The sequence below is a fragment of the Haemaphysalis longicornis genome, unplaced genomic scaffold (genome assembly GCF_048455015.1).
Source record: "Haemaphysalis longicornis isolate Haplotype H1 unplaced genomic scaffold, Haemaphysalis longicornis Haplotype H1 scaffold_2, whole genome shotgun sequence".
Classification (NCBI taxonomy): Eukaryota; Metazoa; Arthropoda; class Arachnida; order Ixodida; family Ixodidae; genus Haemaphysalis; species Haemaphysalis longicornis.
This window is the reverse complement of record NW_027526295.1, coordinates 114075188-114219366: the sequence shown is the minus strand read 5'-3', so window position 1 is coordinate 114219366 and position 144179 is coordinate 114075188. Positions and strand designations below refer to the sequence as shown.

The 144179-nt window shown below is 46.7% G+C and overlaps 1 protein-coding gene and 1 long non-coding RNA gene across 3 annotated transcripts; one reads left to right on the top strand and one right to left on the bottom strand.

The window, feature by feature from the left end:
• The first annotated feature begins 68096 nt into the window (after positions 1-68096).
• LOC144167308 (uncharacterized) lies at positions 68097-77353 on the top strand. Its single transcript, XR_013321944.1, has 3 exons — positions 68097-68596; positions 72041-72220; positions 77230-77353. It is a non-coding gene; the product is annotated as an uncharacterized LOC144167308 (long non-coding RNA).
• Positions 77354-84838: 7485 nt separating this feature from the next.
• On the bottom strand, positions 84839-126110 carry LOC144167307 (uncharacterized). Of its 2 annotated transcripts, none has more exons than XM_077696610.1 (7): positions 126039-126110; positions 107378-107440; positions 102979-103081; positions 98709-98803; positions 96230-96331; positions 88755-88817; positions 84839-85030 (listed from the first exon to the last, which is right to left on the bottom strand). In XM_077696610.1, the coding sequence occupies exons 1-7, from the start codon at positions 126054-126056 to the stop codon at positions 84974-84976; spliced, it is 501 nt and encodes a 166-aa protein (XP_077552736.1). In that variant the 5' UTR covers positions 126057-126110; the 3' UTR covers positions 84839-84973. The 2 variants fall into 2 exon arrangements, with proteins under 2 accessions (XP_077552736.1, XP_077552735.1); XM_077696609.1 differs by lacking the exon at positions 126039-126110 and adding an exon at positions 118891-119060.
• Positions 126111-144179: the final 18069 nt, after the last annotated feature.

The following is a 144179-nucleotide window of genomic DNA, read 5'->3' as shown; positions in this document are numbered from 1 at the left end:
ACCCCGAGCTCCCAACATAAACTGTAACCTACCGTGGTGATGTGTTTAAAGGTGAAGGGTAGAAGCCTCAAACGGTGGCCGTCGGAGCCCAGGTCAAGCTCTGGCGGATGGGCTCCCTGTCTGTTTACCAGGCAGGGAGCTCCGGGACCTCTCAGGCTATCAGGGTAAGGTTTGAGAAGAAAGTACCCCCGTCCCCTGCTTTTTTCTATGCTGTATGGGAAATTCAAAACCCGCCTCCAAACGTGATCGGCCCCTGAAAAGGGGCCGCACCGAAGTATCTTTTCCTCCACTTCCAAGCATGAGCTTCCCCAAGCCAGACAACTATTCTCGTTTCACTGTTATCGAATCTCTTGACGCAGCCCACCCACTTGCTTCACAGTCAGTATTTTTGATTACAAAATACCTTGACAGAATAATTGGGAAAACCTACAATGCCAAAAAACAACGCACAGGTGAAGTGCTCGTCGAGGTAAAAAACAAGCAGCAGGCAACCACACTCCTTGGCCAGACGAAAATGGTCGATCTGGACATCAGGGTCACACCCCACCGCAGCCTGAATAGCTCGCAGGGTGTGATCTCTGAGCCAGACCTCCTAAACGAGACAGATGACGACCTTCTTGAAGGTTTAAAGGATCAGGGCGTCACCGCCAGGCGCCGCATCACGATGCGCAGGGATGATAAGATAATCCCCACCAAACATATTATCTTGACTTTCAACCGCTCCTCACTTCCTGAACATATCAACGCAGGCTTCATTCGATGCTCCATACGTCCTTACATTCCCAACCCGCGCCGCTGCTTTAAGTGCCAGCGGTTCGGGCATGGAACCAACCCCTGCCGTGGCCGTCTGACCTGCGCAAAGTGCGCCCAGCATGATCACCCATCGGACAATTGTCCATCATCAACCCTCACCTGCGCCAACTGCCAGGGACCCCATGCCGCCGAAAATGTGAAAAGTTTCACTCTCGAAAATGTGAAAAGTTTCAACTAGAAAAGAAAATCATCAACATCAAAGTCACTGAAAACATCACCTTCCCAGAGGCGCGAAAGAGGTTCGCCTCTTTCCCCCTGGGGAGGTACGCCGACGCGGCTCGCCGGGGGGCGGAGCGGCGTCTTATGTCCACAGGGACCCAGTTCAGCGAGTCTGATCTGGTCCCTCCTCTGCCCCCCCCCCTGGGGTGCCTCAGGCATCCCAATCCGTTGCCACGCCGCTTGCTGAGGCAGCAGCGGTTGTGGTGACAACCTCTTCTGTAGGGACCGGTGCTGCTCCCTCCTCTGCCTCCCCGTCCTCCAAAGCGTTGGAGGGTGCCGACCGGATGGACACCGGGGGCCCCGCATCGGCTCCCACCGCCACCGCCCCTCCCGTGCCACCTCTGGTGCCCCGGACGCCCTCGGCGGTGGCGGCTCAAACGAAGGGCTCCCGAAAGGGGGCCAAGTCCGGGGGGCCTGGTCCGCCGGGCACCCTTCTGGCATCCGACGAGGAGATGGATGTCACGCCGTTCCTGCCTGCTACGCAGCGCAAGGAGCGGCCTCCGATTTCCAAGCTGACAGAAAAGCCTAAAAATCCTAGAATACAGCCCCGAAAGATGACACATGAACAAACACACACACACTCCAGTTATTCTTAAATTTAAATAATGGGAACAGAAAACATCATCCAATGGAACTGCAGAGGCCTCCTTAAAAATCTTGATGATGTGTATGAGATTTTGCATGCCTGTCAGCCAAGTATCATGTGTCTCCAGGAAACCCACCTCAATTCTACAAAAACAAATTTCTTAAATAGGTACATGGTATTCAGAAAGGACAGGGTTGGATGCACACACTCTTCAGGAGGTGTGGCAATTGCCGCCCGGAAATCATTAGCCTGCCATCCTGTCACTCTGAACACTGTCCTCGAGGCTATAGGAATCCGTACAATAATATTTAATAGGTTCGTAACGGTATGCTCCATTTACATTCCTCCTGATTTTGCACTTCTGAGTTCTGATTTCGAGGCGCTGGTCGACCAGCTCGCGAACCATACATTCTAACAGGCGACCTGAATGAGCACAGCTCTCTTTGGGACTCCTCCAGAACGGATGCCCGAGGTCGCTTGATAGAGAAATTCCTTACATCTTCAGGAGCATGCCTTTTCAACAAAAAACAGCCTACATACCATAACTTAGGACACAATACATACTCGCATCTTGACTTGGCCATTGGTTCCGCAATTTTCTTTCCATGTCTTGAGTGGGGCGTGGGCACGGACCCATATGGTAGTGACCACTTCCCCACTTCCCTAACTTACATAGGTAAAGGCCCATGCAGTCCATCTTCCCATAACAGGTTTAATGAATCAAAAGCAAACTGGAGTACATTCACAGAAACATCTAAACTACACCACACAACCATAAAACACCTACACGTGGAGGAAGCAGCCCAACTCGTCACGGCACACATACTCGACGCCGCCGAAAAGTCCATGCCCCAGGCCTCCAATGCGTCCCGCAACCCAAGGAGGCCCTGGTGGAACGAGGACTGCAGGCGGGCGCGAGAGGCCCAGAACAAGGCGTGGGGTGTCCTTCGCCGGTACCCCACGCCAGATAATCTCATTTCCTTCAAGCGGGCAAAGGCTCTTGGGAAGCGTGTGTGTCGTGAGGCGAAAAGGGAGATTTGGGAGAGGGAGAGAGAGAACACCCGATAGGGTACCACGTCAGGGGGGCCCAGTCCGCTGGGAACCCCCTTGCCTTCAGATGACGACATGGACGTCGAGCCCTTCCGGCCTTCATCGCAGCGGAAGGAACGGGCTGCGACGTCCAGGCCAGTAGAGAAGGCCAGAAAGCCCCTCCCAAGAGTCCAAGCCCCGAAAGACCCTACATAAATAATCACACTCCAGTAGCTCTAACACATCATAATGGGAAGAGAAAACATAGTTCAATGGAACTGCAGAGGCCTTCTGAATAATCTTGACGACGTGCATGAGATTCTGCATGCCAGCCAGCCAAGTTTAATGTGTGTCCAGGAAACACATCTGAATTCTAAACACACAAATTTCTTGAATAGTTACCTGGTACACAGGAAAGACAGGGATGGCTGCACACACTCTTCTGGCGGTGTGGCCATAATCGCCCGCAAATCCTTAGCATGCCACCATGTCACCTTGAACACCGTCCCTGAGGCTGTAGCCGTAGGCACAATAATTTTTAATAGGTTGATAACGGTACGCTCCATCTACATCTCTCCTGATCTTGTACTTCTGAGCTCTGACTTTGAGGCGCTGGTCGACCAGCTTCCTGAACCGTACATCTTAACAGGCGACTCCAATGCACACAATTCTCTTTGGGGCTCTTCTCGCACGGATGCTCGAGGTCGCCTGATAGAGAAGTTTTTAACATCCTCTGGAGCATGCCTTTTCAACAATACACAGCCTACACATCATAACATAGGACACAACACATACTCATGTCTTGACTTGGATATTGGCTCCGCAGTTCTCTTTCCTCTTCTCGAGTTGGGTGTGGTAACTGACCCATATGGCAGTGACCACTTCCCCACCTCACCTACATATATAGGTAAAGGCCCAAGCAGTTCATCTGCCCATAATAGGTTCAATGAAGCACGAGCTAACTGGAATACATTTACAGAGACATCCAAACTGCACCACACATCCATAAGACACCTACAGGTTGAAGAAGATACCCAACTCCTCACGGCGCACATCCTCGACGGCGCCGAAAAGTCCATTCCCCACGCCTCTGGCGCCCCGCGCAACCAGCGGAGGCCGTGGTGGAATGAGGACTGTAGGATGGCGCGAGAGGACCAGAACAAGGCGTGGGGTATCCTTCGTCGGTACCCCACGTCGGGTAACCTTATTTTGTTCAAACGGGCCAAGGCGTTTGGAAAACGTGTGCGCCGTGAGGCAAAACGAGAGAGTTGGCACACCTTCTTGACATCAATAAACTCTTACACAGACACACGGAAAGTATGGACAAGAATACGCAAGCTCAAAGGACAAAAGACACACATCCTGCCTCTGGTCAGCACAACAGGGGACACACTCCAAGACCAGGCTGACACCCTCGCACAACACTTCCAACACGTGTCCAGTTCAGCACACTACACAAACACTTTCATGAAACACAAACAAACGGCCGAAAAGAATCCTATACTAGATAACCATAGGTCAACATCTTCTTATAACTCTGAGTTTTCACTGCATGAGCTGAGGGCTGCTTTGAGCACGTGTAAACCCTCAGCTCCAGGCCCAGACAACATCACATACACAATGATACAACACCTACACGCCGACACTCTTCTAACACTCTTACACCTATATAACAAGATATGGCTTTCGGGGCACATTCCAAACTCTTGGAAGGAGGCTATTGTTGTAGCCTTCCTGAAGGAGGGAAAGGACCCGTCATCCCCCTCAAGTTACCGTCCTATTGCCCTGACGAGCTGCCTGTGCAAGCTCTTCGAGAAGACGATAAATCGCAGGCTCGTGTACTTCCTTGAGTACAACGGTCTTCTCGAGAGCTGCCAGGCAGGCTTCAGGGTGGGGCGATCGACGAACGATCAACTGTTAGCTCTTGACTCGTACATCAAGGATGCCTTCGTGCATAAGCAGTATTGCGTAACTGTGTTTTAAGTGCGAATGCACTTTATAAGCGACCCCAAACCATCCATCGCCGGCGGCGGCGGCGGCGGCGTCGGCGGCGTCGGCGTCCGCAGTGCTCCTCTATATTTAAAAAAGAAACAGCATCCGGCGCCAGGTTTCGATCCGAGGACTTTGCGGCCGCAGCGCGACGCTCTACCGACCAAGCCACGGACACGTCGCTGATATCAGTGTTAGTGACGCGCCTTATATCTTTAACGCATTCAAACTACGTCGTCAGCGGCGTGCGTTGGCGACTCAGCGGCGTTATAGCGGCTTGATAACTGCGTGGTGTACACGTGATACTACAAACCCGATGGAAGAGATGGAAGAGAAGGCGGCGAGGCGGTGGGCTGCGGGGGCCGAGCGCAAGCGCCGCAAGCGGGCCGACAACCGTGCATTCGCACTTTCACATTCTCCCTCTCGGGGAAATGCGGGGGAATTTTTCGACCTCGAGAAGGCATACGACACCGCTTGGCGTTATGGGATCCTTAGTGACCTCAAGTCATTCGGTGTTTCGGGTAACATGTTGAACGCTCTTGTCAGTTACTTGACTCTCAGTCACTCAGAACATCACCTCAGAACATCACTCAGAACATCACAACATCAGAGGTCACTCAGAACATCACCTTCCCAGAGGCGCGAAAGAGGTTCGCCTCTTTCCCCCTGGGGAGGTACGCCGACGCGGCTCGCCTGGGGGCGGAGCGGCGTCTGGTGTCCACAGAGACGCAGTTCACCGAGTCTGACCTGGTCCCTCCTCCCCCCTCCCCCCCCCTGGGGTGCCTGAGGCAGCCCAATCCGTCGCCACGCCACTTGCTGAGGCAGCAGCGGTTGTGGTGACAACCTCTTCTGTAGGGACCGGTGCCGCTCCCGCCTCTGCCTCCCCGTCCTCCAGTGCGTTGGAGGGTGCCGACCGGATGGACACCGGGGGCCCCGCATTGGCTCCCACCGCACCTCCCGTGCCACCTTTGGTGTCCCGGACGCCCTCGGCAGTGGCGGCTCAAACGAAGAGCTCCCGAAAGGGGGCCAAGTCCGAGGGGCCTGGTCCGTCGGGCAGCTCTTTGACATCTGACGAAGAGATGGATGTCGGGCGGTTCATGCCTGCCACGGAGCGCAAGGAGCGGCCTCGGACTTCCTAGCCTACAGAAAGTCCCAAAAATCCCAATCCCAGTATAACAGCCCGAAAGACGACACACACACACACACACACACACACACACACACACACACACACACACACACACACACACACACACACACACACACACACACACACACAGACACACACAGACACACACACACACACACACACACACACACACACACACACACCAGTCATTCCTAAATGTAAATAATGGGAACAAAGAACATCATCAAATCGAACTGCAGAGGCCTCCTTAAAAATCGTGACGACGTGTATGAGATGCTGCACGCCAGTCAGCCAAGTATCATTTGTATTAACTTACTTGCACCACCTAGCCAAAGACATCGGGTACCAAGTGACATTTCAGTGGCTTCCAGGCCACTGTAGTGTTCCAGGGAACGAGAAGGCAGATGAAGCAGCTCGCAGGGGCCTTCAAAGGCATAATATGAGTAAGGTCATCACCAAGCATGATGCCGCAGCGGTGACGAAGGCACTTGTTTTAATGGGGTGGAACCGTCTCTGGTTTCTTCCAGAGCACCATTATCCGTTCTTGCACCACATAGACCCCAAGCTTATAATTCAGCTACCAGAGCGACTTCTGCGCCGACTAAAAACTTTGTACCACCAATTACGCCTCAATGTAGCGCCCACGAAAACATGCCTGTTTCGATTCAGTGCAACCTCAAATCCATACTGCGATAACTGCGGATCGCCGGAAACCGTGGAACACCTACTGTTAGAGTGCCCCACTTACATAGTCGCAAGATGCTGTTTGGAGGAGGAGATCGAGCACCTACGCGCAGGACTAATCAGCTTAAACGTACTCCTCGGTCGATGGCCCTCCCCGTCCGCTGAACGCAAAGCACTAGTGGCGTTATTAAATACCTGGACGACATCGGTGTCACTGAACAGATTTGACATGCTATGGAGATTGTGATGTTAATCGAGCTGTTCCTGCAAACTCCACCATGTGTGCTTTTTTTATTCTTTTCTCCTCATTCTTCCGCCCTGTTATCTCTAGGAACTTTTCTACTCTCCCCTACCCATTCCCCCGCCAAGTAGCATGTCAGTGTAAAGATTCTGGCAAACCTCTCGGCTTTCTTCTTTAATGAAGAGCTTTCGCTCTCTCTGTCCAAGAAAATCACCTTAACTCCAAACAGACAAATTTCTTAAATAGGTATATGATATTCAGAAAGGACAGGGTTGGCTGCGCCCACTCTTCGGGAGGTTTGGTCATCGTCACCCAGAAATCATTAGCATGCCACCTTCTCTCTTTAAACACCGCCTTTGAGGCTGTAGCGATCCCTACGATAATATTTAATAGGTTGATAACGGTGTGCTCCATTTACACGTCTCCTGATTTTGCACTTATAATTTGCGCTTATATTTTGCGCTGATTTTGCACTTACTGATTTTGCGCTGATTTTGCTAATATAACGATTAAGTAGTATATACACTTCCAGCAGTTTTTTTGCACTGGCTTTATGACGACCTACCTTTCATAGCAGTGGGAGTTCGTCCTCCCGTTCAGTTCACTGCGGGCGGAAAAGCTTAAAGGGACAGACAACCGCTTTCTTTCGAGTATATGTTCTGTATCAGAAATAAAAGTGCAGCCTTTAAAGGGGCCCTGAAAGGCGTTTTGAGCACACTAAATTGACTAGCGCAATCATTATAGATTGGGTGGTCAACATCAACTGTGCCAATTATTACTCTTTTACGCGCAGCGGAAAGCTCACACTTTTGTTGCAAAGTTTGTCGCTTTTTTCTCACCCTTTCCTTCGTGTTTTTGGACGCCGCCATCTTCACATGTCTACATCATCGATTCCCAGATGTTCGTCATGAGCTAGACATCCTGCTATTGGGCGGCTTTTTCACGCACTTCCGGCAAAGAGATGAGTCGTCTGCTCAGCGTCGGCTCGCCGGCTGATCTGCCAGCGGAGTGCCGGAGTGCTTGGACATTTTACGACAAACGAAACACGTGTAAACAAACGCTTAACCGTTTGTATTGAATGCAACACGGCCATAACACGACATGAATATTCTCTTACTTGAGTACGTTCCGTAAAGAAAGCGTTGAAGCCCCGTGGCACTTCTTTCTTGCAATCTCAGAGAATGCCCTGAGCCAAATGCCCGGGTTTGACGCATACATTTTATTCAACTTCCGAACAATCCAGAGATGCGTTTCGAACGAACACGACGTCAGAACATGCGTTGCAAGTCCGAACCGCGATTGACAGACGATGGGTTGCCTCCTCCTGCCCCTCGTAAATTCGGCACTCACCTCGCGCGCGGTTTGCGGGGACGAACAGCAAGTCACTTAACTCTGGCGCACAAGCCTAGATGGCTTTTAGCCACGCACACTGCACATACGCCATGCGAGGTTGAGTCGTACGCCGCTTGAGAAAGATAATCCAGACCATGGGAAGCACTATCCACCCGCAGAAGCACAACGTCGCATTTCATCGCGAAACAAAGGCGTCCACAACACACATACCATCGCCTCCTGTAATGCCAAACGCATCTCGCACTTCCAAATGGGAGTGAGTAGTATGCCTGCAGTGCCCATATGCCGCGAGGTGGGGCCCCAAGCTGAACCGGGATCACGCAAACGTAACTGACTTCTAGAGCGGTTTGTGCCTTGTTGCCAGGGTAACCGATGTTTGATATTGTCAAAGAAATGGTGCTCGTTCCAGCGCTAGAAAGCTCAGAGCCGCGGCAAAGCATGTTTTGCCAACGTTGCCGCTCTCCACCACGCGTCGCCCCAAGCTGAACTGGCGTTTTGTGCACGGGTTCTGTATCGGTTTAAAATGTCTTTTTCACATGCCGCCGGCAGGAATTACCACCGCCACAAAATAAGACCCGGCACCAGCGGGGCAACATCTGATACGCCGCTTTTTGGATAACCAGTGCGCTGTGCATCCAAGGGAGCGAGCGCAGGATCCTCCGCGTGCGGCTGCGAGTTCGCCGCCGATAAAGAGTCGCGTGCCGCCGATAGCAAAGTTCTGCAGCAACGTACACCGCGAAAGGGCAAGGCCAGGCCGCCGCACACATGGGGCCAGATTTTTCGTTCGCTTTTCCAGCCTTGAGCGGAGTGCGAGATTCATGGGGTCAACAAAGCTTGCCCGTAGCAGACGGCTGTGTGAGCAGCGCAATAGCGGAAGTACGTCACCGCCGGGGAGCGCAGCATCATGGGAGGGAAGGCTCGCTCGCCGTCAACAGAGGAGAGTAAGTCGAAAGGAGGAGGAAACGCGGCGCGACGATAATGCGCGGTTTTTGATTTACGATTTCTCAGCTAATACTCATTGCTCCAACAAAATTCTTGCGGGAGGAGATTGCTAATACATTGCTTTATTTGGTTACATGTACATCCACGCATCGGCGGAAGGCATTTCAGGACCCCTTTAAAGCACATCAACCTGAAACGGTTTTGCTGATAGCGCCGTAAGACTTTTTAATTCGAAATTTTTAGGTGTACGAGCGGTACATGTCCTCCCAAAAATAACGCCGGCAACCATGACATGCAGTAGCGCGGCAACGTACTTTTGCCTGTACGGGATGAAAAGCGGTATTTAGAATTTGTCCCCAGCAAAAATAATTGTGAATTGCAGGCTTGCTTATTCCTTTATGTGTTTTTTTAATCACTCGAAGACCCAGCTATTTTGCGCGTAGGCGCCATCAGTTCAGATGGACGAGATGCAAAATGCTGCCTTCATTTGTGGAGATGGGCAGTTCGATTCTCCGCGGGCGTGTTCTTTCGTTGAAAAGTTGCCACTAGCGTTTTTGTAAACTGAAAACAAATAGGCAGAATCGTCAAACAGCATACTACACAAGCAGGAAGCTCCTTCACTGGGTCTGACTGAACGCTGTTATTGATTCAGGGCATGGAGGTTCAGTCAGCCACAGTAAGAGCAAGTGAGAGAGGTTGGCGGCGTGTCTTAAAATTTTGAAATGAATGTTTAAAAATACATATGCAATGTAACGTATACATGCACCTGTGTTAAAAGGTTTTCGATTAGTGAATAAACGTTTCATCAGTTTCAGTAGCAAAAGGTTTGCAGATCACGTAACGAGGATACGTAATTTAGTGTCACATTTGTACACTATAAGAACTGCCAGCTTTCAGATTTCGGAAAGTTTAGTGCAAAATTAAAATTATTTCCGCCAATCGGTTTATAAATTGTTTGTGGTTGCCCCACTGTATAAAACGCTGAATTTCATAGGAGATGGATAAGGTATGATTGACAAAATCGATTGTCTGTCCCTTTGACGGACGAGTCAAGCACACAAGGCCATAAATGTGAGTGCGAAATTTTTGAGTGTGCCGTTCAGTTCTTCAAAGCATAGCACCCCATGTTCAGGTTGAAGCTGGCATGTCAGTAGTTGTATTCCCAAGTGTGCCGTTGCCAGGGGCCAGACTCTCGCTAGTGGTCGAAGCTGGCATGTCAGTAGTTGTACTCCCAAGTGAGCCGTTGCCAGGGGCCAGACTCTCGCCAGTGGTCGAAGCTGGCATGTCAGTAGTTGTATGCCCCAGTGAGCCGTTGCCAGGGGCCAGACTCTCGCCAGTGGTCGAAGCTGGCATGTCAGTAGTTGTATTCCCAAGTGAGCCGTTGCCAGGGTTCAGACTCTCGCCAGTGGTCAGGTCTGGAAGCGGCGGCAGCGGCGTAACATCGGTGTACATTCCGACAGTCGTGCCACTGCTGTCGTCGTTCGTGTCGTTGTAGACGATCCGTGGTCCTCGGGTGAACAGCCTGATGACGCACGCAACGCCGATTAACACAGGGATCAAAATCGGCAGAACGAGCAGCACAGTGGGGCCGCTGCCGCCGGTGCCAGCCTGCTCGCGGTGCCGTTGTGACCTGGACCGACGGGTGCTTACAGCCACCTGCGGAGAGAACGGCGACACTAAACATACAAAAACATGACCTATGGGATAATGATTCGCGCCAGCAAGAAGTAGGCTGACAGCTCAAGATGAGCTGAATGGGCGATAAAATTGGAGGGATACCGGAAAGAAAATGTGACACAGGAGCCTTGGCGTATTTGTCAGCGTTGTAACTTCTGGTTTTTGGTTTACACACTTTTCTTTCTGCTGCTATGGTGCAGGAATAGGCAAGCGTGGACACCAGCTAGTAAATTTGTTCGCCGGGGAGGCTTGCACTGGCATCGAAATTGCGACAACGCCTACAGGGCTTAGGTGGAGACAGGGTGGCGTGAAATGATGGAAGATATTTCATTACGAAACTCGTTTACGATAGATAAAGATACACAAATGGCAAACAATGATGCAAGTTGGAAAGTAAGCCACCGCGCACAACATCAGGCACGAGAATCGAGAGAACTCGAAAGAACGATGCACTGCAAGTAAAACAAAACGATACAAAACAGGACCTTGAAGCTAGTGTACGCCGCCATTACGAAATGAAATACTAAGTATAGGTGTGAATACGTTGAACTCAGAGAACACTTAATTATAAAAGCGCGCATATATGTGCCTGTTCAAAGACAGGGAGGGAGAGAGAGAGAGAGAGAGAGAGAGAGAGAGGATGGCTTTCAATGGAACCGGCGAGGTTAGCCGGGAAATTTGATTAATGTGACTGGATGACGTTAGCATTCATGGTGTGGGTATTGGCGACACCGCTGACCTCGAGCCCCCTACTCACGTTGTACCCTACCGTGGCCAGGAGTTTAAGGTGAAGGGTAGCAACCTCAAATGGTGGCCGTCGGAGCCACGGTCAAGATCCGGCGTATGGGCTCCCTGTCTGTTTACCAGGCAGAAAGCCCCGGGATACTATCGGCAACAGTGTAAACTGAGCCAAGGAAGTACTCCCGTCCCCTACTTTTTTCTATGCTGTATAGAAAATTCACAATTCACCCCCCCCCCCGCCACACACACACACATACACACAAAGAAACGTGATCGGACCCTGAAAAGGGGCCGCACGGAAGTTTCTTTTCATGCCTTGCCTGAAATCGCATTTCCAAAACCGGATCATTTCTCCCGCTGCTCGATAATGGAATCTCTGGACAAATCGAAGGCTGTCACTGCACAGTCTGTGTTTTGCATCTCTAAGTTCCTCGAGAGCATTGGTAGAAAGTGGGCCAATCGAATAAACTAAAAAGTGGAGAAATCTTGATCAAAATGAACAACAGGCACGAATCCACCAACCTCTTCACGCAAATCCGTATGTTCGATACCGACCTAAAGATTACGCCCCAGCGTACGCTGAACAGTTCCAAGGCCGTCATCTCAGTTCGTAATCTAAGAAATGAAACAAACAAACCTGCTCGAGGGCCTTCGAGACCAGGCCGTGACGGCTGTGCGAAGAATAACCATGAGTAGAAATGATAATCATGCGTAGAAATAAGATTGCTGCTTGATTTCGCCACTGAGGCTGTCTTGTTTGAAATTCGCCCAATGAAAAGATTTTCAAAGGTCTTGCACCGAGTTTTAATTGTGCACCTGAGCGGTGGAAAAGCTTCATTGCAATAAAATGTTGAGCTATAAACACATAAATGAATCAAACACGTCCTGCAAAGGACCTACAGACACCTTTTTGGAACATCCCAAAAATTTCCTTTCTTTTTTCTACATGGGATGTTAGACCTCCAAGCAAAGTCCTAACCTGGGACATCCCAGAGATGTCCTTTTTTGTATCACTTGGGATGTTTTTGAAACTTAAGTGGGATGCCCATGGCGGTTCCCAAACTCCCAGGTGGGACATCCCTAGCACTTTACCTAGCCGGTATGTCCGTTTCTGGGTAGTGACTGGGGAGGGGTCCCAAAGTAATCGCAGGTCCCGATGCACTGCGATAGCTACAAACAGTCACGTTAGCTGCGGTAGCCATGGCGCAGTTTTAAGTACAGAGCACTTAAGGCTCCCGCCTGGTCATCTTGGCTCGTTCGGTGTCAGCCACCGCCGCAATCAGGCGAAGTAGCGACATAACGGACCCAAACAGAGCTCCACGCTGTAACAAAGACGCTTAGAAAACGAAGCTATTTATATTGTCATAACTGTTCGAAACTCCTGAACCGCTGGCGCTTGTCATGTTCCTCCCAATTATTTAGCGCAAGGAAAACTGCAGGCACATTTAAGGCAGAATGTGTGTATTAACCTGCAGCCTCCGCGTTCATTTAGTTAGGAGCACTCGTTGGGTTGGTTTTTACGATAGTAAGCGACAAAAGTGGCCGCGGAAGACACGCGTTAAAAACTGCGCAGTAAGGCTCAGCCACGTGTGAGATGAAGGCAAGATCAAAAAAAAAAAAAAAAAAAAAACAGACCTCCCGCTCGTGCTGTTCCAGGCAGAGGGCGCTAGCACTTCGAAGGCGGGAAATTTGAATTGCGTTGAACAGACCTCTGTTCAATTCATCAACAGACGAGTGAGACATGGAGGAGAAGAGCGTGAGTGGTGGTACAAATGAGCGGATAACGGCGCCACAGCCTCTCTGGCAAATCACTACTCTGCACTGGCGACAGTTTTGGCGTTGAGTGGAACTCCTGTAAAGGGGCCCTTAAAAGCGTTTTGAGCAGACGAAGTGAAGGAGCGCAATCTTTAGGTTTGGTGGTGAACATCAGCTGTGACGTGCGGCGGAAAGCTCACGCTTTCGTTGCAAAGTTTGGTGCCGCGTTCACACCTTTTCCTGCGTGTTTTTGGCTCCACCATCTTCCTCTGGGCACTTCATAAATTCCCCCATGCCCGTCGCGAGGCAGGAATCTTGCAATTGAACGGCTTTTTTCTCTCACTTCCGGCGCAGAAAAGCGTCGTGTGCTCAGCGTCGACGCATCGCAGCGGTGCCTTTGGTTAATTAGCGCTTCCGGCAGCACGCTTAACAGTGTCGTGTTCGTCCATATTTATATTTTTTTACTCTATTACCACGTTTCTCGTTAAAGCACGTTGGTTAGGCCAACAGGACGACGGCACCACGGCGACGCCGACTTGCGAGTTCCCAGAGCGCCTTGTCACATGACGCCGATGGCGACACGAAGACGTCGGTCGATGAAGAGTCCGCGTGGTGCAATGTTACCAGAACATTTGTTGATGGGAAACCAGCGAGAAAAGGATGCAACTCAGAAGGAGAGACGAGACAACGAAACGCTCCTTGTGTGTTGCCTCCTTTTTTCGCTGGTTTACCATCAATGAATATGTACCAACTGGGCCAGCAAGCTGCACTTCTTTACTAGAATAGCAATGGCGTGGTGTGACTGGCTCGATGAAAGACGCCGACGATACCGACCGGCCGAACGGTCGTCGGGAAGCGATACAGCAGCGAAAACTGCTCCCCGACAACATGCATGCTGTAATGAATGCGGCGCTGTTCTGTTTGTTCTTAAGATTGCAATAAAAATAGTAAGGTCCACGAACATCATACAACTCTATGTATGTGATGGAACATACCCGCGAAGGGGACTGACGCCGTATTCTACGCGAGAAAGACGAAGTGCAAGGCCAAGCGCCTGCTGAGTAGTTGGGAGAAGAAGAGGTGAAGGAGGCACGGGCGCAGAGAGCGAGACCCCAGGCAGAGAGCGAGACCCCAGCCAGGGAACGAGGCGGACTGAACGGGGCACGGCTCTGTGCGACCTCAGGGCGAGACGTCTGGTCTCTGCGCCACAGTGAGGCAAGGCCGTCGCGAGTCTCTGCTACGGTTCCGGGCGTCGCCGCCAAGGCCCGGGACATCGTCGCCAGCACGGGCCACCATCGACCGGGCTCCGGCGTTCCGAACAGCGCGTGACCGGGCTCGAGGCGGGAGCAAGGCCGTCAGCGGACCCGGCGGAAAGTCTTCTGGCTACGGAACCTGGGCATCCAACCTCAACGACGCGGACACCGCTACGAGGGCGACGTCGGCACCCGCGTCCCATACAACCGATGTGAGCGTTTCCTGCCCCGGGACGTTTACGCGGGGACGGTGCGCGGACTTTGTAGTTGCGGGCGCTGGAGCGGACCGCGTGGGCTGTTTTATCATCTGAGTTTCCCCTAACGCTTTGTGAATTCCCTTTGCCATTAATTCAACCCTCTGTGCTGTCCAGTCTGTAAATACAATGTCATCTCCTCATCCGCACTAAGAGCGTTCCCTCCGTTTCGAGTGATCCGGCCCATTTCATTACAAAAAGTGTCCTCACAAAAATTGTGTCCTACGGAAGCATGCAAGTTGCTAAGGCACGTCAAATAGAACGGTAATCTCATACAGTAAAAGAGTTCTTGGCAGGATTAACACAAAATATTCTCGTACAATGGAAAGCGACAGTGCAAAACTGTGGACATGCTTAGCCGATTGTAGGAATTGTCAAAAATAGGTTATTCCCGCTCTTTTGTTTTGGTAAGAGTCGGAGAGACAGGTTGCAAAGGATTGTCGTCAGAGCAAAAGTGCGACGAAAGCTTTTGCTTCAATATGCTGAACGCTGCCTCCTGAGACTGGTCCCAAGCAACCCTGTTTCTCTCTGTTTTGTCCATCAGGTCAGTGAGGGGTTTGGCGATTGCAGCGTAATTCGGGATGTACTTCCGGTAGCGCCAAGTCAAGTTGAGAAAATACTGGAGGCCCCGTTTCGTTGTAGGTCTTTCAAAGTTCACGATCTTCCTTAAGGTCTGTGGACGAGGTAGGTTCGAGCCCTTTATACCGTGGTTTAGGGAAGACCCATTCGTTTCTATGAAGTCACACTTTCCTTGCTTGGACACATTCACCCTGTCCGTACATGTTTTCTTGCAACCGTCGCATGACCTGACGAAGCGTTTGACGTCTCCGCGCAGACCCGGCCAGTAAAACTCGTCCAAGATGCGGTAGACGGTTTTTCGTAAGCCCTGATGAATTGCGCCGAAGCCTTCGTGTGCAAATCGAAGGATAGGTTCCCTTTTCGACTTGGGCACAACGACCTGTGTGCATCTTCTACCCGTTGAAAGGTGGAAGTGACGATGTAAGACGTCGCTGGTCTTGACGAAACGGTAGCTCCCGCCTTTCCCTGATGAGACCGTTTGTCCAACCTTGCGGAAGCAGCTTCTGAGCGAAGGATCGCTTTGCTGCTCCCGGGCGAGCTGTTCTCTTTCTGTGTCCGTGGTCGGAATCACAAGCGCTTTCCAGGCCTTGATGTTTGATGAGGTCACCTGTGCGACGGCCGACACCAAAACGTTCTTGCTCGGATAGACAAGCTCCTTGGTGATACCCTCCACTAGATTGAGTGAACGCCCGCCTGGACCTTTCCAGTGAGGATCCGGGTTGCCCACCGCTCTGACACCTGGAAGGTTCCCGAGGACGAGATCGTAGATCGGCCGCTCCATACACGATACGGTGAGTTCACCTACGAAGTACGGAGTGTCGACATGGATCCTCGCCTGGGCTAATTGCTTCATGGAGCCGTCTATAAGTGATACACGGGTTGTTCTTCCGGTTAAGCAACCATCTTCAACCAAATCTCTCCGAACGATGGCGGTATTGCTTCCAGTATCCCGAAGCACTGTAGCAGGCTTCCCTTGAACACGGCCTTCCACGACAGGCATGCCATTCACGCAAAACGCGCCCTTTCCAGTGCCTTGACCGCGGTCGTGGCCGAAAGGATAACCTTTTGCTCCGGAAGCACTCCGCTGGCTACACACCGGATGATTTGGAGAGGCCATGGTCAGTGCGCAAGCAGCAAACTGCTCTTCACCGTCTGACCCAGGTTGGCAGTCCTCTGTTTTGTGTCCGACACGTACACAGGCGCTGCACTTCGGTGGATCCCTTGCGGTGCTGCGGCAGTCCGAAGCGCGGTGGCCCGGCCGGTTGCACAAGAAGCACTTGGGAGCTTGCTTCTTCTGCGCGTCTTGCGCATCCTTCTGCGGTTGATCTGCGTCATCTGGGCCTTTCCCAAGATTTGGGAGGTTTTGCGCCTCCAGAAACCGGTCGGTGTAATCTGCCAAGTTATCCAGAGTTTTGCACTGGCGCTCTTTTAAAAAGACTACGAGCTTCGGATGGCAACAGCGGAGGAACTGCTCCGCAATGACATGATCGCGGAGACCCTCAAATGTTTTTGGTATCCCGGTCATTTCAATCCAATGATCGAAATAACCGGATATCCTTGCTGCTAGCTGCCTCCCTGTTTCGCCATCCTCAGCTCGTGCTTTGCGAAACTTGTCCTGATAGCCTTGGGCAGTAAACTTAAACCGTTGCAGCAGAGCGTTCTTGACTTTCGCATAGTCCAACGACTCTGTTGCAGTCATCCGGCCGATAACTGAAAGTGCCTCCCCTGACAAACACATACTAATGGCAACAGCCCATTTGTCTTGGGGCCAACCCTGACCCGTTGCTACGCGTTCGAACCTTTGCAAATAGGCGTGCAAATCGTCTCGCCTCTCGTCGAACAAGGGTAGCAACTTCTGTGGGTTGATAACAAGCGTGTTGGGGCCAGCGCTACTCTCTCCAGTAACTGCTGGAGTGTTTTGCGCCCCTTCCTGGATGCGCAGCCTAAGTTGGAGGAGTGCCAACTCTCTTTCGTCAGCTTCCTTTTTCCTTTCCGCTGCTTCTCTAAGGGCTTCTCTCTCAGCTGCCCTCTGAGCCCTCTCCTCCGCACGCTTGCTTTCAATCCACTCCCGAAGTTCGGGTCCCGTCAAGCCTAACTGTGACCCTATTGCCATTAACTTTTCCAAATCCATCTTCAAACTGTCAGATCACTCGTCCGCACACAGCGTTCAACCAATTTCCGCAGATGTTAATGATAGGATCCTGGCAGGCTCGCCACTTTTTGTAATGAAATGGGCCGGATCACTCGAAACGGAGGGAACGCTCTTAGTGCGGATGAGGAGATGACATTGTATTTACAGACTGGACAGCACAGAGGGTTGAATTAATGGCAAAGGGAATTCACAAAGCGTTAGGGGAAACTCAGATGATAAAACAGCCCACGCGGTCCGCTCCAGCGCCCGCAACTACAAAGTCCGCGCACCGTCCCCGCGTAAACGTCCCGGGGCAGGAAACGCTCACATCGGTTGTATGGGACGCGGGTGCCGACGTCGCCCTCGTAGCGGTGTCCGCGTCGTTGAGGTTGGATGCCCAGGTTCCGTGGCCAGAAGACTTTCCGCCGGGTCCGCTGACGGCCTTGCTCCCGCCTCGAGCCCGGTCACGCGCTGTTCGGAACGCCGGAGCCCGGTCGACGGTGGCCCGTGCTGGCGACGATGTCCCGGGCCTTGGCGGCGACGCCCGGAACCGTAGCAGAGACTCGCGACGGCCTTGCCTCACTGTGGCGCATAGACCAGACGTCTCGCCCTGAGGTCGCACAGAGCCGTGCCCCGTTCAGTCCGCCTCGTTCCCTGGCTGGGGTCTCGCTCTCTGCCTGGGGTCTCGCTCTCTGCGCCCGTGCCTCCTTCACCTCTTCTTCTCCCAACTACTCAGCAGGCGCTTGGCCTTGCACTTCGTCTTTCTCGCGTAGAATACGGCGTCAGTCCCCTTCGCGGGTATGTTCCATCACAATGTACACAACTCAACACTAGCGCTAATGTAATCGTATTTCGCCTTCCGACGTTGCGGCCGTTCGCAGTGGTAACAATTCGTTTCCCGGAGTTTCATACTGTATATTCGTGTGCGACCAGCAAGTTGTGGAAAATATAAGCTCAGTCAAGAGCAGAAGAGTAACGGAAGGTTTATTAGGTAATAAGGAAACAATGTCGACCGAACGTTTTAGCGGAAAGCGTAAAACAGAAGCTCGGCGAGCGCCATTCCCGCAGGGCGAAATCGCAGCACAGGCAAAACGGTGCTGTTTCTGGATATCAGCTATGAATTACAGTATATACAGGTTATTTCCGTTGCTTGACCCGTTGTGCCGTGGCGCAGTAGACTATCGCCACGCGTTCGCGCATTAAAAGTCGCTGGTTCAAATCGCGGCTTTGTGTTGGTTTTTTTTCTTTTTCTGCCTTCCAAGTGTCACAGTTTGCGAATCGCATACGTGAATCCAAATCCGAATTTCTGTTTAACTGTAGAATTACGATATCAAACGTCAATGCATCTTTTAAGTCACAGGCACGATTTATTCAGTCTTAAACTCGTGGTTTGTATATACTGAGAGGCAATTTTAATTTCACAGGACAAAATACTGGTGTTTGTGCCTTGCAAAGTTGGTATGTATTTACACAGAGTAAGCATAGCTTCCTCCCATCCAATTAAACAAGACGCAAGGTATGCTTCGGGGGGCGGGGAAGGGGGGAATATAGGGCCGCGGCCGCCAAGCGAACCATCCACATATGTCAATTGGCAGCACTGCGCACGTAAAAATTGAACGAACAGCTAGAGGAAGGGTGCTTCAAGCCACCAGTGGAAATGGCGAGGGTGGAATACTTGTTTTGTGCTATCGACATAGTCGAACGAAGAGGCAGGCGTGCATGCCCCATAAATCGCACTACTCTTCCGAGGCCGGTCGTAATGTCGGTTACCGTGTACTGGTCCAGTAGGGGATAAACAGGATCTCGTAAGGGTTTCCCGGAAGGTAAGGAAGGGGGGGGGGGAGGGGGAAATGAAATGCACAACGCACTTTAAGCGCAACCTTTCCGCTGCTTTTCTGTTATGTCTTAAATTATACCCGATTTAATAACGCAATGTAATACTACGGCCACCTGTGTACGCGCGTGGATGGCGCCCGACGAACCTTGAACGAGCGGCCCATTGGGCAGTATATAAAACGACGTCGGTTTGGCACGCATGTGCGTTCTGACTGTACCAAATTTTCAGGCGATTCTTATGTCATTCGCTCACATATTTTAGACTCTAACATGTACCAAGACATGTCGTCGCCACGAACTCGGGGTGACAGGATCGTTCTCTGTTGGCGTGATGTTTCTGCGTGGTGTGTAGGCGTAAAGGCCCGCCCCATTCCTTCCATCAGCTTTTCCATCCGTGAGCGGAGTGCAAAATCCATAAAGTGATAAAAAGCGGCCCAAACGGAGCGCAGAAAGTCAGACGGCTCCGTCCCACAGCGATCGCAGCAGACGACGCGCGCCACCGGATGTTCTTGAAGACGCCACCGAGAAGCGAGAGAGAGAGAGAGAGAGAGAGAGAGAGAGAGAGAGAGAGAGAGAGAGAGAGAGAGAGAGAGAGAGAGAGAGAGAGAGAGAGAGAGTTGCTTTACTGGAAGAGAAACAAAAGTCGACTCAGCCGATAACTGCCTCTCGGGTTGAGTTACGACGCTCTCAGCGGTGATCGAGACTGCGAATGCTGTGGACACTCGCACAGTACATGCGCGAGTGTCTCTATTGCGGGACAGTGTGGGCAGGCGGGTGAACTGATGATGCCAAGCCTGCGACTTCTTTCCGCGCAGCGGTTACAGCCGATTCGCAGACGAAGAAAGAGAGCATGCATCAGCTCGGGTCTCTGGGATTGGGGTGGAATATCACAGCTTCTGACTTGGTAGTAGAAAGCCGCAGTCCGATTGCCGTGATATACTCCGAAATCGCATCCAGCGCTCTTTACAGAGAATTACTGATTTGGCTGCTCTGACGCTTTGGTGTCCGGGTCCACAGTGCAACATCGTCAGCATAAACGGAAATGCATACGCTGTGTTGCAACATCGGCCTTTCAGGTTCGCGCGGTGCGAGGAGGTGGACGGTGCGAAGGATAATGGCGACGCGGGCGAAAATGCGATGTTTTGATTTGCAATAACTCCACTAATACTCGCCACTTTAACAAAAATCTTGGAGGAGGTGAAAACTATAGGACACCGATTTACCAAAAACGGGAACACCAATGTATTGGTAAAACCTCTTTAAGGGCCCCCTTAATTTTTCGGAAGCCGGACCTTTGCCTGGAGAAATTACACATCAAACGAAGAATACGAGGTATAGGCACAGTGAGTGGGGTGAATTTTGCTAGGTGGCCACGGAAGTCATGAGGCGTCGTAATGTCAAACGCGATACATCGAATCTGCGGGATGAAAACACGCAAGTGACCACAGGCCCGCCTTTGCTGCTCACCTCGGAATTCACTTGTCGTTCGTCCCGAGGTTCTCCTAGAGGTTCCAAGGGCTGGATCTCTCCATTCTCCTGCGAATGTGTCTGAGCAGGTTTCACAGATTTCTGGACAGGATACACTGGCCGCATGCTTTCCGGATGTACTTAGGAGACAAATTGCCAGCACAGCACAAATGAACCGCGTTTCTTCTTCGCCTGCTAAAGACGCCGGTTTGAGAGATTGACCATGCTTTAATATGCGATTACTTGTTCTTGTTAGTTTTAATGTTTGAGATACAGATTAGAGGAGTCAAGTAAAACCAAAATAGCCGCAAGCATATATGATGGCAGTACACGTCTATGTCTGTACACTGGTAAAACCGAGGTAATAAGTAACGGAAAAATACAGTAGTTTGCCGAGCTCTCTGATTCCAGGTGCCTTCTTCGGAAGCTGTTTGTAAGGCTTTCTCCACTCTGAACGTCAGCAGGAGCTGTGTTAGCGCGTTGGGGCCTGGCAGCTCCACCTCCAAGAATACGAAAGTAGGACTGGAGATGCGGGTCAATTTCGGATACAACTATGGTGTGGTATGCTCCAAAGACTGTGCAAGTGGGTATGCGGTTTCGTTTTGTAGGACAGCATTGGATTTTCCTGTAGGTAACCTGTATCTGAAGAAGCCGAATGAACTACAGCGTCGCGATTGTATGGTGTGGTGAGGGTTATACCTTGAGCTTCCCCTTAAACGTACACGGAAGGCAACCATCCAGCTCTCAAAGAAAAGTCTGACCTTCCCATAGCTATTTTAAGGTTCTATCGGTGTCGAGACAAAGCTTAATTATGACACATCGCTGACAACACAAAGCAGTTCCCTCCCTCATTTCCCTCGCAGTGATTCTATGACGCAAACAGCGGCTGCGGCAGCCACTGTTTCGTCACGATGAACCGAACGCAAGGAAGACAGCGCTGATGTACCATAGAGTTTCCTACAAAAAAAAAAAACAGGGAAAATTGCACGTACGTGCAAGACTTGAATGGCGAAGCTGTTATAGGTGATAACGGACGGACACAAAGTTGAGTTTTAGTATCGTTGTGGTGTCGTGGGTGACGTCGGCAGCATGCCATTTCGATGACCTTATGTTGAGCAAGGCCAGAGTAAGTTCGTCGTTTTGGTAGCGGTGCTCGTACGCCACTCTGCAAGCGCAACTTATCGTCTCTAGCGGCTGCTTTGCACGCCCGGCCTCTAGAAGCGTGGCGGCCTCTTCCTCGGCCGGGCGAACTATCCGCGGCTGGACAATGTGGAGTGAATGATCACATACAGCAGCTTCGACCTTCGACATTCAAGTTTCGGCTCTTCTACGGTACAGAGCGCGTGCGCACGACGACACGAGGAGGAACAAATGAAAGGCGTCCGATAAGACGCGCTTCCTTGTTCCTAGAAAGTTTTTTCACAATACGGCGAACGCTGGACTGTTTTTGTGCCCAATGTCGGCCAATCGCCCTATGTGGGTATGCCTACCTTGACGAACGTGCGCTCGATGTACGCGAGCACGAGCGTTCTGCCTTTTCTCGGGGAATGTTCAGCGTGCATGGACCCCGAACTTACAGCCAGTAACAACAGCTCTGCTGCTAAAATTGTACCCCGCACGGGGCACGTTGAGTAAACTTGGTGACGGAATTGGCGACACCGCGGACCCCGAACCCAAAACATAAGCTGGCAATGTGTTTTAAGGTGAAGGGTAGAAACCTCAAACGGAGGCCGTCAGAGCCCAGGTCAAGCTCCGGCGGATAGGCTCCCTGTCTCTTTACCAGCCCCGCACAGTGCACCTTGAGTAATTTTTGTGACGGTATTGGCGACACCGCGGAACTCGAGCCCCCAAACATAAGCTGTATCCAACCGTGGCGATGTTTTTATAGGTGGAGGGTTAGAAACCACGAACGGTGGCCGTCGGAGCCCAGGTCAAGCTCCGTCGGATGGGCTCCCTGTCTGTTTACCAGGCAGGGAGCTCCGGGACCTCTCTCGGTATCAGAGTAACCTGAGCAAAAAAAGTACCCCTGTCCCCTGCTTTTTTCTATGCTGTATGGAAAAATCAAACCCGCCTCCAAAACGTGATTGGTCCCTGAAAAGAGGCCGCACCCAAGCCTTGTTTCCTCCACTTCATGCATGAGCTTCCTAAAGCCAGACAACTACTCTCGTTTCCTTGTCATCAAATCTCTTGAAGCAGCCCGCCCTCTTGCTTCACAATCAGTATTTCTGATCAGAAAATACGTTGAAGGAATAACTGAGAAAACCTATATAGCTAAAAAACAACGCACAGGTGAAGTCCTTGTTGAGGTGAAAAACCAGCAGCAGGCAACCATACTTCTTTGTCAGACGAAAATGGTCGATCTGGAGATCAGGGTCACACCCCATCGCAGCCCGAATAGCTCGAAGGGTGTGATATCTGAGCCAGATCTCCTTACCGAGACAGATGCCGACTTCTTGAAGGTTTAAAGGATCAGGATGTCAGAGCCGTGCGCCGCATCACCATGCGCACGAAATCCCCACGAAACACATTATCCTGACCTTCAACCGCTCCTGGCTTCCTGAGCATATCAGTGCAGGCGGCAATCGTTTTCTCCTAAAAGTAGACTGGAGTGAAATGAAATGTGTTCGTGGTAGAACCGCCTAAAATACTTTTTTCTAAGGACCTCAAATTTTGTACATGAGAGTAACATGTGATTTACTGTTTGGTCTTGATCGCATTCCTGCCATCTCGGTTTATCTTCTTTCATAAGAAGGAAGGTATGCGTGAGATGTGTATGTGCAATGCGGAGACGACATAAAATAACTCCTGTGAAACGTTCTTCATGTTTGCTTGATTCCCACTGTGCTATAGTGTGGTTAACTACGGGAAGTTTGTTGTTTGTTTCGTTATCCCATGAGGAGTGCCATGTTTCTCTCAGTTTATACTCCGTATAAATTTCATACACGAGCTATGAGGAATATGTACTTGTTTTACCGTTTTGCTACCAGCCTGTGCAGCACATGCATCGGCTTTCTCATTTCCATTAATCCCAACATGGGTAGAAAGCAAGCACAACTTAATTTACTGTCCCTGTGTTTTTGCTATCACTAAATTGTGTATTATGTCTCCTATTATGGGTTGAGCTGCATTTTTGTAATGTAGGGCTGTGATCGGAAAGCTTTCCTTCCTTATTTTTTCTACACCCACAGCAATGGAAGACTCCGCTGTGAAATCTGAGGCGCACTGAGGTAGCCTGATCACCTTCTCCCATTGACCTTGTATTACTTGCACTCCCAGCACAGCGTGATGTTTTGGAACCGCCTGTGTAAAATGAGGCGTAGCCTTTGTATTTTTTGTTTAGTGCCAAAAACTCCTGTAATATGGGTTTGCGCGGTGTTTTCTTTTTTTGAAAGTGTGTCAGTGTAAAATCGCACACAGCAGAGAATGTATACCAAGGTGGTAGTTGTTTTGTTCTTTGCGCGGTCGCAGGTAATGTGTCCAGCACACTAAGTTCTTGGCATTTCTCTTCAAACCGAAGGAGCAATGGTCTAATAGCTTGGGGTTTGTTATTAAACAGTGTCCAAGATGGGGAGTTCGTAACTATAAGATAGCACAGATGCTTCGGTAGTGAACGAATCCGCAAATCTCCTGACCCAAACCCTTATGGCAGATCTGGATATCAGAGTCATACCTCACCGTAGCCTCAACAGCTCCCAGGGTGTGATATCTGAGCCAGATCTGGAAAGCGAAACAAAGGCCGACCTTCCGGAAGGCCTGAAGGATCAACGGGTTACAGCCGTCAGGAAAATTACCATCCGTAGAGACAATATAGAGGTACCAACAAAGCGCATCATCTTAACTTTCAATCGTTAGAAGATTCCTGAACACATCAATCTTGGTTTTATTAGATGTGGCGTACGTCTTTACATACCTAACCCGCGCCGCTACTTCAAGTGCCAGCGCATCGGGCACGGTGCAACTTCGTGCCGCGGCAAAACAACCTGCGCGAAATCTGCCGCACCTGACCATCCGACTGAAAACGAGTCCACCACCTCCACCTGCGCAAACTTCCAGGGACCGCACGCGGCATGGTCCCGCTGCGGTGAGAAGGTCCAACAGGAAAACAATATCATAAATGTCACTGAAAACATCTCCTTCCCAGAGTAGTGGAAGAGGTTCGCCTCTTTCCCTCTGGGGAAGTACGCCGACGCAGCTTACCGGGGGCGGAGCGGCGTCTGGTTTCGGCGGGGACCAACTACCACAAGTTGGGCTTGGTCTCGCTCCTGCGACCCTCCCTTCCCATCCCGTCGCCTAAGGCGGCCCATCCCGTCACTACACCGCCTCCTCAGCCAGCAGCAGGTGTGGTGGCAACCACGTTCGTTGAGGATGCCGCTGCATCCACTGCTTCCTCTCCACCGGCCCAAAGCACACGCGAGGGCACGGAGGAGATGGAGACGGAGGAACCCGCGGCAGTTCCCGCCCCCGCTGCACCGCCTCTGCCACCCGGGGTGCTCCTGACGCCCACGGCGGTCGCGGCTCCATCGAAGGGCACCGGAAAGGGTGTCAAGTCCAGGCGGTGCAGTTCGAAGGGCACCCCCATGACTCCAGATGACGACATGGACGTCCAGCCGTTCCGGCTTGCGTCACAGCGGCAGCAACGGGCTGCGGCGTCCTGGTCAGTAGAGAAGGTGAAAAAAAACCCTTCCAAGAGTTCAAGCCCCCAAAAGTCGACATATAATGATGATAGTTGTACTTTAATGGCGCAAGGCCAACGAGGGCAAAGAGCGCCAGAGAAGAAGTTATTTAATGTTTGAAGTGAGTGAGTGAGTGAGTGTAGACTTTATTAAAATCGCCTGCAGGCGGCCTCCGTTACCGAAGTGCCGTGACGCGGCCCTACGTCTTTCCGGCTGGACTCTTTACTAGGCAGCTCCCTCGCTACTAGCGTCGAGGTCCTCCGGCCTGCCCGCGCTGGGCGGCCGGGCCCTCTCGGCTTTCGCTCGGGCGATGCTGTTCAAGTGCCACCAGGATCTGCTGGACGGCCTGTAGTTGGTTATCACAAAACGTAGGTATAAAATATGTAAGTAGACACAAACATGCACATATTTCAGTAGCTCTAAACTTAAATAATGGGAAGAGAAAATACCATGCAATGGAACTGCAGAGGCCCCTTAAAAATCTTCATGATGTCTATGAGTTATTGCATTCCAATCACGCAAGTGTGATGTGTCTCCAAGAAACCCATTTACACTCCAGGCACACAAATTTCTTGAATAGTTACATGGCATTAAGGAAGGGCATAGATGGTGGTGGCACATCCTCAGGCGGTGTGGCCATCATTGCCGGGAAATCCTCAGCGTGCCACACTGCCCAACTACAGACTATCCTAGAGGCTGTAGCCATTATAACCATAATCTTAATTAGGCTTATAACACTATGTTCTATTTACATCCCTCCTGACTTCCACCTGTAGAGCTCACATTTCGAGGATCTGGTAGATCAGTTACCCCAACCTTACATTCCCATAGGCTTTATGAGAGAGAGAGAGAAAAAAGAAGTAAAGAAAAGGCAGGAATGTTAACCAGGCTACGGCCTAGTATGCTACACTCTAAGAAAAAAGGTAGTCAGTACTGACTCATTTTACAGAGTCATTGGCTTGCTACAGAATTGACTACCTTTGGACTCTTATGGGGAGGGTCACCAGACTCTCTTTCAAACAGAGTCCTGAGACTCTTAGGGAGGGAGTCGTGACGAAGAGTCAAAAGTGAGTCTGCAGGGCTCCTGAAAATTAGTCACGGTGACTCCGAAATAGTAAACAAAAAGAGTCTGCTTGACTACGTTATGGCCCAGCAATGAAATTCGTCCTGACTCTGTTTGAAAAAGAGTCTTGTGACTCTATTAGACCGAGTCAAAAAAGGGTATGCAGGACTCTGTAAGGGAAGTCACCTCGACTCCTAATTTTCAAACGAAGAGAGTCTTCATGACTACTTTGCGACTAGTAAAAGTAGTCACACAGACTCTCCGTTTGGCTAGAGAGAGCCCGCTTGGCTACTTTGGCTACTACATGACCCCAGCCAAGTCGCCCTGATCTGCTGAAAAGGAATCCCGTGACCCCTGAGATAGAGCATGCAGGACTCTGCAGCACCGTCACCAACACTGAAAATCGGCAAAGAAAAACCAGTCGACTATTATCCGACTCGAGCAAACAGAATCCCTTCAGAGTCGATAGGGTAAAAAAATACCATACAGATACAATTATGACCCTATAAGGACAGCCATGCATACATGCAAGAAACATCAATGCAAAGTACCAACACAACTATTTTATTGAAATAAAGCCTACAACCGTTTTAATTATGCATTGGCTCAATGACTAGAACAAAATTGATACAAAATAAAAATCACGAGTTTTTGTCTTAGGCAACATATAATCGACTATAAGAAACGTGAGAAATACAACATTCAAAATTATCACCTTAGACAACATTTGTGTCTCACATAACAAAAACTTGTTATATTGAACGGGACAAGCAACACTGAGTTCACATATACAAAACACAACCCTACAACAGTGATCAGCCATCAGCTGCTGGCTCAATAACTTAACAAAATGATAACTGAATATGAAAACACAAATTTTCTTAAAACCACATTTAAAAAAATGTTACAAGAAATAAAAATCACGAGTTTGTCTTAGACAACATATACATGAATAGAAGAAACGTGAAAAATACAATATTCAAAATTATCACCTTAGACAACATTCGTGTCTCAAATAACAAATTGTAACATTGAACGGGTCAAGCAACACTTGAGCTCACATATACAAAACACAACCCTACAACAGTGATCACCCATCAGCTAACAAAATGTTAAGTGAATATGAAAACACAAATTTTCTTAAAACCACATTATAAAAAATATTTGAAAATGTCACTTTAGACAACTGAAAGGAAAAAATTCTAGAACAATACAACTCGCAAATTGAAAACAGGACAATAAAATATGTAAGTGAATATGAAAACACAAATTTTCTTAAAACCACATTATAACAAATATTTGAAAATGTCACTTCAGACAACTGAAGTGAAAAAATTCTAGAACAATACAACTCGCAAATTGAAAACAGGACAATAAAATACACAAAACAGAGTTCAGGAGAGTGTTATTGCTTAATAAAATTGTAATCTTGAACACATTCATATTTAATGCATACAGCTAGGTTCGGCTTTATGATAAGGCCACTTTGACCACTCATACGCAACGCAAATGAACATTAAAAAAGGGTGTTAAAGAATTATTAAATGATGATTGTTATAATTTTCCTGAGAATATTTTGTTCATTTTAGAACACAGAAATTTACTCGGAGGCTATATGTTGCAACACCCACCACTTGATCTGCTGGCACTGGACAATGTATTTATTCCCTAGCTGTCCCTGCACGAGCTCTCAAGGTAGTGACTACCTTTGTCGCCGGCATTAAGGTGCTCAAGCATGCGCCCTTTCGCACCACCATCAGTTCCTCCAAAACTGTAAAGGTCTGCTTTGCAGACTTCACGTACTGCAGGTTGTATGCCCAGTACATGGCACATACAATTACGCGCAAAGCAAGTGGGTTGGGATGTTGTTCATGCACAAAATTTCCGGCGCTTAGTACCAGGACAATTTACCCAGCGCAATTCACTCAATTTTAAGTGCAGATCACTTCATTGGGCTCGCCTTTTGGGCTTACCTCGCTAACGGTCGATGCGACTGTCGGAATCATGCGGCGCAGCGAGGTAACGAACTCAAGTAGATCCTTTTGTACCGGGGTCAGGGAGTCACGCTGAGGCTTCCAAAAACCACGCGGTGCAAATAGTCATAACCGTTCAAACCTGGTGAACCGCTTGCGCTTGTCATACATCTCCCCGTTATTTAGCGCAAAAAAAAAAACTGCAGGTACATTTCAAGCAAGACCTGTGTATATAACCGGCAGCCCCCGTGTTATTTTATTTAAGACGCTCGTTGAGTTGGTTTTTACGATACTAAGCGAAAAGAGCGGCAGCGCAAGAAAGAACTGGCGCGTTCGAACTGACGCAGAAAGGCTCCAGCCGCTCAATAAAAAAAAATTACGCGTTCGAAATGACGCAAAATAGCTCGAGCATACGAAATTAAGGCATGCGAAAAAAGAACAAAACTTCCGCTAGCGCAGTTTCAGGCAGGAAGCGCGTGAGCACTGCGAAAGCGGGAAATTTGAAATGCCACAGTGAAGGGGTAAATGCGTTGCAGCACATTATGGCGACACGACTGGACTATGGTAGCGTTGTCTATGGGTCAGCCAGTAAAACATCCCTCAGAATGCTGGACACTGTGCTTCATCTAGGGCTCCGCTTGTCGTGTGGTGCCTTTCGGACTAGTCCAGTTGAAAGTCTGTATGTAGAGTGCAAAATGGAGCCTAGAACGTCAGCGAGCTTACACAGACCTGCTTTATGCTTTTAAAATCTCATCAATGCCTCACCATCCTTTTACACCAGTTTTTTATGATGCATCCATATCTCAACTTCTTACTAATCGTCCATCAGTCTCTGCTCCCTTCGCTTTCAGAGTAAGAGAAGAAGCGTCACAACTTGATGTCATGTTCTCAGACACCATCAAAACCTCCGTTACTGAACTTCTAGTGCCGTGGCAGCTTCGCCCGATATCATGTGATGTATCTTTTATAAGTGTCGAGAAAAACCGAGTGCCTAGGAGCGCGATCTTGCTACATTTCATGTCTATGCAGCACAAATATAGGTCTGCTGAATTTTACACTGACTCTTCAAAAACTGCCACAACTGTTTCCAGTGCTGCGTATGGTGGCACCTTTAATGTCTGTAAAACTATGAATAGAAATACAAGTATCTTTACGGCAGAGGCCCATGGCATACTTCTTGTAGCTAATAATATTCTTGTAAATCGAATGCCCAAATCCGTAATTTATACTGATTCCTTAAGTGTTGTGTGGACATTGTCATCACAAAAGTATAAAAACTATGTGGTAAATCAGCTAAATAATACTATTATATCTGTATAGGCGTTAAACCTGGACGTGACCGTGTACTGGGTGCCAGAGCACTATGGGACTGCATGTAACGAGACTACAGACCGAATGGCTGCCGCTGCTGCACTTACAACTGCAGTTGACATAACAACAATACCCTACACCGACCTCAAGTCTCACATCAGACAGCACCTTCGCACAACATGGCAGGCACACTGGAATCAACAGACTGACAACAAACTACACGTTATAAAGCCACTCTTGGGAGCATACACCACTGACACACACAACAGGCATAACGAAGGTACCCTGGCTCGATTACGGATAGGCCACACGCATGCAACACATTCCCACCTGCTCACGAAATCTCCAAGACCCCTGTGTAGCAGGTGTGGAGAGGGCCTATCCGTAGTCCACATACTCATACAATGCAAGGCACTTGACACAACACGACACAAACACTTCAGAGAACTGTATACAGACAACATATCCCACTACATCCATCGCTGTTTCTAGGTGACGATGCCATGGTTTCTGTGAAACGCGTGTTTAATTATTTGTCAGACGTTAAGTTTTTAAACCTCATTTCCTATCACGCATATTTAAATCTGGCCCTATACACCAGCCATCACCATTATCTTTATGGATCTTACTATGTCCAGTTTACACGTTTTACACCTACCTTTTGTGGTAATCACTTCTTTTCATTAAATAACTTCTCTGGCGCTCTTTGCCCACGTTGGCCTTGCGCCATTAAACACTAACCATCATCATCACCACATTATGGCGAATCACTGCTCTGCACTTCCGACAGCTTTCACATTGAGTGGAACGGCTTCGATTTTTTTCGTCGTAGCCGAGTCGAAGCATCGGCATGGTGTTGCGTTCAAAGTGGAGCGCACACGCGACGATTCCGATTGCGTGATATCTTTACGATTGATCGCAAGTAACGAATGTTGCCATAAATACAGGGCCACTGGAGCACGATGCTGTAAAAAAAATACTGTAGCGGCACGCTCCGTCAAGAACACCGCGAGTGCCACAGAACTGTGTACCAGCAACATTCCTTGGGCATCCCGTTCCAATTTTGTCTTCAATGAACCTGTCAACTCTTTCATTCTTTTTCTAGTCATCTGTATACAGCCGTATGCAGCACAACGCTCTCCGGTACAGAAGTCGAAGCTGTGCGGCATAAATACCTGCGCGAAAACACAAAAACAGCTTCATTCTCTAGAAAACATGTGCACAGGTGCACGAGCACACTGGCAATCAACAGTACAGATCGAGCTATACTGAGTCGGCCTGTAGTCTCGCTACCTCAGCGCTGACAGCGGTGCTCTGCCCACCAGTTTGAGCTTAGGAAGGTCTATACAAGCAACCTAATACAACGCTACCACGTACAGAACGGTTTCGTGCTTTACCGCACCCCAGCGTCGTTTGCTGCTCCAGACCACTAAGCAAAATGTCTCTGCATGAGACTTCTGATCAGTGCTGTACGCTTAGCTGAAGAAAAAACTAAAGCTGTTCCACTGAATGTGAAAGGTGTCGGAAGCGCAGAGCAGTGAGTCGCCATAATGGGCTGCAGCGCCGTTATCCGTTTACTGATGCATTTTAAATTTCCCGCCTTCGCAGTGATAACTACCAATGAAAATTGGTAGTTACACGAGTGGGAGTGATCTGCAAAAACGGTGAAATAAAAGAAAGATAAACAAAAACTAAATTAATGGGCAAGTAATAGTGAACAGGAAAAAAGAAAGTAGAAACCTTAAATGATCAAGCTGCGCTTCCCCTCTTACGCGCAACCATTGGCATTCAGCTTAGTAGAACTACTCTCTAACACAGTTGCCGCAATGACAAAATGCGGCTATTCAGCGAGCTTTACAAATTATTCATCGTACTGCACCCTCAGTCATGCATACAAAAGCGATTTTGTATTTGGGGACACCTAAAAAATTATAACAAATCAGAAATACAAAAAGGTTGAAATATTGAATTGAACGAATTGGGTCGCCGTTTGTTAAAAAACCTCCTTCCACCTCCACTTCCGCGCATTATTCCAGACAATGATCCCCCGTTTTCTAACACCGTGACAGGACAGATTCGGCCGAATGTTGAAGAGATTCGGGATAAAAAAATCATTCGCTGGACATTCTTATGCTGTACAATTGCTCAGCGAAGCTTTCAGCCCATTATATTGCACACACTGTCACGCAAAAAAATAGAAGCCACAAAGATACTTCTAACGTGTGCTAAATGCGAAAGTTTTAATTTTGACTGAACGTGTGAGATTCCTTGCTCCGCCTAGCGTAGACGATGGGTTTGGTAATGATGACGCCTGAGACAGTTCTCCCTGAGACCCGCGTTAACGCTTCAGACCGGTGTCGACCTGCCACCTATGCGTTGCAGCGCTTTTCATTCCCGCCGCCGTGCAATAGGAGAGTTCGCGGAATTTCAATGCTCGTCTGTTCGCTTGTTTGGCGGTCTTCCCTCGCTCCCATCGCCTGCTGTATAGTGGTCTGGGCGACCTCCTACCACGTTATGAAACGCACCATTTTTCGGAAACCTCTCAACACCTCCACTTTACCACGCTTGCTCTACGGGGATAGTTTTCCCACCGGATGCCTTTCGGGGGATATCCCATGCATACCCAACGAATGCATGCGGGTATTTTACGAAGTCGTGCGAGTTAAACCGTGTGACTGTAAAAAAGCATGTCGCCCTACCCTAGGTTCAGTGTTCCGCCGCTATATGTGACTGGCTGATTACTTGAGTATTTTACGTGATGCGGGAAAGAATATAGATTGGCCGGCTACGATGCCGATGTAGGTCAATACCGGGGCATAAGTGCGAGAAGGATAGAAAAACGAACACTCTCGAACACGTGAATCATTTGTGTGCTGAATTAGCTACTTTGGTGCAATGCAATAAAAATTGCAAACAGAGCCTAAGCTGAGATTTTTTCAATGTAAACGCCGATTGTGCACATCAGAGTTCATTTACGCAAATTCAGCCACTGCCAATTAACTACGCGTAGGTTCTGAGCCTAGGGGCCTAAAAGAGATTCCATTCAAAAAATCTGAAAAAAAAACCGCAACGCTGATACGGCTTTCTCATGTTCCAAGGAAAGGGGGCGCTCGCTTTATTTAGTTTTTATACCTGAGCTACTATTTCCGACTCTGTATCGGTGGCAAGTGACCTCAAAAATGAGTGCGATAATTGCGACCGCACACCCCGTCGAGTAAACGATAAGGTAGTCGCTGAATGGGATGTCGAAGCGTATGTCGTCTGTTCCGTTGTACCCTGAAGACTCCCTCGTAGCGTTGAGACGGAGGATACCCGACTCCATCAGGGCCAAGAGCAGTCGCCGGTGCTGGTATCTGTGAAGGGTGGATACGCAGGAAAGTTACAAGAAAATTGATTCATATTCCAATATAATACTATTTACCTACATAATTTACGTTGATTACCAATTTTAGTATTCGCGGCATTTTGCGGCAGGGGAACCGAAAAGAAATAGGCCGGAAGATGAAAATATGGAAAGTCATGTTTACCTAACGTCTGCCAAAATGCGTCACAACCATCCAAATGGGTGTTCTGGTGATTCCTTCGGGTCAGTTTATAGCCAATCGCCGCATATGTGAACATCATTAACAGAACTGTCTTTTAAAGGCTGAAAACTAAATAAAAGCAAATACTAAAAGTAAGGGTTTATTAATTGCGTTGCCTATGCCTAATTAGGGTTTATGTTGACTAGATTAACTACGTTTGTCTAGGAGCTAAAATTTTGATATATTGTTAACTTTGCAGTTTTCACCGCCGGTGCTAGTATTAAGTCAATGCGACAGTACGCGCTTCCAGAGATTTGAAAAAATGCACTGCCGTGTATTCCTCACTTCCTAGCGTCGTATTGGTGCAGTGGGATTTTCATTAGCAAGTTCTAAGTTTGGCTGAAGGATTGGGCAGGCTGTGGGTACAAAAAATTTGAAATGACTCTCTGCTGCGCAAGCGAGGGGCCTCGGTATGGTTTTAAATCGTTGGTGTCTGCATGAAATTTAAAGAAGGCAAACTTTATTTCGAAAAGCAGAGTGACGTAAGGAGTGGGTAATCGTCGTATTTCTTGCTAAGAATGTGCTCGGTTAGAAAAAAAAACAATGGATCTCAAGAAGACATATTTCAGCATACTGCACCTGTTGTTTGTGGCCTACGAACATCTGGAAAGTATTCCTAACTTGGCGTGCAATATGTGTTGTTTGGAACTTTGTGTGTCATTCTGGCATTCTGCGCACCATACGTGTCATTCTGGTGTTTAGCGCACCATACTTACATTTGAGCGCTAAGCAGTTGCATAGTGAAGGCCGCCGGATTAATTCTGACCACCTGCGAATCTTTAACAAGCTCCTAAATCTCGACACACAGGCGTTTTTTCTTTTCGTCGCACATTCCAAAAAGTGCCTAATCCACCAATTCAAATAAGTTATCATGTCTTAATTTTGTGTCTGCAATGTGCCATATCTAAAAGCAGCCCAACCGAGCGGCATTCTCATATGTTCCTTCAATGGTACAATACTACCTGAAAAATTTTAACCAACAAAATCAAACCTGAAGTTTACGTACAATTTAAAAACGGCACGGAATATGTTTTGGCTGAACGCCGCAAGCGAAGGTTACAGTGTTTTACTTTGAGATTCTTTGAAAGACTCGCAAGAAATATACCTAGCGGCGTAATGTTTATCCAAATATTTGCTGTTGAAAAAGGTGCACTGAACCTAAATCTGCAGCCAAAGCTTGTAAGAAATGTGCTAAAATTGTTCGAAAATATTGCACTCCAGTCACCTAGGCATAAAAGTGAATCACATCGCCTTGTAGCATGCGAATTGACATTTTAGTCGTTTTTCCTGTAGAAAACTGAAAATTTTTATACACTTCCATGAAAGTTTGAGCCCGTAGAAATAGTGTGATGTGTCACTTTTCACTTGAAAAATGTATTTGTATTTGACAGTTTTGAAAAAGAAAATTACTCGGGCTCTGACGAATATTTGCCCCCTTTGAATACAGAAAACTTATGGCTTAGCTTGTGTGCACACCAAAGTCTTGTTTACGGTTACATTCTGTTTCGGTGTCTCTTTCAGTTTGGCTTACACGCCATGTACCGCGAATATCTTATAAGGGAGGCTGCAGACAAATCAACCCAAAACTTTTACAAAATCAGAATTCTCCGTATCTCGAATGTGACTGTTCTACTCATGCAATGGGCTGACTCTTCTTCCGCCGCTGGCGACGCACTGGCTGATGACCATGACGTGGCATTTTTCGGAAATGATAAGCCCAGTGTGACGAGATACTAAAGTTGACCGCTTCTTTGCGCAAAATAACCGCAGCTCAGCTGAACATAAGGAATCCGGCGTGTGATTCGCGCAATGGGGATCAGTGCCCGTTTATGGGGGATTTCTTCCGGATATATCCCCATGAAGGTACTTTGGTTTTTCTCTAGGCTGCTTCCAGCCGAGGACACTGGCGCCGAGGTCTCACTTTTCTTATTTTTTGGTTTTACCAAATTGTGTTCGCCCAGTTATTTGTATAACGCTATTTGAATTTATGATTTGTAATTATAATTTGTAATTTGTAATTTATCATTATTATTTGTAATTATTTGTATTAAAGCCTAAATGTATTATTTACGCCAGTTCTGCATATTTGTGCTCGGGTAGGTCATTTTACGGTTTGCCGATTCCCCCCATATTTTCGTAATTGCAAATTTGTTTTGCGGGCTTTTCTGGTTTACAATTCGTTTTCTTTTTTAGCTGATGTACAACATGCATATTTTGGTTTCGTTCATCTGATTGTGTAATATTCCTATCTTCTTTTTACTTCTGTTTTTTGGGTCATCTTAAGTATATTCGACCAATTATATCCATTTACGCTATTTTAACGAGTAAATTTAACTGATGCGAGTAACTATTTTACTCGCATCAGCTCTGCAATTTTGTGGATATGCACGGAATTTTGCTGTTTGCCAATACTCGTAATTTTTATTCGAATCAGCGGTGTTTGTTTTCGGTTTTTCTAAATCGGCCTTGGGATTTCGGGAGAGATGTGCATGGTGCATTTTTGAGTTTATCAAATGATTTTTGTGAAATTTCTCGAAATTTCGTCCGACCTCTTTTATTTAGGGTAATATAACTACTAGGAGTTTTAGTTCTCAGAATTCTGTAGTTTAGGGGAAGTGTGGGACGTAACTCGGTTTGCTTGTTTTCGCCTTTTGTTTAGTTTGAACTTTCGCAGACTTTTTCTTTTGTTTTTGGTTTTTGGGTGAGATGTAGAAGATGGCTATATTTGATTTTCTAAGATCATTTTTGTTGGAATTTTTTTCTCTTATTCTTATTGGTTTTTTATAATCGTTTTAGACCAATTATATCCATTCACGCTATTAGTCTATCAAAGGTGTTACATTCGCCGAATGTGCAGTTTTCGTGGAAATGTAGGGTGGTATACGATTTGCTCAATTTTGTGCGATTTTTATTCGTATTCGCTACAATCTTTTTCGGGAATTTTCATCTATGTCGTGGTTTGTTTATACCGCAAGATGAACACGTTTAGTAGTTTTCAATTATTCTAGTTTTCTTGTTTTGTGACTTTGGAAATTCTGTTTGACCAATTATTTCAATTTACGCTATTATAATAATAAATGCATTACTTCCGCAAAATACGCAGTTTTGTGCGATTGCGGGGCGTTACGCTGTCCTGGCCGGGGGTGCACTCGGCCAAGAATTCTGCGAATAAAAACACAATTTTAATATTATTATTATGTAAATTTTTCTCCTACGCGAAATAAGATTTCGAACATGCATCACAACAGTGAGAATGTTCTACACTATGTTAAAAGTGCCTATTGCTGAGGGATTAAAATTTGTGTTTTGAAGTACATGCCGCAAAACTCTCTGTAAGATTGTAGCAGAATGAACGTGGTGATTTTGTAGCATCTATGTATTATCAGTTATGTGGAGACCCCGGAAATAAAGATCATGCTTTTTTACACTGCCGGAATGGTTTGTTTTTCTTGTACACCCTGCTCAGCACTCCTAAAACTCGTTCTCCTTAATACTCGTTAATACTCGTTCTCGTCAAATCTCGTCAATATTCGTTCTCAGTAGTTTTCTCATACGGCAATGGGTGCGATTAATACTGATCTTCAAGTTCACGACGGAGCAAAACTATATGCCCGTGCATTCTTGAGGGCACGAAACTGCATCCCCCATTTATTTTTCTATGCCGGTAATACCGAATGGTGTCCGTGTGTGTGCTAATACCGAGGGGCACACAACGTATTCCGTTATTCGTTGCTTTTATGTAGTTATTTCACCGTCGAATATTTCGCGATCAGGACTTTCTGTGGCTGTCAGTACATGGGCGGCTAGGATAACTAGAACTCCTCTTCGATTGCAACTATACCCAACATACAGTACGTAGTTTTCATGATCAAATGGCTTCAAATCCACGGAGAGCTTTGTTTTTTTATTCATACATAACTACAAAACACAGGTTTATAACTAACCTGGGTAGCACCTGGCGATGCCCGGGCTAATAAGACTAATGGGTATACCACTTATTCACTTAGTTCTTACTTTTCATATTTAGATAATTTACCGCAAATTGGAACACAATGAGGCAGTCCTGCCTGCTGAAAATACGTGGGCTTCTATAGGAGGCGTGTGGTAATGGCAAACGCTTGGCACTCGCGTTTTATTGCAACCCGCCCTAAACAAACTGTACGAAGATGGTGCGCTCAAACGACTACTAAAGGCGCTCATCAGTCACAGTTTTATGATGAATAACGCGGGTTCCTACAGGAGGTGTGTGGTTGCAGAAAGTCCCTACAGATGGCGAGCGCTATGCGGACGCAGTAAAATGAAACGGACTTCCTCGTCAAGAGGGGTGAAGCTTAAAAATCTCGCTGACCCCTTAATACTGGCGTTAAGACAAAATCCTGAAATAGGTTTTTCGACTACTGTATGGGCAGCATTTGCAAAGAAAAACGAATTCGAAATGTCGACTCGCTATATAGTAATTGAGGATTGTGTGAAGACACGCAGTTTTATCGAAATCGTGATTGTGCCTATTAGGTGGCTATTATTGAAAATTGTTGTATAACAGTGTTTAGATAACTGAGAATATTACCGATAGCAACAATAATCAGCTCAATATCTCAAATGACGTGTGATTAAAAATAAATATCTCAGAATTTGTTTTACCGCTTTTCACTCTTCGTGGTGTAATTTTTAAAATTTCAGCAATATGAAGCTCGTACACCATAATCACAATGTGCTGATGCAGCTTGAAGATGTTTGAACCAGCAGTTTCGCTAGGCGTTGACACCACCTGTAAGGGCTCATCGGCTCGTCAGGCGTGTCATTTCAACAAATATTTTCGCGCTTTTACCGTTCCGCAGTGCGAAATCCTTAAAATCGATTTTGTGGAGCTTTATGAATAGCGTTAATGAGCACGAACCAATTTGATCAATGAATATGTTAAACATTTATTGCGGGATCTTTTAGAACATCGGCTTTGTTCCGAAATGCGGAATCGCCCAAGTAGTGTTGGTTAGGGCGAACGCCTAAAACTACTATTTAGATATTCTGAAACGCTACATAGATCAGTAAAAAGCGCTTCGGTATCTGAACCAGTGAGCAAGATAATGACGTATGTTCAGAAAACACAATTTGCCCTTTTTCCTTGCTTAGGAGTACAATTTCGGAAAATCTTTCCCGAGTCCCTGCGCCATGACATGAGTAAATGGAGCTTTCAATAGCTCCCCGGTACCACACGAAGTACAACCGGTTATACCCAATTGCAACAGTACAAAAATAGGGCCAACCGGCAAAGAGAATTTTGTCCACACGAAGGTGGAGAGAAATTAACGGGAAAGACTTTCTTGCGACCCACCGCCAGGGGGACGAGCCCGGGGGGACCCCTCCTGTCCCCCCTAGGAAAAAGCCGGATAGGGTGGGTTGCTGGGAACGGGAACTTGGACATCGGAATGGGTTATGGGGAAAAGGGTGGGAATGAGGGAAGCAATTTTGCTCCAATCCTTTTGTCTGACTCTCTTCCAAGACTGATTGCTCAGCGAGGGCATCAGACAGTGCCAATTGCCAAATGTGCGGTCCCTGCCACGGGTTACCGCTCACCCATAGGGCACGATAACTGGGCCCAACTGTCGGAGACAGGAAGTACCCTATTTAGTGGCGGCGGCCAGTTCCCCCCCGACCCCCAGCTCTGCGGCCGATGCGTACTAACGTCCTCGATCAACTGTCCCGCACAAGGTACTCATGAATCACCAGTGAAGCTTTCCACTATACACGGGTACTTGCAACACCTGCTTTTCACGGTCTCCGGACACCGGAAGTTTGTATGCGAACGTGAACTGAAACCCATGTTGGCAAGCCAACACACGTTCGCAAGGGTCCCACTGGGTCTGCGAGCCCTTTTCTTATGTCCTCCTCTGTGCCTACTCTTTCGCTCAATGGAACAAGAGTCTTTTCGCATTGCCGTGGTGTAGCGGCTCTGCAGAGGAGATCGGTCCGGGCCTACTAGCCGTTACTAAGCCAGGAGAGTTTCCCCGGTCGGTGTGCTAACCGCACCTTTCCTCGTTTTCCCCGTGCGGAACACCCAGTAGCTCGTGGTAGCACGTCCCGTGGCAGCCAGAGAAAATCAATCTATAGGCCCCTCACAGCAAGGTTACAGAGGGGCGCGACCCCCCCCCACCCCCGGCCTCATACGGATTGTACAACATCTGGCCCCATGACATTTGGTTACAGGGGTATGTCACTCCACCCGACTTATAGCGATCAGGTCGCTGGCCCCGCCAAAGCTTGCGGTTACAAGGGTCGCCAGTCCCCCGGCCTGCAACGGTTTCCCGAATTTACTCGGTATTCCCCATGCAACGACTGTACGCTTGCAGCACTTGCTACTTTCGCAACTTGACTCCCCGGCCTCCTCCCACGCTAGATTACAGGGGTTCGCCATTTTCCCCCAGCCAAAGAAAGTCATAGTTGATCGATCTCGATCCGCTTTCCTGCTTCAATCGCATCACCAAGTGCCGGGTTGACACCCGACCGCCCGACCTCCGCGTAGGACCTGATTCCAGTTGTACCAGGAACCTCCGCAGTGGCGGCCGTTTTGCACGCTCCCAGGGCAGGGATTGTGCGGCCCCCCCCGATTCCTCGAGGAGGTCTCGTGGAATTACCGTACTTCCACGCTCTGGCCCCTATGACATTAGGTTACAAGGGTTTGTCACAACCCCCGGCCTGCAGACCAGTTCGCAAGTTCCAAAGAACGAGCCCCAAGCTATGGTTACAGGAGTGTGCACGCCCCCGGCTCGGTAGTGGTCTACCCATTGCTTCAGCAATGGTACGCCAACACTACGTGCGAACTGTGCCGCTTGAGCGCAGTGATTACGTTGCAACATTTACCCGCTGGCTTCCTCTCACGCTGGATTACAGGGGCGCGTTACCACCCCCAGCCTTTGGCCTCCTCCCACACTGGATTACAGGGGCTCGCTACTTCCCCTAGCCAAGAGAGCCATAGTTGCTCCACAAATACCATCTTTCGGGATACAAGGGATCCTCTGAGGAACTCCCTGTGGCTCTGCACACTCGCCCCCAAGACTGAAGGTTACAAGGGCTCATCAAGTTCCCTCGGTCAGCAGACCAGTTCGCATTAAAGGCCCCTTCCATGCTCCGGGGTCAGAGGTTCGCTACACCCGGCCTCATTGTGTGTACCCATGCTTCAGCATGGCACGATAAAACGAACTGTACCGCATGTACCCCTATGACTTGGGTTACAAGGGCTCGTCACCTCCCTCGGCGAGCAGATCGGTTCGTGTTTATAGGCCCCTTCCTAGCTGCGGTTACAGGTGCTCGCCACTCCCGCGGACTCATAGCAGCGCTCACATTGCTTCAGCAACCGTGCGCCACTATAACACAAACTGTACCGCTTGGTGCAGTTGCACTTCGCAACATTGACCCCCCGGCCTCCACCACACTGGATTACAGGGGCGCGTTACCACCCCCGGCCAAAGAGAATCATAGTTGATCCACAGAAATTTGCGACCGCAAATTTTGTTCGAATTACCATTCCAAGCACCATCTCGGCAGCCACCCAGGCTGCCCGGGCCTGCGTCCGGATCACGCATCGGTGTTCTTGGAAGGCACTTGCCCTCAGAGTGCCTGGGAGTTGCTTAAGCTCCCATGGGCGTTGAATACCCAATAGAGTGGGCCTGGCACACCACTGACTCCTGCCATTGCGACGGACCATGACAGGAATGTACTCCCAAAATTGCAGGTCTCTAGGTATAGCAGACTTATCTGGCCGTTGATTAATCAGTCAGTCGGTCATTCAGTGTGGCCACCGTCGAAAAAAGTCGCTGTCGATCCGGGAAATCAATGTTATTGTGAGCTAGAGTATGGCGTAGTTTTCTTACTGTGCAGCTCCATAGTGGGGCGCGATGAAGCCAGAGGAGCCAACTTTTGTAGAGCAAGCTACACTACGCTACCTTGGGCAGTCCCCTCGCGGTGACCAGTTTTGACCTTCACAGATAGAGGTCAAACCGCACCAACTTCGCCAAGCGCCCGGCACGAAGCAGTGCCCGTGCGGCAGGGGAGCAATAGGCGAGGGGGAAACGGAGAATTGCTCGGGACCCGGGTCGCCACCTGGCGGAGCAGCCGGCACGAAGCAGCGGCCTGATGGCGGGGAGAGATAGGCGAAACGGGAGTAATAGGATTTGAGGGAACAGAGACATGCACGGGACCCGTGTCGCCACCTGGCGGAGGAAGGCGAGGAGGTCAGCGATAAGCGGTGACCTCCTGCGATGGTAAGCGATAAGCGCTGACCACGAAGGAAGTCCGGGAGAACTCCTGCGGTGCAGAGCCGTGTGCGATGGAGGAAGACGAACATCCAGCTGTGGTCGCTCGTACAGTGGCAAGGCTTAAACAACGCCGTAAAGCGAAAAAAAAGGAACAATAAACAGTGTATTCATTGAAAACATGTCTGTATAGCATTCCAAAACCACACCTCGACCCCACCTCGACAATGGGCCTAGCCAGGGTAGTGAAGCTATCGCAATCAACTAGGGTTAACGAACGCTAAACCACGGCGATTTTTTATCTTAGTTTTGGTCCGCTGAGCTTGGTGTCGCCACGGTTTAAAACCCGGTACGCGCTCTCTCTTGCGTTGCCGGCGCTGATGGGTCTTCGGGCGCTCTAGCGTCGATCGCATTGAGATGTGTGTTGGGCGGGTCGTGTGAATTGGTTGCTCTGCGTGTGTAGTAAATTTCATAGAACCAGAAAGTCCTAAATGTAGCAGGCGTATTGTATTCTTGTCTCGTGATTCTGCGTTATGTAGTCAAAACGCCCAGGTAGTCTGCAGAACCACGTACCTCCACAAGCCTCGGTTCATGATTTGCCGCGTTTGCAAGAAACGTGACCCGAAGGTTGCCCTTTTCAGTGGGCCAAAAAAAGGCTAAAAGTACAGCTGAAAGGAGCCTGCGTAGCACCGAGCAAACCTTCGATGACAGCTGCATTGTGTGCGAATTTCCCTTCACATCCTTCATGCTACTTTCGGATTACATTACAAACTACCCTCAAGGATTTATCACAGCCATTGATAAGTGGAAAGAGCGTGTCAATGACAAAATGGAGGAGAAGGTCGAGTGCTACTGGCCTACGTGTGTGAGTGAAAGCACACTTGAGCTGTTATCGTACATTACAGAAAGCTGAAATTCAAGCTTTTGGGACACTGAAGTTGAGTCAGGGCTAACTACACTAGTTCATTACTGCATCCAAATTCATCAACAAGCAAGCAACATAAAAGTCGGAAAACTGTCGAGCCTGCTCTAGACGCGCGGCAGCCTTCATCGCTTATTCAATTATGTGAATCTTTTACCAAGTGTGCACTGCTTTTCCCCGATATTAAGTGCGCTGAAAGTCCACCCGGGTATTTGCGGTAGTTTTAGGGCTACTATGGCGTCTCCTTCTAGGGACCGTATGGTGCTTTTCTGCAACACCGCGTGACGGCATTTCTACTGCGGACAGGAGCGCAGCGCCACTTCAAGCGGCCACGCTTGCGCAACAGCGGCGACTTCACGGCGGCCCGGTCCCTTAGCACACAACCTATATTCTAGTTCACTGTACATATGTTTACCTTTCAGTAAAATAATGTAGTGCTCTCAAATTTCGGAATTTATGCAAATTCATAAGAATACGAAATCGCCAACTATAGACACGTGTTTTGTTTCTTCAACCACGAGGGTTGCTCCAGGGTCAATCATCGGATTTTGTTTATATTCGTTCGCTTAGAGTCGTTTGGTTTGGTCGTGTGCGATTTAACATTCATCGCCTTGAAATATGCCGATCGCCTCAGACTACCGATGAAATAAGCTTATCCCCTTTAAATAGGGCTAGCGGGAATATTTAAAGGCGATCGTCTTTTTGGGCTACCTAAAAGCAAAATATTACCAGCGTTCATAATTCTGGAATACAGGTTAGATTGGCTTTTACATTACGATAGAACAGTAAGCGTATGAGTCTGGGTATTTCAATCTATATGGCTGTCATAACGAAATCAACTTGAATGGGCTGCCACACCAAAATATCAAAGCAGGAATGGATTCCCGAAATGGAAATATTATGCTCGTAAGGAGTAAACTTTATTTTCCTAAGCACCCTTAGTCCAGGGCGCCGTCTTGGGAAGCCGTGGCCTTGGCTTCCTCTGCTCTTGACGTCAGCAGGAGCTGTGTCGCAGCGCTCGGGTCAGCCAGACTTGCCTCCCGGGATGCCAGAGTTGGATTCGAAATGGGGGTCAACTTTGGATGTCGATCACAGGCCCATATTGTGTGGAATATGTTTGGGTAACCTCCGCAGAACGAGCAAGTAGGGGTGCCGGGTAAATTTCAAAACGATGTGTGAGGTGTTCAGTGGGTAATGTGTTAGTCTGAATCTGTCGGAGGAGGACGGACTGCCGCCTTGTGACTGTACGATGTGGGGAGGGATGTAACTTGCGATGCGCACGAAAAGACTGGAGGTATTCGCGTGGGCTAAAAGACGGCTGTGCTTCGCTTAAGGACGGCTGTGCATCACTTAAGGTTAACGAGAGCTGGTCAGGTGCCCGGTACATAGTTGCTCGGGCGAGCGTATGTGCCCGCTCATTTCCTGCCAAACCCTCGCGCCCAGGAGTCCAAATAATGTGGAACGTGTACGGTTTGTAGTCGAGCGCGTCTTTGATGAGGCCGGCTGTGCGGTGGTGCAAATCGTTTCTGACCAATTGTCTGCAGGCGGCTTGCGAATCTGTGACGATGATGATGGGTGTTTGCGGACGAACTATATTATGCTCGGAGTTGGCGTCCAATTTTTGCCATTCCTTTTTCATCACGAGTATGATGTCAAAAACTTAGGTCTCCTCTTACAGGATTGAAGGACGAACACCTGATGTTGGTTTTCGGACCTCGAATGGGTAACAACTACATGCAAAAAGTCTACGGAAATTCACAGAAATGTCTACTAATGCGTACCGTCATTATGCCGCTTCTTTAGAGTGTGACTTCTTTACAGCCGCAAGTTTTTGGTCTTTCTAAATTCTGTTCGACCAATTATCTCGATTCACGATATAACAATTACAGGCATTACTTCCGCTAAACCTGCATTTTTTGTAAATAAAGGTGGTTACACGGTTCCACATTCTAGCTGTTTTTGTATTTTTTTATTTTTTTCCGTTTCACGATTCTGTTTGACCAATTTTCTGCATTGAGTCTATCGTAAAGCAGGAACTCCTGCGAAATCTGCATTTTTGTGGAAATGGAGAGATTTAAAGGGTACCGCATGTTCCGTATTTTTATAGTTTTGTTAAATATTGTTTTTTTTATTCCTTTCGACCATTTAATTACAATTTACGTTATTATGACGATTATAGGTTCAACTCTCGCGAAATCTGCATAATTGGGGAAGTGGAGGGCGTTACACGGTTCGCCATTTTAGCTAATTTTCTATATTTTTTCTTGTTTTTCAATAGTCTGTTCGAGCAATAATCTTCATTTACGCTACTGTAAGTATTAAAGGGAAAACTTCGACGAAGTCTGCGTCCTTGTTGAAATGCCGGGCTTTATGCGGTCCGGTCTGCGCGGGTACTCAGCAAAGAATGCTAGGCATTAAAAGCAATTGTTTAAATAAAGGGGTTGAATTTTAAGAGAACCGTAGGACCACGTAATTTACCGGAAATTTTTATTCTCCCGATTACGGGCTGCTTTGAACAAACCTTGCAAAAAACCATTTACATAATAATATATATGTGTTAATTGAGCAGAAGAGAAGCCATTTCTAGAGATTATATTTCTTGCCATAAAGCTGAAAGTTTGCGAAAAACATTACGTTGTTATTTTCAGCATCCCAGGGGTGTTTTTTCTTATATCTTCTGTCAAATTGAGCTTCTACACCACAGTAGTATTGCACTGTCTGCAATTCAAACATCCAGTACCACCACGGTTGCAATTTGGGCGAGTTGGTACGTGTTCATACTTAATCACAGCGCGAAGAACCGACCACTGGACAGTGCCTGTCCAGTAGTTGATCGTTCAATCTGTCCCGTTCTTCGCGCTGTGATTATGAATCCAGTACCAGCAGCTTCGCTGGGCGTTGGTACCACTAGCTAGGCCTTTTCCGCTGTTAATGATTCCAGTTCAAGAATAGCTGTCTTCACTTTGATGGGAGTCTTACGGCAACATATCAAGTTTTTTGGGCGCATCTCTACATTAATCGTTTCTAAAAAAAAAATTATGTATTCAGGAAAAAATAAAAAACCAGAAAAAATACCGAAAATTCTTCGACCACTATATTCGCTGGAAAGGTTTTGTTTATGGAGAAACCGGGAAACTAGTTTTTAGAGATCAGAGCGTTCTAAATATATTGGCGAAATCAGCTCAAAGGTGTGCGCAGGAGATAGAATTTTATGAATATCAAAAAGCACCCTTCCCCCTTGTGGCCTTTGGGGGGGGTAGAGGGAAATTTTCGTAATTACAGCCTTATTTATGTCCTACTGTGTGGTATAATTCACTAGGATATTTCTCCTATAGAATAAAACAGAACGATTGTAGTTACCGAGCATACATTGCAATAACGTTAATTGCATTTTAATCACCATGCATCTCCCAGAAAAGCAAAACATTTATACGGGTAAAATGTGCTTACCTCAGGGGAAAATTACCGTGCGTTTCTGACGCAACAGGAAACGCAGTTAGACTGTCTTCTCCAGGAACCAGGCCATGCCGTTTCCATCTGGCCATGACCCAGTCTACGCAGGTTGTAATAGTGACGTGGGTTCTGTTCTTCGATCTTTCCAAGCAGTCCTTATCAATATCTTCAGTTATGCAACCTTTCTTGCACGTTTTAATAGACCGGCACAAGGACTGCAAGTATGTCAAATTTGAAGTTTCTTCCTGCAGAAATTTGGCCGTGAATGGTGTTAAACACGGCAAAATCTTGCCAGCGTCAAGCCAAGCTCCCAGTTGTTCAGACGTTCGTATTATTGGATTGAAGGCTGGAATACTCCGAGATGAAGTGATTCCAGTTTGAACATAATGCAGGAGAAAAAACATTCCTATCATCCATGAGCACAGTGCGATCCTGCTTGATAGGCTGCGTACTACGAATCCAGGTAACAGTGGATGGCCGAAGTACATGCTTATTAAAGAAAAAGTAGCTATGCCAGTTCTGAACATTTCGTTTCGACGAACGCAGCAAATTGAACGCACAAGTAATAAAACAATGGTAGCAAAGGGCAGCAACACGAGCGATAGCCGGAAAAACGAGCTCCAAGTGTTAGCAAAAGACGGCTTCGCGAAAGTTTTTATAGGAGCAAAAAAACATAGGTTCAAAAAGGGATACGTTGCGTAAGCATTGTAGAAGCACGGATATCGGCAACTCACGCGACGGTGGCTGAGGATGAAGTCTACTTTTCGGTTCAAAAGTAACGAGTCATTTGCATCTTTATTGTTACAACGCAATACCATCGAATTATTTAATGCTTCATAAAGCTCGATGTACGTACGTTCATAGAGAAATGTAGGACCAGTACAAGAGTTCACTTGGTCATCAACAAGAGCGTAGTGAAGTCGATTGTTCTTAGGATACGTTCCCCGTTGCGGTAGCTGCTCGTCGACAAGCAAGTGCGCATCAGTAAGCAATCGTCGCTTGTGGCAAGATTTGTATGAATCTGATGGAACATTTATTTCCCGCTCCCTCACTGTAACAACCTGACAGGAGTGGCTTCTCAAGTTGTCAAGAATATTCTCATGTCTTTCAACAAAAAATATCCATTGCACGTTTGCGTGGTACTTCTGAAAACGCAGAAGTTCCGTGAAAAACTTCTTAGGAGGAACTGTGTGGGACAGCCAGACTACAAAATATGGTCTAGCGAATGGCAGATTCGCACTCACGAATTCCACAAACGATCCTCCGAAACCTGTCCGTCCAAGGCAGTGCCAAATAGTAACAGGAACAGGGAAAGCTGTTAAAAAACTTCCCAAAAGCCTTTCTTCTCCTGGAAAAGACAGCAGTGCCACAGAAGATTGTAACCTGCTCGTGAGCCTTAATACTTGACGAGTCATGAGAGTGCTATTACGTGAGGCTGTCGCAGAGTAAACGAAAAGTAATGCCCAGGCAAGTCTTATTGCAGGCGTACTGCTTCGTCTTGCCATATCCTCTGGTCTTGCTCTGACGAAAGCTCCGTGGTTTCTGAGCGGGGTTGACGTATTCACGATAGTACCAAGAAATGCATTATCATCGACATTGACAAAGAAGCCAAAGCTATTTTCTAGACCCGAGTCACTAGGGGGCCTATCGTCTGCTTGCTCACAAATGCGCCGTTCTTGCTGGGCTGTTTGCGGAGTGCACAATAGAGCACGCCTTTACCATTTTCTTCCCTCCCATTTTTGCGCTTCACTCAGCACCTAGTTTCCATCGAGCGGCCGTGACTCAGCGCTCACGCAATCCACGTGCCCCGAAAGTGATGTAATCGAAAGCTGCACAGCTTGCGTTTGTCAGGTGGGAGTATTGATGTGCACTTGGCATTCGCAAGCAGGAATCAATATCTGGCTTGGCCATGACAAGCGTGGTAATGTTTTTTTTTTAAATCGAATTCGTGCATTTTTGTTGGCATGACAGAACAGATGAAGTGAGTTTGATCATTTTGGAGAGTTTCGTGGTTTGAAAAAAAATATTAATATTTAGAGTACCAAAGAAATAACAGAAATATCCGTGATGATATTAGGTCTGAGGTGATTGCGATACTCTGCAGGCGACGCCTGCTTGAGAATGTTTGGCTCCCAACGGGTAGTTTTCTGAAAATTCGCTGGGGAATTATAAAATCAATTGTTTTTAGGCCAATCGGTGCTTTGGTGACACATGCTAAGGTATACGTACGCATCATTTGGAAATGTTCAGCGCAGAAAAAATTGGAGGCTAGATAAAAATTCTTCTGTCTGATTAGCCATCCAACATACCTCCTTTTGGCCTACGTGTATGAGGAAGTAGAAGATTCACGAATGAGACTACTACTTTTGGGGAGTTGTTTGTTTGACACAGTCCAAATTAGCGAAATATGACTTAGTACGAAATCCTGAAAGTGATTGTAGTAAAAAGCTGCGTATGCGGAGGGCACGGGCTCAATTTCACCTTTGTGTTACCTGAAGAAGGACGCCTTCAGTTCCTGGTTATAAGCGCATGTTTTTATGAAGGTCAGGTTTGCTGGATATACCATGCACGGTTTAAAAAACCAGTCCTTAGTCCTTAAAGGGAAGCTGAAACGCTTTCCAAGAAAATTGAATTAGAGGCACGTTTATATAGTTTCTTGCGCGCTGACTCCGAAAATAACATTGAATTTTATCGTACATGAGTGCAACCGGCATTTATCTTGCAAAACGCGTGCTTCCGTTTAAAAGACACGCTCTCTTCGTCTTTGACACCTCTGATTGGTTGCGCCCGTCAAGACGTCAAGGAAGACACCGTTCGGCAGCGCGGGTTGTTGGAAGCATTGGAAACGATCGCACCGCAGCGGCGCTTGCCTTTTCGGCAATTTAGCTTGCAGTTTATGGTTTGGACATGACTGCAAGTTTATTTTCCAACTTCCCGTGCTGTTGCTTCAAGTATCTTAGAGCATGAATTTGCTTTACACAACCGAGAACCACAAAACAGTGGCTGTGGCGTCGGCTAGAGGGATCCGTCAGAATATTTCTGAACTGGGCAACCAGCACAGGCGGTTTCTATGCCTTATGTTAATATTAGGTACCGCCTGCAGTGTTTGCTACTATATACGAAACAATTTATGACCACGATTAGGCGGGGTTTTATAAAAAATGTACCAAGGATGAGCACGTACAGTCATGGACAATTCAAATGCGAACCGCGGAGCGCATGGCCGAAGATACTGGTGCCGTCACCTGGCAGCGGCCGTGGAAAACTCACGGACATGCGCAGTTGAGATGAAGGGAGCGAGGCTGCGTGTCCCTCTCCGATATGTTGCCCTCTGCTCGCTCGTATACTTGCTTTGTCTCCGCGCCGCAAGAGCGCTGAAAGCTGAGCTGTTAGCGAGGCGGCGCAAGATAGTAGGCAACTGCGGTTACTCAGCGCTCGGCACCCACGATCGGCCGCTCCCCGCCTTTGCCAGCGTCACATAGCTGCGCGTGCGTGGGGCAGTGACTCGAACAAACGACGACCATTGGTACTGGCTCAAAGCCATATTTAGTGCAATCAGGAGTGGATCCTGAGGCGTCGCATGAATTGCAGAAGACCAAAAGAAAATTAATTAGCCCATTGGCAACGACGTTACTCGGTTTATTTCGGCCAGGTAGCAGCCGCACAGTCCCGAGGCATACAGATCAAAGCAAGTGCTTTGTGCGAACAACAACCACAAAAACAAATGAGATGACGGTAAAGCGACAACCCGAAAACTGCCAGTTAGCCATGGCATTAATCCAAAAAAATGGTAAAAATGCAAGTGTCATGGCAAACAGTCGCCGGGAGAGGCAGCAGCCCCTGGACAACAAAGGCAATGGCCGGAGCCTTTCTGAGACGCTTCAATACTTGGTGAAGTCCCCCTTGGCAGACACAACAGCCGCCACACATCGAGGAATGCTCTCGAAAAGGCGCGCCGCGAAGCCGGTAGCACGGAGGCGCTGCCAATCCTCTTCGACAGCTTGCCACAACGCGTCACCCGAGCCGCCCTGTAGCTGTCGGCTGCCAAGGGACTTCTTCATTGCTCCCCACACGTTTTCAATTGTATTCACATCCGACCCCTGCGGGGGCCACTCGATCACCATCACGCGTGGCTCGTCCAGTAGGTGTTTTACTGACCGAGACATGTGTATCGGGTTTCGGTCGTGCTGCAAATAATACAGTTCATCCGCGAATGGACCATCGAGGGCGTAGGGTATCGCCACGCTGTCAACGATGTCCTCGTCGGCAGCCGCACTGAAGCGGCCCTGGATACGAACTAACGGCCCGAGGCCGTGGCTTGAAATCTCACCCCACACGCTAACGGCGCACCGGCCGCTACTTGAAATCCGCTGGAGGTTGCACGACTCTAATCTGAGGAAGAAAGAAATCGCAGTTGGTTAGTGGCGAAGTCGTTCGGACGTTTGTTTATCTCTTGGCCATTGTCGACAGATGCACCCGACGCATAATTTCGCTCCGGGAAAGGCAGTGCTGTAGGCAGCTAAATGTCTGCATATGTACTGCCGTCGTTTTTTCTATTGCGAGTCACAAAAGAAACTTGGCGCCCGAGCTTGCGAGCGCGATAGTTCTGACTGCTGGCGAGGGCTACGCCGAACAAAGATATAAAATAACTGCACTACAAAACGCGTGGCGAGTGGCAACAAACCTTCAAGTAAACGAACATGCAAGCAACACGAAAGCTTGTCGTGGGCTCGTTTGCCTGGTCTATCTTTTATATTCGCACTATCGCTGTGTATTCTATTGCTATTTGGTTTTAAAAGAAAAGGAAAAACATTTGAATTACTCATACCTGGTGTTCATGGCCCTCCAAATGCGTTGGCACTGGTCCCAACGGCTTGAAAATGTGGATTCGTCCGTGAAGAGAACAGCGCTCCAGTCTTCCGCTGTCCAGGTTGCGTGGTCTTCTGCGAAAAGCAGTCTCGCAAGCTTGTTAGCTTCGGATAGCTTGGGCTTTCTAGCAGGGACACAATTTCGTAGCCGCACATCACGTAAGCGGCGTCGAACATTTTTCGTGCTTGCCGAAAGGTCGAGCTCACACTTGATTTGTTTAGACGTCAGGGATGGCTTTACTGCCGCGGCGGCCACGATTAGCTTGTCTTGCTCACTTGTGGTAGCCCGTGCACTGCGTCCTCGCGGAAGATTCTCAATCCGGCCCTCATCGCGGAACGCTTGCAGGATGCGATTCACGGTGCATAGTGGTCGTCCTGTGGCTTTCGCAATATCCCGCTGCCTAATACCTTCTTGGAAAAGGTGGAACATGCGCAGTCGGTCTATCTCCGGACGGCTTGGCATGGTCGGTTTCAAATGAGGGCGTTGCTGACGGCCTCTTCGCATTTTATCCAGTTTTGTTGACACAACAGCGACACCAGGAAAAGGGTGACGTGTCAACAAAACTGTATAAAAGGGCCCATCTCCCCGCGAGGGGACTCGAGTAAATGCGTCGCATAGGGGGTGGGTGTATTGCGTTAACGTTTAGTGTTTGGGGAGTTGGTGGTAGTGAATGCGTTGTATCAGTAGCTTCTTGACGTAGTTTGAATGAGTCAAAGATATAAGGCGCGTTCGTAGCCTTTCATTCTGTGTCGGTTTTGTGGCGCAGTGGGAAGAGCACCATGTACTTCGCGTTCCGCCTACAGGTAGTGAATGCGTTGTATCAGCAGCTTCTTGACGTAGTTTGAATGAGTCAAGGATATAAGGCGCGTTCGTAGCCTTCCATTCTGTGTCGGCTTTGTGGCGCAGTGGGTAGAGCACCATGTACCTTGCGTTCCGCCCGCAGGCTCGTGGGATCGAAACGAGGCGCCGGTAAGTATTATTTTTTTATATAGTATAGGGGGAGGGGTGCGGACCTGTTGTTGAGAGCGAGGAGGGTAGCGGGATGCAGGAGAGGAGGAGTGGGGAGAGGGCGCACCTGGAACGCCTGTTGCGGACGCCGAGGCACACCGACAACGCCGGGTGACATCGTGAGTAAAGAAATGCTCTGCATTTAAAATGCGAAAAGGCCGTCAGCAATGCCCTCGTTTGAAACCGACCATGCCAAGCGTTCCGGAGGAAGACCGACTGCGCATGATCCACCTCTTCCAAGAAGGTATTAGGCAGCGCGATATTGCGAAAGCCACAGGACGACCACTATGCACCGCGAATCGCGTCTTGCAAGCGTTCCGCGATGAGGGCCGAATCGAGAATCTTCCGCGAGGACGCAGACCACGGGCTACCACAAGTGAGCAAGACATGCTAATCGTGGCCGCCGCGCCACTGAAAGCTCCCATGACGTCTAAACAAATCAAGTGTGAGCTCGACCTTTCGGCAAGCACGAAAACTGTTCGACGCCGCTTACGTGATGTGCGGCTACGAAATTGTGTCCCTGCTAGAAAGCCCAAGCTATCCGAAGCGAACAAGCTTGCGAGACTGCTTTTCGCAGAAGACCGCGCAACCTCGACGGCGGAAGACTGGAGCTGTGTTCTCTTAACGGACGAATCCATATTTTCAAGCCGTTGGGACCAGTGCCAACGCATTTGGAGGGCCATGAACACCAGGTATGGGTGAGGCAAATGTTTATCCTTTTTTAAAAGCAAATAGTAATAGAAAACACAGTGACAGTGCGAATATAATTAAAAGATAGACCAGGCAAACGAGCCCACAACAAGCTTTCGTGTTGCTTGCATGTTCGTTTACGTGAAGGTCTGTTGCCACTCACCACGCGTTTTGTAGTGCAGTTATTTGATATCTTTGTTCGGCGTAGCCCTCGCCAGCAGTCAGAACTATTGCGCTCCCAAGCTTGGGCGCCAAGTTTCTTTTGTTACTCGCAATAGGAAAAACGCAGCGGAGCATATGCAGTCATTTCGCTGCCTACAGCACTGTCTTTCCCTGAGCGAAATTATGTGTCGGGTGCATCTGTCGACAATGGCCCAGCGATAAACAAACGCCCGAACGATTTCGGCACTAACCTACTGCGATTTCTTTCTTCCTCAGATTCGAGTCGTGCAACCTGCAGCGGATTTCAACTAGCGGCCGGTGCGGCGTTAGCGTCTGGGCTGCGATTTCAAGCCATAGCCTCGGTCTGTTAGTTCGTATCGAGGGCCGCTTCAACGCGGCTGCCTACGAGGATATCGTTTACAGCGTGGTGATACCCTACGCCCTCCATGATCCATTCGCGGATGGACTGTATTGTTTGCTCCACGGCCGAAGCCCAATAGACATGGCTCGGTCATTAAAACACCTACTGGACGAGCGAGGCGTGATGGTTATCGAGTGTCCATCGCAGGGGGTCACATGAATATAATTGAAAACGTGTGGGGAGCAATGCAGAAATCCCTTCGCAGCCGACAGCTACAGGGCGGCTCGCGTGACGCGTTGTTGCAAGCTGTCGAAGAGGATTGGCAGCGCCTCCAGGCTACCGACTTCGCGGCGCGCCTTTTCGAGGGCATTCCTTGACGTGTGGCGGCTGTTGTGTCTGCCAAGGGGGACGTCCCCAAGTATTGAAATGTCTCAAAGGCTCCCGCCACTGCCTTTGTTGTCCAGGGGCTGCTGCTTATCCCGGCGAATGTTTGACATGACACTTGCATTTTTACCATTTCTTTGGAATAATGGCACGTCTAATTGGCAGTTTTAGGGTTGTCGCTCACCGTCATGTCATAAGTTTTTGTTGTTGTTGCAGAAAGCACCTGATCGATCTGTATGCCTCGGCACTGTGCGGCTGTTACCTGGCCTAAATAAACCGAGTTACAACGTCATTGCCAATGGGCTAATTTATTTTCTTTTGGTCTTGTGGCATGCATGCGACGCCTCAGGATCAACTCCTGACTGCACTAAACATGGCTTTGGCCAGTCCCAATGGTCGTCGTTTGCTCGAGTCACTGCGCCACGCACGCGCAGCTATGTGACGCTGGCAAAGGCGGGGAGCGGCCGATCGTGGGCGCGGAGCGCTGAGTAACGGCAGTTGCCTACTATCTTGCGCCGCCTCGCTAACAGCTCAGCTTTCAGCGCTCTTGCGGCGCGGCGACAAAGCAAGCATGCGAGCGAGCAGAGGGCAAGATGTCGAAGTGGGACACGCAGCCTCACTCCCATCATCTCAACTGTGCACGTCCGTGAGTTTTCTACGGCCGCTGCCAGGTGACGGCACCGGTATCTTCGGCCATGCGCTCCGCGGTTCGCATTTGAATTGTCCATGACTGTACGTGCACGGCGCGAAAATATAGCCTTCATGTGCTGTAAACGTATATGCGAGACGTATGTTCGTGTTACACGTATAAACCAACAATCGGACTCTGCTTCCGAATTTCCTTTTTAAATGCAGAGCATTTCTTTAACTCACGATGTTACCCGGCGTTGTCGGCGTGCGCAACAGCCGTTCCAGGTGCGCCCTCTCCCCCACTCCTCCTCTCCCGCATCACGCTACCCTCCTCGCTCTCAACAACAGGTCCGCACCCCTCCCCCTACACTATATAAAAAAATAATACTTACCGGCGCCTGGTTTCGATCCCACAACCCTGCGGGCGGAACGCAAGGTACATGGTGCTCTACCTACTGCGCCACAAAGCCGATACAGAATGGAAGGCTACGAACGCGCCTTATATCCTTGACTCATTCAAACTACGTCAAGAAGCTGCTGATACAACGCATTCACTACCACCAACTCCCCAAACACTAAACGTTAACGCAATACACCCACCCCCTATGCGACGCATTTACTCGAGTCCCCCTCGCGGGGAGGTGAGCCCTTTTTCGTTGTCGCCCACCCAACCCCCCTTACTCATCCCCATACACACACACCCACACGTGCGCGCGCGCGCGCGCCATTTGGGCAGTGGCGCTAAGGCGCTACTGCGATCGCTAGCCGCACTTCGATGAGTGGCGCCTTACTGCTTGACTTGCATTTATTCTGAAAACATTGTAGCATACTGATGCCTCCGCAGCATTATCGGCTGTAGGGCTTGATTTTGACGTGTGCGTTGCGCATTCTGCTATAATATTACGGCCACCTCGTTATAATTAACAGACCAGTCGGACAAAGCAGTTAAGTTGTAGTTACGTTACTTTAGGTAACAATCACCAAACGTTTGTGATAATATATCGTTGGCCTGTTTCAGCATTTCTTGATTTAAGCATTCACCGCGCTAGTCCGATAGAGACCGTATATTTACTCTTCGCTCCTACTTTTTAAAGTCTCATCGTTATATATATCAACAACCATCGCTGGAACACACATGAGGTACAGCGGCAACAAGTGCTTGCCAGGTTGTAATACGCAGGCACAGGGAATCTTGTGCGAAGAATTAGGCCCGCGCAGTCACTCACAAATTATGGTACGGTGGCGGTTCGGAGTGGTGTTTTTTCATTCCACACAAATATGACCACCTCATGGCTAGTATACATGCAAAACAAATAATGTGGTGGTCTTGGTTCTTTTACTTTGTAGGAATACTGTTTACCTATAAGCCAGGAGATTACTTCTATCAGGATTGGCACCTTGTTTGAGTTGCGCCAAAAATGGGGTTTTTGAACACAGTTCTAAGCCCATCAGTGAAAGAAAACCGGTGGCTTAACGAAACAGGTATTTCCTGAACAAATGTGACTTTGTTTCTGGAACTGAACGAAACATCCGGGGCCAAAGTACAACAGTATTCACCATCCTTCCTAAATCTGGCATCTAATGTGAACATTGATGCCCATCGCATCAAAAAAAAAGAAAAAAAAAAGAAAAGAAAAAACGCATAGGAGCGTTTTACAAAGTATCTAACGTAGTGTAGTATATTTTGTGTCATCAAGCACAGCCACCTCGGCTGTCGCTTTCATTGTTATAAAACATCCCGGCGTGGTATTATCCTGCTTAGGAATACGGCATGGTAACGCATGCCTCGTTTGGCGTTCGTGCATGCTTTTTGATCACGAAAATTGTACAAATGAGTGCCATCAACAACAACAATTATCATGCTTCATGTGGCGAGCATCTACAGAAAACACGGGTAAACGAGCATGGCAGAGGCGGCCGATCTGGCCGGAAGTCCAGGTATGGCGTTTACCGGCCGGTTTTCGCCTCCGCTCTTCGGTCTTGCGGCATCGCGCGCCGAGATGGGGGCGGGGCATCGGGCCACTTTTGTTCGCGTATTTCGCCGCCTCTATTGCATGTATTTCGAAAATATTTCGTGCACGGGAACAATCAATGTGTACTTGGTGATAGTAAGTCTTCTTTTAATTCTAGAACCGCTTCATCTTCCCTTTAACTACGATTCGGAACATTCCTACATTGTGAAAAGGGGTATTCCCAAAACCTGTATGCGCGCTGCTCTTAAAAAGTCCTGTAACCATTAACTTGCGTGTATAGGTTTACGCATGTAGGCTCCAGAAAGTGGCGGGAAGATGCGGCACCCAGGTTGTTTCTTCTGCGCCAGACAAGCTTGCACGTATGTGTAAAATTGTGAAAAAAGAAGCTGGGAAGGCGGGCTCCGCGGCAAAGCACACCACACGCTTCGTGGACGGTAAAGTCGGTGTAGGGTACACGGTAGCACAAGATTTTGGAAAATGCTACGTCGAACATACCGGACGCTGCATCAATGAATGATTCAGGGAGCATCGCGCAGCCGTAAATTGATTGGTGCTCCTGATCGCGGTCGTAAGTTGATCGCGGCAGGGGTGCTCTTGCACGCCTGAATTGCAGGGAACGCGCGTTTTGCGCAGCTTTATGAGGCATCTGCAAAGAGAGATCTTTAAGGCGTTCTGTATTACAAAGAAAATCACGATTGCGTGAGTACATCCTCACCGGCTTTGCACAGTAAAGAAAACGCCTATCTACAGCTTCAATCAAATTCTTTGTGAAGGCTGCGACTCCCGTATCTTTTTTAGGATTTCTGCGCTTTTATATGTGTGATGCCTGTCTCGCCAATAAAGCCCCACTTGAAGACTAGCGCTCGTCCCGTGTAACTGTCCCTTCTTTCTTCCCCGCCTAGTGCGATTTTCACCATGTCGAATCATGAAATTACACGACATTACAAGCTGAATCGACGGACTTTTTGCTATCTCTCCCAAACCCGAGGAAATCCCGAGAAACAACACTCAGACTCCCATTTACAAACACCTTCGCGCATAAAATTGGGCTACATCGAATATCCCTCAATATACGGCAGTACTCCACTAACACTGCCAACAACCAGGTACAATTTTTTTATTTATTTACAGATACTGCAGGCCCTTCTCGGGCCCATGCAGGAGTGAAGACAAAGAAATGATTGATTGATTTATTGTAGGGTTTTAACGCGCCGACGCAACGCAGGCGATGAGGCGCGCCGTAGTGGAGGGCTCCGGATTAATTTTGACCACCTGGGGATCTTTAACGTGCGCCGAAATCCCGTACACACGGGCGTTTTTGCTTTTCGCCTCCATCAGAAAAGCGGCCGCCGCGGCCGGGAATCGAACCCGCGACCTCGTGCTCAGCAGCGCAACGCCTTAGCCACTGAGCCACCGCGGCGGGTAAGACAAAGAAATACATCGTCAGAAATTCAACATACAACTCGACAACACATCAGTGTGGCTTGACGTAATTTTAAAACGTAACACACACATAGGTAGAGGCGTAAATATGCTTACACAATCGCTTGTGGAAAAGAAAAGAAAATGACGATGTCTTTCAATTTTGAAACAAAACTTCAACCAAAGCTTATATTATCAATACGCTGAGAAAACACTTCTAACGACACAGACTTCACCATCTCTTCAGGTAACATATTCCAGAAAGAAATTGTTCGAGGAAACAAAGAAAATTTTGTGCAAAATAATGTAACTAATCGGTTGCCTAACAGTCTTGATTGATTGATTGTGGGGTTTAACGCGCCGACGCAACGCAGGCGATGAGGCGCGCCGTAGTGGAGGGCTCCGGATTAATTTTGACCACCTGGGGATCTTTAACGTGCGCCGAAATCTCGTACACACGGGCGTTTTTGCTTTTCGCCTCCATCAGAAAAGCGGCCGCCGCGGCCGGGAATCGAACCCGCGACCTCGTGCTCAGCAGCGCAACGCCTTAGCCACTGAGCCACCGCGGCGGGCCTAACAGTCTTACCGTTATGAGTTCTGTCTGAATGTTTGAAAGGCTCTTGGATGTAGTATTCCCGCGACAATTTGAAATGACCGTAGTGTAGCTGATAAAGAAACTTTAAGCTAGATGTGACCATACGCTGCTCGAGGTTTTGGAGGTTTGCCCTATTACGCAAAGTGGTTACGCTCCAGTGACGCGAATAAACAGAATAAATGAAGCGCAAAGCTAAATTCTGTACTCTTTCAATTTTACTTATCAAGTATTGCTGGTAAGGGCTCCAATTGACATCTGCATACTCCAACTTAGGTCGTACTAGTGCTTTGTAAGCGTTTAATTTCACAGCAGGAGGGGTATTGCGCAACTTTCTTTTCAAAAATGCCAATTTCTTAAGTGCACCCTGACATACGTTATCAATGTGCGTTTCCCAACTGAGGTTACTTGTAAGTGTGACGCCTGCATATTTAACCTTATCAGATTTGTTGATGGTAGCATTACCTAAAGAATAAGTAAAGCAGAGGGGCCTCTTTTTTTTGCTGAATGCAATAGAAGCTGTCTTAGTAGCATTTATTCTTAAACCCCACTTTGTACACCATGTCTCAATTGAGTGCAAAGCATTGTTTAATTAATTTTCTCATCTCGGGTATTAATAGCTGTGTATACCACGCAGTCGTCCGCAAACAATTTAATATGGATAGGTGGTTCAACAGTAAGATAAATATAATTTATATATACTAAAAAAGGAGAGGGCCCAGTACAGAGCCCTGTGGAACTCCAGAGTACACGTCCAACTCTTCGGAGATACACTCATTAATGGCGACACACTGTGCTCTGTTTCTTAAGCAACATTCTGTCCATGCGACTACTTTTCATTCAATGCCAATCGCGAGTAGTTTTGTAATCAGATCGGGATGGGGGACGACATCGAACGCCTTTGACAAATCTAGAAATATAGCGTCGGTTTGACCATTTGTATTAATTGTAATAATTAAATCATCTGTTATTTCAGATAGCTGGGTAACGCAAGTATTATCCCACAGTGTAGAAACAACAAGCACCTAACACCCCTTCCTGCATCCCAAACACTCAAGAGCAGTGGGAGACACTGCTGTCCAGCCCCTGCCTCTCCAACGAGCTCCTGCTTACCGAGAGAGCAGCCCGTGCTAAGGCAGCTTATGGATTCTCGTGAAGAGGGAACCACTCCTGCAACATCCCAAATTCTGTCACAGTAAACATTTGTCTCTCTCTCTCTCTCTCTTTCTAGTGCGCTGTGCAGAAGAGTCAACTATCTGTGACGGTGATGATGAATCATCGTCGGTGTAGTGAAAAAAAAATCTCCAGAAGTTCAGAGAATCGTCTATTAATTCGTAGCTGTCGTATGCCGCTTGTATGGAGTCCAAACATTGGTTTTTGTAAGCTTTGTCCGCTAATTTCCATTTTTTTTTTCCATTTTCCATTTTGATTACCCTAAAGGCCCTTCCGGGCATTACATAGGGGGGGGGGGAATAACAAAAGCACACGGTACACTGATGTGCCAAGAAAAAATACAGATGTTAAATATCTGTTTAGATTGAATTTAAACAAAACGTTACTATGGAACAGAAAACTCCGCGTGCAAAATACAGTGCAGTTAAAAATAGCAGAGCATCATAATAACAAGCAAACAACACAAAGTTAACCACAAAAATAAGATTACATAGGTTCTACCAATATACCGCAGGCGCATACTACCATCTTTTTGTTACACTCACAAAAACAATTTTGTAAGTTCTTCGGGAAATTTTTCAGGGTTTGAGATGACAGCAATATGTTTTGGGAGGGCATTCCAGTCACTGATTGTTGAAGGCAGAAAGGAAAGGCGGAGTAGGTCAGTACGGGAAAATTCCGGCTGCACTTTGTTGGGGTGGTCGATACACAGAGATATGTGTTGTGCGGGTTTTATTCTTGAGATAGTAAAATGAGTAGGATTGTGATAAAGTTTATGGAAGAATATAAGCCGGGAAATTTTGCGCCTTGTTTCCAGAAGTTGTAGGCCGAGGTTACTTTTTATCAGTGTAATGCTTGAATGAGGTGTGTACTGACCTGATATGAACCGAGCGCTCTTGTTTTGCAATGATTCAAGCCTTTTGGTCAAGTATGATTGATAAGGGTCCCAAATTATTGCGGAATATTCAACTTCTGATCTTACAATGGACGTATATGCGATCAGTTTAGTGTCCTTATTGGCGTGGCGTAAAGAACGACGGAGAAAACCAAGCGTTCTGTAGGTATCTGCTAAAATAAAGTTAATGTGCGTTTTCCAGGAAATTACATCCACGTGCGCTATTATAACGATTACCTGTGTTAATTCCGCTAAATCGTTATTCTTGTTGAAATGCAGAGGCAGTACAGCGTTCACCCTTTCCACTATTTCTGTCTATTAGTCTTGCTTCTGGTTGTTCAAAATGCTCTACTACCAATCATTTCATTTACGTTAATATAACGATAACTGGGGGAACTTCCGCCAAAACAATTTATTGAAATGCAAAGCGTTACACGGTTGGCCACTCTTGGTATTTTGTGGATTTGTATATTTTCTCGGATTTTCAAAATTCTGTTCGACGAATTATCTTCATGTACACTCTTATAACGATTACAGGTAGAACGTTCGCCAAATCGACGTTTTTCTGGAAATTCAGGGCTCTACACTGTTCGCCAACTTTTCGCCATTTTCTGTTTTTCTTAGTTTTCACTTCTTCAAAATTCTGTTCTAAAATTATCGCTATTACGCTATTATAACAGTTACAAATGAACGTTCCGCCAAATCTGATTGATTTGATTGATTGACTGATTGATTGTAGGGCCGACGCAACGCAGGCTATTAGGCGCGCCGTAGTGGAGGTCTCCAGGTTAATTTAGACCACCTGGGGATCTTTAACGTGCGCCGAAATCTCGTACACACGGGCGTTTTTGCCTTTCGCCTCCATCAGAAAAGCGGCCGCCGCGGCCGGGAATCAAACCCGCGACCTCGTGATCAGCAGTTCTGCCAAATCTACGTTTTCGTGGAAATGTAGGGTGATACACGGTCCTGGATTTGGGGGTACTTAGCAAAGAATGCTACGTGTTAGAAACGCTTCACATGACCGGAATCGAACCTGCGTTCATCCCGTTATGAGCAGGCCTCTATCCTACTTTGCTGTATCGACATGTTCGAAGTGAACGCTAAGCAGCCGGTACCGATTCGCACCGTATACCCCACCAAACGTTACGTCTACGGAGTGAAAAAGTGGTGCGTACCTCCAGAGGGCCAATACTCGCAGCGTGGGATTGGCCTACCAAGGAATCTATCGCTATAAAGCATCGCTTTCAAGCATGGCCGCGGTTCACCGAGGGGTGTGTGATTTTGTTCTTTTTCTTCTCTATTGAACTAGAGTGGGTTAGTAAGGGGGAGAGCCACGCTGGAAAACGTAGTTAAACTGCTGGTAACAGAAACACAGATGTCGCGTATCATCATCTAAGTGCAGTTTTTTTGTGAACGTTTCTTTTGCCACAGGGTATATATATGGGATTATGAGGTGATGGTGATTAGATGAAAATGAAAATGTTCGCTTCGCGGATGAAGTCAAGGAGTAAACGATGATGGCGCCCATGTATCCATGCGGCGTATGCGGAGGCGTCGCCTACGCGGAGGCCCGTCGCCGCAAGGTGCCGCAGTCTAGTTTTACTCACACAAATTTCTGGTTCAGAACATGGAATTTTAATGGTTAAATATCTTTATAGATATAAATTATTACGTCAGCACCAAAGAGAAAGCTAACAAAAACACATACCTATTTGTAAGTCTTTCATATCCGTAGCCCCGAGCTATGCGAAGTTAACACATGTCACGCTAACTCCGGTAAACAGGTGCCTAAATTTTCTTTACCATCTATGCTTATGGAATTTTCTCTTATAGAAAATGTCAACATTATTACTGCTCTGTTAAAGGGTTTGAGGGTTATGTTCTTCGTAGTTAGTTGATTTTGTAACAATGTGCTATGTATTAATTACTGTCTGTTCCTTTTTTTCTTGGTAGTTGTCTTTCTTTGCCTATGTTTAACGCTCCCTGCTGTTTGTAAACGTGACACTTACGAATTGATGTGTTGCTTCATAAATCTTTCGTATTTAGCTCATTAAAACTACGTATTGGGCAGTTTACGATTGATTAGAGTCATCATAGTCTTCCTTTGTTATTCTAGTTTAAAGTCGCTGTCATTGATTTGCCCTGTACACCAAATTATGTAAAAAGATTTTAACATGTATGCGGTGAAAGATGCACGTGCCCTCGTAGCCCTCACTTTCGGTCATGTAGGCGGAATGGATGCAGTCAAGCCACTTCAGGACCTTTCGTCTTCGCCAAAACATCAGTGATGTTTCGGGGACCATGGAATCGAAAAACTAATTTTACAACTTTGTGCTAACTAACATATAGAGTGGAGCAGGTTTATCTAAATCACCCCCCTAAGGCAGTATGATTCCTTTCAGAAACCACACGCCGCTCGTAGGAGTCCATGCTATTTAGTGTAGAACTGTGCTGGATGGTTACTCATTACACTTACTTAGATAACGCATCCTTTGAGTAAGCAGGCGTTTCAGAATGCAATTTTCATACAATTTGTTTCGGGATAGTTTCAATAAATCCGCATTTTAGGCGTTTCCCCTAATCACACCACTGCGGTACGAGCATACGTATTGACAGCAGGCAGGAGTTTGTAAGTGTGTACAACTTCACGGTGGACTAAGTAATTATGAAATGTAGGAAACGACTCAACAGGTGTTTCCACATTCGCATCATTAGTATAGTTTCCCACTCCGGCATCACCGGGTGCAAGCGCTTGTAAACTATAAAACGATGTGTAAAAATGTGACTTTAGGGAGTTTCAAACGCGTTCCGCGGCTACGATTGGCTTCTCTTGCACAAACAGGGAAGCAAACTCATAGGTTTCGAAAACTGTGTGCGTTTCCAATTGCAAAGATGTGAAAATATTGCTCGCGTGTGGCATGTTCTCCGCCTTCATATGAACACTTCGATTGATATCTTATACTTGGTCGTATCTTCTGTTCTTCATCCACGTCTATTTTGCACCACGTTTTATTATTTGTAAGTATATACCAATTATCTCAGCAGGAAGTTATGGTAAATTGTAGTGATATGTTTATTTTAAAAACAAAGTCCTCCTTGGACAGGCTGAACCCTAGTATAAACGCAACTATGGGCCCCATACATCACGCGGAAAAGTTGAGCCATCACAATTTTGTTTTGTTTGGCCACTTTTTGTTCTGCCTCTTGCAACGCCACCGTGAGAAAGCGCTCACGGATGCACCGTCAATTCAGGGTGAAACCACTTGTGACCAGTTATGACCGGCATGTTTAGAGGTGTTCACTGATTATCCAATGGTGACCAACATCTGACCCACCAAAATTGATCCGCGAGTCACTATCGGTTTACTGTAGGGCGCGGGTGTGTCAGAAGCGGATTCATTTGGGAATACAAACATACGTACAAAGATTGTTTATCGTAGTCTCCGGCCTCTATACGTCACCCAGTCCACCGGCGGTATTTCGACACTGTCGCTCCTGCTCATTGGGGCCGAAAATTCCAATGTACCGCTAATCTCTTTGACAGAATACCAACACAAAGCAAACACCTGAATTATCAAAGGACAAGTTCAAATGCCACTGGCACAAACGCTATCAGTTGCCGTGAAGGTAAAATGCAGACGATCAATTTTTCAGGGCTTTGTTATTATTGTATATTTAGGTCATCTTCCCACCCTCCTCGTGCGATCAGAGTGTTAGCTTGCTAGAAACCGAATGCCTAGTGCACGTCGTTGCACCAGGTATCTTATAGTATCAGCAGCACTATTTTCGTCAGCCTGTGCTGGTCGTAACCATTTGTTTCTCGTCAAGGCTCGTCTCTATTTGCTTGGAGAAACTCTGTGGCACGGCAGCTGCAGTTTCTGCTGTTTCTGCTGTTTGTGTTTCCTATACTCCTTGTCGTTATACTTATACTCGTTTGTTATACTGTTAATAGTGTGTTAAACAGCGGCCAAGCTTGCTCGTGCACTGCGGCCAAACGTGAAATTGGAAAATAAGCAAGAACTCGTGAATTCATTTTGCAGTAATGACAGGAGATATAGTCTTTAGGGATTGATATTGTGTTGTAGGCTAGGCCTAAATATACAAAATCTGCCCCCATCAAGGCGGAACTTTGGAGGAAGGTTTTTTTAATTTTAAGCCACAAATTTTATAAAATAAGTGCAGTATAAAGGGGCCTACTGCTGTAATAAAGCCCTGAAAGCACATATAAGGCCACGAAAAAATAAGTGACAGATTTTGAACCGTACTGGGAAAAATATATGAAAATTAGAGGGGTACTATAAATTTTAGGGAGGTCTGCGGTCTACTATAAACATATTAGTGACATAGCTGCCTCTCCTGTTTTCAGTAGTGCTAATGGCACAATTCCTAACATTGTATCCATCTGGAACTACGACGCTATGATTGCTGAATTCTTTTTCAGAGACAAAGAAAACGAATTCTCCAAGAAAGCCCACAACGCTCGCTGAGATGCCATCCAGATAGTATAAGGTAACGGCAGGGCCGTCTTTTTAAATGGTATCTTACTGTCAAAAAGCAGCCGCTATTTCGTGTAGCATACGGTTATGAAATGACGTCCATGGCAGCACCTTTCATGTGCGATTTCCAGAATCAGAGTTCGCAAGACAAGTGGCATTCGCGTGTTTCCCCAAGCGCCTGAATTGTAGTTCCGCATTTTTACCAATTATATTGAGTCAGCCCCTCGTTTTGCGGGGAAACAATGTTTGCGATCACCGTTGTTTATGATGCCTTTGCTTTTTGCTTAAAAGGTGCGGAAGCGGGCCTGCTCCTATTACTGTGATCCTACTTGGCCTTTCTCCTGGATTACATTCGTGAAGCCAACCTTCTCACTTTTCTGCTCCCTTTTCGTCCATTATCATCTGATCAGATCCCCTCATTTACGATCTGCCGAAACTAGGACGCTCAATGCAAGTTATAGTCGCTTATTTCTCACTCAACCTCCACTGAACAGTCTGCCACTTGTAATAATTTTTACTTCCGATAGTTCATAATGCCGCACGTGAACTGTAGTTTGGCTTATCTCGTAAGACAAATAGTTGAAGCCGTGCCCATTCAACAGCCACTTGCTTCGCGCTGTCGCTGCAGCGTCACAGGATATTGCGTGTGCTAATGGCGTCTCGCGACGGCAGCCACCACAAGGAAACATCCCTCTACGGTTATTGTGGCTTCGCAGTTCTGTCCTAGCGGGTCATTTGACTATTGCCATGCAATTGGCATTGATACCTGGGTTTAGTTATTAGTATTCACAATATTACATCATTGGTGATCTTGTGTAGCTCAAACTTGAGAGTCTTTATACCTTCGCGCATTTTTATTAAAAACGTCTTTAGTTGCAGGAATGAAGGTGGGTTATCAAAAAGGCAGTTCTTTTAATATAGGGTAATAATTTATCATAACCAGCGATTGCGCCCGAGAAAGAGCGTGTTCGCAACGCAGAGTAGAAGTACTCTGTAGCTGCTCCAAAATCAGCACATTGCCACTGAGATAGCAGCTACAAAAGAACAAGAGTCGCTTCCCTACACTGATCGGAGATTTCTGTAAAGGCATCAGTCTGCTGGCAGTAGCACTGGCCACTTAAAAGGCTTGGTGTGGCTAGTTTTTTTAATTAGGCAGGATTGTATTTTCTGAAAGCTCAACATCAGGTCTACAGAAGGGACGCTCAGTTGCGAATGCTCTTGTAGGACAGCGTAAACAATTTCAATCTTTGTCTTAAACAGGGCTATGCTGAAAAGGGTAGGCTATGTATGGAAATACTCATTAAAAATCACCGCCGCCTAGTTAAGAGAGACATCGTTTAAACGCCAAGCTTTCTTGTGTGAAACCTGAGTTAGTCGAAGACTGCTATCCATATTGCTTCGACCGGGTCAGAATGGCGCAATCAGATAGTCGTGGGAGAGATAATGCGACAGACCCAGGTTTGATACGGATCATGGAACGCGCTTTTTTTTCGGCGCTTAATGTGCATTTGCTTATCCTCAACTTAGTTTTGTGAAACCCATTCTAAAGGTGGCTTTCATGCAGTGTGTTCAGGTGCTACATCGGAAGCCAGCAGTGAAGCGTAAACAGCTTCGCTTTCGAATTCTAGCAACGGCGGCCTTCTGCTTCTGACGTCTATTTCACGTCATACAGTCAAACTCCAGTTTAGCGCGCTGTCACAAGCACCCTCGAGCACCTGAGCGTTTTCTGAAGCGAGCAAGATATCCGGTGCGAGTTTTCAATTTGCAGCGATCATATAACAGTAAACGCCTTTTTCTTATGGACCTGCATCTAATTCGCACTCAACAGCTGTCATGTGAGAAGATGGCATAGGACTCCACTCGTACATTGTATCGTTGTAATAATAGCCGCGGCTGTGGTGGCAGTAAAAACATTTATTAGGTCCCGTAATAAGAAGGCATGGGGGTATGTAGGAACCACCCTTAGTGGGACTGCCCTTGCAAACACTTGGTAGCAATGCCTAGTGCGAGTACTGATTGGAGTCAGTCGCTGTCTAGGCTCGCCGGACAAAGCCATTTTGTGCCTGAAAATCAGAGTAGCCTGAAGGACAAATAAAAATGGACAGACGCTTAGAATTGGCCGTAAAGACTCAAACATGACAATAACAAAAAAAACGCAGTCTGTGCGCAGACAATCGTTCTGAAAAGAAAGGAAGTACCAGGTTCAAGAATAAAGAGGTACTTCCGCTTTGACATAAAAATAGAGCATCTAAAAAGTCGTTTCTGTTGTCTGTTCGCTACACGTCTATTATCCTGTACTCTCCATACAAAGTGGTGTGTTTGACAATGGAGTATTAGTCCTGCACAATGGTGTACACAATTTAAGAGAAGTTAGCATAGGATGTGTAGGGTCATCGATGATGCTGTCAATAACTACAGCACATGAGACCACCTAGAACGCTTTATTGAGGCAGTTACACGAGCGTAAGCATTATTATGAACTCATTTACAGCAAGGCCTAAAAACCATGCCCGGCCAAGAATCATGATAAAACGTGTCTTACCATGCAAATTTGATTTACACACTAACAACTGTGAATTCTCCTTATGTTGCCACAGAAACAAATATTATCGTTCTTTTTTCTTTGATCGTGGCTCATACACAATTGGGGAATCGGCCTTTACTAGCTCAAATTGAAGGGAATTTTAGCAGCTTTACAAAGTTCATAAAAAAAACTTCAAAGTTTAAGCGTAGAGGTTCTTGAATAGTGAGTGCTGCGTGACACATGAACGCGATCGCACGTGAATACAACAGGTGCACGCCAGCCACGCCCATCCGTGATTCCAGGAAACTGTGGCGTGTGCCAATGCGATTTCGGACGTAATTCGCGCCGTAAGATAAAGAAATGAAAGCGAATGCAGATGCATGTACGATGTTCCTGAAAATAACGCGGATGAAGTAATTCGCGGCTAAAGATTAAAAAACAAAACAGAAGAAAGTAATGCTGATGGAATGCTGCGCAAAAGTGTTTGTACAAGTATCATCAGGATATCCGCTCCGAAGCTGGTAAGCAGAAATAAGTGTCCCGGGGACATTTTTGTCGCTACAATAAAACAGAGGAACGATACGTCGCGATCCGAAACTCACCACCTGATACATCTGAACATTAGGTTGAGTAAGCTATCAAGTTGATTAACAATGATGTATTTCCGTAGAAGATTGTCTGGCGCGTTTAGCATCAGGTAGGTTCAAAAATTATCAATTGGTTGCTATCAAATGTTTTGCTAAAAACCCGTTTCCAGCTAGGGATGATGCCGCATATCCGCATCCATTGAATTTTAGCACGGCGTCACTTGAAGATGGCAATACAATGATGCTGTAAAGTCGAGGGTTCTTGATAAATGTTTTGTTAGAAACGAACGTGCTAATAACATTTCTCAATAAACAAGAGGTTTCAGCAGGTTAACTGTTGGGGAATAGAAACACAGATACAATAAAAACAAAAATAACGAACTCAAAATGCGTTGGCAAGCGGCAAGGCACAGCATGAATAAGTTCACCTTAAAAGATAAAGGCGTCTTATGCGTATTATTTGTACCTAATCTACAGGTTTTTAACATGCTTTAACGTAGTCTCTGCTCTCTTCTTTGCACTGACAAATAACTTGATAAGCCGGGCACTCAGAGTGTAGGACAGTACGAAACCTGTTTTAGAACATGTGGTAATACGCCGCATGCAGACATCGACAGAACAATGCACTCGCTTTAGAAGAATTTAGGTGGAACGCCCGTTCTTGGAAAAGAAAAACGCGAGTCTTTATTCAGCAGATCGATCACCGAGTGTTCTGTCCCCCTATTCAACTGTACCTACTCCAAGCTTTTTCGACCCGGCAACCCTAAATCCAACTCAGTTGCGTACGTTATTTCCGCTGTGATTTAACGATTGTATGCATGGTGTAAATAGACGCAGTGATGAAAGCAACAGTCTTCCTTCTCTATCTGCTGTGCTTTCCCCTGTTACTCTGGAGTAGGACAGGTAAGCTAGTCTTTAATTAGTTCTTTAGAGTACATTTTAAAAAATTCTCACTTTCAGAAAACTTGTTTCTGAATGCCCAAAACATACCTTACCCTGAAATTTCTTGTATAGCTTCAAAAGCAACACTATTGTTGGATAGAAAAATGGATAATTATATATTTAACGATATATATTGTTGCACCAGAGACTATGTCTACAGAAGCATTCACAACAAGCGCTAGTGTATTATGCTGCTTCCACCCTGTCATCTTGTGAGCTAAGAAATTGTGTCACTATCGTATCTTCCAACCACCCCGCAGTAATCAACTGGCAAAATAAAAACAAATTACAAAAGCTACAGCAGAATGAAGTTCATAAATGCGCCAGACTGGTCTTACAAAGCAGCGGTGCTGCTTCGTAAGACTAATGCAGCAAGTGGTCCGTTGTAATTACTGAAAAAGTAGCTCTAGGCATGAGTTTTATTATGTTTCGAGGTAACACTGTTGGTGGGAGAAGCATTATTAATCCTGTCGCCATGTCTGTGAAAAAGATGAAGTTTGTGCATTTAGGAAGAAAGCCAGCAAGCAAGAGGTAGGACGCTTGAGCCACCAGCCAAAGGCAGAAATAAAAATGCGCCTGGTTATGTTTGCAATATAGTGTAAGGAAAAAGCCAAATGAGAGATGCTTCCGTTTTATTTGCCATCTCAGCTTTTTGAGTGACCAATGTATGGAATTCCACACCATGCGTCGATGTGACCGATTTCCAGGAGAGGAGCAAATATACCATTGCCCTGTTGGTGACTTTTACCAACAAACGGTTAATAACAGTGTTGTTGGCCCTACTATTGTGTACAATAGTCAGTTTATGCATCTGCTTCAATCGCATTAGTGCTTTACTTAGCTCTGTTCTCTACTTCGCAAATAGCTGCGTCCTGTATTCACATACCAGCTCCCGCCGCAACGGAACTAGTTGTTGTGATCACTGTCTCTGCGATGCAAGAAAACGGATGGAAAGGTGCGCCGGAGTTAACTACAACACCTCCACGGATGGTGCGATAACCAGGAACAAGAGCACCTGAACATTACTCACAGATAATTCGCAAACAAAGAAAGCGGGGTCACTGTCAAATGGTACGTACAGTTGAAAGGCAAACCTTTACGTAAAGTTGCAAGGGAATGTTTGGGCAAGCCACCTTTTGAATTCATAATATTATAAAAATTTGCAAAAACCCGAACATGAATTTCGAGCCACTAATCTTCTGAGGACACGGCAAGAGGTGAGGGGACGTTACAACTTCTAACGTGAATAGTTACTGCGTCATTACAGCCAATCATACTACACAAAAATTCTTTCAAACTTGCTCGGATTACGCTGTTTGGCGCATCATTTAGATGCTATGTTTATTCAAATTTAGTTGGCCTGTATTAGCTCTCCATTCTAAAAGGCACTGGAGAATCTGAAAACATTACACCATCTGGCCCTCCAAATCATTCGGCAGCGGTACTGCTTGTGTTTCACACATGAATACCCCAGAAAAATCAGCAACTCGCGAGAAAGGCTTGCTGGGTGCCCAGGGTCCCCCTAAATATTTCGCATGTGGGTAATGTGCTTAGGTGTGCCAGTATGTCATCAATTAAAAATTCAATAAAACCTTCTTATTAATATAAAATTATTATAATTATGGCAGTACAAGCTCGTTAAATTGAACTCAGGTAATTTAAACTTTTGATTAATTGAAACTTACGCCCATTCAATGGGGAAAAAACTCCCGAAAATTCAAACGCATCGGTATCCAGAATAGTTAATTCGAACTATGAATCCCTTGTTTCCATCGATCATTGCAGACGTGAACCCACAGTGATTTTAATGTGTTGCAAACCAGAATAAATCAAATTTGCTAGGCAGGCAAAACAACAAAACCGAAAAACAACAGCGTGGCTGGCGCGCGTTGTACGCATCTGTAACAGCTTATTTCACTTCTAGAGTTCGCGGACCACCAGCGCCAGTGCACCGCGCACGCCATTATTATTTACTAAACATTCTTTAGAAAATCACAGGCCACAAACGTGTAGTAGCGCTTAATTGGCGATAACGAGTACAGAGGTGACCTTTTCTTTTGTCTGCCCACGCAGTGTGGCGCGATTTTCGTTCATTCTAGCACCCGCCCTCTAATTCGACCTCCTCTTAACTGAAAGAGTTTTATGGTCCGCTTCGAGTTCGAATTAACGAGCTTTTGCTGTATTATATAAAACAATTCCCAACTGCAAGATGCCAATATTCAGTTCAAAAACTGCCGTCTAAGCATTTCGAACAAATGGTTGTGCTCTTGATAAGCGCTGAGCAAAGGTATTCAAAGATAACCCTATACCGTCTCGGGTGTGTATAAATCATAGAGTTAGGAATGGTTTTTATTTTCCATGGTGCAGAAAATTTCGGTTGATCCCTATTTTACAGGAATCGGTAAAACACTAAAGTGAACGGTGCCTTCACAGGAGCAGTTGAATGGCAAAGGAACCTTCTCCATGTGCGCAGGGTTCGCGAGCCTGACCCCGCCAGACGAAGTAACGCCGACACGCAAGGAACAAAAAATTACCGTTTTTTTCCGCGACAACAAAACCAAAGACGGCATTCGCAAAAACAGCAGCTTGAAACACCTAACGGTTACGGGAACAATGCGATAGCAGAGGGTGCCTCAATTCACACGCGTGCCCCGTACACGAAAGTGCTGTCATCAAGACGCCAACTGTTGGGACTAATTAGCGTCATGATGCGCTACTTCGCTTCGCCTCTCCTAGACGGCAGAACCATCTGAATGAGTCATAGGGAAGGACATCAGGCGCTTTCGTAGAGCTGCTCACGTCGCTGCTCATAGCGCAGTCGGTAGGGGGCCACGTACCTTCCGTTGTTGCAGAGTCCTTCAATGCTTCTCTGGTCATGAAACTCCCGGCCAAGTTTCGTGCGGGGACAAAGGCTACCGCGAGGGGCGCAACCGCAGATCGGAGGGCATCGGGCGGCCGTCGCTGCTCTGTAGCGAGGCAGGCAGGCAGGAACGCAGTAGCAGCATGCCCCTTCGCACCAAATTGTTTCACCACTCACAGAATGATAAGTCTATCCCACGACACAGAAAGCGAGAGCGCACTGCTGATAAAGCGGCGAGCGTCTGTTTTATCTTACTCCGTGATCCGTTCCCTGCCAAACGCGCTCTGACCACGCCCCTGGCTTCCCTCCGATCAACACCAGCCGCGCGGCGCGGCAGCGTACGAAGCTCTCCCATAGCGTGACGGCGACGTTTAATGACCAGAAAGGCATTGAAGGACTGTGGCTGCGGCGAGAGGGCTCGAGAGGTCATTGGCTTGAATACGGGCGCCGCAGCGTCAATGACACTTCTGTGACGGATATGGCGTCACTGAGATCTACCCGGGCATAAAACACTTTTGTACTAATATAGCCGACTTTGTGTTTAGGCCGATTTCCCACCCCCAAACGCTGCAGGAAACGACGCCTTCATGGACCATGCAGAGCTTACATTATAAGATGGGGATTCAACCGGCATAAAGGCGCTTGTGAGCAATTTATTTACGGGGGCTGTGGAGGCAATAACAATAACTTTCCAGATTGTCTCACATGTCTACTTACGTGCACTGGTAAGTGAATCAATCTTCTCTGAAAAAGTCAGCGCGCAAAGAAAAACTGAGTACCTAAAGTAAACATTTTTATCATAGAAACATTTGTTGTATGGTTCGATCTTCTGCTGTTGATGTCAGTTGTGATCGTCTTTCACCAAATAATTACGAAACATTCCAGTTTCAAGCTATTAAGGGTATCTAACCATGCTATTAGAAAATGCCTGTAAAAGAGTAGCACAGGACGAACTTTTCGGGCCAGCACTAAATTTGCAAATAACATAGATATGCAAGGAGCCAACGACCCTTTTCTTTTGGTGGGCGCGTGTGGTTATTCCTGAAATTGCATTTCCGATGCAAATTGTTAGCGTAGTTTTAGTCGTACTTGTTCCTGTGCAGTTTATCATAATGTGCTGAAACAAAATGGGTTATTTTAATTGGGAAAATACGCTGTTTCTGCAGTGCTGAATAAAGTACTACTATTATTCTCTTCGATAATACATAGGACAGGGAAATTTCAAATACCCTTTGTCGAAACGGCAACGATAAAAAACGCTAAGGTTTTCAAAAACAAGTTTAACACCACACAAATAAACCAACAAACTAGCGGAATAACATCTCACCACTTGACCACACACATAAGGTATCACTTATCCGGTCAGTTTGGTGTACTAGGATTGTTCTATGTAATGCTTTCTGGATACAAAAATTCCATTGCTTTCTCTAGCATTCAGCTATCGGCGTCATTTGAAGGAGGGGTGCACGTTCTTCCTAATTTTGCACGTCCATGCACCCCTCTGTAAATTCCAACGGCTTTGACACTGCCGCAAAGGTACAAAAGGATAGACATCGAATTCGTAACGCCAGGGACACAGGTTTGATTCCTACCATAGGAAGAGTTTTAAGTTCATGTGCAGAGAACTTTGTGGGCTCGCCTTGTTGTCGTAGCTCGCTAACGATCGATATCAAGCAACGGTAGGAATCAGGCGGGGCAGCAAAATAACGGACCAAGTAGAGCCTGGTGCACCATCGTCAAGGAGTTATGCTGGGGCTTCGAAAACCACGTGGTTTCAATAGTCATACCTGTTCGAACCTCGTTAACCGATGGCGCTTGTCATACATTTCCCCTTTGTTTAGCGCACGCAAACGGCTCGTACATTTCAGGCGAAATATTTGTATATAACCGGCAGTCCCCGCGTTCATTTAGCTAGAAATGCTCGTTGTGTTGGTTTTACGATAGTAAGCGAAAAAACCGGCCCCGCAAAAAAAAAAAAAAAAAATGGCGCGTTCAAAAATATGCAGAAAGGTTCCAGCCGCGGAAGCCTTGAAAAATGGCGCGTTCTGAATGCCTCAGGAAGGGTCCAGCCACGCAAGAAAAAAATTACTCGTTTGAAATGGCGCAAAACAGATCCAGCATACGAAACTAAAGCAAGAACAAAAAGAACAGAACTTCCGCTGGCGATTTCAGGCAGGGGGCGCGCGAGCATTGCGAAGGCGGGAAATTTGAAATGCATAATCATCAAGAGAGAACTAAGACAGGCTGGCGAAGAGATTGATGCGTTGTAGCAGTGAGCGGATAACGGTGCCAGCACCCATTATGGTGAATCACAGCTCTGCCGTTCCGACAGCTTTCACATTGAGTGGGACCGCTTTATTTTGCTTTACTTCACCGTCAACCATCGTTACAAAACTTGGCGTTCCTGCAGCGCGTTTTGTGTGCAGCCAAAACGACAGAACTTAGAGGCTGAAAGCTTCCGTGAATTGTAAAATACACCACAAGGCGCAGGTTGAAATTACCTAAGGGTGCGATAAGGCCCCCGCGTGCCAATGCTACGCATTAAAAAAAGTTTTATGTTCAGTGTCCGAACAATCGTGTAGGGAACTTACCGTAACTTATAAAAGCAAATGAAAAAAAAAAAAACACTAGACATTTGGAAGTCTTCCGATGTGTAATGCAATTGCCTGGAGATGAATTCACCTTGTTCCAATCCTTTTGAGGGGAATGGTTTTCTATGAAATCTAATAATACCCATATACCCCGAAATACACAGCTTACCCACTCAAGAACGGCTGAAAAAAAGGAATCTTATTTGTTTTTTTTAAGAAAGCTCGTGTTCAGTTGTGGGCTTATTAACGCACTGATTATTTTGAGATGTACAGGAATGGCCTCGGGCGAGTGAATACCCTGCCAACGTGGCGCTTTCTGTGCTTTAGGCATCATCCACACACATTTTGTCCACCAAATCTCAAGGAGCGAGCAGCCCACACTGCCCCAGATGCCTACTTAACATTGTTATTCAAAGACGGAGAAAAGCCCACTGATACCGTGAGGAAGATATATATGCTTAGCCTCAGTGAGCGGGCATGCTAGCAAGCGGGGGCGTGAGCAAACGCGGAGCATTAGCGCTTTCGGAAAACCCCAAATCTGCGAACTCGTGAACGCAACATGTTACTTGAGAATGTCGTCGTGTAAATAAACGGATAGGAAACGATTTCGTTCTGATTTACTTTCGTATGACGGGTGTGGGCGCGACAACAGCTTCGGAGGTTTTGAGAGGCGGTGAGGCTGTCTCATTTCGCTGTATTACGCCATGTGGCGCATTGTATATGAGAAAAGCACTGGCACAGCATGTGAGCTGTGAAAAGGCTGCTGCAACCGGTCTTTTCACACAGCTTGAATGCGGCGCTGACAAAACAGAGTTAGCGATTCCCACACCATACCCTCCAGTTCTGTGAGAGGACGGGTACTTACTTCTTAATGTGTCAGTGATAATATTATTTTTGAATATTTTTAAGAAGGAAGGAAAAATACGTCGACGCCTACCCATAAACATCACCAAACAAAAAAATATTCTCCACTTTAGTTAACAACCGACGCATTACTGCGCGCCCCCCGAGACTTTTGACTGGCGCGTGGGGCGCCAGGGCATAATTCGTGAATAAATTATCACTCATTTTTCAAAGGTGCGTTATAAGCAACCTCTATACAGCGCTGGGAATATAGTTAGTATTTGGTGCCCCAAGCTGTGACGATGCCAAAAGGACAGCTTACATTCAAGGCGCAAAAGAAAACGCCCACGTGTTCGAGTCTTCGGCGCGCGTTTAAGATTCCCAGGTGGTCGAAGCTGCTCCCGAGACATCCACTACAGCGCGCCTCATCGCCTGTGTAGGGTCGGCTCTTTAAGCCTCATAATAATAACATTCAACACATCAACGTCACAGAAAGACACACGCCAGGAAACGAGCTAGTCCCTGCTAAAGATGGACTGATTGTGAGCAAGCGCGAAGCGCCAGGGTGTGATAAACGGGCATCATAATGGACCAGGGAAACGTTAGGGCGATTTTCAATTATTTGCTTGCATTCTCGATTGGGCAAAATGTTTATGCGAGTTCCCTATCTGTCGCTCTTGATGTCAACCGTAGCTCTACGGGTGCCACATTTAAAGGAGCCATGAAGACAAAATACAAGTTGGGTTTATTAGAAAGACTGCTTAGTCCCGATAACAATGATACCAATATCGTCGCAATCTTCGAACAAATAACGGAGATATTAAAGAAAACGTGTGAAGCAGTCGTGACCCCCTAGCAAATTTCCCGAAACTTTTCTATGACGTCACGGAACCTTGTTCGTGCGATTGGCGGCCGCCTAACTGACTTGTCGCAACGACACATGACTGGACGTCTGTAAGGGGGCCTCTAGTTCCATTTGACCGCATCACTTGAATGCTAACGTGCACTTAACGCACTGAAAATTATATTTTATTGTTGGGCCGTATGACGTCATTCTTGCTCATAACACGTCACTGGGGCGCAAAATTTGAAAGTTTTAAATACTTCTTGCTTTTTTTTCGTAAAAAACATAAACATCTTTTGTGGCTATAATGGAACTGAGTGAGATACTGAATCCTAGTTGTTTCAAATTAAACGAAGCTGTATTTTCTCTTCATGGCTCCTTTAAGATCTCGCAAGAATTGTCCATATGGCGTCAGATATAACAATTGAACAAGGCGTATTTTCAACGCCTGTGAGACGCCAATTGAGGCACAGAAATTGAGTTTCTCAAAAATCCGCTTTTAGGGCGTGTGCATTGGTTTCCTCCTCTGCTTGCCAGTCATTATCCCCATACCACCATTAATTGCTTTGTCTTGCACATACAATTATTGGGTCAGTTAACACTGGCCAAAAGCAATAAAATGCGCTACGGCACTATATTCTTGTTGAAATCACATTGTAAAATATGCAAAACCACTCTAAACAGGAGCGCTCACATCAGATTTGTAAATCACACCAGATTTCTGTACCCCAGGCTTCTTATCGGTCGTTTAAATTCGAAACGGCTACTCCTTCTCAAAACTTCTTTTAGAAGAGGCGGTTTAATTACGGCCATTGCAATGGCCACGTCTAGTATACGGACAAAATAAGCAGTCATCCAACTTAATATACGTACATTGAATAACGAGTCGCTGTATTTTTACAAATTTTCATGGTAATAGGTTAAATAATTTGTAAATAATATGAAGAAACGTGAGGTGCTGTGTGATGTATGCCGCAACATGGAATTTGTTTCTTACAGCTGACCCTAATAGCACGTAACTTTTCTCCCGCATAATTACAGTGTTACAAGCTTCTTGCACTTATCCAACGTTCATACTCAATTATTTATTTAAGCATTTGCATTCCAGAACTCCGAATAATACAGACCCTAAGTTGCCCGCCGGAGCCGCAAAATTTTTTGTATAACCACTCGGTGGGTCGAGCCTACTCCCGCCGGAAGATATGTGCTTAAATCAGTCAATGTGAGCGCGGCATCGGTGCAGCTTTTCGGTCCATAACAAACCTTGTATATTGGGATGCTAGATACAGAAATGGGGCTGTCAAATGATATAATAAAAGGCGCGCAATTCTGTATTTTTACAGTGGGTCGTCAGTGCTGGCTAAAAAATGCTACTTGATATAAACAAGTGGACCCTTTCGTATATTGTTATTTTTCAGTATTTCTTCGTAACTCTCCACCTGCTCTTTTTTTCCAGGAAATCCCAACGTAACTTATCGCTGCCTTCCGCACCGATATGGAAATGCGTTTAAACCCAGGCCTCCACACTGGGGATGGGCACCCCAGCCCATTCAAACACACTGGGGATAACCAGTGGTAGTCCCAATGCAATCTTATTTATATAAATAAATACGATAATCATATAAAAGATTCCGCCTTCCACAGTCCGCCGGGAAAAGATTGAGTCTTCCACAGTCCACGGCGAGTTGCGATTCATAATCGAAGATATAGCCAAGAATTGCGAAACATTGAATAGCCGATTATGTTACAATTTTTTGCGAAGGAAAGTTTGACATCCACCTAAATGCAGCCAACTGCTAAAAAGAAAAGCTAAGCAGCTTTCTCAGAAACTTCGCAGTTGAAGAAAAATTCGTCCTTGTCCATGATTCGAACCCGGGACCACGGCTTTTAGATGAGCGTAGGTGTGTTTAGGTGGATGTCAAACTTTCCTTCGCAGAAATTTACTCCACCTTGGCGATTTTCCCTAAATATGTTCGACGATGTTACAATCCAAAGAAAGGTAGTTATAACACTTCATTATTCAAATTTTATTAAGCATGTGGTTGGGACGTTTCCAAGCAAGTGCACTTGTAAGAGAGATTGAATTTAACATAACGTACACTCTGGTCCATAACGAGGTCATACTCAATAAAAAGGCCGGCTCACTTAAAAGAACTTCGCTGCAAACTAAAAATTATGCCGCCTTAACGTTTCCCCCTCCCCCCCCCCACAAAAAATCAATCTTGTCAGCAATGAAGAAAGATGCTAGAGTGGCATAGCTAAACCCCTTAATAGTACTTTCTGATGACGTACATCCTTATGTTGCCCAGCACTACAATGCCGGCATTACATAAGGTTATTCATTTGTTGTCGGTGCTGAGTATCATTTCATTGCGCTGCAGTAATGGTTTTCTGGGATTAATACGCAGATCACTCTGATTTTGTACGTATCCAGTGACGTCTATGCTGACTAACGTCAGCATAGACGTATAAATGTAGAATGTGTGACAATTTTGTAGAAAAGTTTGCTTCAAACAATATCCTTCATGGCCCGAATCGAATTGACTGCAGTAATAAAAGGCACTATTTTGTAGAATCAAGCATTTATTTTGTATATGTGGTTTAATTATTCACAGATAAAGCACCATCGAAACACTAATATTCTGCAGAATGAGCGTAATAACAATGGCCAATAAGGATTTCCAGCACTCTGCGCAATTAACACGTAACTATATCTCCGTTGATGTAATCGGAAGTCCAGTATTAGACCTGCTGGGTTGTGTAAAAATAATATAATTGATTGATGAAAGAATCAACCAACACTAACCAAGATGTGTTCTTTAAGTGGACAAAGCCATCGCCTTAGTTTTGAGTCACGAAAGAATAAGGATTTTACCTGGAATGTTTTCATGGCCATGACTGCAGACAACCGTTAAAAAGGGAAAGGAGCAAAGGTACAAGACCTCGAAAGATTCCCTTGCTCTCGCAAAAGAATTGGTTATATCTGCGTACGCAAATTCATAATTTCTCGTAGGTTGTGATATTAAGCGGGCTGGCTAATGAGCTAACGGTGGTATAATATTGGCGCAAATTAAAATTCATCTAAAACAAACATTTACATCCTATGTAAAAATCCCAAACTCCATTATCCTTGGTAATGTGTCCTATAGAGTGTGTTATGTGCTATGAGATGAAGGTTGGATATGTATGCTGACGGCGCTGTAAAAGCGAAATGGCGAGTTGGACGTGTGCCACTCGGAGTAGTTAGAAATGGCCCTTGCCGAATCTGCTCAGTGAGCTGTGAGAAACGTCTCTACGTCCGCAGCCTTCGCACCTCCTTTGGGATTGGCCAATTGTCAGTGGACTGCTGACAGCAATTTATTACCTTGTGCAATTTTCTCCAATGGGTCATAATTTTGTATATCTAGCCCTAACCTAAATAACCAAATGTTTAGTGTATAGCACATGAATCAACAAATACAATGTTTTGTCACGATGGAGATAAAGGTACATGACGTCATATTCGAATGCGTAATGATAGTCTTATCGTTAGGTCGCCACATACTTCGACATTGTGCGTCTTTAGTGTTACATTGGCGAAGGCGTCGCCGAACTGGGCTCCGTCGCCTCCGTCATGAAGTGGTAGCGTGGTGGTCGATCAGCCAGAAAGAGTAGCTGCATTGGTTATGGCGGCAAAACACCGAAGGCCAAATTCCACTAGCTTACTGCATGGCGAGAGATGATCAGCGACGATACACGAACATCACCTTTCCGGGCGAGCTTACGTCAAGGATTGAGCAGAGCGACAGCGAGATCGGATGATGTCAATCGAATACGTTCTGCTCTCGGAGGGGCCGCGTAGCTTTTGTAGAAAGGGGTCAGAAGGATTGGGGTTGAGCTGTGGGAAAAATCATATGAGCCCTGCTTACCTGTACCAGCCGGTTCAATTGATCCCAAGATGACGTGGTACATAAGGCCCCGCTGGACTTGCTTGTCGAACGGTGGTGTTTCTGTGCAGCAGGCGTAGACGAACAGTCTAGGGAGCGCGTGCAATGTAGCGATACGTCCTGCAATGTCCTGAATAACTCCCTTCGTGCCTGGCACAGTCGTCATGTTGGAAAACGAAGGGTTGAGCGCATCTCATCGAGCACTGACCCAAACTCTTCAATATATCAATCATTCTTCTGAAGCCCTCATGCAATCCTTAGAAAGTATATGCCTCCACACAGCTAGACAGATTGCTTTTCCTCCCTACACAGGCCAGCCAAACCGGGACATTGATCGAGATTTTCAACTTCACGAACTCCGCCCATCTCTTTCCGAATGAAACAAAAACCCCGGGCCCCGATCATGTGACCTAACGTCTCTTAGCCAACTTGGATATTGACGCAGTGAAACATATGCAGCATATTGTTACGCGGCAGAACAACGATTAGGCAAACCATAATTGATGAAGCGATGATTTTAGTAGTTGTCAGCCATCTCGAGCACGGCTATGTCGCCCGATGTGCTTCATCTTCTTTGAATGTGGGCAATCATGGCGGCATGTGTAATTGTGCACTTCGCCTCTTCCTCGTGACAATAATAATGCCCATTGAAAATCCGGAAAACTTCCCCCACAATGAGAAACAACAGAGATCCGCTTTATCCCGAAGCATAACAAGTCCCCGCACGCGGAAAACCTTCGTACGATTTGTTTAGCATCTTGAGTGGGTGAATCGGTAGAACGCCTGTTACTCCGACCTCTGCAACTCTACCTAGAAGACAATGATCTCATCGCAAACTATGTATGGTTTCAGAAATCTGTGCACGCAAGACGTCCTCTTTCGCATAAAGAAATATTCACATACCAGCCTCCCGAAATTAACCCGTTGCAATTATTACATACGACCTAAAGGGAGCCTTTGATAACGTCTTTCATTCTGCCATCCCCTTCCGTCTCAACGAAACAGGCTGTGAGTTGAGTACTTACTCTTACATTGCCGAATTTGTCACCCAAAGACAGGCGATCCTAAAAGCAGGTGATGACAAAATTGATCCCATCTTCCTAGGATATTCAGGCAGTCCTCAAGGTTCTCTTCTTTTACCTTTACTTTCTAATATTGCTCTCCTAGACCCCTCGTCAGCTTAACGTTATTCACACGTTCATCACGCACTGCACGCGGATGATATTACCATTTGGACTGACACGGGTCTTTAGGTGATATTCAAGATATGTTTCCAAAAGCCGCTGGCAGTGAGAAACAATAGGCATGAGCTAGGTGGCGAGTTGGGCTATTTGGTGAACAGTTTTCAACTGTGGAGTGTTTTGGTCGTGTTAGTATGTCATTGACTGGTGTGGGCGCGTGCCGTGGAGAAGGGTGATTCTGCGTATGATAAGTAGTTAAAACGTCTTTCGATTAAATTATGTTGAAATTCAGGGCTTGTACTATTCACTTCTGTCTTAATTGTGTCCCTGTTGTTTTGCAATGTTGCCCAAGATGATATAACTCATCTATTGGCCTTTTCTGTTCCGCTCAAAAATCTCACATCATCATTCAATATAAAATTCCCCCGGCATCCAATAAAAAAGTCAGTTCAAATTACCCTCGATGGTCAGCTCAGATATCCCAGACTTTCCCTCAAGATACTTGGTGTTACTGTCCAGGCTAATACACGGATCAGTCAGACAGTACACAAGCTCACCATATTATTCACTGAAGTCACCCACATGCTTTGCCGCATCTCCAATCGACATCCGGGGATTGAGGAGGAAGACCAGCTCCGGCTTATCCGCGCCTTCCTCATATCACGGGTCGTCTACATCCCCCCTACCTAACTGTCAGCAAACGTGACACGGAAGCCATTATTCGCCTCAGCCGCAAAGCTGTAAAAAACTCTTAATCTCCCTATGTCCTCCGCAACAACTAAACTGCTCAAAAAACACATTTATAACTCGGTCTCGGAAATCGTCGAAGGGCATCTTTTCTGTCAATGTCTCCGCCTAACTCGAACACTAACAGAGCGGACAGTTTTACAGAGCCTCAAAATGTCAACTTCTCACACCATAGGCAGACAACCTTTTTCCCATAATTGGCGTAAATCCATTCATATCTGCCCTCTTCCAAAAAACTTGCATACCACTTTGCGCTCCAGTCGTCGCCACGATCGTAGCCAAGCCCAGGGACAAATCTACGGAAACAATCCTAATGTTTCAAACACAGGTGCTAACCCTTACTCCAATCCGCCCCGCACTTAGCCATGGTAACCACCAAAGACAAGATCGACACCTGCGCCTCAATAAAGACCTCATCTGTCTTGACCGCGAAAGAACATTCTGTGGCCCTCGCCATCCCTCAAACTCCCGCAACGCTTGTAATTATGGACTGTCAAGCCGCCTGTCGCAGTTTTTTAACAGCTTGCGTGGCCTGTACTACATGGAAGCTCCTGACCTAAAAGGATCCCAATAGGAAGATCGGCATCACGTGTACCCTGGGAAAGTCCTCACTAACGGGCAATAATTTTTCCCATAGACAAGCTTGCGAACTCTCCTCTGAGGCCTCTGGTGAAACACCGAGTCTCGTTCCCCTGCTCACATTTCAAGACATTTCTCAACCTTACCGCACTTCAAGACAACATTTTCCAACTCGTCACTCACAGATTACTAAAAGGGAAAGAGTGATTCTGCGGGGGCTTTATACACACGCCTTTCCTCACCCGAATAGACTACATCGGATATACCCCGACTAATATCCTGCAACATGTAACTTCTGGCCAAACACGTGTACAATCATACACACGATCTTGGGGTGCGCATATAACCTAGCCATCCCGCGATTACCCACTTCCCTTCCCCTCCCTGAGCTGTGGGTGAACCTCACGACCAGCGCCGGCGTTGATGCGCAGCATCTCCTATACTCGGTGACAACTTAAGAACGGCACTAAAAGTTGCCGCTGTGCCTTATCACCGTAGCCGGATGTTTCTCCGCGCGGCGCAAGTAGGGCGTTACTGGAAGATTTTTTGAACATGGCGTGAGCCGTTCCCGTGATTTTTTGGACTTAGTATGCTTATAAACGACTTGAGTGACGACAAACACACTGCGTGAGACAAAGCAGACGATATCACGCATTCATAGCGAACCCCTTTCAGAACGCGCGCGCACTGACGTCACGGGTCCGGCGCTTTGGTGGAGTGATACACTACATGAGGTGGTGCCGTTCTTGAGTTGTAACCGAGTATAGTGTCCACGGCTGAGACAGCACGGTCGTCCCATGATCTCCTAGACTGAGTGATCGCTTCCACTTCACCAGGCTCCCAGTAATGTTTTTCTTCTCCATCCTCCTGCCTTGATTTGCTTCCCCGGTAAACGAATTTCAAATATGTATTATCCCTTAGGATAAAAAACTTTTGCCATGGGAAAGGCCATACGGTAAATAAATAAAATATACCGGAACAGAAAAGGCTGCAGTATTAGCTAAGACAGTGTGTGCACTATCTCAAACTTAGTGCACAAATGAAACAGGAACAGCAATAGCTCTGGGAAACACTTGCATTCCTGAATTTTTTCGTAGGTTTGAACCATACCGGAAATACTAGGCAAGCAACGGGAGAAAACAATATTTTATTAAATGTACTTCTCTCGCCGCTCTACAAATTTATTTATAGATGGTTCCAAACCATTTTGTTATGCAGTTTGTGGGAAACCCAGGCCGCGATTTGACGCGTGTGCTCCGTTCTAACCATATTTCGAGGCTACGTCAACCAGATTCAAATGGCACTTTTTCAAAAGATATTTTGGGGTGGTTGTCTACATAGCTCCCAAACGCTTTACACCCTTCTAGACCAACGCCCAAGATGAGCGATGAGAGCGCCTCCACGTCGTTTGCGAGCAGTAAATAAAGTAATCAACGGATAAAACAATGCTCGCCAAAATAGTGCCAGGTGATTTTCTCCTTAGGTTCCACAGCGTCTTTGAATTCCCGGCATATCTTCAGGCTTTACTGCGCGTAGAGCGAAGGCGAAATGTTACAATTTCCGCCGAGATTTATTTACTGAAGCCAATAAAAATGTTTGTAGCAAGTAAGACGCCTGCGGGCCCCGCCTGCACGTTCGGGCAAGCCACGCGCAAACAATGATAGTATCATGTCAGAGATTCGCGCCCGAGGCCGAGCAGGTGCAACTTCTGCAGCGGCGTGGTTAGGGCCCTATACATTAGCGCCATCTACCGGCGTTACAGAAAAGGGCCGGAGCGACGAACAAGGTGTGGTCGCTGTGCCATGCACAGTGTCAGCAACTAAACTACTTTGTACACCATGTTAAGAACACACGCTGCTCATTTGGTAGTTGACACACAAACTATAAGTTTGATAGTGTGTAATAGACACACTATTTAAAATTTCAAGGCAGATATCGGATGCTTTTTAGATCCCCCGTTAAAAAGACGATTGTGTCAGTCACCCATTCGCTGTCTTGTTCGATATGGGAATGTGGCTGCTGTCGTAGTCGTTTCTAGTTACGGAGCATTTCACGCGGTTTATGGGTGCGCTCTAAAGGGTCTTTTGTGAAGTGATTTCGCAGTTGTATGGGCTTTGTATGCGTTTTTTCGAACCACTAAAATTTTTAGCAAGAGAGCGATCGTGCGTCTGTTCCTGTGTCCCCATTTGTTTTGGAAACTGCAATCATAAATCTGTGCCAATTTAATCTTCTCCGCTAGAAAATGCCAGTTCAGTTTCTTGAACAAAAATTTCCGGCCATTTAGCAAAATTTTCATGGGGTTGTCACTCAGCTCTAAAGCTTTTGGCCACTTGGTGAAGCAATGTCAACAGACAGATCTCGTGTTTCAAGGGTCCAGAACACTTAACTGGGCAGTAATGGCAATGAGCAATACCGTAAAGTGATCGTGTTCTTTATTGCGGGCAAGTATTCGTTGTGGCAAAAAGGGAACCGCACTCTTATATTGAATGAAATGTTGCCAAATGCAGACAGAATTATACGCATACACTTGAGAACCACTAACTGTATTTTAAGTCTCGAAGCGAAAGTAAGAATTGCAGATATATTTTAAAATTGGCAAGGCGAACTGTTTTATGTAAACGCCATTTGCTGCCATTTTCTGAAAATGGAATTTTATTAATGAGGGCCAGCCCATAAAACATAAGACATTTTAAAGGCAACTCGGCTTGAGTTGAATAAGGTAAGCAGCTGGCGTGTACATAAGAACGGCGGATCCACAGGAACGATGTCAGATGTGGTCTTTGTATTCGGTGTAGGTCTGGTACACGTTGGCCAAGATAGAAATCTGGAAAAGGATAAACAGTACGGACTACAGCGTAGCAGTTGCACTTCTCAATTAGGTAAAGACACTCCACAATTTAGTTATCATTGTCAGAAGCCCAAAAACTAGGACGACCCTCTTCTCTCGTAGTGAGTCATAGAAATGAAGAAGGTTATTTAGAGGGGAGTGACAGGTTCGATAAAAGGATGGAGACGTTTCGACTGTGCCCGACTCGGGCTTTAATGAATTCAAAAAGGGTGCGAACTTTGAAAGGTAATCAGCCTCTACAAAAGGCAAGAGAGTAAAATTTATCGTTTACAATTATGTTAGCGTTCTTTTTTTATATGCACAATTCATAAAGGGACAGCTCTACAGTAATAAAAATTGCCCCGTACCTGGTTCTTCGGCTGCAAACGACCGCGCAGTGAGATATCACTACATCCATTGATGTCCAACGACTTCCAGTCTGTATTTTCCCCCTCTGCCTATCTGATGTTCCCCCCGATGCCTTTAATAAAGTTGATAAATAGTACCGGTCCCGTCTTACAATTCCACCGAGAGCCTGCTCTTCTACACTCTGTGCCTTTCCTCCCTCTTGTCATTGCAGGTTTACATCTGATTTTCCCGTCGTAGTCTCCTTTTTACTCCCTCATCGACGTTTGTTGCGGTTTGGTCATGTCGTAAATATAGCACTTCCAGAGGAACGGCCCTGCGAGGCGTCCAGGTAAATACTCCTGATGATGGCAAGTGGAACCGTAATGTTACGTGATGATGATAATGGTGCGCATTTTTCTGCCTAGAGGCAAAGGCAGCAGCACGTGCCTTCTATAAAGATAAGGACACTAGTCTTGATTGATAGGTGATCTTGAACGATCTCGGTGTCCATCCAAAAACCCCACCAAACCAAAGGATGCCAGCCGTGGATAAGACCTGATTGTTGGATAGACTAACGAATAGTAGGGTGAATGAACGCAAATTAGATAAAATAAGGTGGAATAATGTTAATGAGCAGAAAATGACAGAATAATAGCGGCTTCGTGAAGTGCAGGGGTGCGCTGCCTGACACAAAAATGTAGAACAGTGTGAACTACTCAAAAACAGACAAGGTGAGGCGCAAACGATCAACTGTTCATTACCATGTGAAGGGGGGAGGTTATATATGATGGGGATAAAAACACACGCGAAAAAATAACAATAAAACGTAACACGTGACATGATAGCTATTCCTCACTTAGGAAACCTATTTCACACGCTGAAAGCCGGATTGAAGGGGCGCTAACGTAATCTCTCTCCACTCCTCACAACATTGCATATGCTTCGTAGATCTCACGGGTAATCTTGTCTTTGGAGCGGAACAAGATGGTTGTCTCCCAAAAATCCTGCGAACAGCTCTTATCGCAACTCTTAACATGCGCGGCCAAGTTTTCATTGACCGCAAGTTGCGCGCAATCATTCTGTTGTTCCCGTAATCTGTCGTTGAGACAGCGGCCTGATTTCCCCACATACAATACCCTCTGCGCAGTTGACGAACTGGCGTCAGGGCCGTGTGCCACATTCGAAATCTTTTTTCGTCTCTTGGTTTGTAGCCTTGCACAGTCCCTTTAGATTCAATGGGGCAGAAAATACCACCGGAATATTATGTTTGGCGGCCACTTTCTTTAGCAGGTGCGAAACCCTGTGAATGCAGTTCATGACAACTGGTTGAGTCTTAGGTCTTTCCTTGTTCTTCTCTGGGCTGTTCACGTTTTTCACCTTCTTCAGCACTTTCTCTGCAACCGATTTCTCTGCCTTGAGAGAAATTATCAGCCATAAAATAAAATAAGGTAGTGTTACGTAGAGAAGGAGATAGTTTAAGTGGGACTACTTGTAATATCGGTCACATTAACGTCCGTGTCACCGGACGTCAATGAATCACGGAGAAGGTAAATATTCACACGGCAAAACAGCTCGGCAGGGGTGTCGACGGATGGAACTGTTCAAAAAATGTGTCCGTCAGAATAGTACAGCCAGAACTGCAACCGGCCTTGCTAGACATGAAAAAGTATTGCCATGCTTTGGCCTTCAAACCACCTAAGCAGGCGCACACAAGTTGAAGAAATGGTGTTGTTTGCTGTCTCATGGTATCCAAAGACATTTTCTCACTTGCTCCTGGCGCAATCTGTTGCTACCTTCCCATTCCCAATTACATTGACCTCCGCTTCCTGCCTCATACTACGTACCTCGAACGTTTCTTTTCAAATAGTGGTCCTGACTTGGTCTCTTTTCGCTCTTTCCTTCAGCCTCTTTTGTACTGAATAAACGTATCCTCCCGATGCCCCTTTTCTTTTCTTTTCTTTTCTACCACCAAACTCTCGCCTCCTCTTAAACCATTTGCTTCCTTCAATTTCCGTCATTGCCACCTATTCTCCTAGCTGCACCTAATGCACTCGCCTTTGCTACCTTACCGCCCATTCCCTCTAATCCGAATTAGCATCACCATTTCCGTTACCGGCACAATTTTTTCTGCTCCAATTTTCAGCGCGTACTTTTTTTAGCCTCCCATTATCAGAGCCCTTCTGTCCGCTGACTAGGCGTCACATCGGCGAATGGCCGGTTTTGACGTGCGCATAATTTTTGACCTTCTCTCAAGTGAGAACAAATATGCGGAAAACAGTCATGCTTACTGACTAAAAATAAAACTTGTACGGTTGGAGATTTTAGTCAAATATTGAACAGGCGACAGTCTACATTAAAGAAAGTACAATCCTCAGTATTCAATTGCGTGGAATGCATGCAGGCAACCAAGTGTGCGCCGCCATATCTGTGGCCAAGCGTCTGTTGCTAGGCGACGTTGTGCGCACGGCCCGCAGATCAGGCACCCCTCTTCTCCTCCATGCAACCGTGTGAGAGCACCCGTGGCCTCCGCGCCGCCGGCAGCCGATCGCAGAGGCCACCGTGCGCCATCACTCGTTACGTCGGGCTCCGCGGGATGGCGGCACTTCTCCAGCTAAGCACGACTGTGAAACACATGACTGTGTTTCACGTTACGAACTCTTCGCCGAACCCAAAGAATTGCGACGAGTTCACTGTGAGTGCGATTAATAACATCTCTGTTGGCGCCACAGTTTAGAATCGGATTGGAAGGGAGCAGATGACGCACGCCGGTGTCTTTTTTTTTCTTCGGCGTGCGGCCGCAGTGGCCCAGGCTGCGCCGTGTCCGTGGCGCATCGGCCATGTCTGTGGCCGTTTCCAGTGTTGTCAAGCGAAGAAATTGACCGCTAAACTTTTGAACGAATACCGTCTATACATTTCCCAGAGTTAACCGAAAGGCACAATCACTGTCGGTAAATAAACGAAGGGTCAAAATGAAGAATAGCCATTGAGCTAACCTTATAATGCTGCATGTTGTTATTTAAACCTTTCTCTAAATACTCTGATCAAAAAGATGAGCTTATATCAAGTTTTACGACCACGTGCGGCCGCCACGTCCTCACAAAACGTCGTCACTGTGCGCGGCCGCACGACACACACGTACATGCACGCGCGCGAAAACGTATGCCCACAGGTGCATTTACGCGCAACCAACATGTGCGCTCACGTATCAGTGAACACTGTGAACCAAATGTAATGAGATGTGGGGGCGCCCAAAATACAGGTGCTTTCACTGCGATAGAGATTTTCGAAAACTATTGGGGCATTTTATTCGTTTGAACGTTTAGTCGGCCACTTCAGTCCATCGAATCACGAGAAATCGCGGTGAGATACTCACGCGGATCAAAAATCCAGCGAACGTAAACATTGGCGCCGAATTCCAGGCGTAACCGGCGTCGTACTGAAAAATTCAAAGAATAAACTGGCGTGAGATAAATAAATACATAAATAAATAAATAAAACAAATAAAAATAAATAAATAAATAAATAAACAAATAAAATTAAGGAGTAAATGCGAAGAACATTTGTTGCTTGGGGGTGTACGATAATTCCGATATTTTTTTCTCTAGTTTCCTTTCTGCAGCAGAGAAAGGAGCGGTGGACTAAAGGGAAAACTGTATCACAAATAAAATTACAGGACTAAAAAATGTTGGAGCTTTCATTTCGACCGACAATCAAATTAATATTAAGCAATGAAGACAGCGACATTTAGTCAAAACAGCTGAGGGATCAGTACAAAAAACAAGCGATCTGAAACCATCGTTATTTCTTCATGCTGGATAAATATTATCTTTTATTACAGCAAGTATATTTCTTTAATAGCATTCAGCGATTCCGTACATCAGCGTGTATCTCAGCACACCCAATGTAAATTGGTAGCACTATTAAAGGAGCCATGAAGAGAAAACACAAGTTTGGCTCATTCGAAAGATTGCCTCGTTAGAACCATAACGACACCACTTATAACGCAAACTTCGCTCAAATAAGCTACATAATTAGGAAAAAAGGAAATGACCATGCGACCCACCAGCTCATTTTCCGCAACAGAACCTATGATGTCACTCGGGAATGCTCCGCGATTGGCGGAGGCCGGCAAAAGCAAACGCATGTTAGGCAGGGCTTACAGTTTGCATAGCGAGCTAAATGCCCGTGAAACATACTGCACATTCTTTTTATGACAAAGAACGGTGGAGTAAACGGTTGAAGTTCCAAACGAACACGCAAGCGTGTATGCCAATGCGTACGAAACTACCGCCAAGCCGAACTCGACATCTCGCCGTCGCCACCGTCGCGCAGACGAATTTTCGGGTTCAAGGCTCTTCGGGGCCAACGAACCGTCCCAGCACGCACAGCCAAGACCTTGCTTGGTATCGTAATCCCTTCACAGGAGGTTGGCCGTCATATCGCCAACCAGCAAAGGTAAAAATAGAAACAAGGGGAGTAAGGAACACAGAGCAGCAACGAGATAGTGCCACTCGTCGCACAGGTTTCGGTATGGAGGTCGTGTTGGCTTGCTGCTGTCGTTACGAGCTCGTTTACAGTTTACAACCACTGAAAACTTCAGTTTGCTTACTTTACAATGAAATTTCGTTGCTGTGTTTTGAAATGCCCATGTAGTACGGGCAAATCGTCGAGGGAGTGCGACATCCCCGCCGGTGAGATCTCCTTTCATGTGCTGCCCAACGACGAACCTCGGCGAAGCAAGTGGCTACGTTTTGTGAACTTTGCAAACGGAGGAGAAAGAGAGCTAAAGGAAGTACGAGTGTGCTCGCTTCATTTCCGAGGAAGTGGTTACGGCAGGGACCCGGACATGCTGGCGCTCGTCGCCGACTTCGTCAAATCGCCTTTCAAAGCGCTCTGACCTTGGGGAAAAAAATTGCCGTACACACCGCGCATTGACGCTCGAATCTTTCTGGTCGGAGCAGAGAGCTCGAGCGAACGGCTTTCCATACACGACACCGGCCAACTGGCATAAGCGATACTGCTACTGAAATTGAAAATACGGCACATACGTACCAGTCTGTATTCGTCCGTCGCGACGGGGCTGACGAGGCAGCGGTGCCGACGGCTGGGCGTTCGTCTGTTGTGGCTATCGCGGAATGGTCGCTTTCCCGTCCACCGCGTATCCCACAACTCTTGCCGCTCGTGCACTTAGAAGCATTGAGCGTTCAAGTGGTGTGAGGTTGTTAAATGCAAGCCCGAGCTCCTCGGCGAGAGTTTTGTTCTCCGGATCAGGCGATTCCATGACTAGGGCTGCGGGTGCACTAGGTTTTACTAGTATTTTTAAAATGGCCGCCGTCTCGGTCGACTCCCGCGTGTGGGTGCTATATGGAGTCGACATACTAAGTATCTGTTTCATGGACCGGGTCGTATGACGCCATTGTTCACGTGACGAAATGTGCAATTTTAGCGGGAGATTTAAAATTTTGACTTAAATTGCCTTATTTCTCAGTGAATAAAGCACCATTTGCTTCCGGGAAAGCGCTTGGGGTACTATGAAACACCTAATCTTTCGAATAAAACAAACTTTTGTTTTCTCTTCATGGCTCCTTTAAGAAAATGCCATTATACAATGAAAACCATCTCGAATACTGTCGTGCAACCTTAACTGCGTGCCGAGGTCAAAACTTTTAATAACAACAATAACTTTTAATAACGTGGCATCATAAAAGCGCAAGGCACCATGCTAATGGCACTTGCAGCATCAGCCAGGTTAGGGGACGCGGCTGAGGAATCTAAGCGCGGAAAACCTGTTGCGGACGCTTCCGTGTTTCGGGGGCAAATTTATAAATAAGCAGTCCTTCCCCGAGAGATGGCGTATACCTAATGCAGAAGTTATCTTGGGCGGTTATCCAGTGAAGACTAAATGTCAGGTTTTGGCGCGGTTTCTCCGCATGGACCTTCATGCGCAGATGTGCAAAGTACTTTCGCGTATGGAAAAGCATGCGAAGTGACGAGTGCTCTCGTTCGCCCCAAAGCCTTATGGGTCGTTTTAAACGGCGTAATCACCGAAATATTAGAGAGTCTTAGCTGACCGTTTTCGACGGTCGGCTCCGGTATCGGCGGCCCGCTCTGCGCAACCTTAGCCAATGCTGTTCGCGGCCAAGCGCGCCAGGCCTTCGCAGTGGCGCTCCCGCTTGCTATCGAAGCGGAGTGGACCGTGAAGAACGGTCAGCTAAAACTCGCTATTATTCACGCTTTAGTCTTCTTTACTTTCACGCCCAGAAGCAAAACCAAGACTCACAATGCCTGCACAGAAAACTTGTAATAAAAATGCAATGACGATTACTATGCTCCGTAGTGCGAAATTTGTGCGCAGCGCAAACAGCAGTCTTCTCGGTCAGGGCGCATACCTGCTGCGTCTCAGGAAGTGATCACTTCAGAAGCGAACTCACTTCGGCGCGCGCTACTGGGCCGTTAGACTGTTTTAGTTTCACGTGCGTACAGAGGTCACGTACGCAGACGTGAAAAGTACAGGAAGCCCACGCGCATGTAGTTTGAAACCCTTTTAGTTACACGTACTCGACGCACTCCGTGCGTAGGGCATTTGGATCAACGCGCTCTCCGCGCATAGCCGTGCGTTATGCCTAGCGCCATCTACTAACAGACGCAAATACTGCTGTAGCCCCTCTGCATCTCACGAACCCGTTGCTATGACGGCGATAAACGCTGTTTCTTCAGGCTTAACAGTAGCAAAATCGCTCTTCTATGAGAGAAACAAAAGCTGTTTGTTGATTGAAACTTTACGTCAGGGTAAGAATGGGCAAATTGAAGGCCAAGTCCGCTGCTTAGAATACACTATAGCAACGAGGAATTAGCGACGAAGCTGCTTTCGCTGCGAAGCGGGAGGGCAGGGCATCGTCATGTTGGAAACTCTAGGTACGGAAGCAACGTGAACACTGCAACGTTATAGTTCCAATCTCGGGTACGTCCGTGAGAATCCCTTAGAGCTTTTGTTACTGAGCATGCGGGCTGGTCACCCAAGAAAGTTCTACGTACGTGGAGCTTCAACGCACGTGCAACTAAATATGTCAGTTATCTCGCAGCGCGTCACAACTGCCGGCCGGCGTGTTTTTGCAAATCGTATTTGAATTGCCCGCGCAGATGTCACGTGGTTCGGATGGTTCACACACGCAGGACTATAAACTGGTGGGGGAGGTAGTGAGCGAAACTACGCCATCGCAGCGCGTGCCGCCCTCCCCCCACACACACCTTCGCCACATGCTCGGAAGAGCGTCTCGTGGGGTCTCATTACACTACCCTCTCCCTCACCCCTTTCGCCACACTTTCCTCAGCAAAGTTGTACGCAACAGCAGCGTTTTCCCGCTTCTTCGGCCCAAGGCGTTCTTTAAGCCTCGCCGCTGTACGAGGAACCACAGGTGAATGTTCGTCTTCCTCTATCCGCCTGGAATTCCACCTCGCCCACGCAGTTCCATAGTTCTTGTGGCGGAAGAATAATATGGTCGCCAATAAAGCCTTCCTCTCGCCTTCGCCGGTGCGTTTCACGACTAATTATTCGCCCTTCCCCGGTTGTCGGTTTAGCCGTGTGCGGGTTCAGGGTGGAGGAATGGGGCATGCACGCACAACAGGGCTTAATGGCGCTACCGATGACATACCCATTCTGATGGTGGGAGATTTAAACGTACGAGTCTTATAATCAATGCGCCCTGTCAGCTGTCCTCCGCAATCGAGCAGTTTGGCTCTGGTTTGTGTGTTACACAGACCATAAGACGCCCACGAGTGGACAGCGAAATGGACACCCACGTGTGTGCCAGCTAGAATAAAGGTCGAGGCCATTTAGGTGTTAACTCGCTATGGGACGGACGCATGTAGTTCGCTTGGAGGAAGAATACCGGAAACTCCGTTTTCCGGACTCCGCTTTCTAAATTGGTGAATGTCAATTCGGTTGTGTTTTAAGGGGTATTACAACAGGGCGAAATGAGCAGCTGGTTCTGATAAATAGCGATGATAAAAGTTCCCTCAGCTTTCTCGCAGTTCTCAAATTCCTGAAACGAACTAGTTAGTGTAAGTTGGTAAAAATGAGAATAAATAAGCTCGCATGCCGAACTGTTTCGGTCGCACGGTAGTGTAGCCCGGAGCTAGCATATCATGATGGCTAGCTTCCGATGTCTCACCCTTCGAAAGACGATCCTGCACGTGTTCTTTTTCCCACACACGGCCGGGCTTCAGCGGTGGCGTGCGCCGCTCTAGCCCGGCTTTGGCCGGCGCTGCTGCGTACGTAACACCGCCCCCAGGAATTCCAAGTAACCGCTACGGAATCTCTGGTTTGACTCCGTGCAGAGTCACGGGGGTGAATTTAACTAACGTCGCATGGGCAATTGTTGTGGGTGGCATTTAAAGCTCCGCTTTCCAACCACCTCCACAACGTGGGTGGGAGCCAAATTTTGTATCCGGTACTACAAAGTCAAATATGCTTTTGCGCACCCGTCACAGGTTCCCCAAATACAAGACGTTGCGTCAGGTTCGGAAGGATGGCGGAATGCGTAAGAAAGACCACGTTCTTTTCTCGGGAAACACTGAAGCCAGCTGCTTTGCCACGACGGGCAAAACAACGCTGCCAAAAGGGGATGCATTCTTACAGTTTCTCCGCCTTTTCACGCACATATACGCCGAAATGTGAACTGCTGCAGCAACTGGGCGATGATCACGATGGAGTACACCCATCGGGTGAACTTTTGCAAAAACCTGTTGCCTGTTGTCGGCGAAGTGGTGCCATCAGAACTTGTTCGACTGAAAGTGCATGGTTGCACATTCCGCGATAAATGCTGCACGGAGCTGCTGTACAGTGAGCTGCCGGCAGCTGCGAAAAGTAACGGTGGAGCCCTGAAAACATGTCCTGAAGATCCGCCAAAATGTGGAGAACGCAAGGGCTTAAAATCGGTATCTGCGAGTAGTGAAGGCGCCTTATCGCAAAGATGTTGACAGTGGCCTTTGAACAAGCAATAGTTGCTTAGTTCGATCATAATCACAATCATAATCGATCATAATCACAAGCATAATTTTCCCAGTCCTCATCGATCCACTCAACAACCGAATTAACGCTTTCTCAAAGAAGATTGCCAGTCTGTATATGTAAAGGTCGCATTTCACGAATTTTTAAAAGAAATTATTCAGAAAACTCGCATAGCGCGGAACGAAGGCAGCTTACAAAGACCTCAATTTCTATTCTTTTGTATTTTTCTGCTCTGCTTACTTCTTAAGGGCAGGTGTTTTATTTATGTACCACGTTTCCTGCTGGACTGCATTGTAACATTAAGCAGCTCGTGCAGTATTTGTTTCTTTTTTATATTCCCGCATAGACCTGCCATAATATAGTGCGCAATATTCACGCAATACTTCTCAAATAATTTAGAAACACGTATTCTATGGTCATTGCACAATAATATTAAAAGAAATTACGCCCACCTCCCCTCGTGGGAACCCTGGTGTGATGCAACGCATCTCATGGGGGGTTCCATTGGCATTTTCCATCGTATTGATTACGCTTAGAGCAGCGATTCTCACGTGAAGGGGAAATGGGCGTAATTTTCCATTTTCACCATGCAATGCACATGCAGTACACGTATGCTCAGGTACGGTCTTTATTGCAGACGAGAATGAGTGCCTTGTGGTCCCTAAAGTGCACAGTTAGGGGCTCGACGATTGCATCAAGCTATTGTCGAGTACTGCGAGAGAGTGCAAGCGTAACGCGGACGACCGTCGACTGAGACCGTCGGAGCGCGGCATGCCGCTTTATATTCACAGTGCCCGAAGGAGAGGAGAGCGCGGAGAGAGTACTGCACATGCGCAGCGCGCGCAGCGCCGCCACCGGCGCCTAGCAACAGAGTGAGAGCGCGCTGCTCCAACCAGCAGCTGTTTGGGAGAGAGTGTTCGCTATCGGAGAGAGGAGAGGAGGAGAGGCGCAGCTGTGCGGACAGCGCCGGACAGACGCAGGAAGGACAGAGGGGCGAGCGTGAGAGGCGTTGCATCTAATATTGGCAACTACCACCATGAAATTTCGGGGTCCCGTTATAGCCTTCGCGGTGATTACGGATGGGTTTTACGTCCTGAAACTTATTCATGATCTAACGAGTGGTGCATTCTATGGGCTCGATAAGTGTTTTGACATAATAATGAAATAAAAACTCGAAGGATGTTTCTTTATGAAGCTAGTAAACACGTAACGATAACAGTAATTGCAAGCGCAGTTGATAATAACGAAATAAAGCTTTTGGAGGAAAGCACGCATACATGGTAAAATAGTTTTCCTACTGTCACCTACAAAAACATGAAATCTTCTGAGGCTTGCTGTTGAATTTTACTCACAAAGGCAGTTGTCTATTCGATCGCCTCTTAGGCCATAAATATAATTTTAAATTAGTGCACACAGGCTAAATCAGCCAAATGATCTGGAAGAAGTTGCAAACGTTTTTATTTAACACATGTACGTCCTCATAAATATATTCATGGCAACGGCATGAGTGAGTTGTGAGCAATACCATTAATCAAATGTCCGTCATTTCTTTCAAAATTGTAGCTCTAGCAACGTCTAGAACTACCGCTCTAAGTAGATGGTTTGCTGAAAGATGCAAAAAAGACCTGTTTCTACGTAGACGCTGCAAACAGTGTCGAATGGTGGAGAAATATTTCAATTCCTCTGTTGCAAATATATTTCGAAACGTAGGCTTGTGGAGACAAGGATCTTCGTGTTACATCTACGAGTTCCGCCCTTTTTGTGTGTCTAATATTCAGTGTCGTTAGGGTCTTTAGTTACACCAGAGGTAACAATTAGTATAGAGCTTGAATACCAACCTTTAGCGTGTTGGCAACAAAGAAGTAAATTATGATGACCAGGTCAGCCACCAGGTGGAACAAGTTCCAGTAGAGGAACACCCGCAGCGCCTTTCCTGGTTCCTGCGATTTGACGAATAGGGGGATATTTATTTGTTCGAAGCTATTCAAAGTACTTTGAAGGAAAAGGTAATGGCACCCTCTTGTAACATTTTTCTCACTTTCTTAATTGTAAGTTGTAGACAAGACATTGTTCTAAGCTTTAGATCCAAACGACGCAGCTTGAACCACGCCATGGTGGCAGCTGTTGAGATGGAGGCAAAAAGGGAAACGCCCATGTGTGGAGATTTCGACGCACGTTCTAGATGTCCATCCAGGACGTAAAATAAAACTGGAATCCTCCACTACGGCCTTCCTAAGCCCATGGACAGCTACAGAGGGGGGAATTCTGTAACCAAGAACCGTTTTCTTATTTTTACGTGTGTAGTGCTTTGCCGGCAGCTATCTAGATAGGTCGTTTTAGCGGAGGTAGAAATAACGCATAAAAAGTGTACCACCAAAGCTAGGTGTTGCCCTCGCTGAGTGCAAGCAAATGTTGTAGTAAAACTTGAACATACCTTGACGCACGCATTTAAAGAAGCTTGTAAATAAAGCCACTTTGAATTTGAACACGTCAAAAGTAAAACAACCCATGGGGGCGTACTGTTGATTCGGTACTGGAATATAGTGAGATTACGTTTGTGGTGAATGTAACACAATTGCTCTAAATAAGGTAGTATCCTGATACGAATAATCATTGCGCCCATCTAAATGGGGCAGCAAAGTTTTTAAACTTCATTTTTTGGGAATACCCTTTACTATAATCGAAGCTCGCTGCAAGCACTGTTAACGAGATGTGCGCTTAAAATATCAGTTAAGGAAGACGCTCAGCAAATGTATAATTAGATTCGTAGATCATGTTATTTCAGTAGGCTTGCGCCTCTTGCACTGTGTATCCAGTATTATGAACCATGCCAGCTGGTTATTCTTCTAGAACTAGTCATTTATATGACTAACATAAAACTATAAAGCGGTGAGTTATTACCTAAAAGTGAATACAAAGGTTATTCTCAAATTTTCCGCACTGCTGCCTAAGCACTTGCCAGATATCTCTCACTATCACGGTATCGGTGCAATTTTTGTGTTTTTGTATGGCTTGTGGACAATTATACGGCCGAGACAAAGAAATAATATCTTCCGAAGCAAGGACCGCCGCCAGAATCTCAGGTTATAACGCGCTAAACTCAATGTATAACAGGGTGTTTAGAGAAATCTAACCAAATTTTATTCTTTCCTTTCGTTCTTGCCCTGAAAATAAAGACGCTCCATTCCTGTTTGTGGGCCTGAGTGATGAAATGGATTTGCAAGAACTTTGTTTGCCTTTTTCCGCTGCGCTATATACAAAGCGAAAGTGCACTCTCAGACGAAATATTTTGCATCCGGTGACAATGGTTGTGATGATGTACTAAATGGTGCGGCACTCCGCGAAACGAAGTGCATTATTTTAAATGAAAAATTATTTTTTCAAAGTCACTCCACAAATATTTACCAACACAGAATCTACAACAGCACGTTTTTAGGTCGAATCCTTATAACCTAATTGGGATTAGAAATGGCGCAATAATTTTTTTGCGGATCATTTCTAATATATCCAGCGCGACAGTTAGGAATGTAAGGGATGCAATATGATGCTCTCGGTATGTGTGTAGCGTGGAACTTCCCAAAAACACGTATTGGGTGCAGCAGCAAGTGCTCAGTTCGAGGACCAACATTGCAGTAGAATGAGCTCTTGCCTAATAGGGCTTTGAAAACACTTGCCTAACGGGGCTTCCAAATCAACAGGCCTTTGAAGCCTAACGTTGGCTGATTAAAAATGTGTGGAAATACCAAATTTATTGCCCGTATTTTGAGCACGTAAACAATCTCGCAGGCAAAACAGGAATCTCGGGCCATTTCCCAGGTCCACATGGAGCATATACAGAGGTTTCTTAGGTGAGGGAAAAGATTCCGCGCCGATGCAAAAACCTTCGTAATACATTTGTGTTGAAAAAGAAAACGCGCCCAGGTGTGTATCTACATGCGCGTTTGCAGAGAGAATCTAAAAGAGACGAAAAATATCTCACTATAAGAGCATTTTGAAACAAATAAACAACTATCGGCCGTAAGTAACGTTGTAAAGTTTTCAATTTTGTGTGCCAATCTTCGCGATCATGAGCTGTGGGCTAAAGTGGGGAACTTTCAGTGCTTTCAAAATTACCTTGCTAAAAAGCGCCCGTAAACAAACGGCGCCCTCTTTATTGTTGTAGCCCAGAAAAAAAATCAACTTTTGACAAATTGTGTGCCGCATCCCGCATCTGAATAATAAATAGTTTACTAGCATGCATTCTATCGAAGTGAAAAGCACATACACATAGAGAGGGAATAAACCAGTCTATAGCGGTGATGAGAATACTTGGCTTGCCTTTTCGACTAGATACAGAAGGGCCGCGTCAGCTCCAAGTGAAAGCAACGAAATCAAAATGTAGCCATAGATGAACAGCCGAGTGGTGCTGAGAGCTGCAAAAACCAAGTTGGGTGTCAGGTTGTGCTAATATTTGGTGTCTCCAGGTGCCAGCAAGTGGAAACAATGCTGCCACGCTTCAAAAAAGGAAAGCGTCTCTTTTTGCGGCCATGCACTACACAACGAGCGCACGCCTTAATCTAAACCCTGTTTGGTTACAAGAGAATAATTAGAGTTTTAATAACCGTATACCTTTTTGCGGGATTGTTTTCGTCCAAATATAAACAAGGGCTCCAAGCTAATAATATTAGAAGTAAAGTTAGTAAAAATTGCGTGGTGTTTTTCCGCGAAATTTGAGCCAACTGTTAGGTACTTAACAGATTTACGAATACGTGGTATATTGAAGTTTGAAACAGTGATGTCAATACGTTTTGTTGAATCGGTAAAACCACTGCGAAAGGGGACGGGTTGTATGCAATTACGGCTTTTTATCAATCTGTTGGCAGAAGAGGGACCTAAAATTTCTGGGTGGCATATCACAGTTTTTGTCCGTAAGAAAGACCCCGAACAACAATGTTTGGTGGTTTATATCGACAATTCGCAGCACCCGGAATGCTTAGCATTTACAACCGTAATACTACCAAATAGACACGATGGCGTTTTTTACCTCCGCGTATGCATCAACGTCTTACTCTATCGCACGTCGGCACACTTAGTCGACCCCTCCGACCGTTTTTGTGCTGATATAGCAGATGCCTCCGCCAACCGTAGCAGCCAGTTCTGGAGCAAAGGTACCAGATTTTTATGATTTCGCTGTCCCGAAAGATTCTGTTGCTATTATTAAGATCGCCTTTTGAGGAGTACGAATAAGGACTTTGCGCTGCTAACTACAATGCAGAATATTAATGGGCCTTGTTTGGCCGAAAGCCTGTCCTGTGCTTGCAGTCAACGAAGAGACGTGTCACTTGAGCCAAATGGAAGGCAGTGTCGTAATGTGTACAAACGAATGTGATTCAACCACCAAGCACGAATACTACTAAATAAAAAAGTTTTGAGTTGATCTGTGCATGTTAGTGAAACCGTTAGGTAATGTTGTAAACCTTCTCGAAACCCTTCTCAAGCAGTACACCTTCACTCGATCTGGACCTTTAGCGTACGAGGGCGCACAGAATTTTCACCTTCGATCTACTGCATGCCCATGACATATATAAAGGTAGCCGGAAATCGTTTTACAAAACTGACGTCGAACACGAAACAGACGCATTGCCTTCTGTTTGGCTCAAGTTCTCCGCAATCTCTTTCAAGACATTTTAATAGCGCGAGAATAGGTGCGCATGCCTCTTCCTGATTGTGTTTTACAATACTGCATGAAATTAATAAAGGTGTTGTGATTTTATTAAGGAAGTAAACGCTTACGTTACTCAATGATTATTGCATTGAATAAATTTATGACTTGGTTATCAATTGCTCTACCCGGAAATAATGAGAAAATCGGTGAAATAAGCGCCCACGATTGCTGAATGCTTAATCTTTAGGAAAGTTTGTTTTCTGAGCCACTTTTCATATAGTGGTGACTTTCATTTATTTTTCGTTATTTTCTCATCTTACATCAAGAGAAAAAGTGGCTTATTGTTTCGTTTTTCGCGGGGAGGGCGAATAACGTTTGGTTTTTGGTTACTGTTCAGCACGAGTGGCTTTACAGATAGCGACCTACCCACGCGTCCCGATGCCGCGTGCCGAATTTGTTATTGCTTGTTTGGTTCTTTTTAGTTCTTTCCGAAGCCACTGCACCGGCTAGCGCTGCTTTTAAACAAGACTTCCCCACTGTATATGCGTTTTGTCGGCCTGCCATCATTGTTATTTCGTCTTTCTCTCGGTCCATTGAGATCCATCTTTGCCGATTCACACTGGATTAGTGCACACCTTCTGTGAGATCGGCCGTGTGCTGAAATACAAATTTTAAACGCGACATTTTTACTTGGATAGGCTGGCGAAACCACGGACTTGGTCAGCGTAAACAGAACGTGCACCCATCCGTATATTGTCTGCAAAAAAGTGTCCCATCTGCTAACACTTTCCTAACGCGTTTCATGTCGTTTGCCACCGTGCGTGCGTCCGCAATGATCATATAAAAAAATATTGAGTGCGTTTTGTTTCGTAGTATGCAACCGACAATTACCCGCCACGGTGGCTCAGTGGCTAAGGCGTTGCGCTGCTGAGCACGAGGTCGCGGGTTCGATTCCCGGCCGCGGCGGCCGCTTTTGTGATGGAGGCGAAAAGCAAAAACGCCCGTGTGTACGAGATTTCGGCGCACGTTAAAGATCCCCAGGTGGTCAAAATTAATCCGGAGCCCTCCACTACGGCGCGCCTCATCGCCTGCGTTGCGTCGGCGCATTAAACCCTACAATCAATCAAATCAATGCAACCGACAATTAAAATGAACAGAAAGATACAATTTGCGTGCACTCTTTGGATAGTTCGCCAAATATATAGACAACGCGGAAAAACACTCGGCGCTGGGTAATTTCCCTTTCTCATACGACACCCAGCACGAATAAAGCAAAATAAAAAAGCTAACGTGCGTCAGCAATGTCCCGCGCAGCTTTACTTCGCTGACCGCTTCTGAGGCAGTGTAGCAGCAGCATGAACAGTTATTCTTGAAAAAGTAGCTGCACTGAGTCTGAAGCCAAGCTTGTTGATTATATTCCACTTACGGAGGAGGATCGGCGATAAAACTAACAAAAAAAAACGCGTTCGTGAAAGAATACGCTGAAAGATCCTGCAATATTTTTGGATAGTACTTTCAGGGAAGATATCTTACGTGATGTAATTTGTTGCGCACCGCTGGGAAAACCCGACACGCGGACGGTAAATTCAATTTGTTTTCACCAAGTTCCAATCGCTTCGGTATGGTAGTAGTCGCTCAAACATATTCCCAGCAGATAACGTGTTCTCACAGCAAGCATTGACCTCGGATGGCTGCTATTCGCAACGTTGCCATTTGCTGGCTTCGTAAACCCCCTTACGGAGCTCCTACAAACGTGGCGCTTCAGTTACGGTGAAAACGTGGCAGCCGCTGTAAAGGTTGCCGTTGTGCTCCCTTCGCTACAAAAGAATGTTTTCCCGCAAAGATGAGGGCGCTTCGACGCGCAGAATGTTCTTGTAGGGGCATTTGTAAAACTTGGAACATTCCCTGTGAACCTTTTCTCGTGCATCGACAAATCTTTACCTCAAAACACGCAGCTCGACGTAAATGAAAATTCGAAAGGTTTTGCATGTTATATGGAATGTTAGTCGAGGAGGCGCTTATGGCCCCACTTTATTTTACTTGTGTGCGTTGACTGACGTTTGCATAGCTAAGAAAGAGTAGAAGATTTAACCGTGAAATGCGGTTGCTCAACGGTATTATGGGTTGCGTACGGTGCAATGAGGATTCACTGGAACGACCCGCAGGCCCCGCCGCGAGCGAAGCGAAGCTGGCGAGGTTAAGGATCAAACTTGGCTCCACCTGACGGAACGGGCCTTCCCTACAGGCCAAGTTTTTGGCACCCTGGCTCCCATTGTCGCCGGCGCCGATGGGGAGGTCGCTATCTATAAAGCCGGTCATGCTGTTCAACAGGCACGCAGGGCAGCATAGCAAAGTATGCTTGGGAATGATTGCCATTTGCGCCGTTGAATTGTATTACTAAACAATGGTATCAATATTTAGGTTCATCTTTCCTCGAATGTATGTGTACACTGAGTATCGATTCAAATAATTTTAAGTGTGTTTACTCAGGCACAAAAAAAAAGAGGTACATTTTGACCCCTAGTATACAGGGTTTAGGGGTACCTAAAATTATGAAACAATTCGTCGAAGTTTTTTCGCAACCACAAAAATGTCGTTGGATGAGGCTACAACACTTGCAGAGAACATTAGGCTGGCGAACTAGGACTTGGATATAGTACAGTTGGTATTATATACCTCGTTTATCTAGGAATACAACGTACGGATTAAGCATTACAAGTCACTTGCAGTCATCTGTGAAATCTCTTCACTATATGCTGAGGATAACATACTTCTGCACACTGTTAAAAAGGTATGGCCGGAGGAAAATAGGTAGTGCTTAACTGACACTATTGCACAAAAAAAAACTTAGACTTCTCGCATTAGATAGTTAGACGGCAAAACGCTCATTTAAGCAAACCTCCTTACGCACGGCACTCAGAAAAGAATAGCGGATACACTTACGAACTGCTTTGGAGTAGGTAGGAAAGGGTTTTAGAATGATGGGGAAGTCTTTTTCCTGGCTTAAGCCGTAGACACACTCTCCAACTGTGGCCAGGCTGTACAGCTTCGGAGAGAAAAAGGTAAACACTCACAGGATGCAGATATTCAAATGCGAAGGGTGAAACTCCCCTAATACGCAATACAGTTCACAAAATTGAACCCAGTTGCACCCAGCGTTAAATTAGCTGAAAGAGCCTAGAGGTGTTTTCTTTGTGTCGGCTCGAATGTCAACTGGCTATCGTTAACAACAGCAGCGCCATTAACACGGAAACTCTATGGTTCGTACGGAGTAATTAGCAGCTAGACGACAGTGGCGGGAGGCTCCCTCTACCTTCCCAAGAGGGCGAGAGGATCCTGCCTTTGCAAGGCCATAGCGCCATCTATCGGTGGGTATAGGAAGCGGATACTGTGAGGACGCCTTCCGGACTGGGAAACTGCTCCAACCCCTTCGTCTCGCGCGACGTTCAGCAGACGAAGGAAAAGGCTGGGCCTGCAACAGCTCCACTGTTAAAATGTCCTGGTTAAGAGATGCATCAATCATGCCAACACCAAGTGATGCGTGAAGGCGGAAGACGAACAAAAACTGAGACCGAATCACCACTTTTAACAGCAACCCTAATACAAGTGTTAAAACCAAATATAATAAAGCGAAAAATATTTATGAGAAGCGACCTCACGGAACCCTAGGCTAACCTAGCGTCACATATAACACTCTGCGATCGTTTGGGGCGCTATAGCAGTTTTGATAAACTGAGCTGCTTGAAGCCTTTAGGCGTAAAGAGTAATTTGATTATGGGAATAACATCATTATACATGCACATCTTTGATATGCGCTTGCAGCCTTTCAGCGGGTCTTAAGGGTAACACGTGGGTTCGCCTGTAATACAAACGTACTGTGCAAATGTACTCTCTGGAAAGATTGTAAAACTTATTAAAACCACCTCATGGACAGCCTACAGAAATCACAGCGGCTTGCCAGAATTTGCATGCAGCAAACTGGTCATTCTCCACGTATGCGCAAAAACACTTGTTTATTGCGGTGTTCTGTTCGTCTGCTTGCCTAGTTTGAATAGACACACGCGTTGCCACTGGCTTAAGAGTATTAAATCTGGGAAATCAGCGTGAAGTCAATCTTATCCAACTGCGGTATGCGGGTGGAATTCTGCCGTATCACTTGACAGGCTTGGGACTTCTATAACTTAAAGGAAATCTCCGGATACCGAATCAGATAGGTGGGGCAATGCAATAAATACTATATCTGTGGCTCACTGCATAGTGAAAATATAAGCTTCCGCGGAAGTGGAAGGCAATACTAACGTAAATTATTAAATTTTCAAGAAGTTGAATAGGGGGAACCAAAAGTGGTACTGGATAAAATAAAAGGGCGAAATAAACAAGGCCTCATGAACACTTGAACGCTACTTACGAGCTGTGGGTGCGAAGCATATTGTACAAGTAAACGGCGGTGAGTGTCCCGGGGAGTTTTACATTCCGACTGAAGTCTTTTATATTTTCTTCGTGGTATGTTTTCGCACTTAGTGTTTAAGTTGGCAGTGGCTGCTTTCCAAAGTTTTTTATCATAGCGTGTTGGCTGAAGACCTTAATCCTCGTATTGTTTTAGGAACCGCTTCATAGTATAGATCAAGATGCAGGACATTTTTTTTTGGGCAGTGCCTTCGGTAATGTCTACAGGGCCATCCCTCTTCTGATGTCTTCCGGTGCAGAGTTAACGTCTTCGACGTCGTGCCGCTACAAGGCGAAGCGGCCTTGCATCGTCATAGGTCACGTAGTGTCGGGCCGAACGGCCCGTTTCGGGGTGAGTTGTAGCAGCGCAAGGAGAAGCACCCTCTCTGAAATGCGTTCTCAATGGGCATAGCCAGGTGGTGCCCGGCAGTTCGTGCACAATTCTGTTTATTGGCATTTGGGTTTGGTTATTGCGCCTCCGCGGGTGCGTATTGCATATTTAAGCTAACATGTAGAAAGGTATGCGAAGATGGTAGTTAGTTTATTTTGACGTTGAGACTGAACAGGCACTTCTAAAGAGCCCGTGAGAATATGACTCTGGTGGTAGTTAACTATGGCTAATTGCCTAGTACGTCTGTTAAAAATGTGATGGGTACATGTACACACCAACCAAATGAGAATATGTGAAACTATGGCTTTTCTATGAAGCCCGCAGTCATTACACTTCCAATTTACGCGAACGTGTTTGTTAGTATGCGTGTACGCAATTTGGCGCATAGAATGCTTATTCAACCGACGAATCACCGAAGGACAAATACGTTGTACATCGAGCTGCTCGTACCGGTGGCCACCGTTTTCTTATTGAGAATGCACGAAGAACACGCGGGGTCTAGCTTTAGTAAGCTACATGCAAGAACTTGAACTGGTTTGGTGGTAAGCCTGCCTGTCTCACGATTCGGAAGCCTGGGTTACGCTCCCATCTAGATGAAAATTCATATTTTATTTCTTAATTCAATGCCTTTAGTTTTATTCACTCTGTGCCGGCGTCCAGTTTGAAAGTTTTTCTGGGTTACAAACTAAGTGATTGGTTCTGCTTCCACACACCTGCCGCTGTGGCTTAGTGGCTAAGGCTTTGCGCTGTTGAGCACGAGGATGCGGGTTCGATTCCCGTCCATGGTGGTCGCTTTTCTGATGGAGGCGAAAAGGAGATACGCCCGTGTGTACGAGGTTTCGGCGCACGTTGAAGATCCCCAGGTGACAAAAATTAATCTGGAGCACTCCACTACAGCGCGCCTCCTCGTCTGCGTTGCGTCGGTGCGTTAAACCCTACATTAAATTAATCTATGCTTTCACACAATCAGAGTAAAATTTTTCTCCCGAGAGAGCTTTATTAGAGAAGAACGGCTACCCGCTGTTTCATACGGCACTGCTTTATGATATACTGACTGCACCAACCTAAAATGCCCGTCAGTAGGCGATGAGTTATTGTGTTCCAGTGATGTGCCCCTCGCTCTCCCTTTCACGTATTCTATACGGAAGTGTAGGGCTTTTATGTACTATTTGGTCAACTGTCATGTGCTAGAAATTCTTTGTGACGATTGCGTGTGAGCCGATATCATTATCGCACCGCTGTTGATGGGAAGGAACCGCTTCTCTCGACAGAAGGCTGCAGTTGCCAAGGAGAATACCACGAATTGTAAGGAATATTTCAGACCTGATGGGTGCCTATGGCACTAGGACCTCCAATCGTTGTTACCAGCCATGATTTTGATCCTTTCGAAAAAGTGTTACACGTACGTCGTAGAAGCTTAAGCAGCTACAACGTACACGCAACATTGGTGCTTCTATTTTTAAATAAATACACGCCTGAGTGTAAGTATTGCTAGGCTTCTTCATAAACCTCTTTTGGTATACATGTACGTCAACCTCCCCAAATCTTCCCTTCATGTAGCTTCGTAGCGTAAGACTTGTTTGTATTGCACTAAAGATTGCTCTTAAAAGAGGCATCTCAGATGGAGTTTGACTATATGACGTTCCTAACCGTTGTTACTTGGCCGCAATCGATAGGCGTCATGCTGAGTCACCAGAGAGGTCCTTGCTGATCGCAGTTTTGTTATGCGCGGCCAGTGTTGCTAACATTTTTTTAAAGTTGCATTTATGTCGGGTTTAGGGCTCTGTTAATGCAGCGCAATCCGCCTCCGTAATATAAAAATCTGTCTCCGTTCATCAACCTTTCAAAATAATGTACAAATTACCCTTGGAATTTAAATAGGTTTCTCCAGTCATAAAACCATAAATTAGCCCTCCCGAAGGTCTACGTCAGAAATATTGTGGTTTGACAAGGCTATGTCAAACCACAATATATTTGACGTAGACCTTGTCAGTTGATAGAGCAGGCACACCCAAGGCGAAGGCGTAATTTGTGGTTGGCTATACATAAAAACACGCGTGTTCTCTTGACTGAATGCCGAGTCAACCTACACGCCCCGACAGACATCGCAGCTGAAGGCACGACGTATTGAACGTTGTACGGCGATTCTTTTTTAGAGCACCTAATTACAAGAGTGTTTTTTGTAAAGCCAAAGATAGCGCTTGGAAATCGAAGTCACCTTCTTTCATCAGCCTCAACAGGTTTTTACTCGCAATAACTCTGTTCGGCACGCGTAGACAACAGCAAAGAGGGAAGCGGGGCAGTGTGCGTTTTCGCACAATATGTACCGAAATAAGGAGGCATGTGGTTAGTCAATACGCCCTAAACAGGAACGCGAACAATTCACTATCGCCATACACCTTAAAAGATTAGCCTTTTTCAAACAGGCAAAACTACCACGCTGCTTTCTGGCCTGAGAGAAGATACTCGCCTAAGAGGAAGTAATCAAACACACAGTCAACTCACCACGCAGAATGACGCGATGATTCGAAGCCATTTTTTCGGGAGGACAGTCACAAAAACCGGCACCTGCATGAAGGACAGACAGCAATATGAAAAATTGCGGCGTAAGATAGCACGAACATGTCGTTCTAAACTATACTGGCTATATCTATCGGACAGAAATAGTAACCTCGTAGAGTTATCTCATCGTCAAGGCAATCATAGAGCAAGTAGCGCGTCCTGCAGAGTGGATAAAATGTTTGAGCACAACTTCTCAGCATCAAGGTTTTTAAGTGTGAGATATAAGCTGTTAAAGCTGCGAAAATTCTTGGTTCACTTGTTTGCTCAGAATCTCTGAATGGGAAAGCCCGATGAGTTTCCCTTGCAATGCTTATGAAATGCGGCACGGCCATATTTTGCGCGAATGTCTGTTTTCACGTTTCAGACGTCGCTTTTATTGCTTGCCAGACCGAATACAATTTAGAGCCCGGAGTGCAGAAGTCACAAATATGTATTCTTTTAGTCTAATGGCCACTGTGGAGACAGACTTGATCTAGAAATAAAGTATTTCAAGCTGAGGCACCATTATGTTAACATGCGAGAAACTCAGGACACTTATGAGCTGCGAGGGATTTTAACCACATAGTCCTATTAGGCTTATTGAGCTGCTTCCCATGGGTGCTAGCCGTCAGGTTCAGCCGTGGTTATCAACTGTGCTCGTCAAATATTTGTGCAAGTAATTCATTACACCGCCAGCCGGAAAAGGTGACGCATCAGATAAAGCGACCGCGTGTTTGAAGCTGGAGTCGGGCGCATCGACTTGGGAAGTGTGAAATCGACGAGGCATTCCGGCAGGCTCGAGGACAAGGAAATTACATCTACAGCGTATTATGAGAGAGAGGTGTATGTACAATAGAGAGGTACTATGGTATGCTAACTTCAAGATACCACAAAATATTCCTGATTGATTTTACACAAGAATGTTACTGGGCACTTTTTGTCCAGAGCGTGATGCCAGTTTTGAGATCGGGGACATGTGGTGCCCTCTCTCGTCGTGGCCGACATCCTCTACAGCCCCACGAAACAAAAGGCGGCTTGTAACAAGAAGTGTAGCGTGTTAGTGAGCACAGCGGTAAATTGAATTTAACGGCACGTCTTTAAAGGGACACTGAAGTGAATTTGTCAAGCTCTCGTTTTTGCTTGCACTGCGTAGACTGGCTCAAATTAGCACACTTTTCATCGTTTATCCGGTTGACAAATCGGTAATTATTTTACAAAGCGCGAAAGAAGAAAAACTACCATGCGCGGTTTGCGGCGGCCGCACCAACTAAGACTGTGACGTTGGGAGGAGGGGGCACCGTGATTGGACGATGCCCAAGGTTATCAATCAAACAAGTTTCGGTTTCGGTTCTGTAAAACACAACCAATGGTGTTGTTGGATGGGCATTCTCAATATCTCAGTAATCATCGTACCCCGCTTCTGCCATGTTGTCGGCTGTAAAATGCATAAGATAAGCCTCCCAGGACGGCTTGGAATCGTAGCATTCACTGGCCGAGGTCTACGCAGTGCATGAACGCCCTCCGCGTCCCCGCAGACTCTCAAATGTCATGCGCTTTTCCCCTATATTTGGAGCTTGCCTCACTCATGCCTGTATCGTAAAAAGCGTGTTCGCACCAGGCCAAGGGTCTGTTGATTCTGGCCTGTGCCCACTGCCCGCAAGCAGTCGGTGCTTATGGCAACAGCACGCCAACGAGAACTCGCTAGCGCGCCAGTGCCAGCCTGCGCGCGTTCTGTAACTAGTTCGTGGAGCAATGAACGTTGCGGCCCAAAAGAAGGTGAACTCAGCATAGAAAACATCGACGGAAAACGAAAAAGTTAACTTATAAAAACAAAAAAGCACGTACCCATGGGGATTCGAACTTCTGACTTGCAAAATACTTGCGCTGACATAACCAGCGCTCCAAACCACTCGGCCACAGGAGAGCCTGCCTACCTTGGAAATATATCGTATATAATGTATAACCACTTTGCATTTTTATTTAGTTTTAGCGTTCCAAGCAGCTTCGGTGACTATTTCTTGTTTTGCACTCGTGCAGCAAGGATGCCCCAAGTTTCCACAATATCTCACGTCTAGCAATTGCATTTCTTAGACGGAAAAGCGTTCGCAGATGCGTAGTCGTGCTGCTAGCCGCTATGCGTGTTCGCCCAGTGCAAAAAAGTGCTTCCCGCACCCTACTTTTACGCTGTACAGTAGAAATATCAGTTAATTTTATTTCCTCAGTACCCATATTGACTTCGCTGACTCTTCTCCCGCCTTCAAGTGGCCTTATATTTTCCTACTGGCGTACCAGTCAGCGAAGCGTCGCATGTGCGCTTGTGCAGCGCTTGTGTGAAGCGACCTTGACTTGGAGCTAGATACAGTGTACAAACTAACCAAGTAAAGAAAGGCACATTCTTCCATTCACAAACGTGTCCTGGCTTCGTTTCAACTGAGCGAACGAATTGCGACGACCCGTCGATGGCCGGCGGACGAAACGCTGGGCCGACTGACTCTGTCTGAAGCTGCAGAGGCCGGGGAGCCGTGCAGTAGCGCAGCCAATTGCGAGCTCGGCTCCTCCCGACGTCACACGAAAACGCCACAGAAAATGGGCGAGCGTAAAGAGAGGAGGACAGCATTTTCGAATAAATTTTTCTACTAAATAAAATCGCGTAAACGCGCCCAGAGTGGTCGAAACATGGCCTGGGGACTCCGGACTACAATTTGCGCTAGTAATCCCGCAATGTTTACATATCACTTCAGTGTCCCTTTAAAGAAGTTGTTCCCATACAAACTCGTTATGTGAAGCTAAATGCACTCGAAGCATGGTTCACCAGACAATTGCTTCATGCACATGGGTACCCTGCCAAGCACAACTAATTTCAAGCTACATCCACATCCAATATTTCTATTTCGTTGTATTAAAATCTAGTGCCAATTACGCTGCTTAAGGTGGAAACGAAGCCACCGTGATTCACGCAAAAACTTTACATAAAGTTGTGGTCACCCGCCTCCCTCCCCGAAAATCGAACATGCCTTGTTTATCGATATATTATATATAAAGTTCAAGTTGTGTAGCATTTATAACCCAATGTGTGCTTTTATTCATAGTTTTCTTTCGTATGTGCACGCATTTGTTGAAGTGGAGCGGAATATGCCACGGGTACGTGGTGCACGCAAAACATGATAACCTTCACCAGTTTATCATGGGACTTCACGCTGCGTGGCAAGAAGCTGATCTTTTTTGTGCTTCTTGAACCCTCGCTCATCCCTAGAAAAGAAACCGAATCTAGAGCACAGGCTACCAAAAAATACACAGTATAAAATCGGCGACAAATAATGAAATCAGTTGGTCTCATAAGAACCAGTAACAGTTGAAAAGAAAAACGATATGTTAAAATTGTAAATGTAAACTTTGAAAGGCCACGAATGTAGCAAACACGGATACATCGAAATATTGCTTATATCGAACAGTCTGAACCTGCCCTTCGTAATACCATGCAAAAGTATAGCGCTGTTGTACGCGTGTAACTGACTCCCGATGACGAGCACATTCGATACATCGAACACTGTGCCGCATGTGCCCCTGCAAGTTCGCTTCACCTGACGGGATTGATTCGATGACGATGACTTTTCGCGGGAGGTGCCGATTTCGCTGAGGTGGATGAGGTGTGGCCTAGCTACGATGGTCCCACCTGCTACAGGCGGGCTAACATGACGGGCAGCGGCTGAGCAGCGAGAACGCGGGGTAGGATTAGGAGCCAAAAGCAATAAAAAAGTAGAGAAAACCGACCGGAGGCGCTCGGTGTATGGCATCTTTTTTCTGCGTGCTTGAGGGATCATCAGAGGTGGCTAGCGTGGGGGGGGGGGGAGGGGGGGGACCGATGTGTAGCGGTGCGAGTTTATCATCACCACATCAGCCTATCTACGCCCACTGCAGGGCAAATGCCTCTCCAATAGATCTCCAATTACCCCAGTCTTGTGCTAACTGCGACCAATGTATCCCCACAAACTTGATCTCATCTGCCCACCTAACTTTCTTCCGCCCCCTGCCACGCTTGGGTTCTCTGGGGGTCCACTCTGTTACCCTCAATAACCAACGGTTAACTTGAGTTCAAATTACATGGCCTGCCTGTGCCCATTTCTCCTTCTTAATATCAGTTCTAATGCCCTTAACACGCGATTGTTCCCTGACCAACTAGGCTCTCTTCTTGTCCCTTAACACTGCACCAATCATCTTCGGCTCCATTTCTCGCTGAGTCATTCTGAAGTTAAGTTAAATACTTTTAGGGAGCCTCCAAATTTCTGTCCCGTAGGTGAGTACCGGTAAGATGCAGCTGTGATACACTTTCTTCTTCAGGGACAATGGTAGGCTGCCATTCATTATCTGAGAATGCCTGCCAGATGCACTCCACCTCATTCTTGTCCTTGTAATTCTCTATGCCTCATGGTTGTGATCCGGGGTCACTACTTGGCCTAAATAGATATAATAGCTTACCACTTCAACTCCCTCGCCACCTGTCTGAAACCGCCATGCCCTCCCGAGGCTATTGAGCATTACTTTAAATTTCTGCATATTATTTTTCAAGCTCGCAATTCTGCTGTGCTTGTCCAGTGCGGTAATGATGCTTCGCAATTCGCCCACCGAGTTACTTAGCAAGGCAACGTCATCAGCAAATCTGAAGTTTTAAAGGTATTCTCCTTATAAAAAACAGCGCTAAAAACTATACCACAGAAAGAAAGACACCCACTGCTCTGAATTCCCAATTGAGTTTTATTGAGGTGAATAGCGAACATAATAGAATTTATTCATGGAAAGAAGGAAATCACTACAAAAATCAACAAGTTCCCCGAGAGTTCCTCGAAAGTGAATTTTGAGAGCTGTCAGCTAACATGTGCCGTTTTGTATTACACACCGGAACACGACGACGTACTGGCTGTGGCGGAAATCACCGCTGCCGAAGAAGCGTAACTTACTAGTGGCCCCGAAAACATTCCCAACGGCTTACTGCAGCCGAACGTGCGTCAGTGTCGAGATTCGCCACTGTTGGGGTACAGTGTACAACGTCCGAGTTTGTCATTCGGACGGCGTTCGTAAGCTTGACAGCGTTGCTGTGCGAATATGACACAGCAGAAGCACGCGAGTCTTAGGAACTTTTTTCATGTTAAATAAATTGCGCTGCGGTGCGAATATTCGGAGCTGTGAAGGAAAAACCGGTAAGCTACCGCTTGTCACAATCTCGGAGAGCTCTCAGAGGTGTGAAGAGGTGTCTGATGATCTTCGGACAGGCATATTTTCTAGTTTGAAATATTGATATAACGAAGTATTTTGCGATCCCCTTTCGATATATGCGTGTTTGACTCTATAATGCCAGTACCACCTGAGGAAGGTATAAAACAAAAGAAAGAGGTCAAATTATTAGGAAGGTAAACATTTGAAAGATAGCATCATTAGAATCACGATACGCGAAAATCAAATATACTGAAGGGTTCGAACAGCTAAGCGCAAAAATTCGTTCACCGGAATGTTTGTGCGCCAGTATGTGCTTGACCGAATTTCTGCCGCGCGAAACGTGCTGCCCCGATAGGCCCTGACTTCTAGGCCCGTGTTCCATTATGTGGCGATTTTTTTATACCCGTTATACGTTTCTACAAAAAAAACATTTGGAACCGGTACTGCACGTTTTTGTCAGATTACGAAAGTTTATTCACTTATGGAGAAAGAGACGTGACCATACAACGGCTGCCGCTTTAGCTTAATGCATAGAAACGCCCGAAGTGTACTCTAATCAGAGTTTACGCACCGAAGCTGCGCAAGGGCCGCAGGGCGCACAGAAGTGTGCGTGTGTGCGGGGGGGGGGGGGGGGGGGGGCAGGAGGTTCCTGCAGATCATTCAACCCGCCTGGGGTCTCTAACATGCGGTAACATCGCCTACTCAGAAATACTTATGTTGTTCGCTGCTCTAAACGGCTACTGCAACTTAAACGCGCTGAGTAGCCCGACGTTTAAAGTCTGAGATACGCTGGGATGGCACTATCTTCCATGAATCAACACTGAACTTTAAAGCACTTGTTTCCATTGTCAGAGCACCAACCTTTGCTTTATTATCGGGTTAAGATACTTGGCGTTTATTTTATTGTCAATAGTAGATTATCAATGAGTTGAATTCATTGTTTCAAATCACGGTATATCCGTGTGCCAATTCGACATCCACATGCGTAAGCCTTGGTTACTACAACCTAGGATTTATATGGCAAAGGTACCTGGAGGAAGCGGAGGTGTACCCGAACACCGTGATAGGGTTTCGGAACAAGCTCGGGACGCAGGACGCCATGATACGGCTGAAGAACAAGATCCTAGACGACGACGCTAACAAGAGAGACAACCGGGCGATCCTGGGCCTGGACTTGCAAAGCGCCTTCGACAAAGTCGGCGATCCTGACCCAGGTATCACGACTTAAGATGGGGAAGAGAACGTACGAATATATCAGGGACTTCCTGACGGAGCGGACCACCGAGGTCAACTCCAGTGACCTGAAGCTCCTTGAGAAGAAGCTCGGCAGTGTCGGGACCCCCCAAGGCTCGGTCATCTCGCCGCTGCTCTTCAACCTAGTGATGATCGGGGTGGCCGAACGACTCTCGCGAGTGGCAAAGGGTCCGACACACCATCTACGCCGACGATATAAGGCTGTGGGTCCCGGGAGGAAGCGACGGACAAATAGAGAGCACGCTGCAAGAAGCAGTGGATGCCATCGAGGAGCAACTGGACGGGTCCGGACTCGTATGCTCCCCGAGCAAGTCCGAACTGCTGGTGATCCCTCTGAAGAGAACGACCAGGAAAAAGAGAGGGGACGAAGAGACGCCGAAAGAACAGGAGAAGATCAAGGTCAGAACGAGCGGTGGCCACGCGATCCCGGAGGTCGAGAGGATCCGAGTGCTAGGTATGTTGATAGAGCGCAAGCGCGTGAACGGCGAGACGGTGAACCGCCTCGCGGCTAAAGTCACCGCGGCCACACGGCTCATCAGAAGGGTGTCAAACACAAAGGCAGGCATGAAGGAGGAGAGCCTCACCCTACTGGTGCAGTCTTTCGCCATAAGCCACATCACGTACGTCGCAGCGTTCCACAACTGGAGGCAGTGCGAACGAAACAAGATCAACGCGCTCATACGCAAGGCGTACAAGGCGGCACTCGGACTCCTCGACTGCACGAGCACCGAGAAGTTTCTGGCCCTGGGGGTGAACAACAACCTGGAGGAGATCGCGGAGGCGCAGAGGACCGGCCAGATCTCGAGGCTCTCGGAAACGAGAACGGGCAGACAGATACTGCACGACCTCCGTCTGACACCGATGGAGGAGGGAGCCGAAAACGAAAAGGTACCAGTGCCAGAAGCCACAGGCAGACAGTTACAGGTATGCCCGTTACCGAAGAACATGAACCCCGAGTTCAACAAGGAGCGAAGGGTGGCGAGGGCCAAGGCGCTCGTGGACCTCCACACCAGAGACGAAGGAGCCATGTACGTGGACGCGGCGGAGTACCAGGAGAGCGAGAGGGCCTACGCCGCAGCGGTCGTCAGGGCGTCGACTGGCGAAACGATAACGGCAGCGAGCGTGAGAACCCAGAAGGCGCACCGGGCTGAGGAGGTGGCCATCGCCGTGGCCATCGCCGACCGTGCGTGCACGACGGTACTGTGCGACTCAAGAACGGCGGTGCGGAACTACGTCAGAGGGAGAGTGTGCAGGGAGGCCGCACTAGTACTACGCACGGTCGACCTCGCCGGTGAGAGGAGGTGCGTGGCCATCAAGTGGTTCCCGGCACACGTGGGCATCGATGTGTCGGACCGGGGCAACACCAACCATAACGAGACGGCAAACGCGGTGGCGCGAGGACTAACCAACCGCGCCGCTGCGGCAGAAGCCGACCAGTCGTAGTGGTGGAGGGAGACCAAGGACAGCATGACCACATACACCGAGATCGTGAAGTGGTATAGACTGAGCAGACGAAAGGTACCGCCACCCCACCCGGGTTTGACTCGAGAGGAAGCGGTGATATACCGGCAACTGCAGACGGGGTCCCTCCTCACCCCGGTGCTGATGAGGCACGTGTGTCCGAGCGTGTACGAGAGTGACTTGTGCCGAGTGTGCCAGAAGGAGAGAGCCACCGCGGCTCACATCCTCTGGGACTGTGCCAAAAACCCACGCGAAGCGTCGACAGAGACTATGATCCCGCCGCATCTCGAGGCCGCAGTGGGAAGCTACGACCAGGAACAACAGACCAAGGCCGTCCAGCAGATCTCGGCGGCTCTCGAAAGGCAACGACCAAGCGAAACCGACGAAAGGTTACCGCCCCAACAAAGGGGCAGGCGAAGCCGGCCGACGGGAGTAGCGAGGCCGGAGCCAAATTAGAGGGACAAGAAGTGGAGAAGACATCACGGCCGCGTCGCGGAAAGGCCCCCGCGCGAGGGGATCTCACCGAGCTGCCGGCACTTTAATAAAGTTGGTCTCTCTCTCTCTCCCCACGCCCACCTCGAAATGACGAATGCCGAATATTTTTAACTCTTCATATAAAGCACCACCATGATGCGTAAAATAACTTCTCCGTGGGGTAATCAAGTACCACTTATTTTCTTTTTTTACATGCAGCGCATATACGGTTAACACCGGCTGCTTTTTAACTATTAATATATTTGGCATTAGTTTGTTGCACTAGAAGTCAGCTCATAAACATAAACATCGCCTGTTCCCGAAAGAGGAATTGGTGATGTTATGGGGAGGGAGTTCTTTCGGAACACTACGGTAAGTTGATTATTTAGTCGTCGTCTGAGCAGCGGACGGCCTTTCCAAGTTTCACCGAAATCCCATTGCAGAGGGCAACCGCCTGACATCCTGCAATAGTTGTCGCGGCAGAACCCGATCGAAGCGACCGCGCAAAGACAACCACTTAACTTGAGAAGCAGGAGTAGACCGCGCCGTCGCAATTGACAGTCAAACCAGTCCAACACCGCGACGCCCCGCAAATGGAGAAGAGGGAAAATAGACGGGAAAGGAGGACTTCCTTCCACTGCGCCACATGGTGGCCTCTTTGAGAACTAGAGGTTCTTGAGCATGAATCCTGCACTCGCGGGGCAAGTAAGGCTTTCGCATCTAAAAATAACAAGAGGTGCGTAAGACACAGTGCCCAAAAAATGAGGGCGCATATTGGCTATTTGTGAAAAAAATAATTTGTCCTAAAGTATATTTACTATTGTCTGTAATAAGGCCAGTTCAGGTGACAGGAATAAAGTAGTTTTTTACTATTTGTGCTACCCTGAACCACTCTTAAGTACTATGTTATTCAGCGAATATTTGCGCGTTTAAAAATACGGAGTTGTTGAGAGAAACGAGCGCATGTTTCAAACTGCCAATGGACGCAATTTTAACGAGAATAAGGAAATGCAGTTTTAGCTGTGAGAGCAGAATATTACCAGTGACGCTTGAGGATATATGTTTGAAATACTTGGAACGAACGACAGCGCTGCTCCTATCGGGAACGCTACACTACCGTTGCTTCCAAAACTCTGAGAAAAAAAAAGTCCGATTCCTTGCACTTTCTTAATTGGGATGACCACGGAAGCTGGGCGCAATAAAAGGAGTGCACAAAACAAAAAGCTTTTTAAAAGCTTTTGTTTGTAATTTTAGATCCGTCATAACCCCTAGATAATTATGTGAACAAAACATGGATGGGCTACGGTTGTATTCTGGTGGGCAAACATGCGGCCCTCCATTGATATCCCGGGTCGTATTCATCTTACTGTCTGTGTGGCATACCAACCTAAACTGATTGCGAAAGACAAAAGTCTGACCGAATGGGGCCTTGAGACATCCACGTTTAAATCTGCATGCTGAGGATTTGCAATTTACCGCCAACACGGTGATCAGGACAGAGGCACCGAGAACGAAGTGGTACGTTCGCATGCACAGGGACTGCGGGAGGCACACGATTGAGTTCAGAACGCTGCGTTTGGACCACCGCTCACGGCTTAGCGACGCTCTCGACCTCTGACAATAAACACTGCAGAATGGCTTTCCCTTTTTGTAAGACTGGCATCAGCCCAACAAGCACGTCACGGCTGAGCGCGTGAAGCCTGCCTCGGTGTGCAAGCCGCACCCCTTAAAATGCACGCATAACGTATCAGCCGGTGATGTGCGCGTGCTTAGAGGTGCAGGCGCCAGCCAAAACATTGGCTCCATAGCCAATCAAGCTGGACGGTTACTACACCGCGCGAGACGAGACTCCACGAACCCCTGAAGAGATAACCACAAACAAAGCCGCTGATATGGTCGGTGTTGTTATAATGGTGTTTTGCTATATTGGATTTTTATATTATCCGTGTTGGCGCACTTAGATGTTACAAACAGGAAAGTTGTTTTTCATCCGGGGACGATTCACAGGTACTCGATGAGATGGAGCTTGAGGTGTTATACGTAAGTATACACGTGGCTTTCAGGTGTATATGTGGCGAAGTCTGTTTCTCGTCGTACGTCCAGCTGTTCCATGATTGAGTTCAATAGCAGTCTTGTGGAGTGAAGGCGTTTGACGGTGGGCCAACGCACCCGCGTCGCTTGCCGCGAACCTTCTGGCGATCGCTTGCTTAAAAGAGATTGGATGGTTTTTATTTGCCTTCGTATTTTTGCGATTATTGTAACATCGGCTGCACACTTGTATTGCCATCTACAATGAACAGTGTCTGACGAGGAGGGACGCCAAGCTCAAGTTAAGGGCAACCCAAGACTTGGTTTTTTACCAGGCGTCCGCGACAGAGCGTCGGCCGCAGCCCCGTGGAGGCAAATAACACATAACACCGCTATAGAGACAAACCCAAAACGGGAATGCGACGTGACATGGAATCACATAGATAAGCGGCTCAAGTGTAAGAAATGAAGAGTGAATATCTGCTCCAATCCCGCACAGTCCATGGATATTAAAGTGATAGAAGCTTCCGCTCTTTCTGTACGCATTGACTATCACTGTAATTGTAGAAGCCTGATTGGGAAAGGAACAATGGAAAATATATTCACATTTCCTAGTAATATTGTCATCTTTTGGTTCGTTTGAGGCCATCATGTTCGTAGATTGGAATGGCAGAAATTCTTAAGAAGAATAGGCTCTGTGAAAAAGCCTTTCATAATTTCATTAAATGAGGATGCTCCTTAGGTTTGATGATGAGGTTTAAACCCGCCAACGGCACAGAAGCGATGAGGTGCGCCGTATACTGGAGGGATCTGGGTTAGTTTTGACCACCTGAGGATCATTACGTGCGCCGAAATCTTGAACACACGTACGTTTTCGCTTTTCGCCATCATCATAAAAGCCATCACCGCGGCTGGAAATTGACACCGCGTCCTTGAGCTCCGCAGCACAACGCGCTCTTTAGTTCTAACCCTGTGTGGGCAGTCACTCGCGGTACTGTTGGGCGACTCGCAATTGCTTCGCAAAAATATCAAGCGGTAGAACAACTCACCACAATCATGTTGGTCGGAAGCCCTGCAGCACAAAATTTCCAGATGAACGTTGCTCGGTTGCTGTGTTCCCTGAAACTGCTTCTTCTTCCTTTTCTTTGGAATGAAGGCATGAGCCTGAAAAAAACATTAACACCTAGGATATTCTATTAGTAATATATCATCATGCTAGACGAACAAAGACCCAAGCCAGGAGGACATTTTTTGGGAGTAGGAAAAAAAACAAGTTGTTACTGGAGGTGGTTCTCTTATTTACGTGACGCTTATGTTAGACAACCGAACGATGTCAGGTGGTTGTTCTGTTTTGTGCATTCGAAGCACAGGCTTCATAGCACTTTTTTAATGCCGCCTGGAGCTCCCTGAAGGCAAATACAAGGACCAACATTCGTAAGATTCGTTTTGAGAAACGTTGGGCAATATATCAGTTTCACATAACGAGAAGTACAAGTTCGATACGAGGGTGGACCATAGGTATGGGAAAGGCGAAGTTAGCATTTCTTTTTACCTTTTGTTTCGCGAACAATGTTGCTTAAATTCAATGCGTGTGAGCGCACCAAATATCACGTATTGTGCGAATGCAGATGAAGTGTCTGCTTGCAAATAGTCTACCAATTCAGCTCTCGGGTATGTTCTGTTGCGTTGGTGTGCAACCCTGTGGTAGTCTTAAGAGTGTTGGCACCGATGTATTGCGGTGTTCGGCGTATCTAGTGCTTCCGCACTAAATAGTCTATTGCTTAAACATCTGGACTAGCAAAAGTGACTGAGTCGTTAGTTGTTTTATAAGGCTTCGGCCAATATACAGACGTCGTTGTGGGCTCTAGCGGTCGAGATTGTTGTTCGTGACGCTTTACACGACAGATCTCTTCAGAAATTTCTGACGACGACCACAACTCAGCTTTCGCATTTCACAAATAGGTTCGTGGTGTCGTGGGCACAAGGCAAGGTAGCGGAGAATAAAGCAATCCGCGCTTTATGACAGGACCCGCAACGATTCCACTACAAAAAAAAATCACGCGCTGTTTTATTCCGAAAACTATCTGATGGCGAATATCCCGCGCTTCTGTTGAGCAGATTCAGCGCAGCGCATAGTGTGGAGCCGCTCTGCCCTGCGCCCAAGAAAATGCGCCAGATTTAATGGCGTGGATACAAGGTCCACATCATGGCCCGATATCAGATTTCTTGGGGTATGCAGAGTGAATCTCTAGATATAGTTTTCCTTGTGCTGAACAGCAAACTTCAACACTAAAAAAAGCCTGAGTACCGATGCACAAAGGCACAAACACTATCTTATTGGTTTCTCTTCGTCTTCTTCCGCATACACATCCACCGTCAACACATTATTTTCGTGTTGAGGCGTGTCTATTTCACCGGAAACTCTTTTACTGACGCCCACAGAAACTCTGATCTGATCTGATTGTAGGGTTTTACGCACCGACCCAACGCAGGCGATGAGGCGCGCCGTAGTGGAGGGCTCCGGATTAATTTATACCACCTGGGGATCTTTAACGTGCGCCGAAATCTCGTACACACGGGCGTTTTTGCTTTTCGCCTCCATCAGAAAAGCGGCCGCCGCGGCCGGGAATCGAACCCGCGACCTCGTGCTCAGCAGCGCAACGCCTTAGCCACTGAGCCACCGCGGCGGGCGCCCACAGATACTCGCTTGGTCGTCAATGTTTTCGCAGTTTTGTCCGTCAGCATACTTCGAATCGCTGTTTGTATGTTACTCGTTCTGTTGCATTATTAGACGTTTGAATCTGTCCTGTACTCACATGGACGGCCACTACCCGCTAATACCAACTTCAGGCCCTGGCTGTGTAACGCCTCGGGCGCTTTTTCTGTTCCAAGGGAAAATGTTTTATAACATTTAGGGCGACGCGCTGCGTGATCACGCCAGAGTAGGGCCATCCTATCCTACGTTCGACGATGACGCGTTGGCTTCCTGAGACGAAGAAAGTACTGCCTCTGCCCCTAAACGAACTGCTCAGGCAAATCCTGTGTATAGCTCCCCTGTGTATAGCTCTACTAAGGGAGCCGTGGAACGCTTCTGTCTGCCATGTCGATCTCGAATTTCGAGCAGGAAAGCAGGAACGCCGCCCGTCACGCATGAAGGAGCCACCACCGGCCCCCGTGCCAGTTGATGCGGCGGGTAGAAGTCGGCGCATGCGTGTTCCAGCATTTGCGGGGCAGCAAGGCTGCATCGGGTCCTTACTGGTGAATATACTATTATTATCATTATTATTAATATTAATAATATTATTATTATTATGAATATTCCGATCGTCTTGATATATTCCAGAGCTCTTTGTCTTTGTTCTCTAATGATTTGAAAACTGTTGTTGTAGCTTAAGTGCCTTTATATCATTTATGTGCCGTATTTCTGTTCCGTATTTATTTTATGCAAATCATCATCTTGCTTGTTTGTTTTTCACTTTTCCTAATTTTGTGTCGCTTGAATTTCTGTCGGTTTAAGTGTCAGTGCTTGTAACGCTGAACTTCGTTTTTCCATTTTGAAACTTCCTAACATTTTGTTACGAAACCTTTATTTTATGTGTATAATCTATCTCCGTCATGTTCATTGAGTATTTGCTTGTGTATTTTCAATTTTTCACGTGCCTTCAACGTCTTGCTGGCCGCGTGTCATGGCTTCTAACACTAGGCTTCCTTTTTTTTTGCTGTTTTGCTTTCTGGGATCTTTGTAACTATTTTCACCTTATTGTTTCTTTCATACATATGGTTAACGGTGTTGTGTTGTCTTGATTTTAGTTTCTTTTTATGAATGCTTGTATATAGTGTACCAGTACCAAGACCCTAGGGTTGTTCCTGGGCACCAAAAATAAAGGTTGATTGATTGATTGATTGATTATTATTATTATTATTATATTATTATTATATAGCGAATTATTATTATTCGTTGGTAGAAGCCAGCTTGATGCGGTCTACTGTGACATGAGCAAGGCCTTTGATGTAGTCAACCACTCGTTATTGCTTGCCAAGCTCATTCTGTTAGATGTTCACGCTTCCTTAGTGGGTCTTATACGTTGCTATCTCCAGGAGCGATATTGCTATGTAAGTGTTAACGGTCAAACATCATTTAGATACAAAGCAACAAGTGGTGTACCCCAGGGCTCCGTTCTGGGCCCCCTTCTTTTTTCCATTTTCAATAACGATGTTGCTTCTGCCATTCAAAATTCATCTTTTTTGTTGTATGCTGATGATATGAAAATCTTCAGAGAAGTGCGTAAAGTTCAGAACTGTAATTCTCTTCAGGCTGATATCGTGTCATTCCATCGTTGGTGCACCGAAAATGGCTTAATTTTGAACCCCTCAAAAACTAAAGTTGTTTCTTATAGTAGGAAAACTCAACAGCTGCAATACTCCTATAAAATAGCAAGCACTGCACTGCCGAGGGTGACCGAAATTCGGGACTTGGGAGTACTATTTGATTCTTCTCTGACTTTCTCTTCCCACGTTACACAAATTACCGGACGCTCTCTTCGATGTCTGGGTGCTGTTTGCAGGTATTCTAGAGAGTTTAAAAGTCCTCTTTCTTTCTTAAAGTTGTATTCAGCTCTCTGCTTACCTCTTCTCGAATACGGTTCTGTTGTTTGGAATGGAACTTGCAAGTCCAATAGTGACCGCATCGAAAGGGTTCAAAATAAGTTCCTTTCTATCTTTAGGCACCGTTTCCGTCATGGACAAGAAGACGCAAATGGCAACATGTCTTGTCTCAAAAGTATCCCTTCCCTTTGGTGTCGACGAATGAGAGCTGACATTATCTTTCTTTATAAACTTCTTCATGGTGATATTTTGTGTGATGACTTGGTTGTACTTATCAATGTCAACTTGCCGAACAAACTTTTCCGAAGATTTCGAACGTTCAGAACAGATGCTTTAAGTAGACGACGCTCGTGCATCTGCAGAATACAATGTGCATATAATGAATATTCCGATCGTCTTGATATATTCCAGAGCTCTTTGTCTTTGTTCTCTAATGAATTGAAAACTGTTGTAGCTTAAGTGCCTTTATGTCATTGCAAATTTATGTGCCGTGTTTATTTTAGGCAAATCATGTTCTTGTTTGTTTGTTTTTCACATTTCCTGGTTTTGCATTGCTTGAATTTCTGTAGGTTTGAGTGCCAGTGCTTGTAATGCTGAGCTTCTTTCAAAGTTGAAACTTCCGAACATTTTGTTATGAAACCTTCGTTTTATGCGTATAACTTATCTCTGTCATGTTCAGTGAGTATTTCCTGTTTTTCACGTGCCTTGAACATTTCGCTGTCCGAGTGTCATGGCTTGCAACGCTAGGTCTCCTGTTTCTTTTCTTTTCTTTTTTTCTTTTTTTGGCTGTTTTGCTTTCTGAGATTACTGTAACTATCTTTACTTTATTGTTTCTTTCATGCATACGGTTTTGGGTGTTGTGTTGTCTTGATTTTAGTTTGTTTTTATGTATGTTTTGTATATGGTGTACCAGTACCAAGACCCTAGGGTTGTTCCTGGGCACCGAAAATAAAGGTTGATTGATTGATTGATTGATTGATTGATTAGCTTAGCCGCTTCCTTTTTGTAAAGAGGTGGTGTTGCACAGCGACCGTAGTCGTACTGCTACTGTACAATCAACTCGTCAAAGAAAGAAAGGACACCTTTATGCAATGTTTGTGCTAGCCTCACTTCTATGTTTGTTCTTTCCTCTTTTCTCTCCAACATTCTAACCTTCTTTTACTAACCTCTACTTCTGTTCAATGCACTTTTCCGTTAACGTTAAAACAAAGGGCTTACGGAAGCTGGATGTGTTCCTCATTGATAACTGGACGGACACCTTTGCACTCCGTTGCAAAATATCGCATATTTTCTGGCTCCCTGCCGCACCATGCGCACAGCACAGCTCTTCTTGAACCGGCTCGCAGATAAGCATTTTTGTCCGCAAGCAACACGCCCGGGCTCCAAAAAGCAATGCACACCCTTTGGTGTTAACAAAGAACTTTTCGCTCGTGGTCTCTTGCTTTCTACTTCTGTATATATCTAAGGACTTCTTTTCGTACGTTATCTTTTTCCAAGCCGTTGTCTCTGATTCACTAAATTACTTTTTATTTCATTGGTTGTTTCTACCGCGCTTCAAGGATTCATAGATTTTGTCCTTCCCCTCGTGGCTTTTTTCTTTCTTTGTGTCTCCACGCTTTTGGTGTAAAGATACCGTAACCCTCGGGCTGCCCGCCGCCGGTCATCAATATTTCTAAGTTGTTCTTCAAAACATATTTTGCTCTGTGCTTCTCTCACTTCAAACGAGGGCCGTCACAAGTCTCCCAGCACGGCCTCATTTGTTGTTTTACAGTGTGCTCCTAATAGCAATCGACCTACCGCCCTTTGATTTACCTCTATCCCTGATTGAATCCCCCATTTTACACACACTACTGCATTTGAAATGGTGAGGGCCGGTACCGTTAGACCTTTTCAGATTCCTCTCACTACTTCATATTTGTCATAACCCGTAGTGCTGTTAGAATCATGATACAGGCGTTTCTTTTGTTTTGAATAGCCCAGCCTAATCTTCTTTCATCTACAATGTTCTGGATGTGAATCGACGGTTCCTCAAACACTGGCGCCGAAAGATAAGAGCCTGCAGAGCAGACACGGCGGCATTCGAGTCGTCGACGCTCGCCTTCGCACGTCACTTTGTCGATTGCTTCTTCGCTGCCTGTGTATTCTTCGAGTTGTTAGGGAAGCACAAGTTCGCTCCAAAAACTAGTTTTCCTTGAAGACAACTGCGTCGTCTCTGGCTTCGTAACAGTATACAATCTATCGGCTTCCCACTTTTTTTTTATTAAGAATGTGTAAGTTTTGGTCAGTTGGGTGTCGCCTGAGTGCGACGGGTTTTTTCATCGAGGGAACAGTGGTCACAATTACACTGGCGAACTGGTTCGCATGTCACACATCATGGAGGTCTACTCGTGACCACGGCATGAAAGATTCTTCAGCATTGATTAAGATATCTATGTTGGTTACTTATCGTCTTTTTGAGCCGCTGTTTATTACACGAATCCATTTCTGTCTGCTCGGAGCAAGATGCCGTTCGGAAATTTTCCTCAATCACATGTCTGATATCAAAGCTTCGTAGGCAAAGTGGAAATTTCATAGCATGAACGCCGCATATCGTTAAACCAAGATAATAAAACCCACTTTCTCAAGTACTTCCAACACACAACGTTCATGCCCGGAGGCTTTCCACTGCCCCAAGCAGAATACTGTGAAATTATTGAATAAAATGAAATCAATCGAATTCGCCTCCGTGGTTCAGTGGCTAATGCGTTGTGCGGCTGAGCCGAAGGACGCCGGTTTGTTTGCAGGCCGATTTTATGATGGAGGGGAAAAGCGAAATTTCTCGCAGGTTTCAGATTTAGGCGCACGTTAATATCCCGAGGTGGTGAAAATTAAACTTCCAATACTTAGAGCCGTATCACGGGTGAAGCGTCTGCGCGTTGAACGTCACAATCAAAAATAAAAAAATCAAACAACATGTAAGCGCACACATTTGTGGAGAAAGGCCCTTAACAAATTCGCAAAACGTTGTAACTGTCGCAAATCTAAACTTCTTGCTGCGCGTAGCTGCAGCATTGACAATTCATTTTACTGTGAGGTACACACGTCAAACGGCATCGCAATACCCAATGTCTTCCCACGTGCTCTCCACCATTATTTCAAGAATAGGCGCTGTTAGGTCACAAGTTCTGCAATTCCAACTACCCAATAATAGGCGTGCCAAGCATTAAGTTGCTGTGCAGTGCCACAAAACGGCCATATATTTGTAGATGAAAAGTAAATTGACCACTTGGTGCCGGCATTAACGCAGAACGACATGATTTAAGCGATGTTATATACCTGCGATATTTTTACGGGGACAACACAGAAACCTGCATCTCCTGTTAACCATATTTCCAGTCCCAGAACCGTGGGATGCCGATATTTGTGCGGGGAAAGCGCTAATGAAGAGTTTGTCAATGTCCAGGTTACCTGATGTCGTGTTCTGACGTATGTATCGTACCATCACCATCACTGGGGCTCATTGCACAGCTGCCGCACCTTTTTTATTTATAAAATTGTTTATTCTATATTTATGGCGAGTATTACTACACTCGGCAAAACCAATATTACTCACATATGTACAGAGTTCCATAAGATGGCTAGGTGCTTAATTTTCGTGAAGAAGCTGTGTTCTCTGCTTCACGATATAAAACAATCGGAATAACCCGAACTCTGCGGTGCTTTCAGCGCGCCTTATCCCAGAGGGCATAGACACAAGACAATACAACAAAAGCGTTTGGTGACGCACGTACTTGCAAGTGTGTGTTTAAGGTGCGGCCGCGCCTTTTAAAGTGATAGCATGACCATAGAGGCCATTTTTTGCAGAAGAAAACAAAGATTTATCAAAGGTGTACACTAGGAACATTTAGGAACCCAACACTTCAAAGCGCCTTGGGATATTAGGATATGATATATTTGTTCTTACGATACATCTTCCTAATTCAGGGTTCTGGAGAGAAAATCTGACGAACTAACCAATATCACAGCACGATTTTCCTCCCGTAGCGTGGGGCTAGAGAACTGTAATGTCTGCAGACTTTTGTGGGGCTCATTTTAAGTGCGAATGCACTTTATAAGCGACCCGGAATTCCGGCGACCGCCGTCCGTCCACATAGCAACAGCTGCGGGTGCGCGCGCTCCTCGTCTTCCTTGGCAACGGGGGGAGATGGGCGCGCGCTGCCTGGCCGCTGACATGGCACATACCCACGTGGGGGATTGGCCAGGAATCGGGCGTGAGAAGGGCTAGAGTACTGACACGAAATTTAAAAGCTGAGATCCGCTCTAGCAATCAAGTACAACGACAACACAAATAGGTGTCTGTGCATGGCACATACCCACGTGGGGGATTGGCCAGGAATCGGGCGTGAGAAGTGCTAATGCACCCGCTTAAAGGAGTACTGACACGAAATTTCAAAGCTGAGATCCGCTCTAGCAATCAAGTACAACGACAACACAAATAGGTGTCTGTGAATAAATGCATCTTTCTTTCTTTGCAGTTGTGTGTGTGTGTGTGATCTCTCTTTCGCGAACATTACCGAACCGCGCAAATTCAACTCGTGCATTCGCACTTTCACATTCTTCCCCTCGGGGAAATGCGGGGAAATTTTTTGGAAATATGTTTCTATGTCCGCAGGCCAAGGGGGAAATATTTATTGTGAATTTTTTCGTCTTCGAAGTTTTTGCCGAACTCACGTGCTTAATTGGTCAGCAAATTTGCCGAGAGATGCTCAATTAAAAGATTTCCGAAAACAAAAAAACTAAGTATTCTCCTATATGTTCAAGTGTGTCCTGAGCATGCTACTGTAATCTGCTACAGTAGGTTGAGTCAGGAAGTGTGTATTTTTTTCTGGCTTGTTTATGCGCATATTTTAACAAAAGCCGCTGCAAGCTTGAATATTCCAATAAAAGTCAAACCAAAGTCACGTAATAGCCTTGAATTTATTTCAATATCACGAACTGTATGTATGTATGTATGTATGTATGTATGTATGTATGTATGTATGTATGTATGTATGTATGTATGTATGTATGTATGTATGTATGTATGTATGTATGTATGTATGTATGTATGTATGTATGTATGTCTCTCACTCTCTCTGCATCCAGATAACACATAATTAGCAGCGCTGTTGGAAAGTCCTGCTCAAAAATGTGCTTTCCACGGAGCCTTGAGTACGTTCATTAGTTCCCACTGCGGGGCACCGTTTGTATTTAAGCTGACGGTATTGTCGACATCGCCAGCCCCGAGCCGCCTCACTCACCCTGTAAGAAGCCGTGGCACTTAGTTTTGAGGTAAGGTGTAGAATGCCCGTGCAGGGTCCTTTTGAGCCACGGTCAAGCTCTGGCCGATGGGGCCCCTGTCTGTTTACGAGGCAGGGAGCTCCGGGACGCCATTGGTATGTAGAATAAAGACAGTGAATAAACAACCTCGCTTTTCTGCTGTTTTCAATGACATAGAGAAAAATCCATTTTTCATAAAAATTGCGTGAGTGCCCCGAAAAAGGAGCCCCATCGAAATATTGTTTCGCTCTACTGCCAAACCGAAGTTTTCGAAAGCCAGACAATTAGTCTCGTTTACTCGTCATCGATTCTATTAATACAATTTGCCCTCTTGCCACACTCACATTTTAATTTCAAAGTTTCCTGATAGCATCCTTGTCAAGTTAAATATTGCAGAAAACAGCGAACCGGAGAATTTTTGTTGAGATGGACAATCAACAGCAGGCCAAGACGCTCCTTTGTCATTCACCCTGTGGTGTGACCGCGATATCTGTGTGGACAATAGTCACACCCCATCTTAGCAACAGCATCACTCCGGCCAGATGACCAACCAGACCTCCTAAACGAAAGGAATGCCGACCTTCTTCAAAGCTTCAAGCGCCAGCGCGTAACTGCCCTGAGGCACATAATTATCCGTATAGAAAACAAGAAAATTCTTGCCAAGCTTATCTTGGCCTTTGACTATTCAACACTCTTAGAATTCATGAAAACAGGCTTCATTCTATGTTCAATTCGTACTCGTACTACCATGTTGAGCCGACGGCGCTGTTTCAAGTTACGGCGGTTCTCGCGTGAAACCAAGTCCTGCCGTGGCCGACTCAAGTGTGCTAGGCAGACAACTCAACATAACTATTCCCAGCCCCACAATATACTTGCAGCGACTGTCAGGGTCTCCACCCTAATAATTACCATACCTGTGACTGTTCATGAGTTGAAAAGACAATTACCAAGCAAAGATACTGAAAACAGCTGTCTCTCTGATCCCTGAGGCGCCGAAATGAGTCTCCCTTTTGCTTTTTTCTAAGAACACCGACGCATATCTCTACGGGGCGGCTCGGTGTCTGGTTTCGGCGGCCCACCCGCTTAGCGCGACTGATTTGGTCCTGCCTCGACCATTGCTGGGTTGTATCCGCCACCTCAACTAGTCGCTACACCACAGGACAAGGTGGCAGCGATTGCGGTGGCCACAAGCAATGATGGGACCAATGCCGCTTCTGCCATCTCAGCTTCTTCGGCCCGCAGCACACCGGAGTGCGCCGTGGAGATGGGCGCCGACGGACCCGTAGTGGCTCCCGCCCACCCACCACCTATATGCCTGCTTTGGCACCCCCGACGCCAGCGGGGGTCGTGGCTCAGGCAAAGGGTACTCAGAAAGTGCAGGATCCAAAAAGCCCAATTCGTGGACAACTCCTTCGGCCTCCGATGACAACTTCGACGTCACGCAGTTCCTGCCTGTATTTCAGCCCAGGGAACGGGGTGTGAAATCCAAGCCTACAGAAAACCCGACAAACACGCTCGTGAGTCACCGCACCTGACAACAGCATTTCAGCATAGACATTCCAGTCTCCCATAACACCAAATGATGGGAAGAAAAACATGATCCAATAGAACTGTCTTGGTAATAAAAATTATGACGGCGTGTACGAAATTTTAGAAGAACTTCTTGGTGGGCGAGTTGGTGCATCTTCGATGTAAGTAAAGTAAAAAACTGCGCTATTTTGGACGGCCACAAAAAGGGAGGGTAACAGGACAGGTGGAAACTTGCAACGGACATTTATTACACCAGAGTCACATATAAGTACATCCGGAAGCACCGCCACTGCGCATGCGCAATACAAAAACCAATAGGAGTTCATATAATGATAATAAAAACCAGAATATCAAACACCCCAACTCCGGTCATCAATAAATTTCATCTCACTGTTGTGCAACCAGATCGACGTTTCGCTGACGCACTCATGACCCAGCTTTTTTATGTAATATGCTTCGCGTATCTCCCTCGCCCGACTATCCCGGTACCGACACAGGACCTTAACCTCCTCAAGAGTGGCTTACACGGCTTGCACGTGCATGTCGAGAAGTGAATGGGGAGATGCCCGCTCGCGCAGTTCTGTATCGATAACAGATGACCGGATTTATGGATGACCGGAGTTAGGGTGTTTGATTTGTTGGTTTTTATTATCATTATGCTAAGTCCTATTATTTTATATTGCGCATGCGCAGTGTCGGTATTTCCAGATGTACTTATATGTGACTTTGGTGTAATAAATGTTAGTTGCAAGTCTGCGCCTGTACTGTGTTCCCTCTCTTTTTGTGGCCGTCCAAAATCGCGCAGTTTTTTACTTTACGTTTGTGCATGGCATACCGCATTCTAATCAGCCAGACGCCATGTGTAAACAGAAGCTAAACAGAAAACAGAGTTTTTTATAAATATATGGTATTTATCGATAAAATAAATGGCTCCACACACTTGGCGCAGTGTGGCCATTGTCGACCGAAATTCGTTAGCATCTCACAGCATTCTCTTAACCACTTTCCTTGAGGCTGCAGCGATTCATACAATGGTATTATTAGCTTATTAGTGGTATGCTTCTTTTGTACCTCTCCGTACTTTCAACTCTCGAGTGCTGATTTCTAGTTGCTGCCCGAACTGTTCACCCAGATAGGCGGCCTGAATGCGCATAATTCGCTTGGTACTCTCCCCACGCAGGTGCCCAAGGGTGCCTTATCGAAACGTTTCTGGCATCCTCGGAGAAATGCATATTCAACATGAAATAGCCTACGTGCGATAACATAGAAACAACATTTATTCGTACCTTTTCTTTGTTATTGGCCCTGCAGTTCTTCCTCCATTTCTTCAGTGCGACGTGGACACGAACCATAATGGTTGGGAGCAGATTCCTGCCACAATAACATTCATTAACAAAAACATAGAAGGTGCACCTTCCGGAAAAGCTTCAATGTCTCAAGAGCAAGGCCAAATACCTTTACAGCAGCGTTTAAACTTCACCTCCACATCCATAGAGCACGTATACTTTGAAGAGGCAACCGAACGTGTCAGGGCGCACAACATTAACATGCCAACAGGTACGTTCCACAGACATCTGGAGGCACCTTCATCCCAAGGAGGGCCTAGTGGAAGTGCACAGCAGGCGTGCGCAAGCGGGCCAGCCTAACGCGTGGGTTATCCTTCGCCGGCACTCGCCTTTCGAACGCCTTACATCATTAGGGAGGGCAAACGTTTTTGCTAACCGTGCCTGGTGCAAAACGAGATAATTTGCGTAGTTATCTGCCATAGATTTATGCAGAAACCCAGTTAAGTTATGGACAAGAATATAAAGACTCAACGAAAAACAGACACACCTAAAGGCGTGGCTAAAACACTTGCACAACACTTCCAAAACGTGGCCAGCGCTTCAAACCACACAAACACTTACATAAAACATAAAATGTCCTGCGAAAAGATGTCCCTATGTAACAACAATAAGTCGCACAGTTTTTAGAATCCCTGTTTTCGACTAATTTGCTGAAAACATTTCTGAGCAGATATAACCCTTCTGTTGGAGGCACAGACAAAATTGCGCTAACGATAATTCAATACCTACACGCAGACGCTTCTGAACAGTCCAGAACCTACAAAATAAAATATGGCTTTTGCAGCAGCTTCCAAGGTTTTGGAGAGAGGCCAAGTAATGGCTTTCCTGAAGGAGCGGAATAACTCTTCCTCTCCTGCAAGCTGTCGACGCATCGCTATGAGAAGCTGCCTGTCCAAGCTTCTCCGGAAGATGATAGACATGATATGTATTTTCGGACTACGATGGTCTTCTTCAGAGATGCTAGCCTAGCTTCCAGGTGGGCCTAAATTATATCTTAAGTATGCATTCGTTAACACAGAGTGCTGCAAAGTGAACTTAAGCTACATTAACATAACATAACTACATTGACATAAATCTGCTGGATAACCACCACTCATTTTTCCTGGATTACACGCTGATGTAGGTGTTTAGTAATGTATTCCTTTCGAATTTTTTATGTAGTTGTACTTCATTTCGTGGTATTTATTATTCCGAATGTTTGTAATACGTATAGAGTTTCTTTCCGTGTCATAGGTAATTATTATTACTGCAGCTGTCTGTTTATGCATATTATTCGCGTCAATGACTGCTACTAATTGCTTAGTTGTTTAAAATAAATAAAAAGGGGTCCCATTACGGTTTACACCTCTGGGACCCTTTTCTGTGTATGTATTTTACGCACTATATTTACAATATGACAATAAACTGAAACTGAAACGCCGCCATAACTGGTAACTTGGTCCTTAGTTTTGGACCACTACACAGAAGGGTGTCTCTCCGGGCGCGAATGGTAAGCGCTCGTGCCGCCGAATGGGCCGTCTAGTCAAGGCTCGGTGACGATGCACGCTCGACCTAGTGCGGCGGGAACTACTTGATATGGATGGAGCTGCCGTGGTCTTGTAGCTTGAGCTTGCGGACAATGGCGGCCACCGGCGCACACACTGGCACCACGACAAAGTTGTGCACGGCGTTCCTCCAGTCGCTGATCCCGGTGCTACACTAGGCTCCGCAGATCGCCAGGGAGATGGCAACCGCCTCGGCGTCTGTGACGTCCTTAAAAAGCACGGTGGCTGCCATCGTCTTGGTGCTGGTAGCTGCCGCAACGAATACTGCCGCGAAGCCTTCTCGCCTGTATTCCGATCTATCTATATACCGGTCGGGGGTGTTTGGGCGTGTTGCTCAGTGAGGGCCTTGGCCCGAAGCGGCCGCTGTTCGCTGTTGTACTCGGGTGCGTGATCTGCGGGGTGGGGTCCACGGGGTAGTGGGCCCACGCCTCCTCCCTCACGTAGCACGGTTGCTGGCTGGAAGATCGGGGGTTGTAACCCAGGGACGCCAGGATACTATGGCTCATCTTCGTGGTTGAGAGGCGCTCCATTGGCGGGGTGAGCGGCGCCTCGGCTATTTCTTCTAGGGTAATATTGACGCCGACATGCAGGACCCCAGCCGTACTCATAGTCTCCATTATGTCCAGTGCACCTTCTAAGCCCGTCTGATCAGCGCGTTGGTCTTTGTGGTGTCGGTGACCTGCCAGTTGAGGCATGCCGGAAGGTAGGCGATGGATGTGACTGATCACGAAAGACTGCTAGAGGCGCAGAAGACTGTCTTCACGTATAGCCGCCTGTCGCGTCCAGACTCGGTGTATGAGCCGGAGGGTATTCATTGCCTTGTTAAGCTTCTTGATGGCCTCGTCTTTGCGCCCGCTCTTGTTTAGCAGCTGGCCCAGGACCCTTATTTTGCAAATTTCGGGGATATGCTCCCCAGATGCAGTCACAATCTTCGTGTGATCGCACTCCAGAGGGAAAGAGCGTAGCGCGTTTCTGTCCAGGCCGTGGCTGTGTGAGGGCGAAAAGCTCGGAATTGGCGGGCGACCACACGGCCGGTGCCGTCAAGAAGCTGCTCGATGTTGGTACCCGCCGCTTGCAGCTGTTACTCGATACTGGTTTCCGTGCCACCAGCCGCCCACAGGGTAATGTCGTCGGCGTAGATCGTGTGCCGGGTGCCGGTCCTCCCCACAACACTCGCTACCCCAGCTACGACAAGGTTCGAGAGAAACAGCGAGGTGACTGAACCCTGCGGGATATCCACGCTGCCTAACGTGCGTTCGCGAAGCTTGAAGCAATCCCATAGTGCGGTTGGTCAAGAAGTCTTGGATGTATTTGCAGCTCGTTACCCCCATATGGAGTGTTGATACTTGTGCTAATATGGCTGAGTGTTTGACCTTGTCAAATGCGGTTTGAAAATGGGGCCGCAGAAATAGTTTGCTTGTTTGTGACTTGTTGCCGATGATTTATTGCTTTAGCTGCAACATCGCGTCTTAAGCGCTAACCACATGGAGCGATTTTTCCAGCGACGCGACGAGCGACGCGACTAGGATCCGCAGTCGCCGAACCGAAGTCGCTCGCCGAGGCGACCACATGACAGCGACGGCTCGAGCGACTGAGGATGGCGATTTCAATGTTTCCGCACTGCGCATAGTAACGCGCTCGGTACGCTGGATGTTTGCAAACATTTTTTTTGTTCATTTGTCATAAAAAGCATGACTAAAAAGTATTACGCCTTTCTACCTTGCTTTTTGCATTTCATTGCATCTCTTGGGTTAGCGATAGCGCACGCTTTTCCTTCTGCGCCTCGTTTCTCGGCTCCAACATGAACGCCGTGAAGAATTCGCTTTCTTGACGTCGTTTTTCCCACACGGGTCTCACCCAGTGTGAGCGGGAGCCTTCTTGCTTCTGCTTCAGCGTGTACACAAGCTTTGCCACGCAAAGCTTTCTTGGCCGCTGCACCGCAAACGTCGTCTGCGTGGACTTGCAAAATCTTTCCCCCGTTCTCTTTCAAAACCGGAGGTTGCGTGCTTACGTAGCGGCTCTCCTATTGGCTAGTCGCTGAGGCCACTTCCGGGAGGCGAGCGACTGTTTCTGGCTACCCAGAACCGAGCGATTCGATGAGCGACTTGGTGCGCGGCGAAAAGTAGTTCGTCGCTAGTCGCGTCGCGCCCCAAGTCGTTCGCAAAATCGCGCCATGTGGTTGGGGCTTTACGGTCTGCGCGCGTGCCGGAACCGGATCATCGTGTCCAGATAGAGGGCTTCCTGCTCCAGGTTTTTCTGGCACCGGTCGCCTACCGCGTGCTCCAGCACTCTGCCCACGCCGGACGTGAGTGATATGGGATGCAGGTTGCCGATATCTGGTGCTGTGCCCGGTTTCACAATCAGAATCGTCCTTGCCGTTTTGCACTGACAGGTGAGCTTGCCCAAACGCCAGCATACGTTCAAGTAACGTTTAGGGCCTCGATCAATCCACCGTCAAGGTTGCTTGGCATTTTGTTGGTAACGAGATCGGCACCGGCTGCGGAGCTGATTTTGAGCTCGTTCATTAAGGCTTGATGCCGGGATGGTTGGTATAACATGCTCTTAAAGGTAAGTTGCGCTAGTTATGATAACAGAGACAGACACCGAGAAAATAATTCACTTTGACGCCGCCTTCTCGTAAAATTTGAGCCCGTGCAGGGCTACCCGCACGTATACGTGAGGGTAGGCATTACCGTGTCATATATGACATGGTAATGTCTCTGTCGAGCAACGCATTGGGCAGCTACCCGGGCGCCTGGTGGGTTTTCGTTGGCATGTCTGGCAGATACGAATCTTCCACGCTCGTGATAGCGGCGTCTTTCCTTGATGTTGTGTGGAGGTGTGGGTGAAGCGGGCCAGGTGGTCGCGCTGGTATGACATGGTCTTGGTATTGTCTAGGAGGTACCGAATTGGATTCTAGGTAAAACCGCGATGCAGTTGACCGTCATCGCGGTTGCGCACTTTGTTCTACTTCTGATGGCACAGGACCTTGCAGGGGTGTTCAATGGTCCATTGTAAATTGGCCACCTTCTTTTTCAATTTGCGATTCAGCCGTTCCCGTTCCAACCTGCCTTGAACATTTGGCCTCAATCAGATGGGCCAGGCGGCGGTCGACACTGACGTAGTTGACTGTGTTAACAATTATTTCTGGCTTCCCGACCCTTTTTACAGTTCAATGAATTCTCTTGTGTTCCGACTGCCTTCACATTTCTTCCTTGTTTTAAATTTAAGCCAAAACATATGGCCAATTTTTCAATACAAGTAGTTTGTTTTGTTTTGCCGTTTTCATCATTCTCCATTTAGTTCAACGCGTGTAATATTTTTGCTTCTTACAAGGCTTCCTAACATTCGTTATTGTGTTAGCTACACCTGCGTTCAATTTCAATCAAATTTTTTTGTAAGATGGGGTTCCGGATAGTCAACCATCTTATCGCTTGTGTTTTGCTTTCTTGTGTTTACTGTGATTGTAGAATAGTATTTTTACACTTCCTAATTGTGCATTTGTTCTATGCACATTGTCATGATGCTTTTTTGTGCTACCTTTCATCCCTTACATTTTGTTGCTGACCTTTCATGCCGCATTCTGTTACTGTACTGTCAACAAGTTTTGAAATTTTAGCCTTGTGGATAAACGATTCCGTCCGTTTCATTTATTCTGTATTTCCTCTAATAAAAATTGAATTCTCATCTTAACCACGTAGAAAGTATTTAACACACAAATTCGCTGCGAAATGAGCAAACGGCTTTTATTCCAAGCGCCATATTAATATTTTAATCTTTCGCAATCAAAACAACTTACTGAGCTTGGACGCATTAGAAAAGTCGCCGCGCTCGTAAAACGATCTCCTGACCCCAACTCCCGACACAATGTGAAGTAAAATGGGCACGGCAGACCCGGTATCGTCTGCAAACAATTGTACGAAAAATAAGCGATTCCTCACAAAAAATAGGCTATGACAGCGTGCTACGACACCCTTTGTGTAAGCATTTTTTTGCCTCCGGGAAACGTTTAAAAGCCGGTGTCTGACTGCGGCTATAATACCCGATGAGAGCACTGACTCACTCGCTATTATTTTGGGAATAGAGTGCACACCAAGAGATACACTGAGGTCAAACCGCAACTGTTTTACCTTAACCAGTACTTATAACTTTTCGTAGGATGTTGCCCTAGTCATAGGGCAGTTTCTTGCTACAGTTCCTTTGTTAGCGGAAAGAATGCACAAAATATTCAATATATTTATAGGTGGTAGCAGGACAAACGATGTGACGAACAATACTATGGGGTGAAATGATCCATTAATATTATATACGTAGCCGCCAAAGCAGAGCTCACGCGTGGTGGGCGACATGGACATCGTCGTCCTTGTAAATGCTCTTCGACCAAACTGCTCTGAGGCACTGCCCACCCTGAGTCCCGTAATTTCACCCTCAAGTCGAAGACGACTGTGTCGTGGCCAGCCGAAACAATGTGAGGAATGCAGTGCGGATGAACAACGCGGTGGGAATATTCAGTGAACGTTCGTCTACCGCCACAGTGAAGATGATGTCCTTGGTTATGCCTGGCCCCGCCAAACCGATGTCTTGAAGGCAGAAATGGGCCGTCTGAGGACCTCTAAGCGCCTCGGATGAGATGCCTGGGGCCACAGCATCTTCTGTTGGTCTGATCTCTGCTTGTAATGGCTGACCTTTATCGGCTGCGCAAGGGCTGGGGACACGGGGTGGAGGACTTGGTCAAATGCTGGTGGCTGTGAGAAGCGCTGCCCTACACAGCCGTGTTTCTACGACGATTTCACCCATGCCGACAAGATGCGATGCGGGGGCAAAGTTTAGGATGAACCCGCACACTTTAGAGAAATGCTACATGGCGGAGGACGAAGATAAGATGAACGATCGAGCACAAGGACGCGGGTTCAATTCCCGGCCACAGTGGCCGGCTTTGAGATTGATGTGAAAAAAAAAAGTGCCCGTGTGTGCAAGATTTCGGCGCACGTTACGGATCCCCAAGTGGCCAAAATTAATCCGTAGCCCTCCACTACGGGCGCCCCATCGCCTGGGTTGCGTCGGTGCGTTAAACCTTGCAATCAGTCAAATCAGACGAACCATGCAATGGTGTGACGCGGTATGTTTACATCATGTACCTAGCTGACAAGACAGAGCTCGCTTGGCGCGGTCGAGGCGCATCGTCATCATCGTACTCAATCTTGGGTCAAGGCGCTCTGATGCACCCCCCACATGGGTCCCGTAACATTACGCTCCATGTTCTACGGTTCCCCCAGGGAAAGTGCCGCGACTACTGCACCCATATACACGTTATTATTGTTGACGTAATGTCACAGTTTCAAGTACATTTTCTTCAGAACTTTAGAACATTAGTACATGTCATCTGCAGAAATACAGAAATACAGTGCAGTGATATTATCAACTCTTTTTGTAACTAAAAATGTTGATACAGGGAAGGATGCAACTTCATATTTACCCTCGGTGGAACTTGGGTGTGACTGAGGCCCAGCGACTGGGCAGCAGTAACTTACTAATTATCCGACACAACTGTCGTCAATGCAGGGTACAATAAAACACGCACTCTCAATAGGGCTGCTGGATTAAACATCCGACGCATATGTGGTACATTAACGACGCGAAGAAAGGCGCTCAGAAGCGCGGAATGCTGGCCAGGCGCACTGATCTCATCAAAAGGAAGCGTTTAATCAAATCACCAAATACGTCCAATGATATCGGTAACAAGGAACCTTGGCAGTATTTTATTATTACTCCTTTCAACTCATGTAACCATTTGCGCTGATCACAAACAATCGACGAAAGAAATTTTCTGATTGACTGCACCTCTTTTGCCTTCGTCCGCCGTGAACCGCCATCACGCGTTTCGTTCCGTGTGGCGCCACTCACTGTTCCAAGATGGGATTGTACACCCAAATGGGCGGCCATTGCCCCAAAGCCCAAAATACTGTTTTTAATAAGTTGCATTCTTTGCCGAGTAACCCCACAGCCACGACCGTTTAACACCTGCATTTTCACAATAATGCGTAGTTCACGGAAGTTCCACCTTTAATCGTTACAATAGCGACCAGAATTTCGAAAAACTGAAGAAAGAGGAAAATATTTAAAAATATTGAAAATGACGAAACGTGTAACGCCCTGCATAATCACAATAATGCAGGTTTTGCCGAAGTCCCACCTAAAATTGTTATAATAGCCTGTATAGAGTTAACTTGTCGAACAGAGGTTTGAAAAACCAAAAACATAAAAAAAGATAAACTGCAAACATGGCGTAACGCGTGTTTGTGTTTCGACAATATTTGTGATTTCGCGCGAGCTCTACATTTTATCGCTAAAATACTGAAACGGAGATGCTTGGTCAAACAAAATTTTGAAAAATAAAACATATGAAAACTATAAAAAGGCCTAAAATGGCGCACATTAAACATCATCCATTTCCAAAAAATATAGATATCGCAGATATTCCACATTGTGTTATAATATTGTAAATGGAAATCATTGGTACGAGGCGATTTTTTTAATGCTACAATTTTAAAAAACTTCTCTTCCAAAAAAGGCAAATTTCAGAGAAGTTTTACATTTGTTATAATAGCGTAAATGGAGATTATGGGTGAAGCAGAATTTCGGATTAACAAACACATACGGTAAGAAAAGACTCAGAAATATATAAGAAATAGCGCAAAAGTGAGCCGTCCAACCTTCTTCATTCCCACAAAAATGCAGATATCGCAGAACGTCCACCTTTACCGTTCTGATAGCGTAAATGGAGATGACAGGTGGATCAATTTTTTAAACTACAAAATAAAAATATATCGAAATGGTGAACCGTGCAATGCCCTTCATTCCTACAAAAGTGCTGGTTTGGTGAAAAAAGACGTTAATCGCCGTAACAGCCTAAGTGGAGATACTTTGTCGTACAGAATTTTCCAAAAACATAGAAGCCATAGAAAGCATAGCGAAAATGGCGAACCGTGTAACACATTTCATGTGCACAAAAATGCAGATTTCGCAAATATAACACTCGTAATCATTATAGTAGCGTCGTTGGAGACAATTAGTCGGTCAGAATGTAGAAAAACCAGACAAGCGGTATAAGATTGTTACACTGCAGCTAAGTTTTCTGAATTTCTTGCGCTCTGGCTTCTTTTATAAATAAGCAGGGAAGTACCGTCGTTGTTACTGGCCTCAAACAAAAAAGAAAACAATATTCTACCGGCGTGTGGAATTCGGCGTGAAAGCAGCAGCGGTTAGCTTAGAGAGTTATCCTTAACAACATATAAATGTATATATATATATATATATATATATATATATATATATATATATATATATATATATATATATATATATATATATATATATATATATATATATATATATATAGGACAGAAAATATGGGTTGGAAGTCAAGAAAACCTCGGAAAGCAAACGGGAGGTTGTGCTGGGTCATAGAAAGAGATGAGAATTTTTTGAGTCGAAAAGAAAGTGGTGAAAAAATGCCCGCCGGGTGGGCATTTTTTCTTGAATATCTGCTGGTAGAGGTAGAGAGTAGAGAGCGAAGTGGGTTGGTTGATCACCAAGAGAAAAGAAGTCCTCAAAGTGGATTTGACCACAAACAAGTGGCACACCTTCTAATTGCAGCAGTACTGCATACTGTCGCTCCATAGGAAAACAAGACCTGCTTCTGTTGCTGCTCTCCGAAGCAATCTATCGAGAACTGTGATGTAACTATCACCAAAGAAGAAAAGTCGAAGGAGCTCGCCGAAGACAACCGATGCTTTCGGTGCACTATGCGTAGGCATGGTTCAAAGAATTGTCGCCGGAATGTAAAGCGCAGCAAGCGTCAAGGGAGGCATGTTTCATCTATGTGCGACCCAACGTTGCAACCCACAAAAGCTAAAGTCACAGAGAGTGTGAACGCTAACAGTCTTCACACGAGCACGTATTCATACTTGACTAACAAGGTACTCCTGCAGACGTTCCGGACTTGGGTTGTCGGAAGTCCGCGTTGCGCATATATTCGTGCAATAGCAGACGGTGGAAGCCAGACAACGTTTATTCGGGAAGAAATTTCTAAGACCCTAGGCCTGAAAGAGCTTGGAAGTACTAGTCTCCAGTTGAATACGTTCGGACAAGCGGCTGCAACTTCACAACGTCGGCGCCTCGTGTCTTCGCCGTCAGTACGACGTCACGGAGCATCTTCTACAATCCATTGAAGTTTCCATTCATTTGCCAAGATGTTGTCCAAGTGCCGCTTAAACAGGACTTCGTGAAGACACTGGAAGGCAGTGGTCGCAACATCGCATACAAACTTTATATACCTGGCATGGCAGCCGTACCTGGTATTGGGCTGCGTGTGGGCTGTGATCACCTCTGGCAGCTGATGACGTGAGAGATCAATCGCTACTCTGGTGACGCAGGCATGGTGGCTCTTGACTCCGTGTTCGGATGAATGTTTCAAGAACCTCTCTCATTAAGTACACCCGTTAACTTGACGCTGAACACCTGCGTTCTACGAGTGAGTGCATCACCGAAACTAGCATACAGCATCATGCTGAAGTTCCGGGAGCTTGAGAGCATAGGTATTGTGGACCAGGAGAATACCATAAACGAGGCCTCGGGCGTTCTTTCTGAGTTCAACCGTAATGTCAAGTTTCAGGAGGGCCGCTACGAGGTTGCACTCCCCTGGAGATATAATGGTGGTGGCTTGGGCGACAAGACTCAAGCTATGAAGAGACTTCTGGCTCTCGGGACAAAATTGCGGCGCAATCCTGAATTTGGGCAGCAACACGACTCTGCCAATCGGTCCTACATGACTTTGGGACACGCAGAGCGGGCAAAGGAAATCGGACAGTCACCCGTTTTAGTGTACAACATGCTGCACCATGCCGTGATTCGCAGCGAGTTCACGACTACCAAGGTCCGAGTGGTTTTCTACGCATCGTCACTTGGGCGGGAGTACATGTCCCTAAATGAACATTTGGAAATAGGCCCAAGGCTTCTGGCAGACTTGACCCCACTGCTGAAAAAAATTTCGGCTGTATCTCATCGCTCTGACCGCAGAGATAGAAAAGGCTTTCCTGCAAATCTGCATTCTTGAGCAAGACGGGGATGCGCTGCGGTTCCTGTAGTTCTAGGAAGTTCCCTATGACGAGAATCCTAAGCCTGAAGTGGAAGAATGGAGGATGACCAGAGTACCGTTTGGTGCCCCAGCAAGCCCATTTTTGCTGGACGCCAGCTTACAACATCACCTGAGACTTGTGATCGGCTCATTTCGGGAGGCGTCTGCCCTACTCGCCGAGTCGTTTTAGGTATACGACTTAGTCGTAGGAGACGACACCGACCAAGAGGCGCAACGTGTTTTCACGGAAGCTAACGCTGTACTAGAGTCAGCAGGTATGCGTCTTAGGAAGTGGACCTGTAACTGGATGCACCTACAGCAGCTTTTCGAGCAGGAACAAGGTATTACTTCTACCGACGGAACAATCAAGATTCTTGGCATGGTGCAGGAGCCCCGAAGAGATCTCATGGCAATAGCTTCAATGTCTGTACCTAGTTTTTTAGCAAAGATCGGAACTACAAAAGATCAGTGCTCCATACAGTGGCAAGAATTTTCGATCCCCTCTGAATGATCGCACCATTCGCAGTTCAAGCCAAGATATTATTCCAAGAGCAATAGAAAGGGGATGTCTCTTGGGATGAGGATCTTCCACGTGACATCGGAGTGCAATGGCGACGTTGGCGACTGGACCTCCAGGAGCTTGGCAGCGTTAAAATACCTCGCTCGGTACTATAATGCCCGATGACTACGGTAGCTCAACTTCACATATTTTGTGACGCGAGCCCAAAGGCATACAGAGCGTGGGCCTATTTAAGGCTTCAAGACAACAGCAATTGCTTAAAACATAACTGGTGATGGCCAAGTCAAGAGTAGCTCCTATGAAAACGTTGACACTGCCGTGACTCGAGCTTCTCGGCGCCGTCCTCGGGGTTCGGATGTTAAACTTTTTGGAAGCATAGCTTGCCAAAGTACGGTTCAACGTCGAAACTATATTTTGGACAGACTCCCGCATCCCTGTGCATTAGATTACAGGTAATCCATCACAATGGAAAGAATTTGTCAGAAATCGAGTCACTGAAATTCAAAGACAGACGGCTAGGATACAGTGGCAGCATCGCCCTGGAAATTGCAATCCTTCCGATCATCTCACTCGCGGGGTATCATTGCACATTCTGAAAACCGATGAACGATGGTGGCATGGACCCACGTGGTTACTGAAAGACCCTACAGATTGGCCGACGGAACAATTAGGAATTGGGTTGAAAGGCGTCTGCGAAAAAAGGGAGAGATGCGTGCAAATCGGCTTTGTAAGGACGGTGAATCCCATCTTTGACTTGGTACGGTAGTCCAACCTGTTGCGCATTTTCCGAACGACCGCTTGGGTTCTTCGACTCATCGGAAATTGCAGAAATGTTGCCAACCAGATATCTACATCCATATCAGCGGAAGAGATTAAGGACACGGAATTGTACTGGATCCGCGTTGTTCTGCAAGACAGTTATGGTGATGAACTCGAGCGGCTCTGGAATTAAGCTCCTCTCGACTGCCGACCAAGCATTCGGATGCTCAGTCCTTTCCTTGACTCATCAGGATTGATGCGTGTACGAAGCAGGCTCAACAAGAAAAGGAAGTCAAGCACCCTCTCTTACTGCCACCTACGCACGCGTTCACCGAACTTGTCATTCGCGATTGCCACCAACGAACCCTTCATGGCGGGACTCAAGACACATTTACCGAGCTATGAAAGAGATTCTGGTTCAAACGGGAAACACAAATAGTAAAAAAGGTAATCGGCAGATGCAACGCTTGCATAAGGACACGAATAAGGCCAGCCAGTGCACCCGTAGCCCCTTTGCCTGCTGATAGAGTGCGACGCTCGGATTCCTTCTAGGCAGTAGGAATAGACTTCGCTGGACTTTTTTGTACTCGCACTGAAGGTTCATCTGCGAGCGTTTACATTGCAATGTTTTCATGCGCAGTTACGCCAGCCCTGCATGGAGGTGGGTTTGAGGCTGTCGGGTGAAGCTTTTCTTCTAGCCCAACAAAGATTCACGTCTCGCCGTGGACTCCTGGCTGTCATCTAAACGGACAACGCCAGAACTTTCAGAAAGGCATCCAAATATATTGCACCGTTGGAGAATACTTTCATAGACGTAAAGTTTCAATATTACTTCGCTCAGACACGCGTGCAATGGAAGGTTATTGTAGAAAGAGCGGCGAGGTGGGGTGGGTTTTGGGAGCGTATAGTGAAAACCGTGAAATTCTGTTTACGGCGAGTCCTGGGGAAAGCTGCACTAACGAGTGAAGAACTGACCACTGTACTTCCAGAGGCCGAGGCGGTAATTAATTACTGTCCTCTCACGTACCTTTCTGCAGCACGAAATGACATAGAGGTACTGACTCCCGCACACGACTTAATAGAAATGAGGCTTGTTGCGATTCCTGCGGGTCAACCACCAACAGCGGAATCAACAAGAAGCGAAGTCACGCGAAGGTTGCTTTATCGTAAACGGCTTGCGGAACAGTTCTGGAGGAGATGGCGCAAGGAATATTTGTGGCACTTGCGTTCTTTCTACCATGCGAAAACGGTCCCCACCCACGAGTCCAAAATTGGAGATTTGGTGCTTGTGCACAAAGAAAAAGCTCCTAGACAAATTTGGAAGACTGGTCTGGTTATAGAAATTATCATGAGACGCGACGGAAACGTCCGATCCTGCATTGTGTGGTTTCTTAGCGGAGCTACATTGCGACGACCGGTGCAGCTACTCTACCCAATAAAGCTTACTACAGCGTAGACGAAGATTACAACCCTCAGTGCTGCGGCAAGTAGAATGTTTCTTATTGCCAGCAACTGTGATCCGTCTTGAAAGTGGCATCCGCGTGCGGGGGCCAGCGCGTGGAAAAATAGCGGGAATATCGGCAGGACGGCACGAGGAGGA

What these genes read in the sequence shown, in the direction of transcription:
- LOC144167307 (XM_077696609.1), bottom strand. Translation starts at nt 119,001, where the DNA reads ATGCCTTCATTCCAAAGAAAAGGAAGAAGAAGCAGTTTCAGGGAACAC. An exon ending in TTCTGTATCTAGTCGAAAAG is followed by an intron (nt 96,332 to 98,708) that starts GCAAGCCAAGTA and finishes GTCAAATCGCAG; the next exon opens with GAACCAGGAAAGGCGCTGCG. An exon ending in TTGTTGCCAACACGCTAAAG is followed by an intron (nt 88,818 to 96,229) that starts GTTGGTATTCAA and finishes TGAATTTTTCAG; the next exon opens with TACGACGCCGGTTACGCCTG.